Below are 144179 nucleotides of genomic sequence, written 5' to 3' on the forward strand. Positions count from 1 at the left end.
TTTAGTTGTCAATGGACCTTTATTTTATTTATTTATATGTGATGTTGAGAATCAAACCCAGTGCTTCACAAATGCGAGGCAAGCACTCTGCCACTGAGCCACAACCCCAGCCCCAACATTTTCTTTTTATTATTATTAACTAAGCTTATAAATTTAAATTCCAGAGGCCAAAATGCCTCAACTACAAAATAGTTTTATATATCTGCTTTCCTCATGGAATTCTTAGAGAAACTAATGCTATAGAGGAACACACAACATTGTCCAGCAATTAGTTTCTTATTGTAATTTTATTTCTATTTCTTTGCTCTTTTTTATTTTTTACACTTAATCATTTTATTTTTAGTTTTATATGTTGGTGTGATTCATTATATTTCTACACATGCAGAGTCTGAACTGATCATATCCAACTACTCTTTATCCACCTCCCCCACACACCCTTCCCAATCTCTAGTAATCACTATTTTACATTCTCATCAAACTTGTTTATATGGTACTTATGAGCAAGAGAACATGCAGTAATTTTCTGTGTCTGACTTAATTCACTTAACATAATGTCCTCCTTTCCATCCATTTTGCTTCAGCTGATAGGATTTTATTTTTCTTTATGACTGAATAACAGTCCAATGTGTACATATACCACTTTTCTTTACCATTCATTTATTTATGAGTATAGGCTGATTCCATATCTTAGCTATTGTGAACAGTGCTACAATAAACATGGGCATTGCAAGTATCTCTTTGGTGTGCTGGTTTTATTTTCTTTGAGAGACACACAAAAGTGGGATTGCTGGATTGTATTTAGATCTGTTTCTACTTTTATGAGGAACCTCCATACTGTCTCTATACTAATTTTTGTACTAACTTACATTCACACTAATATGCCCTTTATAGCATGTCCTTTTTTCTCTACATTCCTGCCAGAATTCTGTTTTTGTTTTTGTTTTAAAGATAGCCATTTTAATGGGGTGATATTGTAACTCATTGAAGTTTGGATTAGTACTTACCTGATGGCTAAAGACATTGAAGATTTTTTTCAACTGTGTTGGTTATTTTTGTATTTAATATGAAATTTAGAGGGACTGTGCTTCCTAAGTGTTCACTTCTGGTTTGCTACATGTCAAATTTGCCTATAATTTTAGATTTAAAATAAAGTACTATAATGTACATGTTAAAATGATTTCATTAAATAGTAGGAACTTTATTAAAATGTCTGGTTTGTAAGTTGAAATTTATTGTATGAAAAAAAACTTTATCATTAGCACTTCCATTCACTTTTCTTAAACCTATATCCGAATAGTAGGATTATTTATTACTAATTTTTTGTAGCACCATTTCATACCATATTTTATAATGCTTATATTATTCTCATAGTTAGAAATAGAGGCTTTTCCTTCTTCTAATGGCAGCTTTACTATTTTGTGTAAAATAGCAGTAATATATTAATAGCATAAGTTATTTCTGATATTTAAATTCTTATTCCTTAAAATTTTCGCATCAAAGTTTGTTATGAATGATTATCATTTTCTCTAAAATGTTCCTGGTCTAACCACATGCCAGTTGTGAATGCAATTACAGTTGAAAATCATTGCTATGTAGGATTCTTTTTCAATAGTATACTGATTTTATTCAGGATTAAATGATTTTAAATTTCTCTTAATTTTGTTGCACAAATTAATATTTCTGTTTCGGTTTTAAAGGAGGGGCTCCTTCACATTAGATAGTTGGTTTGCTTGTTTTGGCTTTTACTTATATCCTGTGATTTTGGGTTACAGTTTTCAACTTGGTACACTTTATGACAATGTAGAATATGAATCAGTTAATGTTAATTGCCAATAAAATTATGTGTGTGTGTGGTCCATATGTATATAACCACTGTTCTATGACTCATGTGTGTTCTTACTTGATGGTCAATTGTTGTTTTAGCCTTTGGTGAGTAGTCATGGATATTGTTTTAAATTTCTCCATCTGTTTACTGATAAATCTACATATTATCTCTGTAAGAAATACCTTTGTGATCTTAAGAGTTATATAACTTTGCCTTTCTTTTGTGTATTAGTATAATTTTTCATTGTGATAACAAAATGCATAACACAAAATTTGGGATCATAAATATCTTAAGTATGCAGTTCAGCAGTGTTCAGTGTAGTCATGTTGTTATGGAACACATCTCTAAACATTTTCACCTTCTTATGAGACCCACTATTCAATTTCTCTCTACCTCCAGTATAAGGCAAACACAATTGCTTTCAATTCTATGAGTTTAAGTACTTTGATGTCTCATGTAAGTCATATAGTAATTGTTTTTGTGCCTACATTAGTTCACTTAGCACAATGTCCTAAATACTTATCTGCATTGTAGATGCTGTAAGATTTTTTGTTTTGTATAACTGTATAATATTCCATTTTTATATTTTAAACTTCTTCAACCATTCCTATATCCAGGCATATTTCAGCTGCTTTACCTTTCAGATTTTGTGTAAAATACTATATTGAACACAGGTGTGCAAATATGTATGTCAGTGTACTTCTGTGCTCTCTATCCTATTCCATTAACCTATTTTTCTGCTTTTCAGTATGGAGATTCCTTAAAAAACTTGAAATGGAACCACCATTTTGACCCAGCTATCCCACTCCTTGGCCTATACCCAAAGGACTTAGAATCAGCACACTACACTGATGCAGCCACATCAATGTTTATAGCACCTCAATTCATAATAGCTAGATTGTGGAACCAACCTAGATGCCCTTCAATAGGTGAATGGATAAAGAAACTGTGGTGTATATACACAATGGAATATATTCATCCATAAAGAATAATAAAATTAGTTCATTTGCAGGTAAATGGATGGAGTTGGAGAATATCATGCTAAGTGATATAAGCCAATCCTCCAAAAAAAGGTCGAATGATTTCTCTCATAAGTGGATGATGATATACAATAGGCAGGGGAGGCAAGAATGGAGGAAGGATGGATCGTATAGAGGAAAACCAGGGTTGGGAAGAGGGAGGGGGAATGAAAGCTAATAGAATGAGACAAACATCATTACCCTATGTACATGTATGATTACACAAACAGTGTGACTCTACATTGTGTACCACCAGAGAAATCAAAGTTGTACCCCATTTGTATACAATGAATCCAAATTTCCACACACAAAAAAACCAGGAGGGTACATTAGGTGGGCAAGAGCAGGAAAGGAAGTGAAGGGATGCTGATCACCTGAACAGGGCAGAAAATAGAACAAGAATAAAACATAGGTTCTCCTCATCATCTCTTTACTCCAATATTTCTTAAATTAATCACGATAGTCCCAAAGAAGAACATTTCAACTCTTAGATTTTAACCTTTCTCAGCACTTTCCTTTTGGAGAATATGTTGAATGCATATCACTGTGAAAATTTGTAGAACACTGAATTTTTAAATTTACCATCAATTTCTGACCTCTTAAGTTGAGGGTACTATGGAAAATTTGTTAGAAATTTAGTTTGATAAATAGCCTTTGACTCAGAATTTTTTAGTAATCATTTTATCATACTTCAGAGATCAGAGTTGCATTTATTTTATAGTGATTTTAAAATAATGAGTTGTAAAAAACAAGACTTTATAAAGCTTATGGATAAAAGTCACATATTGAATAAATAGGTAGCATTTCATTGTTTTCCAAAAAAATATTAGTCTGCTTTTAGCTAGACCAAAATATTTTTATTATTGTAGATTTGTAATATAAAGTCAGGAGATGCCTCCAATGTTTTCCTCTTTTGAATATTATGAAGCTCTTAATGGTCCTTTGATATTTCTGTAGTTATTAGAATAGCCATTTTATTTCTATAAAATAAAGACATTGAAACGTGATAGGGATTTCACTGGATCTGCAGGTTACTTTCGGTAGTATAGGCATCTTCATGATGCTAAGCCTTTCAACCCTTGGACAAGAGCACATTCATAGTGTATTGTGCAGATTCTGCTGCCTCAGATGCCACTGCCATCACACGGAGGTTTTCTCTAGGGCCGCACCTGCTCCTGGTGCTGCTGCCCTGTATGCCCAGAGGTATTTTCTCCAGCGTGGCTGCCATCTGCACTGCCACCGCTGCCACAGCTGCCACTGACCCACTGCCTACTGCCACCGGCCCCCACCACTACCTCTTCCACCACTGCTCAGAGGTCCACTGCCAGGGGGACTCCAGGTTTGTTACACATGGCCACAAAGGAAAATAGAAAGAGGTATAGAATTTTTAGTGTGTTGTCACATTCCTTTCCCTGATTTTCAAAAATGGCCACATTCACCTTGGGATTCCAGCCAGGGTCTGGGGGCTTGGGGTGCAAACAGGTTTGCTGCACTGCCATCTTTGGGTGCAGCCACCCCTGTCTGGTGACAACAGCCAGGATCTGGAGGTTCAGTGACAGTGTGCCTATGGGTTTGGCTGCACTTGGGGCAGAAGAAATTCTAAGGGAGAAATTTAAAAATGTTTAAAGTTCTTAGACTCAAATGACAATATTGATAAAACATACCAGGATTTCTGGGACACTACAAAGACAGTTCTAAGAGGAAAGTTTATAGCTGTCAAGGCCTACATAAGAAACTCAGAAAAATCCAAAATAAACATCATAATGACAAATCTCAAGACCCTTGAAAAAGAAGAACAAACCAAATCCAAAGTCAATAGAAGTAAGGAACGAATAAGATCAGGGTCAAACTTGGGAATAAAAAATATATAAAAGATCAATGAAACAAAGAGATGATTCTTTGAAAAAATAAATAAGATTGATGGGCCATTAGCCAAATTAACCAAAAAATTAAAAAGAGAGAAGAACCAATTTAATAAAATTAGAGCTATAAAAGGAGAAATTACCACAGATCTTTCAGAAAACCAGTGAATAGTTTTGAAAACTTGTACTCCAATAAATTAGATAACTTAGAAGAAATAGATCCATTTCTAGACAAATACCATTTGCCAAAACTGAATCAAGAGAACATAGAAAACCTATACAGACCAGGACCTTGTAATGAGATGGAAGCAGTACTGAAAAGTCTTCCAACAAAGAAAAGTTCAGAACCAGATGCATTCTCAGCTGAATTCTACCAAACCATTAATAAATACTCCTCAAATTATGACATGAAATAGAAAGTGATGGAACGCTTTCAACTTTTTTCTATGAAGCCAGTATGACACATATATCAAAAACAGGTAAGGACACAGCAATGAAAGAAAACTACAAACAAATATCCCAGATGAACTTAGATGTAAAAATACTTAATAAAATATTAGCAAATAGTTTTTCAACAATATATTAAGAAGATTATATACCATGACCAAGTTTGTTTTATTCCAGAGTTGTAAAGATGGTTTAACATACACAAATCAATAAATGTAGTTCATCACATAAGTAGAACTTTTTAAAAATCACTTAGTCATCTCAATATATGCAGAGAAGACCTTCAACAAAATTCAGTACCAATTCATGATAAAAACACTGAAGAAACTAGTGATAGAAGAAACCTACCTCAGCATCACAAAGGCTACATGCAAAAAAAAGTCAGTGAATGCAGAAAATGTGAAAGTATTTTCTTTTAAATCTGGAACAGGACAAGGATATCCACTCTCAACACTCCTCTTTAATATAGTATTAGAAATTCTAACCAGAGCAACTAGGCAAGAGAAGGAAACAAAAGGGATGAAAATAGGAAAGGAAGAAGTCAAGTCATCACTGTTTGTAGATTATATGATACTATACCTAGAAAATCTAAAAAACTCCACCAGAAGACTGTTAGAGCTAATAAACAAGTTTGCAAAGTAGCAGGTTACAAAATTAACATCAAAATACACACTACTGCCATGTATATCTAAAAACAACAAATTTTTTAAAAAATACAAGAGGAAAAAAATAAAATGTTGAAAAAATTAACATACAAAAATCCATAACTTTTATTCCAACAATAAATCTGGTGAGAAAAAAATCAGGAAAACAATTCCATTTACAATGCACAAAAAAAAATACCTAGGAATAAATCAAACCAAGGAGGTGAAAGACCTCTTTGATGAAAATTATATAGGATGAAGAAAGAAATAGAAGACTTCAGAAGATGAAAAGCCCTCCCTTGTTCATGGATAGGCAGAATTAATATTGTTCAGATGGCCGTACTACCAAAAATAAAATACAGATTTAATGCAATCCCCATCAAAATATCAATGACATTCTTCACAGAACTAAAAAAAAAAAAAGTCCTAAAATTCATTTGGAAGAATAAAAAACCCAGAATACATAAAGCAATTTTAAGTCAAAAAAATAAATGCTGGGTGCATCATAATTCCTTTGTTCAAGTTATACTACAGAGCTATAGCAATAACTCTACTGTACTGGCATAAAAATACGCACAGGGCTGGGGATATAGCTCAGTTGGTAGAGCGCTTGCCTGGCAAGCACAAGGCCCTAGGTTCAATCTCCGGCACCAAAAAAAAATACACACAGACCAATGTTACAGAATAGAAGGTACAGAAACAAACCCACACAAATACAGTCATCTGACCCTTGACAAAGGTACCAAAAACATTCATTGTAGCAAAGACAGCCTTTTTATCAAATGATGATGGGAAAGCTTGTTGTTCATAAGTAAACGAATGAGACCAGACTCTCATATCTCACCCTACACAAAAAATCAACTCAAAATAGATCAAAGACCTAGAAATTCGACCAGAACTTATGCAACTCCAAGAAGAAAACATAGGCTCAACACTCCAGCATATACTCACAACTACTTTCTCATTAGGACCCCTAAATCTCATTATCTCATGCCAAGTTTTAATAAATGGGATGGCATCAAATTAAAAAGCTTATTCACAGCAAAGGAATTGATTAGGAATGTGAAGAGATAACCTACAGAATGGGAAAAAAATCTTTGCTAGCGACTCTCTGACAGAGTATTCATATCAATAATATACAAGGAACTCAAAGAACTTAACACCAAATAAATAATTAACCCAATTAATAAATGGGCAAATGAACTGGACAGTTCTCAAAAGAAGAAATACAAATGACCAACAAATATGTGGAAAAAATGTTCAATATTATTAACAATTAGGGAAATGCAAATCAAAACTACATTGAGATTTCATCTCACTCTAGTCATAATGCAGCCCATCAATAATACTAACAATAATAAATGCTGTAGAGGATGTGGGGGAAAGGGAACATTTTTCCACTGTTGATAGACTGTAATTAGTACAACCACTATGGAAATCAGTATATAGGAATGTAACCACCATAAGACCCAGTTATACCACTTCTTGGTATTTATCTAAAGAATTATGCTGGGTGCCGTGGTCCATGCCTGTAATCCCAGCAGCTTGCAAGGCTGAGAGGCTGAGACAGGAGGATCACAAGTTCAAAGCCAGCTTCAGCAAAAGGAAAGCGTGAAGCATCTCAGTCTCTAAATAAAATACAAAATAGCACTTGGGGATGTGGCTCAGTGGTTGAGTGCTCCTGAGTTCAATACCCAGTACCCCACCCCCCAAAAAAGAATTCAAGTCATTATACTATGGGGACTCATGCATACCCATGTTTATAGCAACACAATTAACAAGAGCCAAACTATGGAACCAGCGTACGTGTCTATCAGTGGATGAATGAATAAATGGATAAAGAAAATGTGGTATACATACACAATGGAGTTTTATTTAGCCATAAAAAATGAAATTATGTCATTTGCAGGAAAAATGATGGAACTTAAGAACATAATATTAAGCAAAATAATCCAAACTCAGTAAGTTAAGCATCATCTTTTGTCTTATATGAGGAAATAGAGAGGAAAAAGGAAAAAAAAGTTTGGGGTGGATCTTATGAAAATCAAAGGAGATGAATACAATAGAGGAAAGGGACTGGAGAAGGGAAAGAGAAAATATTGAGGAGTGATATTGACCAAATTATATTGTTATAATGTGTGCATGTACAAATATGCAACAACAAATTTCACAATTTTGTACAACTATAATGCACCAATAAAAAATATGTGGAAAAAGAATGATTTTGATGTGTATAGTATTCTTCGTTGGCAGGTTTTTATGGTTCAGTTTTGTGAAACTCATGCTACTCTCCTGGTCTGTCAAATTTCTGCTGAGAAGTCTGCTGCCAGGCAAATTGGGATACCCTGATATGTTGTTTCTTTCCTTTTTATAGCCTTGATAATGTTCCCTATCTTTTAATGTTGACATCTTGCTCTTAAGATGTCTTGGGATCCTCAGTTGTGTTAGTGATCTTTGACCTTCCTATATCTGGATATTTTTATCCTACTCTAAATTTGGAAAGGTTTCCATTATTATTTCTTTCTACTTTATATTATAACTTTCTACTCCTTCGGAATTCTGATGGCTTACTTGAATGCTAATAATCCAAATACTTGCTCTTTTAATGGTGTCCCAATGTGCCTAGAAGCTTTCTTTTTCTTTCTTTCTTTTTCTTTTTTCTTTTTTTTTTTTTGAAGGGATTGAATCCAGCAGTGCTTAACCGTGGAGCCACATCCTCAATTCGTTTTTCATTTATTTATTTTGAGACAGGGTCTTGCTAAGTTGCTGAAGGTGGCTTTGAGGCTCCTTGTCTCAGCCTCCTAAGCCACTGGAATTACAGGCATGCACTGTAAGCTTCCTTTATTCCCCTTCATTCCTTTCCTTTTCTTTTCTGACTGTATATTTTAACATATCTTGTCTTCAGACTTGCTAATTATTTCTACTGTTTGATCTGTCCTGCTATTGATGATATCACATTTTTAATTTCACTAAGTTTATCTTTAAGCTCAAAATTTCTGTTAAGTTTCTCAGTTTAGAGCATTGAATTATTTCTCAGTATTTTCTTCCAATTCCATTGAGTCTCCTTAAAATATCCATTTTAAATCCTCTAACAGTTCTCCCATATTGATTACTATCTGTCCAGTTTTTAGCACTTTTTTGGCTCTTGGGTTAGGTCATGCTTTCCAAAAAGCTCTCAGTGCTTGTGTGCCATCTTCTGGGCATTGAAGAATTAGGTATTTATTTCAGTCTTCTTAATGTGGCTTTTGTTTTGCCTGTCTTTCCAGATAGTCTAAGTTGACAGTTTATATCTCTGAACAAATAGTCACTTCCACTATTTCGGCACTGAATTGTTCCTGCTTACTGGTGTGCTGAATCTGTTTTTGGTGTGTACTATCTCTATTTCAGCAGTAGAGGGTGATCCAAGACCAGATTTGTTCCAAATCTGCCATTGGTGTGTTGTTCAAAATAAATCAGGGAAGTACTAGAAGGAGTAGTCTATCCCCACAGTCCTCTCTGTGGGATCAGAGTCAGCCCTAGTCCCCATCTACAGTCACTGGTTTATAACCAGACACCATGGTAGAGTAACCATGGAAGGATGAGCTATAGGTTCCTATGCCATGCATGTGGCCACCTATGCCACGAACCCATGACAGACACTAAGACTACCGTCTATGAAGATCAGAATAGCACTGAGGAAAGATCAATGACCTCACTGCTATGTGCTGCCTATTGACAACATGGACTTGTACCTCACAGCATCTGCAACCTAAGCACAAGTGATGCTATCTAAAAGAGAGTCTGATACTAGGATGGCATGTTTTCCTCTGGCATTGGAGCCCTTCCAGAGCAGGCAGGCCCAGGATTGGGGTCCACTATTAGGGTCTTCCTAGTGTTAGTTTTTTACCAACCTTGTATGCTTAATAACATTGCTGGTACTTATATACTTGCTGGTATATAAGAAAGTGATTTTTGTACCTTGATTTAATGTCCTGCATTATGCAGCATGTCTTTATTATTTTGGGGTTTTCATGAATTCCCCAGGATTTATTTTATATATTGGATTCTATTTTGAGCATTAAAAGACAATTTTGGGCTGGGGATGTAGCTCAGTTGGTAGGGTACTTGCCTCACATGCACAAGGTCCTGGGTTTGATCCCCAGCACCATAAAAAAAAAAAAAAAAAAGACAATTTCATTCTTTCCTTTGCAATTGGAGTTGTTTTCCTCATTTCCTTCCTTTATTCATGAGCAAAACCTTTAATGTGATACTGAATGAGGTATGGTAAAAATGAATATTCCTATGCTGTTCCAATATTAGAGAGAAAATATGCTTTCAACATTAAGTACAATGTTTACTTTAGGTTTTATGTACATGTCTTTTATCAGATTGTACAAGTTCCAATAGTTTGTTTAGGTTTTTAATCATAAATGGGCTCTAGACTTAAAGCATTTTTTTCTCCTGTGCTGATTGAAGGTAAAGTATATTGGTATTATTTATTTTTCATATGGTGTCTTACATTAATTTTTAAATACCCATTGAAATGTAATTGATATTTACAATACACTCACATGTGTTTAATTATATAATTCAGATTGAATAGATGCATATAGATACCCTCACCACAATCAAGGTAATAAGCATTCCCATGTTAAGTGTTCTTATGACAACACACATACATGCACACAGGGACTCATGAGAAAATATTGAACAACTAATGGATATCTTAATAGATTTTTGGATGTTAAACCAAATGTGTATTTTAGACAAATACCACTGGACCATAGAATATAATCCTTTCTATATGTCTCTGGATTCAGCTAATTAATAATATATTAAGGACTTCTTTGTCAACATTCAATAGAGCTATGTTTCATAGGATTTTTTATGATGCTTTTGTGTGATTTATATGGTATGAAAATCCTGGCCATGTAAACAGAATCGAGAGGTGTTCCCTTCTCTTCTTTTTGAAAATATTATAAATGGCATTCATTGTCATTAAAAATTTGTAGAATGATTCAGTAACACTACATTGGTCTGAGTATTCCTTCATGAAGAATTTCACCCAAATATCTTTAAATTTTATGTCTATTAATCTACTCATGAATCTGTCTTATTTCTATCCCTATAGGAATTTGTTTATGATTTGTAGTAGTCTATATTTCTGCTATCATCATGGAAGTTAGTGTATGAAATAATTGAAACAGTAAAGTTTTGGGGTAATCCATGAATACACTATTTCCAAGGTCTCTGATAGAGGAAGGAAAAAAATTATTATAACCACTGTATCTACCACACAGATTTATGTTATGAGACAAATCAAATTGAGTATTAACTAAATCAGGGATTATACTACTTGATTTTAAGAGATTCTTTATTTCTGTTTTTGTTTTTCTTGTTGAAAAGAAATAGACTATTATGTAAACAGGCCCAAGCAAAAAAGAAAACAAGAATGTAATATGCAGTTTGAGTTTTAATCAAGATGGCAGACTTATTTTGATATCAAGATAACTCTGAATGTAGAAAAATTTCCTTCTCTTCAATTTTTTTGAAATTGAGAAGAATGGGTATTGGTTCTTCTTTTGATTCAGAGTAAAATCCTCAGGTCCTGATCTTTTCTTTGATGGTAGGGTTTTTATTACATGTCCAATCTCTTTATTCATTGTTAGTATATTCACATTTCCTATTTCTTTATAGTTCAATCTGATAAGTTATAGGTGCACAGAAATGTACCATTTCTTTGTTATCTAATTCATTGTTGCATAATTGTTCTTAAAAATATGATGATCATTTGTACATTTGAGGTATTAACTGTGATGTTCCTTTTTTCATTTATGATTTTATTTATTTGGGTATTCTCTTTTTTCCTTAATTAGTCTAGCTGAAATTTTGTCAATTTTTTTATCTTAAAATACCAACTTTTTTAGTCCATATTTAATTTGTTTCTTCTCTGATCATTATTATTTCTTTCCTTATACTAGTTTTGCAGGCCAATAGCCCTAATAAATATAGATGCAAAATCATAAACAAACTACAAATAGACTGTATTCAACAACACATTGAATAGATCATTTACCATACCAAGATGAGGAGATATTTATCCTAGGAATGCAAGCATTATCCAACATGCATGATTGAAAAAATGTGATACATCACAGTAAGAAGTTGAAGATAAAAGATTATTTCAATAAATTCAGAAGTATTTAATAAAATCCAACAACCCCCAATGATTTAAAAACTCAACAAATTAAATATAGAAGAAATGTACCTTAGGGATGATAAATGCAATATATGGCAAACTCATAATTAACATCATACTGAACTTGAGAAGGCTGAAAGCATTTCCTCAAAGATCTGGAACAAGACAAGGAAGCCCACTTTACCCCCTCTATTCACATAATAGTGTAAGTCCTAGCCAGAGCTATCTGACTATAGAAAGAAATAACTGGCATTCAAATAAGAAACAAAGATGATAAATTATTTCTTTTGGAAGATAATGTAATCTTATAGAAAACCCTAAAGACTATATGAGATCAAATATGGTGGATTAGAAGGGTGTGCTCTCCAGTTGCTTCATGCCTTGAGACTCAAGCAGTGGAAATACTGCTTCTCTTTTTTTTTTTATTGTAAACAAATGGGATACATGTTGTTTCTCTGTTTGTACATGGCGTAAAGGCATATTATTTGTGTAATCATAAATTTACATAGGGTAATGTTGTTTGATTCATTCTGTTATTTTTTCCCTTCCACCCACCCCTCCCACCCCTCTTTTCCCTCTATACAGTCCTTCCTTCCTCCATTGTTGTCCCCATCCCTAACCCTAACTCTAACACTAACACTAACCCCTCCCACCCCCCATTATGTGTCATCATCCACTTATTAGCGATATCAATCTTCCTTTGGTTTTTTGAGATTGGCTTATCTCACTTAGCATGATATTCTCCAGTTTCATCCATTTGCCTGCAAATGCCATAATTTTATCATTCTTTATGGCTGAGTAATATTCCATTGTATATATACCACAGTTTCTTTATCCATTCATCAATTGAAGGACATCTAGGTTGGTTCCACAATCTGGCTATTGTGAACTGAGCAGCTATGAACATTGATGTGGCTGTATCTCTGTAATATGCTGATTTTAAGTCCTTTGGGTATAGGCCAAGGAGTGGGATAGCTGGGTCAAATGGGGGTTCCATTCCAAGTTTTCTAAGGAGTCTCCACACTGCTTTCCAGAATGGCTGCACTAATTTGCAGCCCCACCAGCAATGTAAGAGTGTACCTTTCTCCCCACATCCTCGCCAACACCTGTTGTTGCTTGTATTCTTGATAATCGCCATTCTAATTGGGGTGAGATGGAATCTTAGGGTGGTTTTGATTTGCATTTCTCTTATTCCTAGGGATGTTGAACATTTTTTCATATGTTTGTTGATTGCTTGTAGATCTTCTTCTGTGAAGTGTCTATTCATTTCCTTAGCCCATTTGTCGATTGGATTATTTGCATTCTTGGTGTAGAGTTTTTTGAGTTCTTTATAGATTCTGGAGATTAGTGCTCTATCTGAAGTATGATTGGCAAAGATTTTCTCCCACTCTGTAGGCTCTTTCTTCACATTGCTGATAGTTTCCTTTGCTGAGAGAAAGCTTTTTAGTTTGAATCTATCCCAATTATTGATTCTTGCTTTTATTTCTTGTGCTATGGGAGTCCTGTTGAGGAAGTCTGGTCCTAAGCCGACATGTTGAAGCTCTGGACCTACTTTTTCTTCTATAAGATGCAAGGTCTCTGGTCTGATTCCGAGGTCCTTAATCCATTTTGAGTTTAGTTTCGTGCATGGTGAGAGATATGGGTTTAGTTTCATTCTGTTGCATATGGATTTCCAATTCTCCCAGCACCATTTGTTGAAGAGGCTATCTTTTCTCCATTGCATATTTTTGGCACCTTTGTCTAGTATGAGAAAATTGTATTTATTTGGGTTTGTGTCCGTGTCCTCTATTCTGTACCATTGATCCACCTTTCTATTTTGGTACCAATACCATGCCATTTTTGTTACTATTGCTTTGTAGTAGAGTTGAAGATCTGGTATTGCGATACCCCCTGCTTCACTCTTTCTGCCAAGGATTGCTTTAGCTATTCTGGGTTTTTATTCTTCCAGATGAATTTCATAATTGCTTGCTCTATTTCTGTGAGGTACATCATTGGGATTTTAATTGGAATTGCATTGAATCTGTATAGCACTTTTGGTAGTATGGCCATTTTGACCATATTAATTCTTCCTATCCAAGAACATGGGAGATCTTTCCATCTTCTAAGGTTTTCTTGAATTCCTTTCTTTAGTGTTCTGTAGTTCTCATTGGAGAGGTCTTTCACCTCTTTTGTGAGATTGATTCCCAAGCATTTTATTTTTTTCAAAGCTATTTTGAATGGGGTAGTTTTCCTAATTTCTCTTTCAGAAGATTCATCACTTATGTATAAAAATGCCTTAGATTTATGTGCATTGATCTTATATCCCGCTACTTTACTGAATTCACTTATGAAATCTAAAAGTTTTCTGGTGGAATTTCCTGGTTCCTCTAAGTATATAATCATATCATCAGCAAATAGGGATAGTTTGAGTTCTTCTTTTCCTATTCGTATCCCTTTAATTTCTTTGGTCTATCTAATTGCTCTGGCTAGAGTTTCAAGGACGATATTGAAAAGAAGTGGTGAAAGAGGACATCCCTGCCTTGTTCCAGTTTTTAGGGGGAATGCTTTCAGTTTTTCACCATTTAGAATGATATTAGCCATGGGCTTAGCATAGATGACCTTTTACAATGTTAAGGAATGTTCCCACTATCCCTATTTTTTCTAGTGTTTTGAGCATGAAGGGGTGCTGCATTTTATCAAATGCTTTTTCTACATCCATTGAAATAATCATGTGATTCTTGACTTTAAGTCTGTTGATATGGTGAATGACATTTATTGATTTCCTGATGTTGAACCAACCTTGCATCCCTGGGATGAAACCCACTTGATCATGGTGCACTGTCTTTTTAATGTATTTTTGTATGCAATATGCTAAAATTTTGTTGAGAATTTTTGCGTCGATGTTCATTAAGGATATTGGTCTGAAATTTTTTTCCTCAAGTGTCTCTGTCTGGTTTAGGTATCAGAGTAATATTGGCTTCATAGAATGAGTTTGGGAGGGTTCCCTCCTCTTCTATTTTCTGGAATACTTTGAGAAGTATTGGAATGAGCTCTTCTTTAAAGGTTTTGTAGAACTCGGCTGAGAACCCATCTGGTCCTGGACTTTTCTTTGTTGGTAGGCCCTTGATGACTTCTTCTATTTCATTACTTGAGATTAGTCTATTTAAATTGTGTATGTCCTCCTCGTTCAGTTTAGGCAATTCATATGTCTCTAGAAACCTGTTGATGTCTTCAAAATATTCTATTTTGTTGGAGTATAGATTTTCAAAATAGCTTCTAATTATGTTTTATATTTCAGTCGTGTCTGTTGTGATATTTCCTTGTTCATTCCAAATTTTAGTGATTTGGGTTTTCTCTCGTCTTCTCTTTGTTAGTGTGGCCAAAGGTTTATCAATTTTGTTTATTTTTTTGAAGAACCAACTATTTATTTTGTCAATTTTTTGTATTTTATTTTGTTTCAATTTCGTTGATTTCAGCTCTGAGTTTAACTATTTCCTGTCTTCTACTACTTTTGGTGTTGGTCTGTTCTTCTTTTTCTAGGGCTTTGAGCTGTAGTGTTAGGTCGTTTATTTTTTGAGTTTTACTTCTTTTATTAAATGCGCTTCATGAAATAATTTTTCCTCTAAGTACTGCTTTCATAGTGTCCCAGAGATTTTGATATGATGTTTCTTTGTTCTCATTTATCTCTAAGAATTTTTTAATTTCCTTCCTAATATCTTCTGTTATCCATTCATAGCATAGATGGCCTTTACAATGTTAAGGAATGTTCCAACTATCCCTATTTTTTCTAGTGTTTTCAGCATGAAGGGGTGCTGTATTTTATCAAATGCTTTTTCTGCATCTATTGAAATAATAGCAATATTATTGAAATAGCATCTATTGAAATAATAACAATAGCATATTGTTTAATCCCCAGGTGTTGGAGTAGTTTCTCTTTTTTACTCTTTCATTTATTTCTAACTTCAATCCATTATGATCTGATAGAATACAAAGTAGTGTCTCTATCTTCTTGTATTTGCTAACATTAGCTTTGTGGCATAATATATGGTCTATTTTAGAGAAGGATCCTTGTGCTGCTGAGAAGAAAGTGTATTCACTCTTGGTTGGATGGTATATTCTTTAAATGTCTGTTAAGTCTGAATTATTGATTGTGTTATTGAGATCTATGGTTTCTTTGTTCAATTTTTGTTTGGAAGATCTATCCAGTGGTGAGAGAGGCGTGTTAAAATCACCTAGTATTATTGTGTTATGGTCTATTTGGTTTCTAAAATTGAGAAGGATTTGTTTGACATACATGGATGTGCCACTGTTTGGGGCATAGATGTTTATGATCGTTATATCTTGCTGATTTATGCTTCCCTTAAGCAGTATGAAATGTCCTTCTTTATCCCTTCTGACTAACATTGGCTTGAAGTCCACATTATCTGAAATGAGGATGGATACTCCAGCTTTTTTTCTGAGCCCATGTGCATGGTATGTTTTTCCCCATCCTTTCACCTTTAGCCTATGGGTATCTCTTTTTATGAGGTGAGTCTCTTGCAGGCAACATATTGTTGGATCTTTCTTTTTAATCCAATCTGCCAGTCTACATCTTTTGATTGATGAATTCAGGCCATTAACATTCAGGGTTATTATTGAGATATGATTTGTATTCCCGGTCATTTGGTTCATTTTTTAAATTTTATTTATTTATTTATTTTTTTGACACAAATTGGTTCCTCCTTTATTTGACAGTTCCTTTAGGATAATTCCTCCCTTTGCTGATTTGCTTCTTTGTTTTTCATCTCTTCTTCATGGAATATTTTGATGAGAATGTTCTGTAATGCTGGCTTTCTTTTTGTAAATTCTTTTAGCTTTTGTTTATCATGAAGGATTTTATTTCATCGTCAAATTTGAAGGTAAGTTTTGCTGGGTATAAGATTCTTGGTTGGCATCCATTTTCTTTCAGAGCTTGAAAAACTTTGTTCCAGGCCCTTCTAGCTTTTAGGGTCTGGATTGAAAAATCTGCTGATATCCGTATTGGTTTCCCCCTGAATGTAATTTGGTTCTTTTCTCTCACAGCCTTTAAAATTCTGTCTTTATTTTGTATGTTAGGTATTTTCATTATAATGTGCCTTGGTGTGGGTCTGTTGTAATTTTGTGTATTTGCAGTTCTATAAGCCTCTTGAACTTGATTTTCCATTTCATTCTTCAGATTTGGGAAATTTTCTGATATTATTTCATTGAATAGATTGTTCATTTCTTGGTTTCTTTCTATAAGCCTTCCTCAATCCCAATAATTCTCAAATTTGGCCTTTTCATGATATCCCATAATTCTTGTAGATTCTGTTCATGATTTCTTACCATCTTCTCTGTTTGGTCAACTTTGTTTTCAAGATTAAATATTTTTTCTTCAATATCTGAGGTTCTGTCTTCCAGGTGTTCTATCCTATTGGTTATGCTTTCTATGGAGTTTTTAATTTGGTTTATTGTTTCCTTCATTTCAAGGATTTCTGTTTGGTTTTTTTTCAATATCTCTCTTTATTGAAATGATCTTTTGCTTCCTGTATTTGCTCTTTTAACTGTCGATTTGTGCTATCATTCAATGCCTGCATTTGCTCTTTCATCTCATCATTCAATGCCTGCATTTGCTCTTTCATCTCATCGTTTGCTTCCCTGATCATTTTAGTTATGTACATTCTGAACTCCCTTTCTGTCATTTCTTCTGCCATGCTGTCATTGGATTTTATTGATGTAACATCTAGATTTGTTTGGGGCATTTTCTTCCCTTGTTTTCTCATATTGTTCAGGAATCAGTGGGTCATTAAGATATTGCAGATTTCCTCTATTGACTTATAATGTCCCTGAAGATTGCTAGTATATCCTCTCTTATCCTTCAGTAGCCTGCAGTCTTGGAGGAAGTTGATAATGCGGTGCTCCACAAGGAAGCTGCCTCTCTAGGGTTGGTGACCCTCAGGTGGGGTATATTCCCTGATAGTGGGCAGAGGTGCCTCCACTTGTTGACCAATGGTCATCCAAAGGGGAACTAGGCTGCGGGTTGAGGCAAGGCCTGTTTGTGCCTGTGTCTCTGGTTTTACCAACCTTGTGGGAAAACCTCACCCGGCGGGGAAGACTCACCCGGTGGGGAGGTCTCTCTGGTCATTTCCCCTCCTAGAGGTTCCCCTCAATCTACAACTACCACCTGGGCTGGGCTGTCTTCCTCTGCAATGTTCCCAGGGGTCCGGACCTACCTCCTGGGCCTGGGATCCTCACCCTTCGCAGACAAGTCTCCTTAGGCTGCCTCTCCTCAGAGAATCTGCCTGCAGTTCTGGAAAGTTCGCTCCACCCCTAGGCGTGTCTCTGTGAGGCTCTTCCACCAAGAAGCCGCCTAGGTCCTGGGACCCTGCTCTGCACCTAATCGCCTGGCTATTGGCCCCTCCTCTGAGCTGCCACCTGGAACCCTGTACAATAGCTCTGAGACCCAGAGACCCGCCACACACCTCCTCCTCCGGACAGCTGCCCGGTGTTCCGACGCAGTCACTAGGAGTCCAAGCAACTCACTTCGCGTCTCCTCCTCCCGCCAACTGCCCGTAGCCCTAGGCAGTCATTCCGAGTCCAAGTGACCCACCCTGTTCCTCCTCCTCCTCGGGGTAGCCCCCCGGGTGTTCAGGAGCGGTCTCTCGGAGACCAAGCGACCCACCACGCTCCTCCTCCAGGCAGGCCACCGGTGTTCAGGAGCGGTCGCTTTGAGTCCAAACAACTCACCACTCACCTCCTCCTCTGGCAACTGCCTGTGGCTCTGATGCAGTCACTCCTAGACCAAGCTACCCACCGTGCTTCTCCTCTTCCTCTGGGCAAACCCCCCGGTGTTCAGAAGCGGTCGTTCTGAGTCCAAACAGCTTGCCACGCTGCTCCTCCTCTTGCAACTGCCTGTAGCTCTGATGCAGTCACTCCTAGACCAAGCAACCCACCGTGCTTCTCCTCTTCCTCCGGGCAATGCCCCAGTGTCCAGAAGTGATTGCTCTGAGTCTAAACAGCTCGCCATGCTGCTCCTCCTCTGGCAACTGCCTGTAGCTCTGATGCAGTCACTCCTAGACCAAGCAACCCGCTGCGCTTCTCCTCTTTCTCCGGGCAACCCCCTGGTGTTCAGAAGTGGTCGCTCTGAGTCCAAACAGCTCGCCATGCAGCTCCTCCTCAGGCAGCCACCCGGAGCCTCAGTGGTTGCTCCGAGTCCAAGCATTGTGCTAAGCCGCCTCCTCTACGATGATCCCAGTTGTCTGTGTTTACCGCTCCAGTGGGGGGAGGGGCGTCTCCCCGGGCAGCTCTACTTCACAAAATTCCCTGTGTTCCGGGGCTACCACCCCATTTGGGATGCCTCCCCAACAGGAGAGACTCACCCGGCAGCTTTGAGTTGGTCCCAAGTCTCTCACTATCTCCTCTTTTGAATCCTGCATCCTGGAGCAACATGAAATGCAGCCGCCCTCTAGTCCGCCATCTTGAAAACCTCAATACTGCTTCTCAATGAGGTGGGTAACAGAGAAAATTTGCTGAAACTCAATATTGAACAGTCAGAGATTCATAGAGACCCAGAAATGCATGTGCTTTAAACTTAGGACAAGAAAGAGTATATAGGACTTAAGCTGGTGGTGTCAGCAGTGCCAGTTCACTGCAGAGGGGAGGGTAACACAAATAGAAAGAGAAACCCAGTGGACAAATTTGGTAGGGAAAACCTGTAGAATAGAAAAGCAGTCTGAATTTAGCTGATTCAAGCTCCACAGTGAGCTGGTGTTTGAGAAAACTCCATGTTTCTCAACTTATAAATGGAGAACCAACATAGGGAGCAATCTCAATGAGATCATGTTAGAACAAGGACCTGGGAGACCACAGTGAATATGGCCACCCTGTCCTGGTTAGTGCTTATCATGTGGCCTACTGTGTACCTGCCAGAACATAATTGAAACAAGCACAAAGATAGAGCCCAGGGTAATTCAGTTCAGAGATATGGAAGGTGATTCATATGACCAACTGAAGAGAGTCAAAAAACAGAACAGGGGACCATGTCCTTTTATTTTTTGAGGGTTAAGGATATTTTTTGTTTGTGTTTTTATATTTTGTTGTTCTCATTTTTGTTTCTCTTGATTGTTCTTCATTTCTTTCTTCTCCTTCTAATAGCCAAATCTCTTCTTCCTCTATTGATTTTTATTTATTTTTTCTCTTCCTTCTTTTTAGTCTCCCCTTATTACCTTTCCTCGGCTTTCTCTCTATTCACTTTAAATATTCTAAATTTTTGTTTGTGTTCCTACCCCATTTTCTTTTCTCTTAATAAATTGTATCTTACCTTCCTTTAGGACGATTTAGTGTATGTAAATTTTGCCCCCAAGTTTCATGTTGTTGCAGTTATTAGTACTGTGGATAGCATAGATGACACCAAACTGTTTGCTTTAATGCTAGAACTAGTTCATAGTTGTTTGTTGCTGCTATTGTTAATTGGTGAACCAGCCATTGCTGTTTTTTTGGAAATTAATGTTGTAGATGTTATAGTAGGCACCTGGTGTTTGTTTTATTATTGTATACTGTTCACTGCTATTCTTGCTGTTTTTGTTTCTCCCTTTTCTGTGAGGTACTGGGAATCTTGTGTGACACTATGAGTTCACGGGGCAGAGATCTGGTGCTAACTACTCCCACAACCAGACCAAGAGACAACATACATTGCAACACACGACCTGATCCTTCTAAAACTTCAATGATATTTTATCATAAAGAAGAGGGGGCAAGAAAAGAGGAACTTAAGCTTTCACTATTTGCTGATGACATGATTCTATATTTAGAGGATCCAAAAAACTCCTCCAGAAAACTTCTCGACCTCATCAATGAGTCAGCAAAATAGCAGGCTATAAAATCAACATGCATAAATCTAAAGCATTTTTATACTCAAGCAATGAAAGATCTGAAAGGGAAATGAGGAAAACAACTCCATTTGCAATAGCCTCAAAAAAAATAAAATACTTGGGAATCAATCTAACCAAAGAGGTAAAATATCTATACAATGAAAAGTACAAAACATTGAAGAAAGAAATTGAAGAAGACCTTAGAAGATGGAAAGATTTCCCATGTTCTTGGATAGGCGGAATTAATATGGTCAAAATGGCCATACTACCAAAAGTGCTTTATAGATTCAAAGCAATTCCAAATAAAATCATAATGATGTACCTTACAGAAATAGAGCAAGTAATAATGAAACTCATCTGGAAGAATAAGAGACCCAGAATAGCTAAAGCAATCCTTAGCAGGAAGAGTGAAGCAGGGGGTATCGCAATACCAGACCTTCAACTATACTACAAAGCAATAGTAACAAAAATGGCATGGTATTGGCACCAAAATAGACAGGTAGATCAATGGTACAGAATAGAGGACACAGACACAAACCCAAATACATACAATTTTCTCATACTGACAAAGGTGTCAAATATATGCAATGGAGAAAAGATAGCCTCTTCAACAAATGGTGCTGGGAAAACTGGAAATCCATATGCAACAGAATGAAACTAAACCCCTATCTCTCACCCTGCACAAAACTCAACTCAAAATGGATCAAGGACCTTGGAATAAGACCAGAAACCCTTCATCTTATAGAAGAAAAAGTAGATCCAAATCTTTAACATGTCGGTTTAGGATCAGACTTCCTCAACAGGACTCCCATAGCACAAGAAATAAAAGCGAGAAACAATAACTGGGATAGATTCAAACTAAAAAGCTTTCTCTCAGCAAAGGAAGCTATCAGCAATGTGAAGAGAGAGCCTACAGAGTGGGATGAAAATCTTTGTCACTCATAATTCAGATAGAGCACTAATTTCCAGAATATATAAAGAACTCAAAAAATTCTACACCAAGAATACAAATAATCCAATCAACAAATGGGCTAAGGAAATGAACAGACACTTCACAGAAGATCTAAAAGCAATCAACAGTTACATGAAAAAATTTCAACATCTGTAGTAATAAGAGAAATGCAAATCAAAACTACCCTAAGATTCCATCTCACTCCAATTAGAATGGCAATTATCAAGAATACTAGCAACGATAGTTGTTGGCGAAGATGTGGGGAAAAAGGTACACTCATACATTGCTGGTGGGGCTGCAAATTAGTGCAGCCACTCTGGAAATCAGTGTGGAGATTCCTCAGAAAGCTTGGAATGGACCCACCATTTCACCTAGCTATCCCAGTCCTCGACCTATACCCAAAGGACTTAAAATCAGCAAACTACAGAGATACAGCCACATCAATGTTCATAGCTGCTCAATTCACAATAGCCAGATTGTGGAACCAACCAAGATGCCCTTCAATTGATGAATGGATAATGAAACTGTGGTATATTACTCAACCATAAAGAATAATAAAATTATGGCATTTGCAGGCAAATTGGATGAAATTGGAGAATATCATGGTAAGTGAGATAAGCCAATCTCAAAAAACCATAAGACAAATGATCTTGCTGATAAGTGGATAATGACACATAATGGGGGGTGGGAGGGGGGCATGAATGGAGGAAGGAGGGACTGTATATAGGGAAAAGAGGGGGGAGAAGGGTGGGGGGGGAGGAAAAAATATCAGAATGAATCAAACACCATTACCCCATGTAAATGTATGATTACACAAATGGTATGCCTTTACTTCATGTACAAACAGAAACAACATGTATCCAATTTGTTTATAATAAAAATAATTTTAAAATAAAAATAAAAAAGAAGAGGGGGCACAAAAACCCTAAACTCATAACAAGGCTCCAAGTAGGAATGGTTGGGGAGGAACTTCAGGTAACACTCATGAATATCTGCTCCTATAGCAAGAACAGAGAGAAATAACACAAATACTGTGAGCACCACTTCTTTGAGAGGTCTTAATATAGATCATTTCCATGTCTTTTTAGAATACACAGAGTTGTCAAGTCTAGAGGCCCAATCAATGTACATCATTTCCATACCTTTTTAGAATATAGAGTTGTTGAGTCTAGAGGAGCAATCACAGAGGATCTACCCCATATCCCCTACATAAGCAACACATTGAACTAATATACAAGAAGGACCCCACTCTGTGTGGCCTAAAAAAAAAGTGGACTCTCAAGCTTTGACACAATACACACTACATCAAAGTACTAGCAGCAAAACTGTCACCAAAGAACTAGCCGGGAAACTAAACTACAAAACACACCTGGAGACACATTAAAATTCACAAAACCTGAACACTTTACCAATAGAAAGCTTCATCCTAAAAAGGCCCACAGATAAGAATTCAAGAGAAATCCAACCCAATAAATCCACAAATATCAACATAGGAAAGCAACAAATATGAAAAAGCAAGGTAACATGACACCTCCTAGGTTTATAATTCACCAGCAACTGACTCCAAAGGTATCAAAGTGGATGAAATACCAGATAAAGAATTCAAAATAATGGTTATAAAAATTATCAACAAATTCCAACAGAACCCAGAAAAATAACTAACTGGAAGGCTGTACCAGATATGAATGAAAAATTCAAAAAGAGATAGAGATAATAAAAAAGAACCAAATAAAAATCTTGGAAATGAAAGGCACAATAAATAAAATTTTTAAAATATTTTTTAGTTGTCAATGGACCTTTGTTTATTGGGGGGGGGGTTAAGGGAATTTTTAATATACGACAAGTAATTTCAAATGTATGAGTACATATGGACAAAGTTTAGTAATTTAGGATTTACTTTTGCAAAAGCATGACAAATATTAAATGTTATATTTGCATTTTGAAAATTGTAACATAAATATAAAACACAAAACATCCAAAGTTAACACTGATATACCACACCCAACTTGGATTTAGATACTGAGCATTTTATATTTTATAGAAAGAAATTATCTGTTTTGTCAATGCTTATAGTATATACTACAATTCCTGCCAAAATCTTCGTGAAATTTAAAAGGTTTGTATTAAACGTAGTTATTTCTTTTCCTGAACATTCTAAAACGTGTCAGTTTGGTTAACCTTCAAATTTTCAGGACAAAAAAGATATACAAATAGAGTATATATATTTTAACACAGGATAAATCTGTTTACAATTATAACAAAAATAACTTCAATTGTCAGACATTAAATAAACTAAGCAAATAAAAGGTATTTTGGGTCAAGTTATTTCTTAGTACAAATAATATATCATGTCAAATAATTTTTCAGCCTACAGCATTAAAAAATTTGCCATTATTAATTGTTAAACAATGCATTTACATGGTGAAATAAGATACAGACAACTTACAGAAACAAAATAACTCAAAAGTATTCCAACTCCTAAAATAAGAAATCTACAAATTAAAAAATTTTAAATGTTGCTTGGAAAATTTTTATGCCTTACTTGTACTCCCAAATTTACTTGAACTGCTTGACATATATAGTTTAATACTTAAGAAGACTGTAGCTAAATTATTTAATAATATTTACAGAAAGTTACCTCTCTGGATAGACATGTTTCATATAATAGTTCTTAATTAAGAAGAAATCACTTGATAGTTTTAATCATAAATTATGATTGACTAATAAATGGATTAACAATCTATTCAGTAATTTAGACCAATACAAGGAATAATGTGATAAATGCTCACTGTGGAATTCTGTTAATTGGTAAAGCCAAAAATTTGACAGATATTTAACTCAGTTGGATTACATGTTTCCATGTGTGTTGTGGATCAACAAAAATAGGTACAATGTACAATGTCAAGCTTTTCCTGTATCTATTTTTTTTTAAGAATAGTTCAATGATTTGGGGTGGGGGAGCGTTAATTAGTACAATACAGAGAACATACAGGAAAAGTATAAAAAAAATGGCACTTAACACCAATGCCACTACTTATCTCATTAGGGCAATAACTAAGGATATTACTAATTTTTGCATTATTTGCTTTTCTTTAGAACATAAATCAAAGTCATTAACTTGAACTTGAGGTATATACATAATACATACACAACCTTAAGCAAAATACTTTTTTTCATAAGTAACATAACATTTAAAATATTGAAAACAGTATCAGTGCTGATTTGTATTTTGACTTAGTGGAACAAGAAGAGAACAACATTCAATTAGGGAGAGGTATACTGATAATAAAGTTCTTAAAAGTTAAAAACATCTTCCTCTCTCTTTGTACTTACCACAAGCTATACATTGTCCTGAGAGGATTCATTGAGAAAAATTTTAATCACAGCTTTCATAAAGTACTTTGGAAGGAACTAATGAGAAAGAAAATTGGAAGGTGAGATTTCATCTTGTTTTCAAATCAGTGGTCTTAATTTTTTCTTTTTTTTAATAGAAAAAATTGAAGTCAGTTTATTATAAATATATCTAAATCATTAATTTTTACAACTTTCAGGTAAAATCCAGTACTTTGTTTATACAAAGTCTATGAGAAGAGGTCAGTAGACATCATTTAAGCTTAAGTCTCAACATCATCCATTCAAGTCCTTGGAAAACCCCTTGCCAGTAAGAGCACAGCATGCCTGGATATGCCACTGATGATATTTAATAGAAGTTAGCTTCAAAAACTGGGATATTTCTGCTACACTCATGCATTCTTTAACATCTTATTAGCAAAAATCAGTAATCCAGCTATTCTTCAGTCCTCATGTGCTGACATTTTATAGAGTTCTTGTCTAGTTACAGAAATCCTCTGTCTGTACTGTCCACAACTACTATTATAAACTCTGTTAGTATAATAAGTATTCCAAGAAGAATGAACAGAGTCTTGGCCACCAATATACAGCTTTTCAAAAGAGCTTCTAATTATGTTTTGTATTTCACTCGTGTCTGTTGTGATATTTCCTTCTTCATCCAAATTTTAGTAATTTGAATTTTCTCTCTCCTTCTCTTTGTTATTATGAATAAAGGTTTATCAATTTTGTTTATTTTTTCCAAGAACCAACTATTTGTCAATTTTTTTTAATGTTTCTTTTGTTTCAATTTCATTGATTTCAGTCCTGATCTTAACTATTTCCTGTCTTCTACTACTTTTGGTGTTGCTCTGTTCTTCTTTTTCTAGGGCTTGGAGCTGTAGTGTTAGGTCATTTATTTGTTGATTTTTATCTTCATTTATTGAATGTGCACCATGAAATAAATTTTCCTCTAAGAACTGCTTTCATAGTTTCCCAGAGATTTTGATATGATGTATCTTTGTTCTCATTTACTTCTAAGAAATTTTTTGTTTCCCTCCTGACGTCTTCTGTTAGCCATTCATCATACAATAGCATATTATTTAATCTCCAGGTATTGGAGAAGTTTCTGTTTTTTATTCTGTCATTTATTTCTAACTTCAACCCATTATGATCTGATAGAATACAAGGTAGTATCTCTATCTTCTTGTATTTGCTAACAGTAGGTTTGTGGCATAGAATATGGTCTATTTTAGAGAAGGATCCATGTGCTGCTGAGAAGAAAGTGTATTCATTCTTTGTTGGATGGTATATTCTATATATGGCTATTAAGTCTAAATTATTGATTGTGTTATTGAGATCTATGGTTTCTTTGTTCAATTTTGTTTGGAAGATCTATCCAGTGATGAGAGAGGTTTGTTAAAATCACCTAGTATTAATGCATTATGGTCTATTTGATATCTGCAATTGAGAAGGATTTTTTTGACATACCTGGATGAGCCACTTTTGGGGGCATACGTATTTATGATTGTTATGTCTTGCTGATTTATGCTTCCCTTAAGCAGTATGAAATGTCCTTCTTTATCCCTTCTGACTAGTTTTGGCTTGAAGTCCACATTATCTGATATGAGGATGGATACTCTGGCTTTTTTGCTGAGTCCATGTACATGGTATGTTTTTTCCCATCCTTTCACCTTTAGCCTGTGGGTATCTCTTTCTGTGAGATGAGTCTGTTGCAGGCAGCATATTGTTGGATCTTTCTTTTTAATCCACTCATCTCAGTCTATGAATTTTGATGAATGAGTTCAGGCCATTAACATTCAGGGCTATTATTGAGATATGATTTGTATTCCCAGTCTTTTGGCTCATTTTTGGTTTCTGACATGACTTGGTTTCTCCTTTATTTGGCTATTCCTTTAGGGTAGTTCCTCCCTTTGCTGATTTGCATCATTATATTTCATCTCTTCATCATGGAATATTTTGCTGAGAATGTTCTTTAGTGCCAACTTTCTTTTTCTAAATTCTTTTAGCTTTTGTTTATCATGGAAGGATTTTATTTTGTCATCAAATCTGAAGGTAAGTTTTTCTGGATATAAGATTCTTGGTTGGCATTCATTTTCTTTCAGAACTTGAAAAATGTTGTTCCAGGCCCTTCTAGCTTTTAGGGTCTGGATTGAAATATCTGCTGGTATCCTTATTGGTTTCCCCCTGAATGTAATTTGATTTTTTCTCTCACAGCCTTTAAAATTCTGTCTTTATTTTGTGTGATAGGTATTTTCATTATAATGTACCTTGGTGTGGGTCTGTTGTACTTTTGTATATTTGGAGTCCTATAAATCTCTTGTACTTGATTTTCCATTTCATTCTTCAGATTTGGGGAATTTTCTGATATTATTTCATTGAATAGATTGTTCATTCCTTGGTTTGTTTCTCTGTGCCTTCCTCAATTCCAATAATTCTTAAATTTGGCCTTTTCATGATATCCCATAATTCTTGTAGATTCTGTTCATGATTTCTTACCATCTTCTCTGGTCAACTTTGTTTTCAAATTAAATATTTTGTCTTCAATGTCTGAGGTTCTGTCTTCCAGGTGTTCTATCCTGTTGGTTATGCTTTTATGGAGTTTTTAATTTGGTTTATTGTTTCCTTCATTTCAAGGATTTCTGTTTGTTTGTTTGTTTTTCAGTATCTCTAACTCTTTATTGAAATGAACTTTTGTTCCTGCATTTGCTCTTTTAACTGTTGAGTGGTGCAATCATTCAAAGCCTGCATTTGCTCTTTCATCTCATTGTTTGCTTCTCTGATCATTTTAACTACGTACATTCTGAACTCCCTCTCTGACATTTCTTCTGCCATGCTGTCATTGGATTTTATTGATGTAGCATCTAGGTTTGTTTGTTTGTTTTTTTCCCTTGTTTTCTCACATTGCTCAGGTATCTACCCCTCTAGTAGTGAAACTCTATTGACTTATTGTGTCCCTGTAGATTTCCAATAACTCACCTCCTAGCCTTCAGTAGCCTGAAGTCTTGGAGGAATTTGATAATGCAGTGATACACAAGGAAGCTGCCACTCTAGGGGTGGTGGCCTTCAGGTGGGGTGTATTTCCTGCTGGTGGGAAGAGGCACCTCCACTTGTTGATCAATGGTTAGCCAAATGGGGGACTAGACTGTGGGTTGGAGCATGGCTGGTCTAGGCCTGTGTCTCTGGTTCTACCACCCTGGTGGGAAAGTCTTGCCCAGCAGGGAAGACTCACCTGGTGGGTCTGTCTCGCTGGACAGCTCTCCTCCGAGAAGTTCCCTTCGGTCAAGAACTACCACCTGGGTTGGGCAGCCCTCCTCTGTGACGTTCCCAGGGGTCTGGACCTACCTCCTGGGCCAGGGAACCTTGCCCTGTAATTGTGACTCTCACTGGACACCCCTCCTCTGTGACGTTCCTTGGAGCCTGGAACTACCACCTGGTCTGGGGGACCTGGCCCTGTGAGGGACTCTCTCTGAGCGGCCCTCCTCTATGATGTTCCCTGGACCTACTGCCCAGGCCTGGGACCCTCACTCTGCACCCAGCCTCCTGCTGGGTAGTCCTCCTCTACAATGCTCCAGGTTGTCTGGGTTCACGGCTCCAGTGGGGGAGTCTCATTGGGCAACTCTACTCCACGAAGTTCCCTGCATTCCAAGACTACTGACCCTTCTGGGGAGCCTTGCCCAGTGGAGAGACTCATCCAGCTGCTCTGAGTTGGTCCTGAGTCTCTGAGTTGATACCTCCTCTCCTTGAATCCTGAGTCTTGTCAAAGGGCCTCCAGTCTCCTGTAGGTGTCTCAGGAAGGGAACTGCCCTTCTGAATATGATGGCCACACCATCAGGAATAATTCAAAATGCCTGCACCAGCCTTCAAAGAAGCTGGGGAGCACCAGTGAGGGTGTACTGAGTCAGCACAGAGGTAAGTGCAGTGTCCCTCAGCAGTAGGGGGTCAGGCAGCAGGCTCAGTAATGGCATCCTACCTCAGTGTGGGGGTCAGGCAGGCTGACTCGCTCTGTGCAATGGCATCCAACCTCTGCTTGGGTCGGTGGGCTGGCCTGGAAATGTGTATTATTAATCACTATCTCTTCTACATTCCTTCCTATTGTAGGGGATGTATGTACAACTTCATTCATAGAAAATTGGTAAAGGATGGTAGTTTTTCCTGCATTATCCAATCCAACAATGATAACTTTGTCCTCCTGGTGATTGAACAGTCTCCATATCCTGGTGAAGAGAATTCCCATTCTCTGGCAGCGGACCCCCTCCAGCCACCGGGGCCGCCTGGTCTCCCCTGGCTCGGGCTAAAGAATAGAGAGATGGGCTAGAGCCTCCGCCTTTGCTGCTATTGCTGCCATTCCTGCACTGGCTGCTGGCCTGCTTCCAAAACCCAGGCTGCCCTGCGGTATGCAAGACCCAGCCACTGCCACCGTGGAACTCCCCTGAGTTGCGGACAATGCCACCATGTTGTCTGCCAGACCTTTTTTTTTTTTTTTTTTAACTTATATGTGGTGCTGAGAATCGAACCCAGTGCTCAAACATGCTAGGTAAGCACTGTACCACACACTAGGACCCCAGTTCTCAAATTTTTTAATTAGTTGAAAGTCTAAATATAGTGGACTATGTAGAAGACAGAATCTCAGAACTGAAAAACAATTACTAGCCTTGACTATTCAGATAATATTAAAGAAAATAAATGGGCAAAAAAACTGAACAGGCACTTCACAGAAGAAGAAATATGATTGGTCAAAAAATACATGAAAAAATGTTTAACATCTCTAGCAAGTAGAGAAATGCAAATTAAAACTACATTGAGATTCTATTTCACTCCAGTCAGAATGCAAATTATCAAGAATACAAGTAACAATAAATGTTGTTGAGAATGTGGGGAGAAAGGAATACTCATACGTTACTGGTGGGACTGCAAATTGATGCAACCACTATGGAAAGCAGTATGGAGATTCCTTAAAATCTTGGAATGGAACCACCATTTGATCCCGTTATTCCACTCCTTGGTCTATACCCAAAGGACTTAAAATCAGCATACTACAGTGATGCAGCCATATCAATGTTTATAGCAGCTCAATTCACAGTAGCCAAGCTATGGAACCAAACTAGGTGTCCTTAAACGAACGAATGGATAAAGAAGATGTGGTGTATATACACAATGGAATATTACTCAGCCATAAAGAATGAAATTATGGCATTTGCTAGTAAATGGATGGAACTGGAGACCATCATGCTAAGTGAAATAAGCCAATCCCCCCCCCAAAAAAAGGTTGAATGTTCTTTCTGATATGTGGATGCTAACCCGCAACAAGGGAGGGTGAGGAGGGGAAGAATGGAAGTCCACTGGAAGGATAGAAGTCCAAAGGGAGACAAAGGAAAGGGAGAGGGAAAGGGAGTAGAAAGGATAGTAGAATGAATCTTACATAACTTTCCTAGCCTTGTATTTGAATACATGACCAAGATGACTCCACATAATGTACAAACACAAGAATAGGATCCTATTTAGAATAAGTTATACTCCATGTATACATAATATGCCAAAATATACTCTACTGTCATATATAACTAAAAAGAACTAATAAAATAAAAATAAAAAAGAAGAATTATTGATTAACAATAATTAACAAGTACTACGTCCAGTCAACCCACCTGGGGACATTTACTAGAGAAAATGAGTTTACATGTGATAAATTTTGGATCTCAGTTATCCTACTCCGCTAATCTCCAGGAAATAAGTAAATAGTTTTCCCTTTGGTGACTTCCCTAGTAATTCAAGGTCAAGACTTGCTTACTTGTAGAACTGACTTGAAAATTATGAACCTGCAAGGAGATGAACGACAGCATCCTTTCCTTAAAATCATGTCATCAGGAGTACAATTCACATATACAAAATAACTCCAAGACTCAGTTACTTGAATGTATTTCTCAACCTTATTAAGAAAAGTATGATGACTCAGTTGGATCTTTGGAGAATGCAGGGTGCTTCCAGTGACATATAATTCCCTCATAATTTTATTCTTTTATCTCACTGAATTATAACTAGTGCATAGCTATTTCCAGATATGATAAAAATAACATTAATATCATGGGCACATAAATTTACAGATTTGTGAAGAGAAGTTTGTAATATCATGATAATGAATTAGTACAACAAATTATTTCATGCATTCATGAAAAAGTTCATATTTTAAGACAAAAAATCAAAACTGATTCAGAATAATTTGATCATACTTTTCTGGTTTTTAAAATTTGGATAGAATTTACTATGTTTCTAAGACTAATACTTGGGACTATTTAAATAATTATATGATAAAATATGAGTTTTTAAAATATTTTGCAATAAAGAAATTTTAGAAAATGACCATAGGGGCATTATGTTTTATTGTAGTAACAAGATTAATAAGAATTTTTTCCTTAAAAAAACTATCTAGAAATATCATTTTCTGCTATATATTAAATGCCTATAGGGTGAATTACTATCTTGCAAAAGGTCAAGTAACTTGACCTAAATTTCAGAGCAACTCAATGGCAGAGTCAATTTGAACCTACATTTGTTGAACTCCATTCCCATATTCTTCCCCTTGGGCCATGTCTGATTCAATATTCATCTCTCAGTCTCACTGGCTAAACAAAATCCATGACTTATCACCACAGCCACACTTCAGTCTCATTTTCAAATGAGTGGAATAAGCCACAAGTTACCTGAAAAAGCAGAGAACAATTTGGAAGTTATTGGACATGGCATGTAAATTCAAGAAGTAAGTAGGGGATGAATTTTAGAAGTTAGGCTTTTGTCTGTTGTTCCAATTGCTAAAGATTCTTTAGTGCTTAGAGGGGAAGTAAGTGCTTTCCACTTACATACTGCTATGAATTGAATCACATACTCCAAAATTTGTATGATGAAGTTTTAACCCGCAATATGACATTATTAAAGAATGTGACCTTTGGAAGAGAATTAAATAAGGTAATGAGGGTGGGCCTTTGAAGAAGAGGAAGAGAAACTATCATTTTCCACCCCACCCCACCATGGAAAGACACAGTGAGAAGGCAGCCATCTATAGACCAGAGAGCCCTCACCAGAACCCAACCATGCTGACACCCTTGTTATCAGACATTCAGTTTCCAGAACTGTGAGAAAATACAATTGTTTATTCCTTCTAGTTACTTAATTCATTCAATCTATGATATTTTGTTAGGACAACCCAAGCTAAGATTTTAACTTGTGATGATTTTCTTTATGTGTCAATTTGTTTAAGCCACAAAGTGCTCAGATATTTGATTAACTATTCTTTCTGGGATTCATGAGAGTATTTCCAGATAAGAATAGCATTTGAACAGGCAGACTAAGTAAAAGAGATTACGTTCCCCAATGTGGGTGGGATTCATCCAATCCAATGAAGCCCTGAAAAGAATAAAAATTTGAATAAGAAAGAATTCTGTCTCCCTGAATGTCTTCAAGCTGAGTTAGTTTTCTCCTGGTTTTGGACTAGGACTTAACTGGAACTTATACCAATGGCTCTCCTGATTCTCAGGATTTTAAATTCAAGACTATAACTGTATCATTTGCTCTCTTGGATCTGCAATTTACTGATTATTGTTCTTGGGTTTCCAAAGCTTTGAGAAATCTATGTTGCAGCCAATGCTGACAAAGGTACATTCATTTTCACCAGTTTTATTTCAATGTGTGTACAAGGAGTGGGAAGGAGCTGAGAGATCGCCTAGCTAGTTCTCTGGGGACAGGTCACATCCCTTTATCCCATATTTGTCATAGTAATCAGAAAAAAGCATGATACAGTCCCTAAAGAAACATGCTTAGTGTCTGAATTCCAAGTGGACCATCTTTTCTAACAATGGAAGGCTGGGGAGAAACCAATGACAGAGATGTGTTACAGGGTTTCCTGCCCTTTTCTCTGTTAACTTTGTCACTGTATTAATTAGTCCAGGTGTTCTTTAGTGTCTTTCCCGTGTTCTTATAACTTCTTGGTCGGCCTCCGTGTCGCCTACTTCTTCCTCTCCTACTCATGGTTCATTATGCATTTGGAGAAATCTTGCCTGGATACATTCTTTCATTTTGGTGTCTAAGAACATGAGATTTAGAACCAGACTTCCTAGATTCACATCTCTGCTCTGTTATTACAACCTGTCTTGCTTTAGTAAGTTACTCAAATCCTTATCTCTAAAATAGGATTGGTGGTCCCCAAAATCAACATGTCCTAAACCCCAGAAATTGCTGTGAAACTGCTAGCATCCTAGTTTGTATGGACTGACTGGGTGGTAACTGTAGGTAGGTGGGGTGTGACTGGAGGAGGTGGGTCACTGAGGTGTGTCCTAAAAGGGTTCATCTTCCCTGGGCCCACCCCCACCCCCCAGCTCTTCCTGACCCCACTTTGAGGAGTGCAGCTTTCCTCCACAACACCCTTTGGTCATGTTTTTCTTCCACCTTCGGTCCAGAGAAATACAGTGTGTCATCTGTGGATTGAGACCTCTGAAGCTGGGAGACAAAAGCAGCTTTTTCTCCTCTAAGTTTTTCTTCTCAGGTATTTTGGTCACAGCAATGAAAAGCTAGCTAAAAGCATCACTATTTTTTCTTTTCTTCTCTTTTCTTGTTTTCTTTCCTAGGATGAGTTTCCTATTATATATTTTTATGTATTATGATTCTTATTACTTTGAGAGAGGTGGTCATCTGTCCCCTGCTCTATGCCACTCTGACTCTCCCTGGCACCCATTCCCATTCTCTTATAAGAACGTAAACTTGATCAGCAGTATCACTTTTTATTGGTCTCTCATCTACACTCTCTGCTTTAGGATGAGGGTGTCCACTTTTATGTAGACACTAGCAAGTCTTTTAGATTTAGGGGAAAAATACAAGGGTGCCAAGGCGGGAATTAATAATTAACAACACTGAGCATATGAATGTTTTTATTATTAGAATTAGGTAATTATTTAAATGTGGATTTGCTTGCTTATCAGTTCCTCAAACATGTTTACTGACTATCTCTCATCACAGCCAAGGAATACTCACCTAGAGTAGTTCCATTAACCTGGAATAAGTTCTTTGTGCTTTCATGACAGGAATGCTGTGACATGTTCTTGTTCATGAGAAAACATTCATATAGAAGTTTGAAACATCTTTGACTTTTCAGTGAAGTATAACTTGATAATACAAAAAAATTTTTAAAAACTTCTGTGTGCATGTGGTGTGTGTCAAATTTTTATCCACATTCTTATATTTTATTATACATAACCCTAAGACGTCTTCAATCCTTTAAAAATATTCTAATGTTTTTATTAGTACATTATGATTATGCATAATGATGGGATTCACATATGTGGAAGCTAGAGTAAAATTTTTAAAGGAGGATCCCATGAAAATGAAAGGGATTAAAAGAAGGAGAGGGGGGAGACGGATGGGAAAGGGCAGGAACTACAGAATGAAACTGACAAAATTATTCTATGTACATATATGAATACACCTCAGAGAATACACCTCTATCTTTATGTATATCTATAAAGCACCAATTTAAAAACCAATAAATAAATAGGAGGAAAACCAGTTGAATGAAGGAAGGGAAACAGGAAGAGAAAGGGAGAAAAAATGGAAATGCTATTTTGGTTTTTGGGTTTTTTTTTTTGGTTTTTTGGGGGGTATCAGGAATCAAACAATCACTGAGCCACATCCTCCACCTTATTTACTTATTTATTTTACTTTGCTTAGAGCTTCAATAAGTTGCTGAGGCTGTCTTTGAACTTGAGATCCTCCTGCCTTAGCCTCCTGAGTCTGGGATTAGAGGCATATGACACCATGCCCAGTTAGGACTGCATTTTTTAAAAGCTACTTTTTGTACTTCTTTGTCACACTGACTTAAATTGATTGAACTTTTGTCTAGATTAGTTCATGTAACATTATTTCCATGTATCTAATTAGGTCTTCACACTAGATCATAAGGTACTTGGAATTTTTATCATGCCTTTATCCATAGCAACAAGGAAAATTCTGCATTTGTAATAGAAAGTTAATAATAAAACTTGTATTAAAATTTTTAGTGTTTGCACAAACTTAGTTTTGTACAAATGCAAGATGTTTCTACCATGACTTTTCTTTCTCCCTTCATATAGAGCACAAAGTGAGCTCTTTCATAAGACATGCAAACAGAATAAATTAACACAAGTCATGTTCTTGTGACCCAGAGTTGATGATTTGATTTGAGGAAAAACATGCCATTTCAGGGATTGGTGTCATCTGAGGATGTAGCTATGAACCTCATCTGGCAGGAGTGACAGGACCTAGATGGTACTAAGAGGACCCTGTACAGGAATGTGGTACTGAAGAGCTACAGCAGCCTACTGTCATTGAGCAAGTGAAATTTCCCAGTAATTACTAGGAGAAAGCACCTTCTTCTTTGTTGATAAACACAGGAGTAATTTCTAAGTTTCAGTGTTACTTAGGTACATGATTCCCAATTCATGAAGACTATGTGTCACACTTTTTTAAGGAAATATTCATTTGGCCCCTTCAATGAACAGTTCCTGAAGTTAAGCAATTGCATTCTTCAGAAGACATGAGTTAGCAGTTTGGCAAAGTCCTACATAATTTCCCTTTATGAAGTTCAGCAAATTAGACGAAGGGAATGAAGGGAAGGGAGGGGGAATAGGACACAAAAATATAATGGAATGAATCTGACATAATTATCCCATGTACATATATGAACACACCACAGTGACTCTCACCATTTTGTACATCCACAAAACTAGGATCCTAATTAGAATAAGATATATTCCATGCTTGGATATTCATATAAAATGTATTCTACTGTCATGTATGACTAAAAGAATGAATTTTTTTTAAATAAAGCTAATTAATAAATCTTTAAAAAAGGAAAGAACAAGGTTTTACATTAACAAACCTGAGGTGATCTTTAAGCCAGAGCAAGAAACAGAGACATAGACAGTAGAAGAACCAAACCAGAGCCCTCTGTGTCAATAATCGTACGCTGAGAATTTTGGCTTGGAGGAGTAGAAACCAGGAGACACTGGTCATGTTGAGTTGCTTTCACCTGTTTCTTCCCAGGTCCCAGATCTGAATATAGTTTGTCTCAGGGGCTCCAGACACAAGCACTGTTCAGACTGAAGCAGACACACAAGTGTAAATCTACACTCCCTCTTTTTTGGTTGAGTATTTTCTTAGGCTTACCGAAGATCCAATCCCTTTCTGGTACTTCACAGACTTTTCTCTGGTTAGTTAATTTCACTTAAATTTTAAGTTTCTTTTATTCTTTTATATCAACTTTTATTGACACATAGTATATACATTAATGGGATTCACTTGGTATGTCCATACATGCAGACAGTGTTCATTGATCATATCTGTCTAGCCTTCTTTCACCCCATCGCTATCCCCGACAGCACGCTTCCAAATTCCTAGTAATCACCATGTTACTTTCAGATTGAATTTTTTTTATTACCACATATTAATTGTACAAATTAATGGGTTTCACTATGATGTTTCCATACATGCATATATTGTGCGTTGATCATATTGATCATGTCTGCCCTCCCTTCTAGTCTTCTTTGCCCTCTCTTCCCTACCAGCTCCTGCCAATCTTCTTCATATCCCCAATAGAACATCTTCTGCTTTCAGGTTGTTTTGTTTTGGTTTTAGTTTTATCTCCACATACGAGAGAAAACATGTGAGGCCCACAGAAGAGTCACTGTCAACAACTTATTCCTTGACCATCCCACTATAGCACATTTATATGCAAAATCTCCCTCTCCTATACTTTCATTCACATGAAGTAAATAGGAAATTTACTTCATGGAAAAGAAACAAAGTTTTTCCTCCTTGTCTTAAAATAATAAAATGGAGGCACCAAGAAGTGAGGTGACTTGCTCAAGGTCACAAGAATTTGAACAACTAAAGCAGGACTGGAGTCCAGGTGTCCCAATCCAATATTCCCCTCACCTTAAAAGGTGACTAGAGGAAGTAATTTTGTGTGAGGAGAAATTAGTGGAAAATTTAAATGAACAACCAAAGAAGATAATTATTAAACCATGACCTAACCCCTGAGGGAATATTTGCAGTCACTAAAAACAAGTGACAAACAGTGACAAAATGGGAAGTCTTGTGCTCTCACATGAAGCAATACAGCATCATGCATATAGTATGAATTGGACTAAAAAATATGTTTAAAAAAGGGTGGAAGAAATATATCAAAATGGTGACTGGAAGGTGGGATTGTGCTATTTTCCCCTTTTCCTTCAAGTTTTCTATATTTTCCTGGGTTTCTAAAATGCACATCTCATTTATTACAGGAAAAATATATCCCTCTATATTTTAGTTTAAAAAAAATACTGCTTGGAAGCAGCCTCTATGCCTTTTGTGAATTTTCAGGGAGGCACTCTGAGCCTCCTTTCATCCTTCACTACCTGTTCCATTGCTAGTCCATGGGAAGGAGCTTGGGTTCCAGGAAAACATCTCTCCTGGGAGCCTCCATATGCTATTTTGCATTTTAAGGACAGAATCTCCTCAAAACAAGACCACTTTTGTGTGATGGGAGTACCTAAGTGACCACCCCAACAGTCTTATAGTGGCACTCCAGAGTGGAACTAGCCTCCTGAGTCCCAGATCAGTGCTCTTCTCTCTAGGGACCCTAGTTTCCTGCATCCTCAGTACTGGGGCATCTCCCTCCAGTGCTTCTGTGATTTCAGGCAAGGCTAAAGAGAACCTTCTCCATCTCTGGTGGCCAGATCCACTCCTTGCCTCTATGGGCCGGCAAGCTGGTAGCCAGACACACAGAGGGGCATGCTGGAGCACCACTGCCCAGAGCACCAGGGTCTTGCCCCTGCCTAGCTGTCCCATGCATCAGTCATCCAGGTGCTGCTCTTCCCAGGTGGATGTGGGGATGGCACTGTATGGGTCCATGATGACCTTGGCACAGCGAATAATCATCACCACGAGGAAGAGACAAAGGAAGACAAAGCAGGCCAAGGTCAGACCCTTGTCCACATCGACATAGACAGGTTCAGGCGTGGGCTCCTCCATCTCCTGGCAGCTACTGTAGGCTCCTCCTGCAACTCAGGCTTGACTGGTACCATTTTCCACCCCTGTGGAGAGCCAGGGCAATGGGAGGGGAAGGTTAGAGCCACTTCTTTGAGACAGTAAAGGTGCTAACCTTTTTTTTCTGCCCCACCCCACTCCCACCCCAAGCAAGAACTTGCTGCTCAGGGTACCCACAGAAGCATAAGGAAGAGAAGAGGTTATATGCATGCCTTTTAAGGGAACCACATGGTCACAGCCCTAACTGGTGTCTCTTAACAGTGCAACCCATTCCTTCCCAGGGTGGGATGGGGAATTGAACAAAGATTCCCAACAGGGGTGGAGCTCAACTGGGGCTGAGGACAACTTGGGATTAGAGCCCCTGCCGCTGCCTTCACTCCCTGAAGCCCTTTAGGAAGAAGGTGAGAATAATGCTTTCCACTTAGTCAACCCAACAATTGAACACAATCAAATGCATTTTTTAAATCAGGCAATGAATTTTTCAAATGAAACTGAATGTCAAACACCAATGTATGAACAGATCTAAGAGGAGCTGCTGTTTTGTCAGGGGAAGGGAGTCATGCAGTGTCTGTCTCCTTTCCCTCTGTGCAGACCTCAGATGACACCATTTGAAACTGCAGGTGCAATGGGAGGTAGAGTTTTGGCAGTCAGAGGGAGCTGAATCCCCATTGATGCTTTGTAGTGCAGGTCAGGGCAACTCACCATCATTGTGAGGACTCTATTAGTCATTGCCCACACTGGCACCTCACTCATTCATCTTAAGGAGGTTTACTGACTTTTCAAGGGCCTGATTTTCTCCCTGGTGAATGCAGGAAACAATGCCTGCTTTACAAGGGTGTGAGTACTATAAGCAATCAAATTTAAGTGTAAAAACTGAGCACAGTCCCTGGCCCCAGTGGGCAGTCAGTAAGTAATAAAAATGATATAGGAGCTTCAGGAACAGGTGGCAGGGAGCAGAACTGCTCCTGGCAGGGAAGGAAAACCTCAAGATAAGAGGCCAATTGCTGCTCTCTCCATTCATAACAAGCCTTCCTGTCCTCATCTCTGAACTTGCAGAGCACTAGAACTCACTGTGCATCCACTTTCGTTTTTAAACTTCATGACAGCCCTGGAAGCAAGTTAGCCAGGCATCAATAGGCCCATTTTATGTGCTGAGTTGCACAGCAGGTAAATGACTTACCCAAGGTCCCACTTCCCAAACCTAGATCTTTCTCTGGTGGAAAGACAAAGTGAGGATCCCCCATTGGGCTTTGAGAACGTGGCTATGTGAGTATTCTCAAAGCTTATTCCAGAACCAGCTGGCCTGGATTATTTGTGACCATGGGTCCATTTTCTTCTCTCAGACCTTGCCTCCCCCCTTACCTACTCACTGGGACACTGACCTGCTTGTTGGAGTGGTCACCACTTCATAAGGACTTTGGGATAGGCTGTTCCAAGAAGAAGGGAGAGCAGCAGGACATCACAGCCCAGAGCCAGTGAGAACAGTGTGGCCTTTTGCTTGGAGAGCAGCACTGTTCTGGCAGTGGCTGTGGAGAGCAAATGAAACAGAAAGAGAAAAGGAAGACTTGTGATTTCCTTGAGATGCTCAGCCCCAGTCCTGATCTCTGCTGGCAGAAAGCACTGGTCCCAGCAGCTTCTCCCTGGGTGCTGGGCTGGGAGCTGCCACGCTCTCAGCTCATGCTGTTTTCCCCTTTCCTTTTAAAATATAATTTCAAATATTGTAGCAAAAAATGCACATAACATAAAATTTACCAACTTAACCATTTGGGGGAGGATCAATTTGGGGGGAAATTTGTTTTCTTTTTGTTGTGGTACCAGGGATTGAACCCAGGGGTGCTTTACCATTGAGCCACATGCTCAGTCCTTCTTATTTTTCCTTTTCAGAGAGGTTTTGCTGCTTAGGGCCTTGCTAAATTGCTGACACTGGCCTTGAACTTACCATCTCCTACCTTAACCTCCTAAATTGCTGGCATTATAGAATGCACCACTGCACCCAACCCCAACTTAACTGTTTTTAAGTATACAGTTCCAGGGCTGGAGATGTAGCTTAGGGGCCTAGCATGAGAGAGGCCCTGAGTTCAATCCCCAGTAGTAGGAGAAAAACATACAGTTCCAGTGGCATCCGATACATTCATATTGTTGTGCGACCATCATTACCATTCATCCCAGAACTCCTTTATGGTCTCACATCGAAATGCTGTACCCTTTAGTCAGAACTCTGTTTTCCTCACCTCTAGTCATTGGCAACCGCCATTCTTTCTGTCTCTATGAATTTGACTACTTACTTTGGGGACCTTGCTTAAGTGGACTCATTCAGTGTTTGTCCTTTCATGACTGCCTTATTTCATTTAGCATACTGACCTCAAGTTTCTTCCATGTTGCATTCTATGCCTCATGTCCCTCATTTTTAAGGTTGAATATGACATTTTTTATTGGATAGCTGAGCTGCTTCTATCCTATAAGCTATGGTAAGTAATGCTGCTGCAAACATGGGTATACAAATCTCTTTGAGCCCCTGGTTTCAATTAACTTTTGGGGTATTAGGTTTAACATTTTTATATAAATGACACTTGTGTACAATTCAAAAGCATAAAAAAAAACAAAAGCAGATTTTGAAAAATTTTATTAACATGTATTACTTGTATATATTTAAGGGGATTTAGTGTGATGTTTCAATACATGCATACAGTGTTGACTGATCAAATCCAGTCTACCTTTATCCTTACTACCCCTACTCCTTCCCAACCTCAAGTACCCCTATTCTACATCCAGGTCAACTTTTTTTTTTTTTAACTTTCACATCTGAGAGTGAATATATGGTATTTGTCTGTGTTGAGTTTATTTCATTCAATATAACATAATATTCAACAGTTCCATCTGTTTAGATGTAAAAGACAGTATTTCATTCTTCTTTATGCCTTTAATATTCCACTGTGTTTCTGTACCACATTGTCTTCATCCATTTATGGAACTCCTGTACACCGTTGGTGAGAATGTCAACTAGTACAATCATTATGGGGAACAATATGGATTTTACTCATAAAACTGAAAACAGATTCATCATATGATCAAATTACCCTATTTCTGGAGATATATATATATATATATATATATATATATATATCTGGAGATATATATATACATATATCCAAAGGAAATTAAATCAGCAAACCAAATAGATACATACATACCCATGTTTATTGTAACACTGTTTGTGATAACTAAGATACAGAATCAACCTAAGTGTCTAAAAATGGAAAAGCAGTTTTAGTGATCCAGTTAATCTTCAGAGAGGTAATTATTGTTTTTAGGTCCTTCCACATCCTTCTAGTCTGTAGGTATCCTATGCTTATGAAAGAAAATTATATATTTAGTGTAGGGAACATTCCTCAAGCTTATCTGACAGCAGTCACTGACACCATGGTCTAAGTAAGCCAAACAGTCTGGACAGAGAAACTGAGGGAATGGTAAAGACTCACCATGGAATGAAGGTCTTTCTAGTTGTTGAGGCTGAGTTTGAACTGAGGGGAGGCCTCATTCTGACATACATCACAGAAAGCTGTGATGTGAGCTCGCCCACACTGCCTTGCCTCATGCTGTGTGCAGGAGCTTGCTATTCCCCCAGTCCTTTGTCTCAGACCTGTTGCTGGGCAGAATTGCTTAGGCATACTTGGTTTGTTTACACTACCTGGACCCTCGACATATAGTTCACCTATAGGCTGACTCTGTTATACTTTAACAAGCATGTTAACCTGATTGGATAATGTGTCTATATATGTCCTGTGCAACCCTAAATAAAATTATATCCGTGCCTTCAGAGCTCGATCTCCAATGCCTGGGTAAGCGCACTGGGTAAGGCTAAGAAGGGTAGGCAGCATCCGTACTCACCCTCAGCAAACCCGTCTCAGAACATCTACAATTTAGTTGTTTTCCATACAAATGCAAGGCTATTATATAATGTGTCCCACATCTTGCTTTTTTAAGTTGCTTTATCTTAGAGATTATTACATGCCAATATAAACAAGGCTGTCTCTTTCTTTTAATAGCTGTATTATATTTCATTGTATGGATATACCACAGTATACTTAACCATTCTGCAGAACCATTTTCTATAAAAGATGATTTCTAATATTTTGTTAATCATACAATGATGGAACAAATATCCCTGTAGCCCTGTCATTTTGCATATACCTGAGTATGACTGTCAATTAAATTCCTTTAGAGGAAATTGCTGTATGTAAGGATAAATCCATTTTAATTCTGACCAGTAGTATTCTTTTTAGAAACTGTACCAAGGTAAACTTCTACTGGTAAATTTCTCTTGTAATCAGAGTTAGCGAGTGTTTTCATTTTTGCCACTATTTGGAAAAATGCTTCCTAGATGTAGTTTTTCCTGAACATTTTCGAACATACAGAAAAGTTGAAAGAAGTACACAATACAATGACATTTTGCCACATTTGTTTTATTTGATAATCAGTCCCCTATCCATTCTGCTTTCTGTTTAATGCACTTCAAAGTAAGATACAGATATCAGCATACATCAGCATATATAGTAATAACTAGAATTCAATATTTATTTATAGATTTTTAAAGGCAAATTTTATATACAGTGAATGGCATAGATAATATGTATCACTTTTGAGATTTAACAAATGCATACACCCTTGTAACTCTCAGTGTAGTTTTAATTTTGATTTATTTTGGTGAAAAAAAGTTAAACATCATTTCATATGTTTAAAGTCCACTTGCATTCCTTTCTTGTGAACTCTGTTAATATCCTTAATCCATTTTCCTCCTGGGTTTTTAGTATCCCCCTATTTTAGCCTTGGAAATGGATTTTAGATAAATATACTCATTTTATTTTTCTGATTTTTACTTTGTGTTTTTTTTCCTTCCTTCCCAATTTCTACTCTCCTTCTTTTTCTCGTCAAATACCTAATTTTAGTTACAAGTATTAGTTTTTTACTGTTTACCTTTGTTTTTTAGATGTGCTTCAGTCTCTATAGTTTGAATTGTCGATTTTAAGTATCTATCTATTTCCCACTATTAGATATTAGGAAATCAAGCATCTTGTTAAGGCTTCCACCTTCTTTCCACATTCTCTTCCCATTAGCCATTGCTCTCTTATTTCTATGTGGTCAGGGTGTATAGCCCTCACACATTACTATGACATTTACGTCCACCTTAGTTTTCTCCCAGTTTTGCAGTAGAGTCACCTTAAGGATTGCCCCCACCTCCACATCTTTTTTTCTTTTTGTGCTGTAATCTGAATATTTTCTAATGAAATAACTTCCAGTTCATGCATCTGTTCTGCTGTGTCCAGCTGCTAAACATATCAGTTCAAATTTCATTTCAGCCATACTTTTTGTTGTTTTTTAGATATACATGAGAGTAGGATGTATTTTGATGTATTATACATGCATGGGGTGTAATCCATTACAAATTTTGATCCCATTCTTGCAATTGAATCTTATGTGAATTTACACTGGTTGTGTATTCATATGTGAGCATAGGAAAAGTATGTCCAATTCTTCTATTGTCCTTCCTATTCTCATCCCCCCTCCCTTCCTTTCCTTCCCCTATTAATTTTAGAATTTCTATATGATCTTTTGATCTTCTGAACCAATCATCAGCTCTATCTACCTTGTCACTTGTTTTTCTGATAATATTTATCACAATGTTTTTGTTTTGGGTTTCGTTTTGTTTTGCAGTACTAGGGATTGAACCCAGGGCCTCATGCACAGTAGGCAAGTGCTTAACCACTGAGCTACATTCCTAATCCCTTATCACAATGTTTTTAAAGTCCACATTTTAGAACTCCTGCATCTGGCTCTTCTGTGGGTCAGCTTCTATTGTTTTTGTTTTTCACTTTTTCGTTTTATTCAATTTCTTGATACATTTGATAAAAATTGATGGGACACTAAACATTAATATGAAACACTGCATGGCTAGGATGATATTCTCCTGCAGAGAGTGCACCACTTCCTATGAGAAGGAGCTGGAGCACAGCTACAGCATCTTAAGCCACTGTGGGGCTGAGCAAGTTAAGTAATTTCTTGTAATCAAGGATAATGTCTACATCTGGTTTGACAATAATTCTAATGTGCTGCCCTCTGGGGTTCCAACTGGGGTGTTTCCTTAAAGTGTTCATTCTTTATTTTTTTATTATTTGTTATATTTAGTTATACATGACAGCAGAATGCATTTTGATTCATTGTACACAAATGGAGTACAACTTTTCATTTCTCTGGTTGAACAATGTAGAGTTACATTATGCATGTAATGATACATGTACAATGATGTTTGTTTCATTCTACCATCTTTCCTATTCCCTTCCCTCTCCCCTCCCCTTATTTCCCTCTACACAATCCAAAGTTCTTCCATTCTTCCCTTCCTCCTCTGTCCCCTGTTATGTATCTGCATCCACTTATCAGAGAAAGCATTTAGCCTTTGTTTTTTTGGAATTGGCTTATCTCACTTAGCATGATATTCTTCAGTTTCAACAATTTACCTGCAAATGCCATAATTTTATCATTCTTTATAGCTGAGTAATATTCCAATGTGTATATATACCACAATTTCTTTATCCATTCATCTATTGAAGGGCATCTAGGTGGGTTCTACAATCTAGCTATTGTGAATTGAACTACTATGAACATTGATGTGGCTGTGTTACTGTAGTATGTTGATTTTAAATACTTTGGGTATACACTGAGGAGTGGGATAGCTGGGTTAAATGGTGGTTCCATTCCAAGTTTTCTAAGACTGCTTTCCAGAATGACTGCACCAATTTCCAATCCCACCAGCAATGTACCTTTTTCCCCACAATGTTGCCAACACCTATTGTTGCTTGTATTCTTGATAATAATCATTCTAATTGGAGTGAGATGAAATCTTAGGGTAGTTTTGATTTCCATTTCCCTGATTACTAGAGATGTTGAACATTTTTTCATGTATTTGTTGATTAATTGTATATCTTACAATTAATATCTTAATTGTATTGCAGAATAATATCTTATTCTGCTCAATGCCTTAGCCCATTTATTGATTGGGTTATTTGTATTTTGGGTGTTTTTTGAGTTCTTTATAAATTCCAGAGATTAGTGCTCTATCTGAACTGCATGTGGAAAAGATTTTCTACCATTCTGTAGGCTCCCTTTTCACATTATTGATTGTTTCCTTTTCTGAGAAAAAGTTATTTAGTTTGAATCCATCCCATTTATTGATTCTTGATTTTATTTCTTGCGATTTTGGAGTCTTGTTAAGGAAGTCTGGTCCTAAGTTGATATGATAAAGATTGGGCTTACTTTTTCTTCTATTTGGTGAAGGGTCTCAGGTCTAATTCCTAAGTCCCTGATCCATTCCGAGTTGAGTTTTGTGCAGGGTGAGAGAGGCGTTTAATTTCATTTTGCTGCATATGGATTTCCAGTTTCCCCAGCACCATTGGATGAAGAGGCTATCTTTTCTCCATTGATTGTTTTTGACACCTTTGCCTAGTATGAGATAAATGTATTTATGTGGGTTTGTCTCTGTGTCTTCTATTCTGTACCATTTGGTCTACCTGTCTATTTTGGTGCCAATACCAAGGCATTTCTGTTACTATTGCTCTATAGTATAGTTTAAGGTCTGGTATTGTAATACCTCCTGCTTCACTCTTCCTGCTAAGGATTGCTTTGGCTATTCTGGGTCTCTTATTTTTCCAATGATTTTGTGATTGCTTTCTCTATTTCTAGGATGTACATCATTGGGATTTTAATTGGAATTGTACTGAATCTGTATATTGCTTTTGGCAGTATGGCCATTTTGACAATATTAATTCTGCCTATCCAAGAACATGAGAGATCTTTCCATCTTTTAAGGTTTTCTTTAATTTCTTCCTTTAGTATTCTGTAGTTTTCATTGTAGAGTTTTTTCACCTCTTTTGTTAGGTTGATTTCCAAGTTTTTTTCTTTTTGAGGCTATTGTGAATGGGGTTGTTTCCTAATTTCTCTTTCACAGGATTCATTGCTCATGAATACAAATGCATTAGATTTATGAGAGTTGATTTTATATCCTGCTACTTTGCTGAATTCATTTATTAGTTCTAGAAGTTTTCTGGTGGAATTTTTGGATCCTCTAAGTACAGAATCATATTGTTGGCAAATAGCAATAGTATGAGTTCTTCTTTTCCTATTCCTATCCCTTTAATTTCTTTGGTCTGTCCAATTGCTCTGACTAGAGTTTCAAGGACTGTGTTGAATAGAAGTTGTGAAACAGGGCATCCCAGTCTTGTTCCAGTTTTGGAGGGAATGCTTTCAGTTTTTCTCCACTTAGAATGATGTTGATCTTGGACTTGGCACAGATAGCCTTTACAATGTTGAGGTGTGTTCCTACTATTCCTATTTTTTCTAGTGTTCTGAATGTGAAGCAGTGCCATATTTTATCAAATGCTTTTTCTGCATCTATTGAAATGATCAGATGATTCTTAACTTTAAGTCTACTGATGTGGTGAATTACATTTTTTGACTTTTGGATGTTGAACCAACCTTGCATCCCTGGGATGAACCCCACTTGACTGTGGTGCACTATTTTTAAATATGTTTTTGTATGCAATTTGCCAGAATTTTGTCAAGAACCTTTGCATCTATGTTCATCAGGGATATTGGTCTAAAGTTTTATTTCCTTGATGCATCTTTGCCTGGTTTTGGTATCAGAGTGACACTAGCTTCATAGAATGAATTTGGGATATTTCCCTCCTTTTCTATTTCATGGAATACTTCGAGGAGTATTGATGTTAGTTGTTCTTTGAAGGCCTTTTAGAACTCAGCTGAGAATCCATCTGGTCCTGGGCTTTTCTTGGTTGGTAGGCTTTTGATGGCATCTTCTATTTCATTGCTTGAAATTGATTCATTTATGTTGTGTATGTCCTCCTGGTTCACTTTAGGTAATTCATATGTCTCTAGAAACTTGTTGATGTCTTCGAGGTTTTCTGTTTTGTTGGAGTATAGATTTTCAAAATAGCTTCTAATTATGTTTTGTATTTCACTTGGGTCTGTAGTGATATTTCCTTGTTCATTCCGAATTTTAATAATATGAGTTTTTTCTCTCTCCTTCTCTTTGTTAGTGTGGCTAAGGTTTTATCAATTTTGTTTATTTTTTCTAAGATCCAACTCTTTATTTTGTTAATTTTTTTGATTGTTTCTTTTGTTTCAATTTCGTTGATTTCAGCTCTGATTTAAACTATTTCCTGTCTTCTACTACTTTTGGTGTTGGTCTGCTCTTCTTTGTCTAGGACTTTGAGCTGTAGTGTTAAGTCATTTATTTGTTGGTTTTTTTCTTCTTTTGTTGAATGCGCTCCATGAAATAAATCTTCCTCTAAGTACTGCTTTCATAGTGTCCCAGAGATTTTGATATGATGTGTCTTTGTTCTTGTTTACTTCTAAGAATTTTTTTTATTTCCCTCCTAATGTCTTCTGTTATCCATTCATCATATAATAGCGTATGATTTAGTCTCCAGGTGTTGGAGTACTTTCTGTTTTTTATTCTGTCATTTATTTCTAACTTCAACCCATTATGATCTGATAGAATACAAGGTAGTGTCTCTATCTTCTTGTATTTGCTAACATTAGCTTTGTGGCATAAAATATGGTCTACTTTAGAGAAGGAGTCATGTGCTGCTAAGAAGAAAGTGTATTCGTTTTTGGTTGGATGGTATATTCTATATATGTCCATTAAGTCTAAATTGTTGATTGTGTTATTGAGATCTATGGTTTCTTTATTCAATTTTTGTTTGGAAGATCTATCCAGTGGTGAGAGAGGTATGTTAACATCGCCTAGTATTATTGTGTTGTGGTCTATTTGATTTCTGGAATTGAGAAGGATTTGTTGGACGTACATGGATGAGCCAATATTCGGGGCATATGTATTTATGATTGTTATGTCTTGCTGATTTATGCTTCCCTTAAGCAGTATGAAATGTCCTTCTTTATCCCTTCTGACTAGTTTTGGCTTGAAGTCCACATTATCTGATATGAGGATGGATACTCTGGCTTTTTTGCTGAGTCCATGTGAATGGTATGTTTTTCCCCATTCTTTCACCTTTAGTCTGTGGGTATCTCTTTCTATGAGATGAGTCTCTTGCAGGCAGCATATTGTTGGATCTTTCTTTTTAATCCAATCATCTCACTCTATGAATTTTATTAATGAGTGCAGGCCATTAACATTCAGGATTATTATTGAGATATGATTTGTATTCCCAGTCTTTTGGCTCATTTTTGGTTTTTGACATGAATTGGTTTCTCCTTTATTTGGCTGTTCCTTTAGGGTAGTTCCTCCCTTTGCTGATTTGCATCGTTGTTTTTCATCTCTTCCTCATGGAATATTTTGCTGAGAATCTCTTGTAATGCCGACTTTCTTTTTGTAAATTCTTTTAGCTTTTGTTTATCAGGGAAGGATTTTATTTTGTCATCAAATCTGAAAGTAAGTTTTCCTGGGTATAAGATTCTTGGTTGGCATTCATTTTCTTTCAGAACTTGAAAAATGTTGTTCCAGGCCCTTCTAGCTTTTAGGGTCTGGATTGAAAAATCTGCTGATATTCTTATTGGTTTCCCCCTGAATGTAATTTGGTTCTTTTCTCTCACAGCCTTTAAAATTCTGTCTTTATTTTCTATGTTACGTATTTTCATAATAATGTGCCTTGGTATGGTTCTATTGTAATTTTGTATATTTGGAGTCCTATAAGCCTCTTGTACCTGGTTTTCCATTTCATTCTTCAGATTTAGAAAATTTTATGATATTATTTCATTGAATAGATTGTTCATTCCTTTTGTTTGTTTCTCTGTGCCTTCCTCAATCCCAATAATTCTTAAATTTGGCCTTTTCCTGATATCCCATAATTCTTGTAGATTCTGTTCATGATTTCTTACCATCTTCTCTGTTTGGTCAATTTTGTTTTCAAGATTAAATATTTTGTCTTCAATGTCTGAGGTTCTGTCTTCCAGGTGTTCTATCCTATTGGTTATGCTTTCTATGGAGTTTTTAACTTGGTTTATTGTTTTCTTCATTTCAAGGATTTCTGTTTGTTTGTTTGTTTTTCAATATCTCTAACTCTTTATTGAAATGGTCTTTTGCTTCCTGTATTTGCTCTTTTAACTGTTGATTGGTGCGATCATTTAAGGCCTGCATTTGCTCTTTCATCTCTTCCTTCAATGCCTGCATTTGCTCTTTCATCTCATCGTTTGCTTCCCTGATTGTTTTAATTATGTACATTCTGAACTCCCTTTCTGACATTTCTTCTGCTGTCATTGGGTTTTATTGATATAGTATCTAGGTTTGTTTGGGACTTTTTTTTTTTTTTTTTGCGGTACTGGGGATTGAACTCAGGGCCTTGTGCTTGCAAGGCAAGCACTCTACCAGCTGAACTATCTCCCCAGCCCTGTTTGGGATATTTTCTTCCCTTGTTTTCTCATATTTGTCAGATATCAGTGGGACTCTGAGATATTGCAGATTTCCTCTATTGGCTTATAGTGTCCCTGTAGATTTCCAGTACATCACCTTCCAGCCTTCAGTAGCCTGAAGTCTTGGAAGAACTTGATAATGCAGTGCTTCCGAAGAAGGCTGCCCCTAGTCCGGTACTGGGTCCAGGGCTGGGGGCTGGTTCTGCATGGAAATCCTCTTCACCCAGTGGGAGAGACTCACCCTAGGGCTCTATGTTGGTACGAGACTCTCAATACCTCCCCTTCTTGAATCCCAAGTTCTGGAGCGATGGGAGATGCAGTCACCCTCTATTCCGTGAACTTGGATCTATCCGTTTCTATTTTTTATTGTACCATTGATTTCTAATTTCATTCTATTATGATCTGATAATGCAAGGTAGTATCTCTATTTTTTGGTATTTGCTAAGAGTTCTTTGTGACATAACATATGGTCTATTTTAGAGAAGAATCCATGTGCTGCTGAGAAAAATGTATATTCACTTTTTTCTCAATCACTAGTTGATGGATGAAATACTCTATATATGTCTGTTAAGTCCAAGTTATTGATTATTGAGTTCTATGGTTTCTTTGTTCAGAAACTTGTTCATTCTTGACATGTATTAAATTCTGGTTTTTCAACTCAGTGCCTTGAGATAACAGAAAACTGTTTAGGGAGACTTCAGGATTCTTCAGCAATTGATGTTTGATTCTGTCCTGTGGATTGGCTTGAATATGTGTGCTATTTGCTATTAGCCACTAATGAGTACATGAACAGGGTTAGGGATGCAGAAATGTGTGTTTGGTTGAAGTTCTGCTGCTCCTTTGCTCTGGGATTTTAAAAATTTATTTTTAATTGGCACAATTATCATACATTGGGTAGTATGATATTTTGACAGATGTATACAATATGAAATGATCAAGTCAGGACAATTAGCATGTCCATCATCTCAAATACTTTTTTGTGTTGAAAGTATCCAAAATTATTTCTTCTATAGATTTTGAAATATACAAGTTGTTTTTAATCATAGTCATGCTAATGTACTCTAGAACACTAGAACCTATTCCTCCTATATAACTATATTTTTGTTCCCAATAATCAACCTCTATTTTCTTCCTCCCCCTTTCCCTTGCTAGCCTCTTGTAATCACTGTTCTACTCTTCAACTCTTCGAGATTAATTTTCTTAGTATCCATTTATGAGTGAGAACACGTGGTATTTGTCTTTCTGTGCCTGGCTTACCTCACTTAACATAATGTCCCCTAGGCTCACTCATGTTGTCACAAATGACAAGATTTCTTTCTTTCTAGGGCTAAATAATAGTGTGCACATGTATACCACATTTTCATTATTCTTCTGTTGATGAACACCTTAACTGATCCCTGTGGGAATCTGAAAGATGTTCACTGCAACACTGCTGTAACAGTGAAAAACTGGGAACAAAATTAATTTCTGTCAGTAGTGGGATGGCTAAAAAGCCAGTATGAGTTGGAAATGGTGGTGCATGCCTGTAATCTCAGCAACTCAGGAGACTGAGACAGGAGGACTGCAAGTTCAAGGGCAGCCTCAGCAACTTAGCAAGACATTGTCACAAAATTTTCAAAAAGGACTGGGTATATAGCTCAGTGGTAGAGCACCCCTAGATTCAATCCCCAGACCACAAAATTAAATGAATAAATAATAAGTAAACAGCTAAAATAGTCCTGACATTTTTGTGACATGAAAAACTTTGAGGCAGTTAAAAATACATTAAAAAATACATTAAAAATTTTTTTAATTTAAAAAAAGAAATACACAAGCACACAGATACACAAAAGAAGGATAAAAAATTCTATAAAGCAAACAAGTGAATTGAGGGAAAACACCTCAAATATGATGTATTACTTATGTAACATAAAATAAGTCATACATTGCTGTGTGTACATGTTTCTGACAGGATGGGAGGTCTGTGCTCTTCTCACTGCTAGGTCAAGACCTGCTCCTGCCTCCTTTTTTTTTTTTTTTTTTTTTTTTTTTTTCAGTGCTGGGGATTGAACCCAAGGCCTTGTGCTTGTGAGGCAAGCACTCTACCAACTAAGCTATTTCCCCAGCCCTGCTCCTGCTTTGATTATTCTATTATTTGAGAAATTTGTTCCCCTAGAAATGTTCAAACAACAATATACCAAGCACCTACATTTCCAGGTGCAGAATTTATGATAATTATGTGACTATATTTGCTTTGTCTTTTTTTAAGAAGTAGATCTTCATGTAATTCCTAACCTTCAGAATCGTATCTCTCACTATCCCCATACGTACCACTATCTTGTGCACTCCAGAGGCCTCCCAAACCTTCTAGGGTTCCTTGGACTACACTGAACACATGATCTAGCCACCTACCTCCATTTCATACAGTAGGAGACTGGAGAATAAGGAAAGGAAGGAGTTTTCCCAGAGTCTCAGAGCAACACACAGGTGAAAGTGGAGCCAGTTCAGGTTTCTGACTTCCTGCCTGTGGCTAGAGCCTTTCAGTATGGATTTCACCTGGTCATTTACTGACTTTCAGGTGAGGATAAATGTGTTGATCTTCATGCTCCTGTATTTCACAGTAGGACTTGGTCTGGCCTCTCAAACTCTTGACTCTAATTCCAGGCAAAGAGTCTGCCTCTTACCTCATATATCATAGGGGTAGGACCTCAGTGGGATCTTCTTGTGATGCTTCTGTCTTGTCTGGTACCAGAATGGTGTCCCAGAACCTGGCAACAGTCCAGGGGAATATTACAGTGTCTCCTGGATCCTTCCTGCTGGGGAAAAAGCCAAGAATGTGGACTCTAAGAACAGATTTGTCTTTCTGCCTTCCAGATGGAGTGTGCTCATTAACCTTAATTACCAGGCCAGCACAAGTTCCATCTAGCTCACAGTGAGGACACGACACTCTAGAGGGAACACAAGGAATTCTGTTGCTGTTCCCTTGGACCTGAGTGGATGGCCTTCCCGTGGCCTGCTCAGTGGTCCCCAGCATAATGGCACCTTCAGTCAGAACCCAGTCCCCTAAACCAAATGCTTCATCTGCTATCTTCTTGGGGTGGCTGGAGGTGGCTGCTTCAAAGCCAGGAATTCTGACCTGGGCAAGCGAATGACCCTCAAGGGAAGTAGCTTCTGATGACCAAGCATACTTGTCAAGGCACACATTTTTAGAGTAGCAGTTTTAGTAGCAACCCCCAAGTAGAAGAATTCTACCAACTGCTGTGAGAAAAGCCAGAGGTCAAAAAGAAGAATCCAAAAACAGGACCTGGAAACAAATACCTAAGTTGGGGTTTTAGGAAAAACCTTAAAATAAGGCAGTCATAATTAAAAGGGTACATGAATCCAGGATTTATATACAAATTTGTGTACTTCCCAAGGGCTGGGGGTGGGGTTGCTCAGGGAAAGCACAAACATTTGAATTGTCTCATCTCATCCTCTGTTTTTAACATCTTTGTTTTGGTGAACTTAAGTTGGACTCACATGCAACTTAAAAAAAGCCTGGTTATTTTTAGTGCCTATATTAGTGCATTATAGTTCTGCATAATACTGGGGTTCATTTTGACATATTCATATATGCAGAGAATATAATTTACTTCATTTCAGTCCCCAATTCTTCCTCTTTCCCTCCTTCCTCCTCCTGCTATTCCCCTTCCTCTTTTCTATAGGTCTTCCTTCTATTTATTTATTTTAAATTGATACTTTATAGAAAATTTTAAATTGTTACTTTATACAAAATATATTGTGAGATAGATGGATAGACAGATAGACATAGCATAATTTGGTCAATTTCATTCTGAAGTTTCTCCCTTTTCCCATCCCTTCCCCCTCCTTTCAATTCCCTTCCTCTACTCCACTGCTCCACTAACCACCTTTCTATTTATGTAGGATCCACCCATCCCCCATTTTTCCTTATTTTGCTCTAGCTTCTGCATACAAGAGAAAATATTAGACCCTTGATTCTCTAAGTCTCACTTATTTGACTTTAGCATCACATGCATCTTTGATAACATTTACTAAAATGCCAAGTAGAGCAATTTTATGTTTCGTAAATGAACACCTTATCTGTTTTTTAAAACATTGATGTAACTGCTAATACAAACTTAAACTAGAAAAAAAAAGTTACAGATTATAAACCTGTTTGAAGAGATATGAAAAATGTCCTTACTTTTTAGGCTGCTTCAGGAACTTCACCAATCATCTGGTAATGTAAGTACAAGCCTGGCATGTCAGACCTTTTCTTACTGACCTCTGAATATCTTCAAATTCATTCACTCACTGCCTCCATAATTGTTCTTTGTTCTCTGGCAACAAGGTGGCCATGAGGCATTTAGCCAGGCTCATTCTAGCCAGTGCACTAAAGGTTAGTATTAATCATTGATACTAATCTATTAATACTACCAAATATTTACTCATTAAGCATTTATTTCCAAGTGAGTAAAACTTATTCCATCTTCAATCTTTTTGGTTGGTTCAAACCAGAATGAACCTGAAAGTTGTTCCCAGTTCTATGGTTTCTATTTCTTTTTCTTTTTTTAGGGATGCCGGGAATTGAACCCTGTGCCTTAGGCATGCTAAGTACACAATCCACCACTGAGCTATGTCCACAGCACAGTTCTGTAGCATCCTGCCCTCCCACACTAAAGGGTATATATAGGAAAGGAGGTATTCGCCCTTTCTGCATCATGTCTGGACTTGGTCTCTCATGTCACCTCTCTGTTCCTGAACAGGTATCTAATGAAACAATAAGGTGATAAAATCTGTATGGTTGGTGGAGTTTTGATATCTGTTTGGAATATCAAACCTTGGGATGCCAGCTCAAGGCCACCCTATCCCCAATGACTCAGACTCGGCAACCTCACTTTCTGTACCAGTGTAGAGTGTGTGTCTCAGTCTACTCAAGCCTCCCTAACAAAATACAACAACTGAGTAGCTTAAACAGGCACTTATTTGCTCACAGTTTGAGAGGTTGGAACTCCCAAATCCAGTTCCATAAAGGGTCTGGGAGTTGCTCATGAAGGCCCTCTTCATGGCTAGCAAATGGCTGCCTTCTCACTGTGGCCTTTCTTTGGTGTGAGTATATGTGTGTTCTTATAAGGCCACCAATGCTATTGAGTTGGGACCCCACACTATACCCTATTTAATCTTAATTACTATCTAAGAGCCCTATCTCCAAATATCATCATGCCACATTAAGGGTTAGGGCTTCAATATATGGAGGTTTTTTTGTTGTTGTTTTATTTTGCGAGGGTGGGAGACAAAATTTAGTTCAGAGCAGTAAGTTCCTTGAGAGTAGGGTCTGCCTCTAACTGAGGAGTACAGACTCAGATCTATATCTTTTAGACTAGCTCACAGCAAGAGTCGGATGACAACTGATGTCTTCCTGCTTCCCTCCAAGAATCAACAGTAGGAAAATGAGGATGTTATAGAAGAATGCCACTTATCACTGTGGAGATAAACAGCAGGCTGAAAGGACATTGTACATTCTCTCCTAGTAGCATAAATCCGTGCTGACCACGAGCACTAATCAGCTGGTCCTATAAATAGAAGTGGAGCCATTATGAAAGGTGACCTGTGAGAATGACATCCCCAGCTGACAAATGGGTTAAGTGGATGACATTTGCTCAGGTCAGAGAAGACTCCAGTGTCATAACCCCCACCACTCACATTGTCCTATGGGACTGTAGCTTGTGACCTCAATCCTCTATCAGAACTACTAACAGGCCTGTTCAGAGAGATGATGAGTATCTGGTAATAGATGATTAAAAGCATGACAGCTGTTGGAATTGCAGAGATATATGGAAGAAATGGGGTTAATGGAATATAGTATTGTGTTTAGGACTTACCTTTTAATACCTAACTATCTCTAGTCTCTTAGAAGCCTTCCAGAATAAAGAAGTAGTATGAAACAGCACTGTTTTTAAATGAAAGAAGAGATTATTTCTGCCAAGAGAACGTATGCTCATTTTATCATACTTCATAACCCACAATTACAGTTCTGTGTCAACTTATGACATGATACTCTTGCTGTTGCTCTTCCTTAGGTCTTTCTGGGTTCCCTTCACCATTCTGCAGCACAACCCCTCACCCCACATGATTTTTTTCCAGAAGCCCACACCTAAGACTTCCTAGAAGCCTACCTTCGGGCTTCCAAAGTTTCTCCACCATGTATGCAGAATGCTGCAAGTGCCAGGGAGTTTATGTCACCATGGGGAGGCCTATGGCTAATAATTGTCTCCTGCAGGAGAATGAAAGTCTAGCTCAGGGGTCTTGAGGGGGGACAAATTCTGTAGTGCAATTTATACTCCAGGGAATCTAGGAGCAGGTGAGACTTGTATTTCACCTGAAATTGCATCTTTGCTGAGATTCTAGTCTCTCTTGCCCTGCTTCTTCCAGTTCCCTACTAGATTCATATGGGAGCATATCCCAGATAGATCCTTGTCCATGAGTTATGATCTCAGAGCTTGCTTTGGATAACCTGACCCAAGGCAGATAAACCTCAATCCCCTGTGTCATTACCATAATTAATTCAAGATATCAAAAGTCCACTGGAAGTCAGATAGGTAGCATAATATATTCAAGGCTAAATAAGACCCAGTTCTTGCTCTTTGGGATTCTTATCCTGTGTGAGGAGAAATAGATGCAAAAGTTAGGACATTCATGGTCAGAAAAATTATGCACTAGACAGAAGTCCAAGGGTGAAACTGGACAATCTTTCATGTAGTTGAATATTTAGATTATCACTCATGGATCCCCACAAATATCTCATCAGAAGCCAGCAATTGAAATGAGATTATCCAGAGAAGATCTTTGGAGAGCCCTTTAGTCTAATGGATTGAATTCCCATGACATACATGGGAGAGTAACAAAACTTCTGAGAATATATCAGTGGAAACACTGCCAGGTTGAACTAAAATTAAGAGACAGATGAAATGAGAGAAGGCTGTTGGGCTTCTAAAATTCTGCAAGTGGAAAACATGCTGCTAAAACCAACAAACATATGCTACCCTTCATGAAAAAGGATAATTCTATGGAAGAGCTGTGGCCCAAAGGGCAGAGAGGGTAAGCACAGAGGGTAGCACCTTGAACTATATAGGATTAACCTAAGGCTTTGAAAACTAATGGGTTTTTTTATTGGATTTTGAAATATCTTGGGACTGGTGAGTCTTTTCCTCCTTCAATATTTTTTTTAAATGGGAATGTGTACAACTATCAGCTTGTCTGTCCTACCATTGTATTTTCAGAGCAGATACCTTGTTTTCCAGGTCCACAGATAGAGAGAAATTTTCTCCAGGATGAGTCATACCCAGCATCTGAGTCTCACCCATACCTGATTTAGTTGAGATTCAGGGCTTTGAAGTGATGATATAATGGGTTGAGACTCTGGGTGATGTTGGAATAGGTAGGGTGAATGTATGTAAGACAGACATTAACATTTGGTAGCCAGAAAGTAGACTGTGGTAGGTTAAATAACACCCACTATAAATCCATGATATATTCCTTGGAGCTTACAAGTATTCTCTCATATGGCAGAAGAGGCTATTAAAATGTGATTAAGTTAATGACCTTGAGATGGGGATATTATCCTGGGTTATCTGGGTGGGTCCAAATGTAATCACAAGTGTTCTCATAAGAGCGGGACTGAGGGAGATTTGACTATAGCAGCAGAGAAGGCAGAGCATGCACAAAAAGAGAGACTAGGGTAATGTGGCCAGGAGCCTAGAAATGTTGGCAGCCTCTAGAAGTGGAAGAAGCAAAAAAATGGATTCTCCTCTGGAGTCTTGAGAAGGAAACCGACATCCTGATTCTTACTCTCTAAAATTCATTTTAGATTTCTAAACCTCAGAACCAAAAGTGAATACATTTGTGTTGTTTTAAGGCACCAAGTTCATGGTAATTTATAATAGAGGCAATGAGAAACTTATACAAGTAATCACTGTGGACTTTTAACATAATGCACTTCTGTACATAATCCTTTTAATTCCTATATTCAATCTATAAAAGCCACCGGCTATTTTTGCTCTATTCCCCCAAGTTTAGAGAAATGAAAACAAATCAATCAAGGGCATACAAGAACATGACGTTCGGCTACTAGATGAGAAATGACTCACCATTCCTCATCATTCCTAAATGAATGTCAGAAAAATTCACCTTAAAATGGAACCAAAAACCAAAATGATGTGTGCTGGCTTTGAGCACTGACTGCCAGACAAACCATCCAGCTGGGGAAAAGAAGAAAGAAGTTGCACAAAGCTAAGGAGAGCTTCATCAGTGCTGTTGCTGAGATGTGGACCCTGTTGCAGAGGGATCTGTAGATTCCCCTTCCTGACCTGCTAATCTACCTGCTCTTGTGGTTCCACCTCTCGTAGTAGCAACAGCAACAAAAGAAGCCAGAGTGATAGCATCAGTAAAGACTATGAGAACTGAGGTCAGACAGCTGCTTGTATTTGTACTAAAAGATTCATTCCTTGAGGAAAACTTAGTGACCTTGTGTCCCTTACAGACTCACTCTCAAGTATAAAACACCTGAAAAAATCATCAGTGCTAAGAATGGGCGCTAGCTTCCCACTGGTTATGAAGGATCAAGGTGGGGGGAACAATGATACTACACTAGCTCCACAATACCTCCTAAGGCAATGTGATACCACAGAAAAACACACGGAAGACACATGTTTGTGGGTCCAAATCTTGCATGCATTAGTGTAGGATCTTTAGAATGTTGCTCCTGCTAGGTTTCAATCTTCTTATTTGTACAATAGGGGTAGCCATGCCCATCTTATGGAGTTTCCATGCTAATCAAGTAAAAGAATTATTCATTTCTTTCCCATGTTTTTTCCATTCTCCCTCTAGAACAGGGACAGATGCACTCTGGACGCTCCTGGTTGCTTCTAGCTTTAAGTTACCCTGCCTGGTCTGCTCAGAGTTTTCTTCTGAGTTTTACTACCTGTAGTGACTACAAATTTGGATCTGTGCCTGGCTTGGATTTGGCTTGCCTTTGGACTCCTTTCTGTCCCTGAGTCACCTGCTTGTCTCACAGATTCAGTATATATGTTAGAACCTAGTGAATTTTTATGTTATTTCAAATTTTTAATTATGAGAAAATGTTCCAGTGAGCATTCTTAAATAGGTACTCTTAAGCCAGGATTCTTTTTTCCTCCTAGGAATTCCTGAGTCATAAAATAGGCATCTCTCCAGCATTATTAGAGATTTCCATCTTTCCTCCAGAGTGGTTGTCCCGATCCTTAGTTACAACCAACGATCTTGGGAGTACCTACCCCTGCCCATCCTTGGCATGACTTGGTACTGTCAGCCTTGGATTTCTGTCATTCCAGTGGGTGTAAATGGAATGTCCTTGTGGATTTAATTGGCATTTCTCTAATTTCTAATGATGAACATCTCATTTTATCAGAAATAGAGTTTTCCTTTTGAATTGGGTTTATTGGGTTGATTTTCTTTTTGTCATTTCTTCTTTGGTACTGTGCTTTATACTTTTTACCCATGGTTTTTCTTTGAACTTTGTTTATAGAACCTTATTTATTCTTGTTTAGTTGTTTTAATTTTTTTAATTACAATGGTACTTTATTTTAATAGTCACAAGATTTGACACTTCAAAAAAAAACCACTAATAAATAACAAAAGTGGAGTTGTTTTAAATTTTAATGGAGTAGGCCTTATTAATGTTTTCCTTTATATATAATTTTTTTCCTTTCCCATTATCATAAATATATTTTCCTACATATATATTCTAAAACTTTGAGATTTTTGTCTTTCACATTTAGGTCTATAATCCATCTGAAGTTGATTTCATTTGGAAATTTACCTTAACTCTTCCCATATGGATCAACAATCATCTCATCCCCATTTATTGACTCATCTGTCTCTTCCACAATGATTTGTAATATCAATTTTCATTTCCGTCTACACAGTAATCCATTTCTGGGTTCTCTATCCTTTTGGATTTGCTTACTATTTCTCTCTGTGCCAACACTATACTGTCTTAGTTTACATTAAAATGGCTTTATCATATATCTTGCTATAAGCTAGTCCAAGTCCCACACCTTATAATTCTCATTCAAAGATACCCTGGCTCCTCACTGTTTCATGTATTCAGGATTTTCTTGATAAGTCCATGAAGAACTCTATTGGGATGTTGACTAGAATTGCATTGAATTTATAATTTAATTTGTAGTGAATTTATCATCCTTATGATATTGCATCTTTGCATTTGTGAAAAAGATATTCAGACTCTCACCATACCCATTAATCATGTTTTATAATTTTCTTCATGAGTAAACACATTTTTCTGTTTGTATATTACTAAGCATTTTATGGTTCATAGAATCAATTTTTTAAATAATTGTCTTTCTTTTTTCTGGGTTTTTTTTTTTTTTTTTTTTTTTTTGCATTTTATGATTGGTCCTTGTTAGTGTATAAGACCAATAGAGATTTTTATATTTGAAAAAGAGATAAGGTGACTGCTTCACCTGGTAATTCCCTGATGGGTTTAGGGTAGAACTTCATAAGCTTATATGCTTATTCTCTGATATCCATCACTCAATCTGCCCTATCCTCCAGACCTTGCTGCTGAGGTCTTAGGATAGTTGTGTTAGGTTGGAGACATGTTTCAGCAGGAAATAAGGAAATTATTGGTTGAAAAACCATTAGGATATTTTTATTTTTAAGAGTTCTCTTCCCCTTGAATAAGATATTTTATCTCTGTATATTCCACTTGTCTCCTCCATGCAAGGTAGATGGTAATAAACACTGACTTTACGTAGAAAAAGAGTCCTCCTCCCCATTGTTCCCTGTGGGAGCCTCAAGTCACCCCTCCCCCAATCTGTCTGTAGCCTTTCTGGTGTTAGGACCCTTCCAGAGCATATCCTCTGGTTCATTTAGGAACCAGTTCACATACACAACCCTGTGTCAAGTGGCAAGCCTTCCATGTTTGGAAAGAACCCTCTCTAATTAGAGTTCTTCAGTTTATCCAGCCCCTATATAGCTGAATGCTCCAGGTCCCCCTTGATGGAACATCTGACCCCTGACCCTGGAATCTTCTGCTGCTCTGGTGGGTACATTGTCCACTCCTCTCCTGATGGGAGTCAGCCTTGACAAGAAGGTAGAATATTCAGTCATTGACTGTCAGTCTGACCCTATCTTTTTCATGTCTTCCAGAAATTCCTATTAGTTTTCAGTTCCTCCAACAGCACCCTGCCTTTTCTTTTGGCATTGCTACAAACTTTTGCACCATTTTTTTTTAATTCTTTCGTAATTTTAGTGGGATGTAAAGAAACTAGAGAAAGGACCACGTAATTAATCACCATTTGGAATGAGCAGGATTTCTCTTCATCTCTTTGCTCCTTTGCCTATTAACTAGTCTAGTCTTCATATTTTATTCATTGCAATCATGGTTTATTGAGTTTTATTGAGTGAACCAAGCAGATGCTATTTAAAATTTACTTCTGTTTCATGCATGTTTCCTCTGTTTTTTTAATGCTAGCTTCTTTAAGGTTACAAAGAAAAACAAAATAAGCAAACAACTGGTACACAAGAAATCTGGTCATAGTACTTTTGATGTGCAAAGAAAATGCACCTCTATTTCCTCTAGTAGATTCAATGCCCTTTACAGGCACCCTCCTTGTTGGGTAGTGGGGAAATTTACACATTAACAATATCACATTCTCCCTCAGGCATATTCACATCACCACCTCTGTGCCATTCCTCCTAAGTATGGTGACCCCTAGGCTAGGTTCTATTTCAGAGTCCTGCATTTCCCCTATTATTCCCAAAGTGAGCTACTGTCCCCAAGTTCTGCTTTTTGTTTGTTTGTTTTCTGGTACTAAGGATTGAACTGCATTGTGCATGCTAATCACACGTTCTACCACTAAGTTACATTCTCACTCCCTGGTCCCATGTTCTTGAGCTTCTCACATGTAGCTGGGTATTTTGAAAGCCTCTAGTGTGACCCTGAAACCAGGGTGAAGCTGGGAAACAAGAACCCATTACCTGATAACTTGACTTTCTCTGTCTCCTCCCTGCTTCCCACAGTCCAGACTGGAAGGGGCTGTTTTCAGGCTTTCTGGATCATTTATATTGTACTTCATCTGTTGTTACTGGTTCACACTGAGGTGAACAGAGTTGGAAAGTAAGTGTTAGGAAACTTTCAGAGCAATATGACACTGTGGTGACATCCTAGTGTGTGGTAGTGGACTCTCCTTAAATAGGACACAGACCAGTTTTGTGTGAGTCACACAGTCTATTCTGGGTACTGGTCATATGCAGTAAAACCATGTATAGTCCATGACAGATTGGAAATTTGGGGAAAAAATAACAACAGTTCAATCGCCAAAGAGGTCTAGGAAAACTGCTTTGTCAAACTCTCCTATTCTAGCTAGGCCTAGCCACCACAATGGGTACACTGACCCTTCCTTGATATGGAGGAAACAATGATCTAAATGGGAATTAAAACATGTTACAACATCTGTTTTTCCCTGGTTTTCTGGTTTTTCATGGAAATTACTGACTTTACTAAAAATATTCTAGTAGGGTATATGATAGACAAAAAGCTAAATGAGCCATTCTTTCTCTTTGCATCCTTGTTATAGAGTACACTTTGGATAGGCTAGAAAGAAGGTTAGGTGGAAAAAATACAAAAGATACACTACAGATTTTTTAAAATTCTATGTTACATTTCTCCTTCTCAGAAAAGGTTCTAGCCAGCCTGGAATTTACTGAGTATGAAAATTTTCCTTTCATACTGTGGACTGGAAGTCCATTTACTGAAGTGAGGTCAGAGGAGATTAGGGCAAAGGGGCAAGTTTCCCAATTGGGGAACAACACTGAGTTCTAGGATCCCTGGGGGTGTTGAGAATTAAAGGACTTGAACCCTACATTCTTAAATCAGGCTTAGTTAGATATTTTCTGGGTAATTTTATAGGCATTGCCCGCACCAATTGATTAATTTCAAGAATGACTTTCTAGAATGCTTGTGTTGATAGGATTGCATAAGGTTAAAAAAATCGATTCTGTTTCCAGATCTGCAGCAGTATAATTGCAAATTGCATCCTGCTGGGCTGGCAAGTGTGATGACAATCTCTAAACGCCTCTGTGGAGTGGGGCCATGTCTTTACTGATAAAGATGAGGACTTGTAGTTCCTACTATTTAATATTCATGACCTCCCAAATGTCACAAACATGAGCACATGCTCACACACTTCTATTAAGAAAAATTGTCCAAGATTTAAAAATAGACTGAAAGGATTCCTATAGGCCTTTCTGCATCTTACTGGGCATGTCTAAACAGCAGCTTATAGTGGGGTTAACTGATTCTGTATGTCTCTGTGTCTTTGATTGATCTGTTTCTTATTGATTTGAATCTTTAACAACTCTGACGGATAAATATAATTTGTTGAAAACTGATAGAAATGCAGATGATTTTTGCCTTAATAGCAATGCAAGGAATTTTGTACAGGAAAGATCACCCCAAAGGCTATAGTTTCATTACCTGTGGGACAGAAACAAGTTCTATATGTAAATTAGCAATCTTATTCATGCAATGTTTCTTACAGCAACTATAAAGATTCACTTTTTCTAGTTCGCTCTAACTAGCTGTCTTAGCTTGGGCGGCTATAACAAAAATACCATATACTGAGTGGCTTGAAAAAACAAATGGGTATTTCTCACTGTTCTGGAGAATGTGAAGTCCATGATCAAATAGCCTGCATATTTAGTCTGGTGAGGGCCTGTTGCTCATAGGCAATGTCTTCTCAATGTGTCCTCATATGGTAGAAGGTACAAGGCAGTTCCCTGGGGCCTCTTTTATAAGAGCACTAATCCCCTTCCTGTGGACTCTATCTTATTACCTAATCATTTCCCTATTGCATTGGAGATTAGGTTTCAGTCTATGAACTTGGGGGGTACATTTTCAGACAGTAGCACCAGCTTTGCCATATTACTGATTCTCTCACTAATGAACTCAATACATCATTATCACTTGTTCACTTTGTATATTTGTATGATATTCATGACTTTACCTTTTTGAATGATCACACTCTATGTCCTTAGAAATAAGGCAATGTGTCAAAATTGAACATCATTCATACCAGAGTGTTGACATTCAGAGAAAATGTACCATCTCTATTTGGACTATAACTGAAATAATCCTTTGATAGGTGTGTAAAACAGTTTGATTTTCTTCCAGTCCAATGACATGATTTTCAGTACCTGAAGGCAGCATCCTGGCTCTCTAGGGAAAAGTGTGAAGCCTTCTACATGGTTTTCCTATTCCTCATTCCCTGAGGAATGCATTCAAGAGATTGTGAGTGTATATTATGAGCCCTGTGGCACGAGGAGAAGGTCCCCTTGGGGTGCTTATGGCCTTTGTCCACATGGTCTCTTGAGTCTTTGGTTGACCTTTTGGTCTATGCACCCTACAGGCTTCTACTGCTCAGGTTACTGGCTGCAGCAACTTGGGCTTTGCTTTTTGCTTTCTTTGTTTTTGTAGTTGTTGTTGCTGCTATTAATGTTGTCATTTGCTTATTTCTGCTTTTCAGTTTTAGTGTTGGAGAGTTTTGGTTTTTGGTTCCTTGGTTGATGTGGATTCTCACTAGCTTTCTCCCTGCTTCTAGAACCTCTGTGCCCCTTGCCTCTTTACCATACAGTCTGATGGCTCTAGAGCTCACTCCAGTTTCTGTACTGGGGAGCCAGACCACTGTGCTAGCCTCAGGGCTACAAAGAAATTAAGAGTAGTTTGATAAAGCTAAGCCCAGAGACACCTCACTCTGACCACTACTTCCAATAAGTTGTGTTTTTAAAGAAATTTGTCCGTTTCATCTAAATCAAACTTATTGCTATAAAGTTATTTATTTAAACTGTATATATTTAAATTGCATTAAATACTTGGAAAAAGATTACTTCAGTTAACGGCCAAATAAGGATATTGCATTTTCTCTGAATGTCAGCACTTTGGTATGATGTTCAATTCTGACACAGCGCCATGTTTCCAAGGGCACAACAGAAGTGTAAAAATAGAAATGTCCAAAATTTAAAGTCATGACTCTTACCCAAATATCTAAAATGAGTAAGTAGAAACTCTTACTGTTTTTAAATGTTGGCCAAATCTATAATGATGCCTCTTTTTCATTCCTGATATTGGTGTTTGTATTTCCTTCCTTCCTTTTATTCTCCTTGATTAGATTACCAGTTTTATTGATCTTTGAAAAGAAACAGCTCTTCACTTTGTCCTATTTTTGCCTTCTATTCATCAACATCTACTCTTGTCTTTATTCTTTCCTGCACTTGATATTCTTTGGATATAATTTGCCATTCTTTTTCTACTACACTGAGTGGGAAGCTTACATACTTTGATTTTAGACTCTTTCTTTTCTAAAATATGCATGTTGAGCTATAAATGTTCCTGTAAGTAGAGCTTTAGCTGTAACCCACAAGTTCAAAATATTTTCTAATATAAATTGCTTTCTTCTTTGACTCATAAGTATTTAAAAGGATGTTGCTTAATTTCCAAATATTTAGAGATTTGGTAGCTACCTTCCTACTAGTGATGGCTGATGTAGTTCCATCTAATCTGACTATAATTTCTCTGGCTCTACCTCATCCCATACTCATATGGGCAGTCTTCAAAGTGGATTTCTGTCAGTCCCAAACAGTCAGAGACCCTCTCAGATCTTAGTGTTCCTTCACCTTTACTCATGTGCCTTCTTACCCCCAAGTCTAACTAGAAGAGAAATTGGAAGATATCTTTTCTCTCTCCTTTATCATACTTTCTGCCATTTTTGTCCTACCTTTTTAATTTCATTTTTCCTGTATCAACTTCTCCTTCCTGAATATAGCTAATATCTCATTAAGAACATGAACATGGCTCTAAACCACAGGAGAAATTTATGAGCCAACTCCTCTAAATTGGTTTGTGATATGCTAAATAAAGAAGGAAATAGGGGAGTTTGGAAAATTCTTCTGGAGAAAAGAGCCTGGCCTGCAAGGCTATTATTCTGCTACATAATCATATTTTTGATAGTCAGGAACTGACTATCCCTGTGGCCTTTCTTTCTGCATGCCTCCTATAATGTTCTAATTTCCTTCCAGGCAAGCATTGCCAGGATGATCTAGGCTCAAGGTCACACACCCTGGAGTAAGAAAGAGAAAAGTAACAAGAGAAGGGTCTGGGTATGTTGAGAATAGCAGCTACTGTTTGTGCATAATTTATATTTCAAAAGAGGGTTTTCATTCATGGTGTTGTTTAAGCATTAACAATGGATTTTCTGTGTTTCTCTAGCTATGCAGGATCACAGAGGTGTGCAAGTCTCAAGCACATGGTTAATAAGAAGCCTCTGGGTACACCATGGGACCAGGTTAAGGGAGCTGACAGTGATTCTGGTTGTGATGGGAGAGAAAGATAGGATGGGCATGGGGGGAACGGCTATAGGAATGGAGTGGGACTTGACTGTGACAAGCACTGAATGACAAGCACAGATGATAGGTGTGACCCAGGTGGTGGTAACAAGGATGTGCAAAGTGTGGGAAAAGCTGCTGGAACAAATGGACAACCCCTGGCTTCTGCTAACCTCCTTCCTCTTTGATATCCAAATACCTTAGATCAGACCAATGACCAAAGATATTTTTAGGAAATTGATCTGACATTTCTAATCCGGTCACAATTTCATCTGTGGTCCTTATTTACCTTTTACATTAGTAAACTCTGGCAAAGACATCTTAGTGGATTTCTTTAAATATATATATATATATATATATATATATATATATATATATATATATGAAATCTTTTTTTTCCTCCAAATGGTGAAATTAAGTCAAGTAACTAGGATAAGCATTGAGAATCCTCCTGGCAACCTAACATAACTCTTCTACACTTGCCTCTCACAGAAGACCTTGCAATCCTCATGACATCAAACACAAGCCTTCTGAACTTGTGCTGCATTGTCTACAACTTCACCCCTCCCCAGAGCGCCAGCAGGGAGTATCTCTTCTGTCATACATCCTTGTATACTCAGGTATCTATGCTTTTGTAATCACATTCCACCAGGACAAAAAAATCCCAAAGACCTTTCCAAGAGTAAACAGAAATCAGGCACTTGCAGAATGTCTGCTTGCTGGCAGGAGTTTGCAGTGGTTAACAGATGTGTCCTGGGACATAATCAGCAGTGCAACAAAAAATAAACAGTGTGACTTCAAGTCTCATGCTTATCTTTAAAATGGGGAAAACAATATTCCAATGGATCTCATTGGATCTCTGAGAAGAATAAATGATAATATATGTCCAAAGTGCTTAGCATAACACATAACCAGAGTAAACACTCAATAATATTATCTGATGTTTATAATTGTTTTTATGGCTTCTCTCTATAGGTTTCCAGTCCTAGTCAAGTTGCAGGAGTATAGGATGTTCCTGTCCTCCAGGCTGTGGGACCACCTGGTTCTGGGTGGTGACTTCCCCATAACCCAGTCCCTGGTCTCTTCTGATAAAGGGACACACCAGGTTTCCTCCCAGGATCATTCCTCCCAGTCCAAAGTGAGCGCAAAGGGTTGGGGCTACAATCCACTGGTCAGGACCAGCCCATGCCAGGCTAGGACCCTTTTGGTACAAAAGTCTGGGAAAAGCTACAGAAACCCACATCCCCCACAATGAGTCAGACCAACTGCAGTGAGCAGCAAGCAACTGACTTGGCTGTCTCAGGGAGTAATTAATCTCCCTGAAATTAATGGCCCCTCAAAGGCAGGCATCCAAGTTGCAAGATTCATTTACACCTGCAAAGATGTTTATCAGGACAGACACTCCCCCAACCCACCCACCCCCACCTCCCTAGGGCACCATGGCCCTCAGAAATCCACAGAGGTCATTCATGATTCAGCAAATGCTCAGGGATCACTATCATAGGGCCCCCTGCCTACCTCCTCCATGCCCATAAACAGGAGATAGCAAAATAGGAGCAATTCCGCTATGGAGAAGCTGAGTGACCTTGAGCAAGTCACTGAACCTGGATCCTTACCAGCAAATGAGCAAGTTGTTTTGAAGGATTGGGTCCTTGTGTGCAGGGCAGCATGCAGAAATCAGAAAACAAAGGCAAACTTGCTGTCTTGATTTAATGCACTGATAAACCTTCTGCAGGGTAGGGGATGTGTGGGGACAGAGATTGATTATGGAAACCTGACATTTTGGAGGCTGCTCCTCTGAGAACAGGGGCATTTGGATGAAACCTGGAAAACAAATCATTAAATATGTTTTGTTTTATTCAAGCAATGTGATCAATCTGTGCTAAATCAGTAAAGTGGTTAGGGTCAGGAAAGAGGGAGAAGTGGGGCAGAGATAGATCAGGGACAGAGTGAGATGGGGCTGTGCATGATACACAAAATGCAGAAATAAAACCTCTGATATCATGCTCTTTTGACTGGTATCAAGGCTATAGTGAAATCACCTGTGTCAAAATGTCTCCCTTATCAAAACTGCCATATCTAATGTCCTGCTCTCCAGAATTCCACAGTGCATCATTCACTGCCCAGGCCAGTTCTGGACACAAACCTACCATGTTCCATTCTCTACTGCTTGACCATGTTTTATTCCAAAGAGACAGTGACAGTGAGATACAAAGAGCAATAGTCTGAGGGTCAGTCTCCAGGCAGAGCAATGGCTCTGTCCCTTAGTAGTTGTGTGATCTGAGGCAAATTGCGTGACCTCTCTGTGCCTTGCAGCTGGGGTTCTTCCCCTGCCCCCTAGCTGATCTTTCCTGGAAGGTTAGGAGGAACTCAGGGAAGGAGGTTCCTGTACTAGTTGGCCAGAGAGGTGTAAGGCAGCCCTTCCAAACTGGCTGAGCAGATGGAGAACCAGTGCACCAGCCTCCAGTGTTCCTGCATTCAGGGTATCCCGAGGGTCCCTCCTTAGGTGCTTGGCAGGCACTGGATAGGAAGCCTGAGTCTCAGAAGTCTAGGATACAAGTCTGTCTCCAAGTACACAGAATACATCAAGGATGCAGCACAAGAGTCCTCCAGATCCAAGGGCCATAGTACACATAAGCCCCACGGTAGGGCACTGACCAGGAAGTCTGGCCTTTTTGGCTTGGCATCTCAGAAAAAGTTTGCCCTAAATCATGCTCACTTGCATAACCTAGTTGTGGGCTTGGTTGACAGGGACAGCAGACATACTGGGAGTGCCATAACAAGACTGTTGAAGGCTTCAGGGGAAATCAAGTCCCAGTTTCCATTTTTGGCCTGACCTCTCTCCCAAGGGCCAATCTTACTCACTGCACTGGGGGGTTCAGGCATATAACTCTGAGTCCACAGTCATCACTGTGTAGTTCCATATCCAAGACCTACAGCCCCTCCAGCTGTCCTACAATGACTACCTGGACTCTGCCACCCGCTTCCTGTTCTCAATAGGCTTGTATGTGCCTTGGTCCCTTGCCCACACTGGCTGCCATGGAGCCAACCAGTTACCCCCTCTGAACCTAAGTTTGCTCATCTGCAGAATGGAGACACCACAGTAACCACCTCCAGGTATGGTGGTGAAGACTGGAAAGAACAAATGATAGTAAGTACCTAAGAGAGTTCCAGGCTCACAGTAATCACTAAACAGCATCCTTCAGTCAGCTGTCAATCCAACTTGCCTATTGCTGGGAACCATACTGACTCCTAAAGGTCAAACCCTTAGTGCTACATTTCCCAGTTGAGTACTTGTGATAAACTCCATACAACTCGCAAATCGTAAAATATTCACTATTTGACTCTTTATTGAAAGTGTGCTGATTTCTGGGTTAGAGGTTCTGAGAGATCCAGTTTAGCTATTTTACAATCAGCATTTCCAAGATATCTGTCACATCTGTCAGCCTCCTGAGCAGTCAGCAATGAGCCAAAGCTGCCCCAGGATTCTACTTGATCTCTCCCTCTTCATACCCCAACCTTCCAGCCCTTGCAGCCTCTGCATTTTGAAGCTCATACCACTCAGCTTTTGCTTCCCAGGTCCTTACCAAGCCCAGAATTCCTCTTCATTGTCTCCTGCTGCCCACCTCTCCATCCTATACCCATGGCCAGAATAATATCCCAAAAGGCACATTAACCACCAACTTGATTTGGTTCCCCATTGTCCACAGGATGGCATCCAGACTCCTTTGACCAAGCACAAAAGGCTTTCTATGGTCTCAGATCCCTAAGCCTCCCGTCCCCTTTCCTAAGTGACCTACATTATAATCCATCTGCCTTTCCCCATTGTTCCTCAACATGTTGGTGCCTGTTCACACAAATTCCTGCACCTGGAACATCCAGGCTCACTATCCAGTCTGTCTATTGTCCCTTCCTCCAAGAAGCTCATCTTGATCTTCCATGTCCCACATCAGAGGGGCATTTACTGTGAACTAATAAGGCTAAGTCCCAGAGCCCCTTACTTACACGAACCCGTTTTAAGACCCTGAGAGACACATGCCATAACACTAAGTTCATGTGGCCATATATTGTAGTAAAATTTCCAAAAGTCAGGTATACTAACTTCAATTGATGAAAATCACTGTTCCTTTCTGTTCCAGCTTCCTGCCTATGGGCTTGCTTCTCCTCTAATCTGGAGGGTTTCAGGAGTCTGCAGTATTTAGGGAATCAGTCCAAGAAAAAAGCTGGGGCTATACTTGGGGGGGCAGGGTTAGTGGCATACATTTCTTTGATCCACAGTGCCTTTTGCATAGAGGTTTTATGTAGCAAAGTTTCACAGGCTAGGAAGTGGCAGGGAGGATTCTAACCCAGGTTTTTTTCCTGACTGTTGGCTAATGACATGGAATACACTCTCCTGGTGTTTGTATGCTTAAAAATTCATTGATAGGCCTGTGATTCCTTAATTAAAGGCAGGATAGTCTGTTTTCAGAAACCTGTCAGCATTTGAAGTTATTCTTTCCCCTCTGCCTGCTCTCATATACCTTCTTGCCTCAGTATGCACCACATCTGGCTGGACACCCCAAATGGACTTCTCTGCTCTTGCCCATGCTCTTCCTCTGACCTGAAGTAGCCCAGTCATCTATGAGGCTCTTTTTAAATTTGTACTGCTGTGACAAGAAATACACCTCAAAAGATAAGATGTAGTGTAGACATCAAAGACAAGTGGCTAACAAGTGTCTTCAGTTAAAAGAGCAGTTAAAATTCAATAGTGCCAAAGAAAATGGAAGTGTCTAGAAATAGTACAATTCATATATGAAAGAACTTAGCAGTTTCTTCACATATCATTCATGCAACATTATCAGTAATGAGTTATGAGGCTAAAAAAATTCTAAGCTAAGCCAATAAAAAGTCAAAGTTTGGCCAACTTACATTGTGAGAATACTGACAACATTTTTATTTTCTATAGAAATAATTTTATAAAAGTAATTGAAGTGTTAAGAGATCAAATATCAGCCAAAAATATGTATAAAAACATTATAGAGGTAAAGCAAGCAGTTAACTTTTTAAAATGTTAATTTTCAAGTATTTAATGATTCTATGATATTTTTACAATTAATTTTTTATGTTTTTATTAGTGCATTATTTATTTGTATATATGTAATATTGGGATTCATTTTGACATAATCATAATGTGTATAATGTAGTTTGCTCATTCTCAATCTCCAGTACTTTCAATCTTCCCTTCCCTCCTCCCTCCCCCTGTTCCCCTTCCACTAATCTACTGGCCTTCATTCTATTTATTTATTTTTTAACTGATACATATAGTTGCACATAAAAGTGGAATTCATCAAGAGGTATTCATTCATGCATATAGCATAAGTTGGTCAATTTCATTTAGTATTTGCTGTGATTTGCTTTCTCATTCTAAGTATTCACTTTTGAGTTCATGATTTTGTATTACTTTTTTTTTTAAAAAAAAGGACTCCCTAAATTGCATGAACTTTAGGACCCATAAAATCTGAATCTGCCCCTGTCCCTCATCTCCAAGTAGGACCAAGCTGTTTGTCACTGCCCGTACTGCCAGTCATCCCACTGGGGACACAGCTCAGCTCCCCTAGTAAACTGACCCACAGGTTTGTACCATTTGTTCAACAGAATTGTACACTCAACCTACTGCTGCCTTCCTACCCCCAACACACACTTCCCTAGTCCCCCCCAACACCCAACAGCTCTCAGAAATGGAAATCAGGTCCTAATCACTGTGTAAAGTGGAAGTCTCTCTACAAAGACTCCCTTCTGGAAGTTCTGAGAACTTTCCAGACATTTGTTAAGGGGAACAGGATTTTAGAAACTAATTCGTTTCCCCAATTCATTGATAAGAGTTCTTAAAAATGCATCTGTTTACTGGAGATACTTTGTACAAGATACAAAAATCAGTAGCAAATGTCACTTGAAGTCTAAATAAATTCAATGAATAAAGGCTTACATGGTCTTTAACAAGAGATGTAATTTTCATATAAGCAGGGAGCAGTAAGAATTCAAATCCAAGTACCTGAATATTCTGGGGGCAAGAGAACACCCAGGACAGACCTGGACCTTTTCACCCTGCTCCACACAGCAGATTCTGAGGGGGAACCTGCTGGGGACACAGGTTCTACAGAGACTAGCTCTACAGTGTAAAAAGTGATGAAAGAGCAAATATCAGCTGCTGCTTACAGGATCCTTAAACCAGCAGTGCACTTCACACCTCATTGGCCCTCGCCACCATGGCCTTGTGAAGAAAGCCAAGCGATCCCTCCTTTATAAACAAAGAGATGGAGGTCATTACCAGCCTCTGCTAAGTGAGAGACAGAGCCAGAGCTGAATGTTCAAGTGTGGCAGACAAGCCCTCTGGATAGCCAGGAACTTAAGACCCTTCCCAAGGTAGGAGGAGCCTCACAGGGCACTGTTGGAGATTTCCCATTAAGCGGTATAACCACTCTGAAGACTAAAGGGTTTGGATGGGGGAAGATAACAGGTAGCATTTCAATTTTTCACAGTCAAGATCTCCTAAGAACAGTGGGCATATAGGCAAAAGGATCTGCCTCTCCTTTCACTCCAATTCCCTTTCCTCCCTCCACATACTTCCCTGTCCCCCTTTTACTTTCCTACCTCCTGCTCTCCCTTTTCTCATACATTTCTCTGCAATCACCTAATTTCTTAAACACAAGGTGGACTGCTCCCACATGCATGCCTCCGTTCAACAGATCTTTCTGCCTGGAGAGCCTATGTTCCCCAGGAAACCTTTCAAAGCCAATTTCAAACAGTACCTCTTTTAATCTGAACTGAGGACTCCCTTCTGGGTTTCTTATGATGCTTGACTTTACATGCTCAAACATGTAAAGTCTTCTACAGCCATGAGGGCAGGGACACTGTTCACCTCTCACCTCTGTCTGATCCAGAGTAGATGATCAGTGACCATGCACAGTGGGGATAGCAATCCCACTGTGTGCCCCACCTTCCCACAGTGAGAAGGACTGAACAGGCTATAGAAACAACAGGTGCCATGAATGCAAGGTGTACTTTTCTGGGAGCAGAGTTGCTTGTTTCCCACTCCCCTTCCACCCACAGCACTGTGATCATAACAACTTGCTGACAGCCAGAGCCTGTCAGGACATTCAGAAATGCAACAAGGCCAAGCCCACCTCCTGGAAGTCTGTCTAGCACAGATTGGGGAAGAAGGAGCAGAAATACCACAGTCAAGTTCTTACCCTCCCACGAATAAGAACACAAATATGCAAAATGATAATAAGTCCTTTCTTCTGCCTGGTTTCACTGTTGGAAACATGACCATATCCCACTTGTTCATTCCAGTATCACCCTTGTGAGGTACGCAGGGCAAGGATGAATATTCCTATTTTACAGATGAGGAAACAGAAGCTCAGAGAGGCTACCTGATTTGGTAGAGTGACTATAAGTCTATTTATTATGTTATATGCTATGACGGTTGAGAAGACCCAAGGGCACCCTAAAGAACATGAGGTTGCACTTGCACCTGAATCATGGTTATTTGGTGTTGTTCTAAAATGAGTGTCTGCACAATAGGTGTTCTTCCCCTTGTGTTCTCAGCAGTTGGTGGCAAGTTAGCATCATTGAAATCTGCAGAAACTCCTGGTGCTCCTGTGAGCCAAGAAGTTAATTTAGAAGGCTCAGCACAGAGACCTTAAGGTTGGACACCTTATGGCAAGAACAGGAGGCCAAGCTATGGCTCCATCCCCTTCAACCAGAACTTCTCTGAATGTCTCTTTTCTAAACTGGGGCACCCCTGATTGTTGTTTTTGAAACAAGTTTGTTCCCTATTCCCCCGTTTTATAAATCTACACAAACCACACCTCATTGTCAATGTCTAAATCAAAAATCACAAAATAGTGGCCCTCCAGTTTACCTGTACAAAGACAATATGTTTGGGTTTCAGGGTGGCTTTAGGTTTACTTTTGAGGACTACCTTAGGATGTAGCTCAAGTGTATAGCATTTGCCTAGTATGTGCAAAGCTAGCTGGGTTCAATCTCCAGCACTACCAAAAAAAAATGTTTTAATGCTGTTCTTACTTGAAAGAGTTGGCCATTGGAAGTTTTCACATAAATTTCTGCATTAGTCTGGTTACCCTAGAACTGTGTTTCTGTATGGCGATATGCAGCTGGAGTTGAGTGGCCACTACCCTCTTTAGATTGCTCATGGTTTCCACAGGCCCCACATTCCCAATCACTCAGATTCAATCTTCTTCATCATTTATGTCACCTGACTGGTTTCCATAAGCATTTGATTTTTCCATTCCATGCATGTGTGGCTTTCAAAAAGCAGGCTGTGAGATAGAGCCTGCCTCCTTTGTAATTAGGAGAGTACAGGAGCTTTGGACTTACAAAAGGGTTGATCTGTGACCACATGAGCTGCCACTACCATCTGCCAATTCCCTGATTCCTTTGAACCAACCCCTCCTCCTCACTCAAGAAGGAGGCTATGGAAAGGGCATCTGCCTGTTTCCCTTAACCTACCACACAGAACAGATATCAGTCAGCACTTCCACCAAGGTCTGGCTTTGGGATCTCCAGAGTCTCCTATGTGGCCTAGTTGTAAGGGCTACTGTAAGCCATTTCAGGTTGGGAAAATTAGATTTCCCCAAAGTTATATCCCCCCAAGCCTGGGGTACAATGTAAGATACACTGGAGACAGTGGTTATTCCAATGGGTACCAAGACACTTTCTCATTGTGCGATTTCCTTTGCCAATAGTCACCTTGGAATATTCTCTGAGCCAAGCTCCAAGACTTTAAAAAGGAAGGCATAGCTGGCCACTTGGGGGATGAGTGGTGAGGTGCTTAGGTGGTGGAACCCTGCCAAGGCAGATTCTTCACAGGCTGGTGCCCCAGTAGTTACAATACAAGAGGCCAGAGTTATTTTCTAAGCCAGGCAAGTAGTGACACATTAAAAAGAATCCAGACTGGTTGACATCACCATCTTCCTTCCTTCCTTTCCTGCAAAATTCAGATACAAAGTCCCCTCTCTCCTTGCTCTCCATGGGTAAATAATGCTTCCAAATGAGAGTCAGGAAGATGAGGTATGGCGAGAGTTATAGACTTGGCACTTCACACTGGCTTGGTCCACCAATCACCAGGGAGGTGAATCCCTGCAGGGCCTGAGCCTCTATGCCCTTTTCATGATGATGCAGCAATGACACCCCATTTCTGGGGCTGATGGCTTAGATGGTGTAGTCAACATGGAAGAGCATTTTGTATAAGTAGAAAGAGCTGTGTTGCCAGCTGCTGGGAGGAGAGCAGTGGATATTGGAAGAAACTGATGTTTCTGGCCATTCAGAGGGCAAAGAGCAGTCTGGCTCTGACAGAGTCTCCCACAGCACCTGGGCTCAGATACTCCGGTGGCTCATCCCTCTCCTGCATCTCCACATCCAAGCACAGAAAACCTTCCTCTCATATCCTAATCTCCAAGGATGTGGGAAGATCAATCCAGCCATTATTATTCATTACCTTTCTCTACTTAGAATCCTTGAAAGTGCCTGCTTATTTTCTGCTGAACATAAAGCAATCCTACTCAGACTCTGCTAATGCCTTCTTTCCTCTGAACCCAGCAAGCTAGATTCAAATGAACAGATGAAGCCTGAGAATAGATGTGCAAAGCCCCATGCTCAGGACAGTCAGGGATACACTGTTGAAGGATGTGTCAAAAATCAACAGAAACTATAATGATCTTTTTAGTATTCTTGATAAAACAAACCACCAGGAGGCAAAGCCTGACATAGGATTGGCTGTGGGAGGCTGGGTCAGTAGCCACCTGCTTCTCAGGTAAGTCACTGGCTAGAAAAAGCCAGATCTTGTGCACCCAGGAGAAGTGCAGCATATGAAGAGGTCTCAATTTCAGGAACAGTGAAGGATCACCCTTGTTGGTGATCCAAGAGACTGTCATCTGAGTCAGTGCAGATGGGCTCACTCCAAGGAGTGATGCATGGGACCTGAGTGGCTTTAGTGAATCAGACTGAGACATTACCCTCTGCAGTTGGTGCAAAGGATACTCAAATGATTAGGAATTTCTTTCTTATGAGCTTCCTATTGATGCTGATGCTGCAGGTCCAGGAGCCCATGGGCTGTATCTTTCCTTCCAAGAAGGGAAAGCTCAGTCCCTAACAGTGTCAGGCACCTCACACAATATAAAGGTTCCCAGGTACACAATCTCACCTGTATACCACAGCCTCTACCTAATTGGAAATGAGTGTAAGTGCTGAAAATAGCGACAGACAGTTTCTGGGTTTTGAATCCCAGTCCCAATTCTACTTATTAGCAAAGCAACTTGGGTGAATTCTTTCACCTCTCCTGTCTCAGACTTCTAAATAGAACAGGAGCAATGACCAGAGTTTCAGCCCCAGAGACTCAGAACTGGAGGCATAATGTCATGTCCAGCACTGAGAACAGTGCCCGCACAGAGATGGTAATCACATGTCAGCCATCCTTGTCTGTCCCTCTACAGGCAGGGGTTGGTAGCTGAGCAGGGGACCTCTAACAACCCTCAGTGCTGTGGGCATCAAGGCCTCTTCAATCTGCTCCCAGCCACCTCACCAGATATACTGCCCTTGGCCATTTTGTGTTTATCTCAAGACTAAGGTAAATCTTTTACTCAAAGTAGTTATTCTGGTTTTATTTGAAACTAGTAACAATCATTTATTTTGCTTATGTATCTGGGGGTGACTGGATTCTCCAAGGCAGTCCTGGCATGGAATTCTGCCATGCAGTTACCCTCAGAGGGTACTTGGGACCAGGGTTCTCTGGAATACCCCTTCATTCATACTGGTGCTAGGCGTGGGAGACAGACAGTTGGGCCTGGGCAACTGAGGGTCCTTCTCAGGTTTCACTGTCTCCATGTGGTCCCTCCACAAGAAGGCTCCAGAACAGCCAATTCCTGTCACAGTGGATCAAAGGTCAAAGAGTGAACATCCCAAGAGACCAGAGAAGCTGTGTGGTCTCATCTACCTCAGTTCCGGAAGTCACCAAAGTATCATTTCCATCCCCTTTAATCCATCACAGAAGCTACAAAGATCCACCCAGTTTCAAGAGGGGAGGGCATGAACTCCACTGATAGGATGGGGTCCAAGGAATTTATGGACACGTCTTAGAACTACTCTGAGGCTCTATCCCTTCCACTTCTGCCTCCTTTTGCCACCTCTCTCTCCACCTGCAATATCAAATGCCTGCTTCTATTGTCTCATCCTGCCTGTGATTTAAGGTCCTCCTCAAACTCCACTCTCTCCAAGATCTCTCCTGGCCTGGTCCCCCTGCTAGGACACACGTGCGTGCACACACAAACCTACCTACACACACACACAGTCTCCAGTGCTCATTCTCACAGACTCCAAATTTGTTAAAATAAAATAATACACAAACCAACACCAAAGATGTACACAGAGGAGAGCAAAACTTCAAGAAGTACTTAAGAATAGCTGTGTCTGGGTTCATAGATAGCTGTTATTTCCTTTTTTCATGTTTTCCAGATTTTCTGAAGCTTCCACATACTATATCTATAACTTGTATAATCAGAAAAATGCTTTTTCCAGAACACAAATGCTTAAAAATTAATAGGAAACACATCTTGCTCTGAAGCCAAAGGACTCAGCTATTAAGTTATTGAAATCTTTGTTCTCCAAAAAGGCAAATTGTAATTCCAAAGTTCACTTTATTAAAAAATGAACCAAAAAATCCACCATGAAGTAGACCAAAGCTAAGCAAAGAATTTTTCTGACTAGGTTGAAACTAAAGCAACTCTAGATCTTCTTATAGAAATAACACAGTGGCATAAGGGCTGGAAGCACAGTGGTTTCTCTCCAGATCTGGGCTCTGCTATTTGCCCTTCTGTGATTTTCCAGGGCTGGAGCATTGCAGATTAGGACCAGGTCAACCGGACAGGGAAGCTTCAGCTTTAGACAGTGCTGCCAGCCCACCACATCCTGACATTTGTGGAAAGCAGGAAATTAAGAAATGTCCTGTGGGAAGCCCGCTGTGGAAATAAATATGCAACACTGCTCTCTGTCTCTGTAGACAGAGAGCAGTTTTTTGACCAGACACAATGATCTGTGGATTTTAGATAAACAAGAGTTTGTCAAGTAAGTGTGCAAACTATTAATTTGCCCAAGACTCAGTGACTCTCATAGAGTGTAAACTCTACATTTTCTGACTAACAATCTCTCATAGAGTTTTTAAAACATGCATTGCCAGTGCCAGGAAGTCTGGTTTAGGGGTTCAGGATAAGGACCCTGAATCTGCATACAGTCTCCAAAGTGATTCCTTGAGCATCTCTCTGCTGCCTTCTTATTCTGTAAGGCATTTTCCAGATCAGTCCACATGAATCACCTCAGATCTGCTGTGTGACAAGTATGACCTCCTTAACTTCATATTTTCTTCTTTGTAAGCCTCTCCACCAAATTTAGGTGGTCAGTATTCCTATCTGTTTTACCCATGAGAAAAGGGTGACTCAGAGCAGCAGGGTGATGTCTGTGGTCACCCAGTTGGAAGCAGTAAGAGTTGAAGCCAAATTAAGAAATCTGACAATGGAGGTCCCTGTGTTTTCCCAAGAAGGATTAAACTCCAAGGCTCTATGGTTGGTGAATACAACCATTGAAAGTATCAATTACTAGGTCACTCCTTTCCCCATTTGATCTATCTTAGCAACAATGGACATGTATAAAGCTCTTTCCTTAAATTGTCTCTCATCCCCCACTTGAACATTTTAGGTACCTTAGGAGGGGTGACTTATCTTTGAGAAGCAGAAGAAAGGTTAAGTTAAAAGACCTTGGGTGCTGGTCTCCAGAGGAAGCAAAAGTCCCCTCCTTGTCAGTGTGGTAGGGACACCTCCTCTGAATTGAGGGCAGGGGGAGTGGAAGAGAGGGAATTCAGTTGAAGATGGTGATTGAGTTGACTTAATCCACTCAAAACCACCTTCCACACACTAACATACAAACTTGTTGTTTTTCTAAGGGAAAGCCTCAAATTGGAGAAATTGCTGAGCATAAAGATGTATTTTTAGGAGTTAGAGTTCACCAGACATGTATATTGATTAGCAATAATGTCCTTGTTCACTTGAACACATGGCCACTTGGGAAAGCATGGTTTTCATGGCTCCACTTGATGAAGGTAGCAACTTTCAATTTTTTTGCAGAAGCTGAGAATGAATATGCTAATATTATAACTGGAGTACAAAGAAGGGGAACACAGGCTTTGACTATGACTGAGTAATTTTGCCATAGCATTGATGCCACTGAAACCAAGCTCACTTCCTGGGAGTTGAGTTCAGAATTTCCATTTGTCAAATCATTTGGCCCAGGGAAGGCAAGAACTTCTTTGACACATCACTTAAAAAGAGGAGTAACAGACTATTTTTCAACAGGAGGGCCATCTTGGAAGCTGTGCAGTCATACTTTTGATGGAAGTTTGGATGGCAGGTCCACCCCTGCCCTCCAGGCACCTGGTACTTCTGGCTATTCTGATGCATGGGGGTGTGATTGCTGGGCTGGCCTGGTCTGTGCCCTCTCCGGTGCAAATGACCAAGTCTCAGGTCTCTTCTGTTTAATATTCAACAATAGTCACAGCAATGTGTCTATGACCTCCTCTTAGGCCTACAAGCAGTACATTGAACAACCTGGAGGCCCTATGTCTGCCTGGTGGAATCTCGGGCATGTTTAACTACACAGAAATAGTTTTCATAGATGCCCCTTTTTGCTCTTAAGAGGGCAGGGGGAGAGGGTGAGGAAGTTAGAAAAGAAAGGTGGACACTGAATAATTTTGCCACCACATTACTAAACTGGCTTAAAACTTCTATTTAAAAACTTTATTATTTGTTCTAATAACTATACATGACAGTAGAATGCATTTATTTATTCTGATAAATCATATAAATGGAGTATAATTTCTTATTTTTCTGATTGTACATATTGTAGGATCACATCCATCACGCAGTCATATATGTACATGCAATAATAATGTCTGTTTCACTCTACTATCCAAAACTTCTTAAACTTCCCATTATCTACAGCACCCACCTAGATACCATTTCCTAAGCCAACTTCTGTCCACATTCTAGGTTGGTAGGAGGGAGTATCATAATCAACTAGTAAGTCTGCTCTGGGTAGGAAAAGGAGCATAACAAGCATGTGTAATCTATTTAAGGACTCTTAAACATAAGGAGTTCCACCTGAGCCAAGGAGGCATCTGTGTAGCCAAAGGAAGCAGGTTATAACCATTAAGGCCATGGGGTCTCAAGCTACTTATCAGTTATCAACATCTGGATGACAAACAGGTGTCATTAGGCCAGCCATCACTGGTCAACTTAACATGGCCACCTGAGCATGAAAATTCATATCTATAAAAAGAACACTATTCTTTCAATCACCCATGTCTATCCCAGCCTGGTTTGCAGGGGCAACAGAATAATTCCTGCCTTCCTGATCCTGACTCAGGGTCCTTTCCCTTCTTGTTATCCCAAGGACATGGAGGGGACTATCTTGAAGTCCTTGGGATTCAGAAGGGCTAGAGGAAGGATACAAAATCCCCATAAGGACAGAGTATAAACTCTACATTGAATATAAAATATGTAGTTTGACACCATTTTCTGAAACCCCAGTGTCACATCTTCTGTCACTAGGAGAAGTTCAAGTCTAAGTGGAAAGCAGGCTTTCTTTTCACTCCTCTGTCTGGACCTGTCCTTGCCACTTGAGTGTAAAACCTTGAGGTTCCATACCATAAGTATGTGTAATTATTGTGAGTCAATAAAAAATAACAGATTTCTTAAAATCTTAAAATAATCTCAAGGGTCAGGGTTATAAGGTGGGCACTGAGAAGGCCAGGGAGGCACTTTCTCTGCTTAGAGTCTAGACCATGAATGAGGGACAAAAGTATTCCTGGGCCACCAACCAGGCTGGAAAGCACAAAGGGGCTTGATACCAAAGCTTATAGGAACACTGGGGGATGCCCATTTGTGTGGAAGTCACTCTGTGCTATGAGGGCCTCTTAGAAGTCTATGGCTCTAGAGGCAAGCAGTGGGCTAAGGATTCTGGAATTAAGTGTCCCAGCCTGATCTCTTCCTATCGCTGACTCTTGTCTTCCCACATTGCCCTTGGAATGAGTTTCTCAAAAGGGTTTCACCTGGAAGGGCTTAAGGCATCATAGCCAAGGGGACTCAGTGGTGACTCTTGCAGGAATATCCAGATACAGAGGCATGCATTCAAGGACAAATGAGGAAATCTATTGATCTTTGGTGTCCACAGTAAAGAGACAGGAGCAGACTAGGGGAGGGAACAATTGGTAAGGATTATGTTTGAAAAGCACATGCTCCGTGCTAGCCTAGCTTATTTACAAGCATCATCAACTATGGTTCCTGCATCAACACAACCAGGAAGGCAATATTGCCCTAAGTTTATAAATATGGAAACTGAGTCTTAGGATAGATTCTAGGAGTTTGTAGGAATGCAGTCATGACTATTTACAACGGGGCCACTCCCTAGGCCCCAAAGATTAAATTATCTCAATCTAATCTTCAAAATGTGAAACTGGTAATCATAAGTAAAGCTACACTTTTTTAATGCTGACTCAGTATCAAAGATTATCTTCCCTTTGATCAATCTTATACAATAAGTACAACATAGGGGAGAAGAATGTAAGCTTCCAAATCAAATATCTCAGTTTGGAACAGCAGTTCTTCTACCCTCAATTAACCTTAGGTAACTCAAACACTTCTCTGATCATTAGTTTCTCTGTTAGAAAAATGAGGGGGGAATGGTTATTCTGAGAATTGAATGACATCATTTAAAATACTTGGTCTACAGATAGGTGCTTAATAAACAGAACTTAGTGTTGATTATACTGGGGACTTTATAAATAAAACTGAAAATCAAAAAGGCAACTAGTTTTAAGGTTATCTGACTAGACTGCCACTAGTCACAAATCTGCCTGACAGACACTCGTGTTCTTGCTTTCTGATGTACACAGGATGACTGATTTCCTCAGTGCTGATCCTGAGCTGGCAAGAAGCATGCAAATCCCTATTAGCCAACTAACTATCTAATGATGGGAGGCAAGTCATGCACTTTAGGAATAGTTCCTTCCAAAGCAGTTCAAATATTCAAAAATGTCACTTTTAATAATGAACCTCAGTTATTTTAAAAAATTCCCAGACATGGACCAATTCCAGAGTCTTCAATGCCAAAATTCAGAGCCATTATGGTCTTCCTCTACATCTGAACTTACTAGAAGCATTAACCTCAGAGACTTGGAACCTCATAAGTTTCATAAACATTGTTCTTTCTATTGTGACCAGACAAGATGATTTAAGCCCATTTTCCTTAATACCATTTTATCTTTCATTTAAGTCTTGCAAACATAACAATGGTACACATGAACCTTCTTAGGGCTGCAGATTTCAAGTCTGTGCTGTGGCAGTGTGTCCTGGTAGTGTAAATATTTGTCAAAGAAAGATTAACTAGCATGAAAGTATATTCAGAATGGCTGCCTCTTTCATTAACCCAGGAAGGAAATAAACTGGAAAGATACGCAATTCTCTAAATCACAACTTATAAGTAGTCAATCGAATTTCTAGGTATTTTTTTCAGGCTTATCAAAGTTTAGATTATTTTTTAAAATCATTTTCCCCCACAATCTTATTTTAGGTTTACATCTTAATTTAACAGCTAGAAATTTGCTATAATATTTCACACTTATTTGAATTCTGCGATGCTTTATACTTCATATATTCATTACTTATGTTTCATTCAGAAATAATAAAAAGCATTACTGGAAAAAGCGATTGAAAAATTAATCCTTTGGAACAAGAGTATATTAATGCAAAGATTACATAGAATAAATGAACAGCTTACTCACAATTTCTCTTTTGAATAAAGGTAAAGCCATTTGTTTCAGAACAGTTTTCCTGAGGAGGTAAGATTTTGCTTGCACGGTATTCCCCCTAATGCATCCTCAAAGCTGATACATATCTCATGCCGAGCCATCCCTGAAAATGTAGCCTTAATCAAAATCCAATTTATAAATCACATCTAAAGCCTTAAATGTTTGGTTTTATGACATCCTAAACCTACTCTGTAGATCTGCAAAGATCAAGTGGCTTCACAAAAGTGAGAAAATACAGGATCCAGTCCCAGAGCCTCTAGCATTAAATCCCCTAATCCACTGGATACATATTTGATTCAAAGGAGTGAGACTGCATCATAGTGTACAGCCAAAGGCTCTGGTCCTCTGGCTGGAATCTGAGGAGACTCAGGTAAACCTAAAGGATGACTGAGAACCTTCCAGCCAATGCAGAGGGGGTCAGAATGGAACCTATCCAGGAAGGGCAGCAGGGACTCCTCTCTCCACCCCAGAAGAGAGACCATTAGGATACTATTGTGTATCTAGTGACAAAGTGCACCACCTGGGACTTTCTGACAGTTCCTTTTCCAGAACTTTCTCTGTGGGCAATAAAAATCCTAATGATCAACTCCATGATACATTCCCCAGAATCATTTTTCACTTCTCCACTGATAGGGGGAAATATAAAATACACACACACACACACACACACACACACGTATAAAAGCTTGGATTAGGCTTTTCGCAGCACATCAAGACAAAATCCATCAGAGACTTGACATTTCTTTAAAAAGACTGCCACCAACAGAACTTTTCCCAGAAGTTATATCAATTATGGCCTTCATCAACTATGCTGGGAAAAATCTGTTCTACGTTATTATCAGTCACAAGAAGAGGCTGAAATTTAGGCGCTGAACTTGAGGAGAAGGAATTTCTAACTTTGATTCAGTTTCAATTCACACTCCCCCAAAATCCCCAGGAGCAGAGAGACAAGAATCTCCAAAACCAGGAGATAATGTCTCAGCACAGCGATGCTGGTGCCTGAAAACAGCATGCACTCTCCCAGGTTTTAGACCCGAACCCCATAGCATAACTGGTTGCTGCAACACGGGCCACTGCGAGGCTCCCATTGAGGCAGCCCAAGGACTGCTGTTACCTACCGCGCGGGTCTGGTCCTCCTGATCAACCGAGGAGCGCCCGGGCGCAGTGCAGCTGAGGGGAGGGTCCCGGCCCCAGGTGTCCACGCGGGTCCCCTCACAGCTACGTTGCTGCTCCGTCCGACTTCACCTAGCAGATCCTCTGCCTGCGGTCGGCTGGCTCACTCAGCGCCGGGACCCGAGCGAAGCTCGCGCAGCGCGGAAGATCCTGCGCTCCAGTCCCGCAGGCGCCGAGGCGGCAAGTCCCGGGATTCTCTTGGGATGCTCCCGCTGTCCCTACCCGGCCAGGCCCATCCCGAGCACTTGCGGAGCCCCGGGTCGGCCAGCGCCAAGCTCGGGACTACCGCGGTTCCTTCGCTGCAGCGCTTTCCTGCGCTGGGGACGCGGGGCGTGGGGTCGCGGGGAGCGAGGGGCGTCGCGCCCCAGGCAGGGCTGGGCGGGCAGCTGCCGGGTTGCGGCTGAGTCAGCGCCCCGGCGGCGCGGGCGAGCCCGGGCCAGCAGCCGAGAGGGTGCTCTGAGCGGATTCGCGGCCGCCCTGGCATTTTAAAAGCGAGGCAGCTGGACGCTGTTCAAGCGGAAACGGAGGGAGAAACTTCGGCCCCCGGGGTGGAGCTTTGCCAGTGCGAGGAGGGGGCCCAAGAACCAATCTGGGCTATTCTGCGATGCTCTGCAAAATCGTTCCCTTCAGAGACTCCCTTTACAGTGAAAAACAAAAACACAAGGTGGGGGATAAAAAAACATAAAACCCATCTCATCGCCTGCATTATGCTTAATAGTAAGCAAACCTTTCCATTAAAGTTAGACGAGGAAGCCCAAGTGCAAAGTCTTGATTAAGGCAATCAGAAGAAGGAAATCAGGTGTAAAACTACTGAAGTTGTGCCTTTTTAAATATATGTATATACCGTTTTTGAACTTGAAAGCAAGAGGAAAATTATTACTTTTTTCAGCAGAGGTGATTGTCTGGTTGGAGAATCCAAACTGAAAACTAAGTGAAATAGTAACTTTTCCAATGAATTGGCAGGTTATAAAATAAACTTAACAAACTAACAGTGTTCTTGTGCACTTATTCACCAGTGAGAAATGTGAATGATAAATCCCATTATCACTAATAGCAAAAATATGAATAACTAGGAATATAAACTTACCAGGAAATGTATTCTATAAAAAATAAATAAATAAATCTATTCTTTACCAAAGGACTGAAGGAGATTTGACTCTATTAAGACACAAGTCTTATTCTAGGAAAAGAAGAAGTAAATATGGTAATCCTAAAAAGTCCTCTTTATCTGTAAATTCAATGTAATCTTCATCAAATTGCAAGTAGAATTTTCTTTTTAACTCAGTGATTTCCAGTCTCATTAGGAAGAAAAAAGAGAACAGTAAATGAAGTGTTAATAAAGATTATAAGGGAAACTAGTCCTTATTGGCTATATAAATGAAGTCATGCATGCACACGTTCACAAATAAAAGGCAACATTGGCTGAGTGCTTACTGTTTAAGGGAGTGCTTTACATGTATCCTTTATCAACGTGTTTATCATTTATCACCAGGACCCTGTGAGACAGATTGTATTGCTGGCACTTAGGGATAAGAAATGGAAGGCCAGTAGAATAGATATCACACCCAAATTCACACAGACAAAAGGAGGGATTGCGAATTTGACACAGGCATTCTGCATCATGTACATAACATTTTCCACCTGCACAGCTCTGTCATAGAGCAGCAGTAATTAGAAAAACTCACCACTGGCCCAGACATGGCTATTCAATGGAGTAGAACTAAAGTCCAAAATTAAAAGTACACAAGAAACTGTGATATTTAAGGTTGCACTTCAAGTTGATGGAATAGAAGGATTTTTAAATAAATGATATTTAAACAATAGGTAGGTATTAACAGGAGGTAGAGCTGATTTTCTACCTATTTCCCCAGACCAAAGTTAATTCCCAATTCATCAAATATTAAATGTAAAAATGTAAGGCAAAAAAATAAATAAGTAGGTGAACCCCATGAACCTGGGATTCTCAAAGACTTTTGAAATATACCATAAGAATATAAAGGGAAAAACTGATAGATATGATATAAAAATGTAGATAAACTTCTTTATGGGAGATACTACAAACAGAATTCAAAAATACATGACAAAATGGAAAATATTTGCTATACATGTGATGGGGGATTGTTAAACTTAACAAATTGAAATTATAAACACACAGTTAAGTTTGAATTTCAGATTAGTCATGAATTATATTTTTATTTTATCCACTGTTGGTCTGAAAGTCAAATTGAAATCAATGTCCTGTCTTGTCTCTGTCAGTCATATTAAGATAGCAACATTTTAATGTAGATAATTTACAAAAAATTCTTATAATCATTAAAAAAGTATACATGATTAAACCACTAGAACAAGGAGAAAAAGAGATCAGCAGACAGTGCACAAAAGATTAAATCAAATAACAGGACAAAATAACTATCCTCTCTAGCAATGAAACAAATGCAAATAAAAAGTACAGAAAATTGTACTTTTTAACCTACTAACTGATAAATTTTAAAATATTGGCAAAATCCAGCAAAGGTGAGCAATTTGAAGAATGAATATCTCCCTCACTACTTATAATAATATGAATTAATACATATTTCTACAACGCAGTTTCAGAACAATTACCAAATTGAATACTTTATATTCATAGCAATAGACCAAGCAAATCTATTTTCAAGAATTTTTCTAAAGGGATCATTTGACAAATGTACAAAATGCATACAGTATGTGCTTATTGCTTTGTAGAAAACAATTTATAATAGTAGAAAATTGGACACAATAATTGAGGACTGGTTAAATATAATAAATAATAATATGTATGGTGATTTAAATATGATATAGTTACAATTCTAAGCACTTCCTATGTAATAATTTATCAAAACCAAAACAAAAAAATCCTTGCTGAGTTAGAAGGTACAAGTAGTATCTCCATTTTACAGAAAAGGAATCAAGACAAAGATCTAAGAAACAAATTAGTCTAAGCTACGGCAACCATCATTGACTCTGATCTCTCCTCAACCTGTCTCTGCTTCTGGCAGGGCATTAGTTTCATTCTCCTTTTTAATTCTACACTGACTTTCTCACCTCCTTTAATTCAAGAAAACATGGCAGCCTCCTGAGCTTCATATAATAGCATTAGTTGCCCAAAGAGATTCTTGGTTCTTAGTTTTAAAAAAGTTGGGGTGAATGCCCACTGGCCAGAGCCTTAGTCAGGCTGGGTTTTGCTGTGTTAACAAACAGTCCCTAAACCTCAGCACCTTATGATAAAAGTTTCCCTCTCACTTGTCCTGTACTTCTCTAGTGGGTTGACTGTGATCTGGCTACATGACAGGAACTCCATTGGAGAATCCAGGCTGGAAAAATAGTTTATATCTAGAGCACCTTGGTCATCCTATACCTTGCATCTTGACAACCTTGGCAATTTAGCAGGAGAGAGAAGACTCAGCCAATCACAGGCTCTTAACACTCCTACCAGAGCAAGTAATCTGACCAAGTGTAATGTTGTGAGGCAAGGAAATCATCAGCTTCCCCAGAACAATAATATGGCTTCACACACCCAGTAAATCTGGTGAATGAAATGGGTTTGTAACTGCATGTGACATTGAAGACCATAATGATTGGATAGGAATAGACAATGATGCTGTATTCTGACATGTCTCCATTTGGAAAAAATGAAGTGAGAAAATTGGGCAGAAAATGCACAAATTTTGACCACAGAGATCACACAGTTAGGACTCTGGACAGAATGCTGAACTTGGAGTCATATAGCCCTGGGTTCCGGTTCTTACTCAATATATAACCATGACCAATTCATGGCAGCTAACATCTTCTCAGTCATGAAGTAGAGAGAACAATTCTTGCAACATCAAATGTGAACCATCTAGCAGAGTGTTTTAGGGTGGGCTCAGTCCTTACTGTTAAACTTGAAAAAGAGAAGCCTGTTGCTTCTCACTATCTACTCAGAGTAAACCAGTCAGTCCCTTGCAAAGAAATTTCTAATTTTTGTCTATTCTTTTTAGTTAACTAATTAATTTTTATTTACAAATATAATTGTATTAGTGGCATGCAACATGAATATCCAATTTCTATTTTTAAATTAATTTTAATAAGACAAATAAGAATTATGTATAATTCTTTTTTTTAGTATTGATAGACCTTTATTTTTATTCATTAAATTACATGAGGTGCTGAAAATCGAACCCTATGCCTCACACAAGCCAGGCAAGTGCTCTACCACTGAGCCACAACCCCAGTTCATGTATAATTCTTGTTGGTATACAACATGATGTTTTGAAATATGTTCCTTGTGGAATTCTTTGTGTGTGTGTGTGTGTGTGTGTGTGTGTGTGTGTGTGTGTAATGAGAATTGTCTGATGTTAAATAACCTTCTCTCTCATGTCCAACATTCAAAGCAGAGGCCACCTTCAACTGGATTAGTTAAGTCTCATTCACTCATACCTAATTTAAGCAGCACTTAGATTGGATGTTGAATCTCCCCCAAAAGTGCTGGAGGCTTGGTCCCCAGAGTAGCACTATTGGGAGTTGGTAGAAACTTTAGGAGGTGGGGCCTAAAGGGGGATCTCTAGGTCACTAAGAGTGTACTCTCAAAGGGGATTGAGAATCCAGTTTCTTCCTTTCTCTTTTTGTTTCTGGCTATGAGGTGGACAGTTTTTACTCTACCACACACCCACTCCATGATGTGCTGCCTCACCACAGGCCCAAAGCAATGGGGGCCAACCAATTACACAGTGGAAGCTCTAAAACCATGAACCAAAATAAACTTTTTTTTGTTTATAAATTGGTTACCCTAGGTATTTTGTCATAATAATAAAAAGCTGATAAAAGCAATTGGTATTTGAGCCTTGGAGGCAGCTTATATGGAAGCTTATATTAGAGCTAGCTTATAAGGACAAAAAGTCCTAGGGTAACACCAACTTTACCTTCCTGTCTCTTTGTTCATCTCAGAAAGATCATTATTGACATCAGCTTGTACCCTAGATCTACCACCAAAGCCCAGAATCTGTACTCATGAGCTTCTAGAACCTCCATGGATATGAGAACTTTGCATGGAGCAGGTGAAATATGTCTAGAGCACAAAGTAGGCATATTCTTCTAGCTTTCTGACTCCCAATTCCTATTGAAGACCCCAAGAATTTCTTTATTTTCATAGTGGGATTCACAAGGATCCAGTTAAGAAAAAAATTTCTCCAAGACCTCTAGTGCCAGAATGGAATGGTTTGTGACCAAATGCAGTGGGTTTTCTGTCTGAGATGTTTAGCAAGAGGATGGAGGGCAGCAATCCCACAGCCAGCCTGCATTATTTTGTCAATTGTTACATTTTCAGTAATTTTGTCAGTAGTTTTCTAAACCATTGGTAACTTGAAATAAACCATAGTGGGAGTATTTATGCCACAATAATTGGCCATTGCCCCCTCCACCCCAAACTAGTTGTTTAACATTTTCTGGCAAAGCCAATGCCTGGTGGGCTGCTGAGGGATTTCAGCTCTGGCATGGGGTGAGAAAAGTTATTTTGGTTGGTCTCTGAGTTTCTTTCCAGGCCCCAGTTTCTTGATTGCCCTAGACCTGTGGAGAGGCTGCTTGTTGCCTATGGTTCCAGTCAACCAAAGCCTTCTCTTGGGTCCCCTAGGAGAAGCACATCCAGAGAGATCCATTCTGCCTTGTGTAAGGAGGTTTGGGCAGCAGATTCTATTCTGCCTCAAATTTTGGGGTTATTTTTTATGCCCTTTCTCTTGCTCCTTACTTTAACGACTAGTTAATTAAATTGGTTTGTCCTTCAAAGAACATTTAGGATCCAATCAGTCCACCAAGCAGCAGCCAGAATTATCCCTTTGAAACCAAAGTTATAGAGATCACAATTATTTTCCAGTTCACAAAGAGTGGAATCCAAGTTCTTTGATATGACACAATTTCCTAAAAGATCACCATGGTCTTTCTCATTCTCTCTGACCACTTCTGCCCTTGGTCATGCTTCTCCAGCCATGACAGTCCCCTGGCACTCCCAGTTCATTTCCACGCTGGGCCCTTGTTCTTGTTTTCTTTCTACTTGGTCTGCTGTTCCTCCAGAGAACTACAGAGAGATCTTCCTTGCTCAAAGTTTATGTAACTCCCACCATTTTGCTCACCTTCTTGCTCTATAGCGTTTATCCCTTCTGTCATATTGAACACTTGTATATTCTTTGAGTTCAGTCTATTCTCTGCATGATCTTGAGAGCAATGACTTTGTTTTGTATGATTCTGTGTCATTAGTGATTGTCCCAAGCTGAGAGTATGAACATCCAGATGGAAAAGGAAGCCCCTACCCCAGATTATTGGATGGTTAGGTGTTAGCTCCTGGGGGAGAATATCCATGAGAAAGCTTGGTTTGGAGTTTCTGTCCTATTTGACCATGTCCTGGTTCAGCAGCACAAGCCTAGTTTCCTCACAGACCCAAGAGAGAATACCCAAAGGCCCTCAAAAATATTTCTGATACTAGCTCAGGAGCAACTTGGAAAAGGCACACTTGACAAGGATCTTTCCACTCATGACTTTGGGCCAGCCCCTATGTCTCTCCAGTCTCCTTTTATTTACTAGACAGTTCTGGTGTTTCCTGTTCCATCCCTGGATTGTCTGAGGAGGCAACTTTTGAGGGAGGCTTTGGGAAACCCCCAGCCATTGGCCATTGTCACAAAGTGCTGTTGATGTCTCTGCTCTGGGCTCCTTGCCTCTGCCAAATGACACAGCAAGGCCACTGTAGGGTTGGTTTCTCCTTCAGTCCTTCCCTGTGCTTCAGGGACACACCTCCTGATTGATACAGGTTCTTCTGTTGTGGGAAAGCAGAGGGAATAACATATGAGTGACAGCCGTCTCTCCTCTTCATTTCAGGAAGGCTAATAGGTAATCCAACTCTAAATGAAGGAGAAAATTCCTGCCAGCTGAACCAGTCTCAGTTAAGAAGCTCGTCCTATATCTTAAGACTTCAGTCCCAAATCCCAGAACTAGCACTCAAGTCTTATGAGCATATGTCTGGGGCAGTTTCTGCCACATCCACATGGCACATCATCACATTATCACACAACTGAAACTGAAATTGTTATTGTGTGACTGAGTGGCATCAGATACCTAGGTTCTGTTACTTCCCTGGCAAGGGAAAACTCAAGGATGTCACTGTTTTGAGTCCCTGAGGGTCTGTGATACAAAGAAGGGGAAAAGACCACCAAGAGGAGGTATGGCAAGGCAGATCTCTATCCAGAACTTTCCCTATGCTTAGAGTCATCTGCAAAGGATGCATTGTTTGTCCACAGCCTGTTTCCAGATATTGTGGATGCACCCCAATGAGACAGACCAGAGAGTGAAGGAAAGGGTATGGCAGTGGATAGCACTCCATTCACTTGCAAACTTTTCTGACACCTTTTTAAGAGGAAGTTTTCTTAGTAGGTCTGTACACCTTGGATTTAGATCTTGCTGAGTAGGGGTGGAGAAGAGTTGAAGAGCTGAGAGAGGGATTAGTTATTCTTCCCAAGAAAAAGACACAGATAAATGCAGCCAGAGGAAAACAGCTGGGAGAGGAAAGGGAAGCAGCAGGGGAGAAGGAGCTTGTCAGGAAGGAGGTGACTCTGAAGGTCTCAGAACTGTGACTGAAAGAACTCTGGAGAGAGATGAGACAGTGGGGTGATGGGGCAGAGGGAGGAAATTTTAAATAGCTACCATTTCTGAAAAGAGAAAGACATGTTTTAATTTTTTTAATTTTAGTGCATTGTAGGTCTACATGTGAGGTTCATTTTGACTTATTCATAAGTGCATAAACAGTTTTCTCCACTTTAGTCCTTAGTACTACAACCTTTGCTCCTTTTCCCCCTCCCGCTGGTGCCCTTCCTCTATTCTATCAGTCTTCTTTCTATTTATGTATTTTTTAATTGATACATTATAATTATATATGAAATTGGAATTGATTGTGATCTATTCATATGTGCACACAGCATAATTTGGTCAATATTACTCCCCAGTTCTTCCTCTTTGCCTCCCTGTCTCCCTTACCCTTGGTCTCCCACTTCTACCTTACCTTCCTCCCTTCAATTTTCACAAGATCCCCCCCTTTTTTTTTCTTAAGATCCCCCTTTTATTCTTCATTCAAAAGGCATGTTTTACACAAAATTTCAGTAAATCCTAGTGGGTGATATAAAATGTATACAACATAGCCCTCTGCTTTTCTCCCCATACTGGAGAAAATCTTTAATAAAGATTCGCATTGCTACTATAATACTCTAATTTAAAAAAAAAAAATGATCCACCTCGCTGTGAATGCCTGGAGTCTGCTTTGGGAGGAGTCTTAACTGTGCTAGTGAGTAGAGGTCTCATGGGGGTGCAGGGCAAGAGCAGAGTTTCTGGTAGCATGAGAGACTATACATGGGCTTCTAGACACCTGAAGCATGATTCACAAATGCAAAAACCTGGTTATTGTCACAGGTTCAAGTTCTGGCTCTGCTGCTTGCCACAGCAATGTGTACTATGTGTTCCCGGATGGAAAAGACAGGCAGGTACCTGAGTCTCTCTTTCTTAACAGAAGCAGAGGAAAGTTGCTCAGTTGTACCTAACTCAAAAGCTTGGTCCTCCTTCATTTCTGGCACTGCAGCTCCTCCATATTGCTCTGGACCAAATAAGGTTTGACACCTATTTACTAATTTCAGCCCAAGGTCCAAAGAAACTCAGCACAGGCTTTGGCTGAAATGGTGTGAAAGAGCCAGGGAGTCACCAAAGGAAAGGAAAGGAGGAGAACGTGCAGCAGTATCCTCCCTTGCCCAGAGTTTCAGACATTGCAATGGGATGGTGAGGAAGTTGGGGACTTCCTGGAATCTGAATATTCAGTTATGGTATGGACATTTGCTGTGGGCCCTGACGTGGATCCAGTTACTCCCTGTTGCTCACAGTGTACCTCCCCCTCAGTCTTGCCATCTGAGCACCCTGCCACCCATACACCTGACCCTCACTGGCTAGCCTGAGCCAAGCACATTTTCCTTCCTGGAAACAAAATTATCTTGCATTAAAGAAAGATGTTAAGAATCATTAGCCCTAACCATGGCTCTCTCAAGTCAAGTCAGAATGAAAAATGAGGGGCCTGATATCCAAAGTGTTGGATACTGAAACCAAATGTGCCTGATTTGGTTTATTCCTGAATCTCTCATCTTTATATGCCTGAAATTCCTTTTAAAGTATAATTTACTTGAAGTTATTTACTTGAAGTTATTCAAGTTATTATTTTAATTCAAGTTCAGAGAGATAAGAGAGGAAACAAATGGCATCCTGGAACCATTGTTATATCAAGAGGGGATCCCATATTTGAAGAAATGAAAACAAATTTAATTTATTAAAAAATTGCTCAGAAGGACTTTTTTAAATAATCATACTTTTGAAGAACTCAATCTTATGCCTAGTATAACATTATAAATTGAGTTAAATAAAATTTCATGGCTTTTGGCAGGTCACAAAGCACTTTAATATGCAGATAATGAAACAGATGCAGATGTTGACATCACCAGTTCATCATAGTTGTAGGTGAGGAAACTTATTAGAAGCCAGGCTGTTCAGTGATGGGGTAGGATTGAAGGGAGTAGCCATAACTGGACTGGAAGCTCCATAAGAGCGAGGACCTGGTCTTGTTTATTGCCAAACCCATGCCTTAGTACAGTACCAAGTACGTAGAAGAAGACACACAAAAGTAAATAATAAATTAATGAACCAGTGAATGAAGGAAGGGTGTAGTCCCTTGGGCAGGGGCATGTAAAGCACCACAACTCAGTGCCCTGAGGGGGCAAGGATAAGGTGAGAGGAAGTCTGTGTGTTCTCTATGAGCCAGGTTGTAGTCTCACCCATGCCAATCCAATGGTCAAGTGCTCATCCTCCTACTGACTACATAACTTCAGGTAGCCTTGGTCTGGACTGTGCTCAGTACCCAGGATCAAGTCTGTTGTTTGTAAGGTAAATTTATTGCCAATTTAAGAGAATCCAGAGACTCAAGAGAAAGAAGTTTGTGTTCTTCTGCTGTATAAGAAGAACTGAGTCATGGGATGGAGGCAATCAGTCTCCATTCCCTAATATTGTAGAAGCTATGAAGATGTGGCAGATGAAGTCAAGAGCTTTCCCTCAGTGTCTACCTGAATGAACACTACTTAGTTCAGGATGCAAGCTTAGCCCTCCTAAATGGGATCTAGAGATGCAGAAAATGTAAGCACATACATAAATTTTTTTTTTTTTTTTTTTTTGCAGTGCTGGGGATTGAACCCAGGGCCTCGTGCTTGCAAGGCAAGCACTCTACCAACTGAGCTATATCCCCAGCCCTAAATTTTTTATTAAAGTAAAATTCACAACATAAAATCACTTAAAATATTTTAAAGGTTACAATTCAGTGACATTTAATACATTCACAATGTACATCACCACTAATTGTAGAACATTTTCATCTCCCTAAAGAGAAACCCTAAAAACAGTCACACCTTACTCTCCCCTCCCACATTCCCTGGCAACTACTATCTGCATTTTGTCTCTATGAATTTGCCTATTCTGGACATTTCATATATGGAATGATATTGCATGAGTATATTTTATCTAGCTTCTTTCCTTAAGTCTAATGTTTTCAAGGTTCATCCATATTGTGGCATTTTTCAGAATTTCTTGCCTTTTTGTGCCTGAATAATATCCTGTGTTTATCCATGCACCAGTTGATGGGACTTCAGATTGTTTTCACATTTTCACACATACACTTTTTTGTTTGAGCCCTGTCTAGGTATATCCCTAGAGTGGAATTGCTAAGTAGCTGCACGTTGGTTTCTGAGGATTACTGGCAGGTTCTTAGGAGGGTAAAAGTTCATGTGATTGGAGGAGCTTCAGGGGCTATGTGGGAGACACCCTTTTCAGACAGAGGGGATTGTGTTCATCTGACCCTTCCCATTTTTTCCTGCTGCCAAAATCTCTGTCCAGGTTCTAGCCCCAATGTTACCTGCCAGTTTCTAGAGCTCCTCCTCTCTGTTCCAGGTTCTCCCAAGATCATTCCCAAAGTCAACACCCACACTGATCTTCTTGCAGTGTAGTCATTGCAGTCTGAGAATACAAAGTGTATACCTGGAACCCCAGGATCTTCATCAGCATCACCAGAGAATTTCCATTTTTTGTTAGCAATGCACATTCACGAGTCCCCACCTAGAGCTGCTGAATCAGAATCTCTGGGCTGCACTGTGGTCCATCTTTGTTCTAATATGACCCCAGAGAATTATCTTGCTCAGACTTGAGAAATCTGTGCTCCTGGGTGTCTGTCCATACAGGGCAGAGCAAGCCCAGATCATTAAACCCTCAGCTACTCCTTCAACTTATAATGGGTGACCACATTGCATATGATGTATGGTGTGTGTGCATATATGTGTATTTGGGATCTGTTGAGAGGTGGTGTCAAAACATACTGTTACTAGGAAGAGTTGAAGAGTTTCTGATGTAAACAGGAGCCCCAAGGCTGCAGAGCCCTTGTTTACTGAAGGTTCTTTTTTCCATTCTGCTAGAGACTATGGAGATCCTCCTTTGGGAATTTGGCCCAAGCTTTGATTCTTGGGGTTTCTCTTGGAGTGGGACTCACCACCACCCCCAAGCCTGCCTTGTGCATTATCCAGAGAAAAGCACACCAGCTGTGTGCTTTCAAGGCATCCTCCCACCTTCTGGGCAAGCAGAAGGCGGTGACAATGACAAGGGCAGATCATATCTGAGTCCTCAGTTCTGGTCTTGGGTTTGTAGTTCTGACTTTCCTCCTATGAGTCAAGACAGATGCTTCCTGGGAGGCCCTGCCCATGCAGAGTCCATGGTCCCCTGTGAAGTCATAAAGACCTGACTCCAAAGAGGACCTTTGCCTCCTCACTCCTTGTCCACCCTCCTCCACACCTCAGCATTCTCTACTCAAAGGGATGCATTTATAACCCAAAACGCTCTGTCCCCAGGAAGGTACGGCCAGAGAAGTGAGAAGAGAAAGCAAGGGAGATAAGACTCTTCTAAAGCTTTGAACCTAGGGCAGGAAGAAGGAGAGACTGAAATTAAATCTCAGGCCACTCAATCTCAGTCTGTGATATAATCTTATCCCCTAAGGTAATAATCAATTTGCCATTGAAAAGGGTCAGCTAGAGTAGAAGGGTGAGAGTCCCAGGTATTCCTTATAATGATTCCCACAACCACTGCTCATATCTCTAGAGACAACTTGCTCAGGAGAACCTTGCTGCTCAGACTGCAGGGTAGTAAATTATCACCTCTAGCCAAAAGAGCAGACAAGACGCTCTTTGTTTATGTCTTCTATTCTCTATCACAGTGCCTGGTAATTCCATATTCACCACAAGCCTACTATGTGATAACAAATCTTTCACTTTTCTTTTGCTCTCCCATTACCACATCTTTGCCTCCCCACCCCCACCCACTGCTACACCACACACTCACTCATTCAATAAGTATCCATTGAGTTTTCACTATAGGTTCAGTGAATAAAATAAGGCACAGTCCCTGCTCTCCCTGGAACTTGCAATCCACTCAGTTGGGGTGACATCAAGAATATTTACATGTTATCTGGTAACAGATAATATGCATGAGAGAGAAGTGAGGTCATGTGGGAGAAGGTAATGAGAGACCTGACCAAACCTGGACCCTTGAGAAAGTTTTCTGGAGAAAGGGACATTCATGCTGACATCTTCAGTAGGAATAAGAGCTGAAAAGGCAAGAGTGGAGAAGGAGAAGATGGTTACAGTAGTGCATGCCAAGGCCCTGAGGGAACCAGGAGTTCAGTGTGAAGGAAGGGTGGGTAGAGCAGGAAAGGAAGTCATAATGGTGAGCAGCAGTGAAATGCAAATGCCCTTTGGAAGCTTTGGAAAGGGTTTTGGCCTGAAAATGCCAGAAGTAACCTGGTCAGATACATATCTTAAAATAATATAGGAGAATGCATTATAGGGCAGCACTGAGGTATAAGGTGATGGACCTGGATGAAGGTGGTGGTAGGGACAGATGACACAGAATGAGTGTCACCATATTTATTTGGGGGCAAAACCAACTCTGCCTAGCTGTAGGAGCTTAGCAGAGGGGCTTGCCAAGAACAGTGCTCGGGTTCTTAGTTTCAGCAAGTGCACAGCAGTGGGGCAAGAGCTGGAGGGGACCCATTTATTGAGGTGGGCAGAAGATTTGATGGACACATGAGTTCTGACTTGATAGGTCAAGTGTGAGATATGGGTGTAAGATGTTTAAATGAGAATTTTGTGGAAAAAAGATGCATAGGGTTGGAAATAATGGAGAAAGGAGAAGTTTAGGGGTATTGGGGGTAATTAACATCATACAGTAGGCTGATAGTGCTGGAGAGAGAACAGAGACTACAAGAAGGGTGAATGATCATAAGACAAAACCCAGGACACCAGTGTTTAAATGCAGGGTGGAGGAGAGCAAACAGGCTAAGGAGATTGACATAGAGTGACAGAGTGGTGTTAGGGGAAAACCTCAAGAAAAAATTGCTGCCCAGAGCAAGGGAGGCTCCTTCAAGCAGAGGGTGTGACAGATGCCAGAAAACACTAAGGAGGTCAAGTACCATGAGGGCTATAAAGTAACTCTGGCCTAGGACTTAGCAACACGAAGGTCAAGGGTGACCTTCACAAGGACAGTTGCAGTAGAATCAGATTGGAATTGACAGAGGAGTGAGCAAGAGGGATGAGATGGAGAAGCTGAGGTCAGACAACTCTTGAAAGGTGAAAAGAATGGAGGAGTATGTGGGGTACTGGAAAAGTACTTATCTTTGCTTTTTACTTTTTCCCAAAGGGGAATGACTTGGCAAATTGAATGCTGATAGAAAGAATGCCATCAGCAGCAGTAAAAGAGAGACTGGTGAGCACAAGGCATTGCTCTGGAACCTGAGAAGGCTAGGCAACAGGGTCTAGGGTATAGGAGGGAGAACTGGCCTTCTCTTGGAGGAGCAAGCTACCCTATTGAATCAAGATGCAGATTAAGGTACATCCCTGGAGGATGAAGCAGATGCCAAGTGGTTTCCTATTTTATGGCTCCTATCTTCACTATGAAGAATGAGGCAAGTTCCTCCTTTAAGAGTGAGGGCAGCAAAGCAGAGATCAGAAGTTTAAAAAAGGATAAGGTATGAAAAAATGGAGAAGATACCTGATAGTGTTTGCCAAAGATTAGAATTTGGGGGAGCAAGGTTTGGAGATAATGAAAGACCTTCCATTCATGGTTGTGTTAGTCAGTTTTTCATTGCTATGACCAAAATAACTGATAAGAAAAACTTAGAAGAATAAAAGTTTATTTGGGGCTGATGGTTTCAGAGGTTCAGTCCATGGTCTGCCAATTCCCATTGCTCTCAGTCTGAGATGAGGCAGAATATCCTGGTGGAAGAGTTTGTCAGAAGAAAGCTGCCCAGAAACCTGGAAGCAAAGAGAGTGTAAGGAGACAGGAACAAAATATTTAATCCTCAAAACACCCCCCCCCCAGTGACCATCTACCTCAACCCCTAACCCCACATATGACTACAGTCACTATCAAATAATCTATTCAAATTAGTAATTCACTAAATGGATTAATCCATCAATTAGGCTCTTTTAATCTAATAATTTCACCTCAAATTAACGTAAGAGTTTTGGGGGTATACCTCATATCCAAACCAGTGGCCCTGCATGCTGAATGGAACTGATCCCCTCTCTCAAACCTACTCTTCCCCGTCTTTACATCCATCCTTGGTGCCACACCAACATCCAATTTCTAAGGTCCACAACACCATGTCAGCCCAGACTCAAGACTCCTGACCTCCTGACTGCAGTCACCAAGGGCAATTTACTCAAGATATCCCCACCAACCATCCCTTCTGTTTTAATTAGCTTTTTCACTGTTTTGACTTAAGACCTGACAAGAACAATTTTAGAAGAGGAAAAGTTTATATTAGGGTTCATGGTTTCAGAGTTCTTGGTCCTAGATAGCCAACTTCATTCCTCAGGGCTCGCTGTGAGGCAGAGAGCATCATGGCAGAAGAACTCAGTAGAAAGAAGGGGTTCACATGATGATCAGAGAGAGACTCTACTTACCAGATAAAAATATATATACCCCAAAGTCATGCCCCCAGGGACCCACTGCCTCCAGCCACACTCTACCCACCTTCAGGTACCACTAAATTAATCCCATCAGGGGATTCATTCACTGACTGGGTTAAAGCTCTAATAACCCAATCATTTCTCCTCTGAACCTTCTTGCATTTTCTCACACACGTGCTTTTGGAGGACACCTCACATTCAAACCATAATACCTCCTCTCTCTCCATGAACATCACAGCCATCAATGAATTCTCCATTACATCAGCACAGTTAGAAACACCAAACCAAAGCATGGAGCTTTTCATAACAAATACCCCATAACTGTCATTCAGATTTAATGAATACTCACATTTTGCTCTACTTATCTTAATTGCCCCCTTCTTAAGACAATGAAGAAAGTATACTCAAATCCTTGCCTTCACAACATATTTGTTTTGCATTTGATTCATATTTTCAATAGGTGGATAGTCAAATAATATAAGATTCAAAAGCTATGAGAGTTCATTCTTCTATCCAGTCTCCCAACCTTATTATCTGATGCTGTGAGTATATATTTAAAGGAAGAATGTGTCTCAGTCTCTGATTCAGTCAGGCTTAATCAAAATTGGAAAGAGTAGTTAGGCACCAACATATCAAGGACCTCATGGATTTTATAGTCTTCCATGTGCTTCAAAGAACCCATGAGAACCAAACTTGCATTGGTAATTCAGTTTTGCGTTAGTAAACTTTCCATTACTGTAACAAAAATACCCAAGAAAAACAGTTTAAAGGAGGAAAGATTTATTTTGGCTCATAGTTGCAGAGGTTTCAGTTCAAGGTAAGCTGGATCCATTGTTTCTGGGCCTATTGTGAGGCAGAACATCAGGGTGGAAGGATGTAACGGCGTAAAGATGCTCACCCCATGGCAGCCAGGAAGCAGAGAAAGGCAAAGTAAAAGAGAGGATTGCAGACAAGTTATAACCTTCCAGGACATGCCTCCAATGACCTACTTCCCCCAACTAGGCCCCACTTCCTAATAGCCCATTCACCTATAAATGCATCAATTGACTAATCCACTGATATGGTTAGCTCCCTTAAGATTCAATCACTTCTCAAAAGTTCTGCCTCCAAATACTGCTGCATTAGGGACAAATCCTTCAACACATGAGCCTCTGAAAGACATTCTGGACACAAACCATAACAGTGTTGTCTTTGGTTTGCTCTGACAAAATACCTTAGACTAGATAATCAACAACAGCATAAATTTATTGCTCATAGTAAGTAGAGGCCAGGATGCCCAAGATCAAAGCATGAGCAGATTCTCCAACTTGTGAGGGCCTGTTACTCCTGGGGGTACCTCCAATGTGTCCTCACATGACAGAAGAGACATAAGGTTCCCTCATGCCTCTTTAATAAGGGCACCAATCCCACTCATGAGGGTAGAGCACTCATGACATAATCACCTCCCAAAGGCCCACCTCATAACACCACCAAAATGCATATTAAAACATTTAGATCATTGCAAGTATTATTTGAACTGAGAGATTGGAGTTGACCCAGGTGTGTCTGATTCCTAGACCCATGTCTCTTTCTCTACCAAATCACCCAGGAGAATAACATGACACTGTGTCACAGTCGCAGCCGCTCTCAGGGTTGTGATAGTTGTGGGTAAGAGTTGTAAAGGCCTTGAGTGTCATTTCCACAGAACTTTTAACTCAGCAAGGTCTTGGTAAGTTCAGAACTGTCACACAAAACACCAGATGAGGGGGCTCTGTAGCACTAGTTGCTAATGCAGCCTGATTAGATTTATAGGGTCTAGAATAAGCAAAGCGCAAGTTCCTTCCCTCCTCTTGCTGTCATAACCTTCACTTTGCACCACTTCTTGCATACCCTGAGGCCCATGGGAGCTGGAAGTCTCTACCCATGGTTGTCATCAGCACCAAACCATATGGTGGGGAAAAAAAATGAATTCCCCATGTGGCTGAGCCAGTTTCATGTGCCTTTTGTACCAGTGGAGGAACATGAGTTGCCTCTGTCCAAATCCCACAGAAGCAAGTCACACTACCTGGACTTTGTCCTTGGTGTAGGTGTGGGGTGGTCTTAGCCAGACACTACTAGTCCTTCATTAAATACAAATTAAACCCCCAAGTTGCTTCTTGGTCAGTTCTTAGGTAGTAAGTACCACTGGGACTATAGGTATGAGAAAGACTATTCCTGGCTTTACGGTGTTAAGGAGCCAGTGGAGGAGGCAGACACATAATAAAACAAAGTTTAATAGTAATGCTTTAAATTTTGGACAACCAAGAAGAGAGAGCTCAGGCAGTATGGTGCCTACCACCCAGCTGCGTCTCTCTCCAGCTTCCTTATCACTCTGCTCCCACTCTTGTATGGGTTGTCTAACCTTCCTGTCACTACTCACTTTACTGAAACCTGACTTCCCACTCACAAGTCTTCAGCTTATCTCACCAAGAGTATCAGTGACCCTGAGCATCCCTCAGTCCGATGACTTCTCCTTCCCTCTTGTCCTCCCTTCTCCCTTGTTGAGAATATGCAAATAACACAACAATAAACAATGAACAACAATAAACAACTCAACAATAAAAGGGAAAACAATCCAATTAAAAAGTGGAAAAAGGATTTGACTAGATACTTCTCTAAAGACACACACACACACACACACACACACACAGTGCACAAGATGGACAACAAGCACATGCAAAGCACATGCTTAACATCATTGATCACAAGGGAAATAAAAATCTAAGTCATAAGAAGACACTTTACATCCACTAATAATATTAAAAAGACAGGAGGTTTTGTCAAGAATGTAAAGAAATTGGAACACTCATGCACTGCTGGTAGAAGTTTAAAATGTACATTCACTTTTTTAAACAATTTGGCAGTTTCTCAAAATGTTGAACATGAGTTAATATATGGTGAGAAATTCCACTCCTAGGTATATATCTGACAGAACTGAAAGTTTATGTCCATAAGAAAACTTGTACATGGATATACATAAAAGCAATATACACAAGTTAAGGAAATGAAAACAATCCAAATGTTCATTAGCTGATGAATAAAGAGATAAAAGGTGGTATAACCATGAAATGGAAAATTATGGGGCCATAAAAAGGGATGAATTACTGATACATGCTATTACATGAATGAACGTAGAAAACAGCATGCAATTTGAGAACAACTGGCCATAGAAGGCCACATATTGTATAATTTCACTTTTTTGAAAAGTGTAGAATAAGCAAACCTATAGAGACAGAATATAGATTAGTGTTTTTATGTGTTGGGGAAATGGAGATGGACTGCTATTTGGAATGGTCTCTTTGGAGATAGTGAAACTATGCTGCAATCAAATAGTAGTGATAGTTGTACAACTCTGTGATTAGACTGAAAACTTCTGAACTGTGATTTAAAGGGTAAATTTCATAGGATGTGAATTATAATCAAAAAAGCTTTTATGAACAAAAAGAAACAGTGAGTAGGCTAGAATGAATGGCACAGTGCAGGATGAGCTGGAGCTAATTACAGAGGTGCGATATCTGTAGAACGTGGAGAACCCTAAACATGGCAGTGACTGCAATGTTGTGCCTTGGCAGGGTACATGCACAAAGTGGGTCTGGAATGGGGAAAGTGAGCACCATCGTGTGATGTCTGCAGCCACCTGGGCTGGGTTCCAGAGTGTCTGTATTCAGGGAACTGAATAATTCCTGGTCTTGGTCTTAACACCATCTGCCATGTGCTGAACTAGAAAGGCCACCCAGGCACTGGAAAATGACTTAAAATGACTCACCCCTTGTCGGCCCTCATGATCCTAGAGATGTCTTATTTTCCAGGTCCTCTTTCTAGTCAACACCATCCAGGTGATATCCTGGCTCATAGTCATTCTCCCATGACAAGAATCCCAGCAGTGCAATGGTCACAGGGAATTCAACTCCTGGTCGCTGGTGACTGGTCTCTAGTCACACTAACACCAGCTGGGGTTTCTGATTCTCTCTTCTCTGAGCTACTGAAAGAACTACAAGCTGAGTCTGTCCATGACATTGATCTCTGACACTGGCTCCTGCCATTCCTGACATCTGGGTGTTTAACTGCACACAGAGGACATAAGCTGCCCCAATTCCCCTAACACGTCCCGTGTTGACTCCGTGAGCTGAAGAGGTCTCTCAGGTTTCTGACTGGAGCAGCTGAGTCCCTCATGGGCTGACAATCTCAGTCACCATGGATGTTCAGTCTCAGAGACAGAGGCCACCAAGCAGTCACCAGTGTCTTCAGTAAAGGAATATGGGCCAAATAGAACATTTTGGCAGATCCTCAATTGTGATATTCTCTAAGTTGCTTTCTCTCTCTGTCTCAGTCTTGATGAGGGATCAGGGCCAGGGTCACCCCAGGAAGTAGGAGACATGGTGTGGGGAGAAAGGAAGCTATCCCTCCCAGTAGTGCATCATATGAAGAACAAGGAAAATCCATGGATGACTTGTAGTTAGGGCCTGAGGGATGAGGTCCCATAGCTGAGGAGTTTCTCCTTCTGGTACAGTCTGAAAGTCTGACAAGGAACTCTTTGTGTCCAAACACCTCCCACATGGACACAGGGACTGCCTCCTGACTCTCCATTGCAGGGAGGGTTGCTCTGGCATTAACATAGCAGGAGTTTCACAGCCCAGCAAGGAAGACAGGGAGATGCACTGCTGGGATCCACTCAAGGAAGGGCCTGCAGCCCACTGTGTAAGTGCAGCTTCTACAGTGGATCGTTCAGTGACCTCCTCAGTTTCAGCCTCAGGAACCTGCCTTGCGCAACTGTGTACTTCCAGGGACAGACCTTATCTGGGAACAGAGGCAAAGCATATAGGCCATTTGGGCCTGATGCTGGACAACTCCAATGGCACTTCCTCCCCAGAGTGACCTGCTCCAATGACTGAGATTTGCTGATCCTGCAGCAAGGTCACCTTCCCTCTGCCCAGCCTGCTTTCCTCTTCTTCACACAGCTGTGATCCTTGATAAGCACTGGGTGTCCCCAACTCCATGTTCCGTATCATATTCTAGGGAACCCCCTGGAAGTGCCTGCAATACCAGCACAGGATCTGGGTAGCAAGGGCTTCCAAGTGCAGAATTTCTGCCCTACATGGGTATAAGTTGCCTCCAGGAGCTGAAGGTGGTTGTGGGAAAGGAGACAAAGCATTAGCTCTTGTTCTTGTAACCCAGAGCACACCTCCCTCTTCATGGACTGTCATAACCACCCACCTCCATATCCTGCAGGAGAAGGGCAAAGGAAGGAGTTCTGGTTGGTGAAATTCACCTACCAGGGCCTGTTCAAGGAGAAAGGGAATCGTTTAAGCCACAAGGGACTCAAATGTCATGGATGCAGCATGAAGTTTAAATCATAAGCAGAGCATATAAAGAGATTGCCTTTTCTTTGAGCATCTGAGAAACCCCCACACTTGCTCAAATGTAAATTCACATTGCCACTTTTGAGCCAATTTCATTTTATGTGGGGTTTTCAAGGAGGGCCTCTCAGACAGTCATCTATATTTCTCAGTTTTTTCCATGACCCCTCTTTGGTTTGCAGAGAAGGTGAGGAAGGTTAGAGGGAGAAGGGAAGGAAGAACAGAGGATACAGGAGACAGGGAGGATAGAACAAGGAAAAAGAAGAAAAGAAGGAGGAAAAAAGGAAGATTACATATAACTTGGGGAGTTTAAGGACAGACAGGCATGAGGATGGTTCTCATCACCCCAAGAAGAGGAAGAGTGTGATCAAGTCCATTCCTGGAAAGCCCAATGTCCGTTTCATGGTGAAGTTTGCATATTTGTGATTTCTTGTTTAAGTTCCCTAAAGCTAAGTAAGTCCCCAGGGATCAGGACCTTGGACCTGACCTGCCTTGATAAAGCATGAAGTATTTGGGCATTTGTAACTGTACTCTGATGGCTTTGCTTCTGGCCTCCACCTGCTTCCCCAGCTTAGGTCCAATGCCTGCACTAGTGGAGAGTATTCTGAGAAGGTTTAGCCCTCCCTTTCATCTTGCTTGCTTTCTGCCTCAAATCAATATCTGCAGGGAGCTGCTGGGACCCACAGTGGACATGCTGCCAATGTGCTGAGAGAGAGGCAAAGCAAGGCCACTCATGCGGGTGACAGGAAGGAACAATTTGTCCTAAGGTTTAGTTTGGTCTAAATAAAACCAGCTTTGTGGTGTGCAGTGAATTGAAATCTTGATGAAGAAAACTCTCAGGGTCAAAAATGAACTTAATCACATTCAGTGTTGGGGGGAGGTTGTTAAAAAGAACTTTCTTCCAGACCCAGGAAGTACTGCTCAAAGTGACACAGCGAGGGAGTAACAAAGTTGGTGACAGGAAGCAATTATTGCTCCTCACATGGCCCACCCTGTAAGAGTTTTAACTGGAGTACTCATAACAATGAAAGGGTGAAACACCAACTAAACAGTGTATGACGTAAATCACAGAGTGCGGATTGGGTCTCAGAACCAGGGGCACTGAGGGCCTCAACTATGACTTTAGACATTGTCTCCATTGTCTATTTAAACATAGATATGTTGTGGTGTGTGTGTGTGTGTGTGTGTGTGTGTGTGTGTGTGTGTGTTTAAAATGTAGTTTGGATAAATATAGGCATTTAAAACATAATTTTCCTTAAGCTGCTCTGACATTTTTCAAAAAATTTTCCAGCTAGACATGGTAGTGTACATCTGTAATACAAGCAATTTGGGAGGCTGAGGAAGGAAGATTGCAAGTTTGATGCCAACTTCAGAAATTTAGAGAGACCCTGTCTCAAAATAAAAGAATAAAAAAGATCTGGGAATGTGACTCAGTGGTAAAGTACCCCTGGGTTCAATCTTCAGGACTGAAATAAACAAAACAAAACAAAAATAAATTTTCCATACATCAGCAGTCTGAGGAGGAAAAAAAAGCAGCTGGTTTCAACCCTTCTCAACAATGAGAGGTCTGGAAAATTATTATATTAATCCATCATCAACTATTCAAATATTCATATAACGCCCACTGGGTGCAAGTATGAACAAGAAGTATAGATTATGCAGATTAGACATTTCAACCCTTTTAAAATAATTTCCTCTCCATATGGGTTCTGTTGTTTTAAACTTCAACCAAATGATACAACTTGTCATTGGCCTGCAGTGCTATTCCACTTCTCTGTGAGTTGCAGCACCCTGGGAGTTTCTGAAAGGCCAAAAAAAGTTTTAGAGTCTCCATGTACAGGTGGCAGCTCTATCCATGGGTCAGCTGCCTGGGACACACTGGACCTCCTAGCACCCTCATCCCTTACATCAAAGGGATCTTTACTTCAATTTTGTCCTCCATTTTGAACAATGAACAAAGGGGGTTTAGTGGGTTTGATAGAGATGTTCTTGTCCACCCTCATTGTTTGAGAAGCTTGTCTGATTGTCAACTAATGGTGGGTTGATGTCAGGATAGAATTCGAACTCAGTTCTCCTGACTCCTGCTCCTGCATAATTTCTAGTAAAATGCACTTAGTTGTGTGGATCAGCCCAAGTCCGTATGAGTTTTTCCAGGAGGAAAGTGTATGCTACCACCACCACCACCCCACTTTAGCCCTCCAAGCAGTGGATCCAGGTCTTTGTTATTGACAACAGTGAATCCAAAGTGTCAGTCTAAAGAGTATCCTTCCCTGGTAGGAAGTTCTCATCCGATTCTAACATCCTCAGCTCCTCCCCTCTCAAACACCACCAGTCTTTGCTCACCTGCATTTGTTCCCATGAGTTCTACTTTCCTGCCTGATATCAGGAATTGACTACTATTGATTGGATGGTCAGCCCATCCACATCTGCCAAAGAGCCCATCCATCTTCACTGCCTCAAGGATTTGGTGCCTGCAGTTCTCTTCTCCCCTGCATCAACAGTTGTCCCATTGCCACTGGATGGTTCCTGACAGTCGTGATACTAAACTCAGAGGTGACAGAGTGGGAGTGCACTTGAACAGGATGGTGACTCTACAGGCAAGGACTATGGTTGTCTGAGTGTGACAACCAAGTTAGAAACTATCTTCCCCTCACTCAGTCCACACACTCATCCATGCAAACATTTATCTGTGACCATTATGTCCCAGGTTCCATTTCAGGACCAGGGGATATAGCAAGAATAATCATAATCTGAACTTCCTAGAACTTAGAGTTTACTGGTGGATGGAGGACTGGCTACAGACAAGTCAAAAAAGGGTATTCAGGAAGTGACCAGTGAAATAAGAACAAACAGGACAAGGGGCACAGAGAATAGTGGGACATGGGAGGTGGAGGGTGGATTTGCTGTTCATGAGGTGTCACCAGGGAAGGTCTGTGCCAGGGACTTTCCATTAGATCCCACCTCAGATGTCACCTCCAGGAAGCTTGTTTCTTCTTGGACTTTGGACTCTGACTTCCTAGGTTCAAATCCCATCTCTGCGTCAGCTGCATAACAAACTCAAACAAGTTAACACCTTAGATTCTTCAGCTTTAAGATGCAAATTATAATGGGTCTTACCTGATGAGGTTGTTATGATAAATAAGTTAATATAGTGCATGTGGAGCCCAAGGAATCGTACCTGCCCACAATACTTTTTTTGCTGACTCTCGTATTTTGTGCTTTCATTTTTTTGCTTTCTATTTCTCTTTTTCCCAATTATTCTTTGCTATGTTACTAACATTTTTCATGCTACTTTTTTTTTCTCATGTGTTTCAGAAGCTATACATCTTATTTTATTACACTAGTTATTACCTTTAAGGAAAAACATAGAGTTGAACTTGTGTTTTTCTGCTTAAGTGAAAAATAAAACAAGATAAAAATTTAATATGCTTTTAAGGCTTTCATTTGCTCCTTCATTTAACACTATATTGTATCAAAAAAAGAATCTTTGCTCTTAAATCCAGATTACTATTAGCAGACTTTTTTTCTATAATTTTTGAAGATACATTTAATGTTTGCAGCAAGTTAATATCTATGTTAATAGAGACTGTTTAAACACTATCTATGCATTGTACATTTTTAACTTTTATAATTTGTCTCCACATTCTTGAAGTCTTAATTCTATCAGTTTCCTTTTGGGGACGATGGAGCAAGCAGAGCACAGTCAGCTCTCCACTAAAAATTGATTCTTTCTTAGGGAGGCAGAGAGGGCAAAGGTGAAGAGCATGGACTCTGGGGCCAGACTGCTGGATTCTAGGCCAACCCTACTCTCTCCTACTGTACTGTGGTCATACCTCTACCAAGGCCTCATCTGGAGTGGAAGGCACTTACTTCTCTTTGCCTTGACTTTGACTATGGACGTGTGGCTTATGTTGACCAGTGATAGATTCGTCAAAATGAAAAGATATCAGTTCTACATTTGAACTTCAAAAGGCTATTTCTGCTTTCCTTCTTGCCCCTCTGCTTGCAGTAGGAGAACAGAAGCCCTTGTTCACATATAGGTCTCAGACTGAGAGTGACAGATGTGTACATCCTCTCTGTCAACCAGCAGAGCTGTGATGAGTAGTGCTGTCTCACCTTGTCCCTCCTGGATCTGCCAAACCCAGCAACCACAGATGTGTGAGTTCCAACGAATGACAGTGTGATGGTAATTTTATGTGTCAACCTGAGTGGGCCACAGGGAGCCCAGGCCAAACACAGTTTCTGGGTATGCCTATGAGAATGTCTTTGGACATGAACTGTGTAAAGCATATGGCTTTCCCAATGTGGGTGGGCATCATCCAATCCACTGAGGGCCTGGAAAGAACAAAAGGTAGAGGAAGGAGAAATTTATCCCCTTTTTCCTGCTTTCCTGCTTGAGTTGGAACATATCATCCACTATTCCTCTGCCCTTGAACTGTAATTTTTACCATTGGCTCTCCTGGTTGTCAGGCCTTTGGATTTGGACTAAATTATATCAAATTTCCTGGGTGTTCAACTTGCAGATGGAAGACCATGGGACTTTTCAATCTGCATATCATGTTACCCGATTTCTCACAAATCTCATATCTCTCTAATATTCTCTCTATATATGTATATTAGATAGATAGATAGATAGATAGATAGATAGATAGATAGATAGATAGATAGATATAGAGATAGATATATCTGTCTTTCCCACTTATGGTTCCATTTCTCTGGAGAATCCTGCTAATATACTAGTTTTGAGGTAGTATGTTATGAAATAATAGGTAACCAGAACATAGGAATTCTCCTAGAAAGGATAAACAAATGGTATATTTTCTGAACTCTTTCACATTAGAAAGATCTTGGGCTCTATTGTCTTTGGGCATATAACATTGTGAAGAAGCAACTGAATTTTACCTTTTACCCTTGATAGTTCACTTCTCTCAACTTCCTGACATACCCCCGATGGGATGCTTGACGATTTCTTTTTTTCTTCAGGATGTCTGGGTACAGATCTACTTCCTTTGTCCTTGCTCTTTCAATTCTGTACTCCTGTTTTTTGTTTTTGTTTTCCTCTACACAGACAATTGTTTTTTTCTTTAAATATTTTTCCTTCCCAATGTCCTCTGTCCTCTGTTCTGGAATCACTTTTGCACCCTAATTGGAGCTTATACCATGATCTTCACACTCAACCATAGAACCTTTTCTCCTGCACTGTGAGAAAAAGTGGCTGAGTTCATTTTCTTATACTGTGATGTTGTTTCTGCAAAACAAAATCTGTTTTCTGTCCACCCTGAATGTTCCCACTAACTTTTATCACCTCTGAATTTTAAAATTTCACAATAGCATTCTACATCTGAAAGCAATCTTTCTTGTTGTGGAATTGTTGTCTCTCCTTTTGTATAGATTTTTCCACGTAGTATCATTAAAAAGGGAAATTAGAGATTTTTGGGGGATTTTTTAAAAATCATTTTTCCTCCTCTTTCTTAAATTAAATGTGTTTCCATGGAGTAATCATGCTTTTATTCAATAGGTTGGTTCATTCTTATGGAATAAGTAGGTACAAATATGAACAAGATGGGCTCTGGTGTCAGACTGCTGGGTTCAAGGCCAGCTCTACTACTTTGGGCCATGTGGCCTAGGGTAAGTGACCTGATTGCTCAGAGTCTGTTACATCTTTTAAGAGGGGACAACCATAGCTCCTGCCTCATTAGAAAGTTATGGTAATGACATGAGTTTAATATTCATTTAGCCTTTAGGACAGTCCTGACACTGAGTATCACTATATCCACATATGATGAAGAAAATGAAGGTGTGGATTCTGTCACATTTCTCTTTGCCCATTTTCATCTTTGCCTAGTACTGAGAGTTTACATGGGATCAACCCTACTTAAAGGGGAAGCAGAAACTTAAGCTATGTGTATTTCTGCATTGCTGCTTGGTGGTCTGGTGGGCCAGGAACAAAAGGTGTACAGCGCCACAAGCAGAGAAGTTCTCAGCAGGCTGTTGGTTGCTGTCTCATAGTCATGGCAGCTCCTGGTGAGCAGGATGGAACATCCTGATCCAGTTGTGTCCCTATGTTCCTCAGCTCACACCTGCATTAAGGGCAGACCTTAGAAAGCCTATGGCCATCCCAAACAGATACTGACTGTTTGCAAAGGTTTTTTTGTTTACACCATATCCACCTTTGCCCCCAGTCTCTACTGTACACAACAAGAGGAGTAGATCACAGATGGAGAGTCCTGGAAAGGTGAGCAGTTCATTAGTTCTTAGTAACACCTAAAGAAATTTCTTTCATTTCTGACTTTGTTGATGGCCCTCTTTTATCTGGCATCTTTGCAGACTTTTTTCTTTAAAAACTATATATATATAGTTTTCTTTAAAACTATATATATTATTATTTTCTTAATTTCAGCCAGAATTTAGGAAGATACAGTGCTTAACTGTGAATTCAAATCTGTCTTTTTGGAAAGGACAGTTATCATCCCCTAACTGGTCCTCTTGGCCCAGTCTCCTCCCTCTCCTTCCATCTGTCTCACTGCAGGTGAAGGAACTTCTCCATGCAGCCTGCCGGTCTCTTTCCTTCATGGCATCTGCCGCATGATAGACCAACAACTCAGCAAGGACATGGGCCCCCATACTCTGGCTTGCTGGACTTGAGATTTTCCTTCTCTGTCTTTCCCCTTTCTCCAACCACACCGAGTCACTGTGCCTCTAGTACCTTTTGACTTCTTGTGTGCTGACAACAGTCCTTACACCCATCCTCCTAGGCCTGCCAAACTCCTGCCTTTCCACAACCCCAGGTGAGCTCAGGTGTCCAACCTCGAGGTTCTCAGCATCCATGATGGCTTCGCTTCTGCATTTACTGTCATTTTATTATTTATCTACAAGCCTGTTCCCATCCTGGACTGTTAGTCCTTGGAGAGTAAAAACAGTCCTTTTTAGTTTTAGGATCTTAGTGCCTGACAGAGGGCTTAATTAACCTATTTAATGGATTTTTTCTGAGCGTTTGACATCCCCCAGAGTCCTTAGTGATAGTTATGCTGTTTTAGTCAGATTTTTCACCACTGTGACCAAAAAAAAAAAAAAAAAACCTGACAAGAACAACACAAGGAGGGAAAGTTCATTTTGGCTCATAATTTCAGAGTTTCAGTCCATGGTCAACCAACTTGATAGCTCTGGGCCTGAGATGAGGTAGAACATCACTGCAGAAGGGCATGGTGTAGGAAAGCAGCTCAAGACCAGAGAACAAGGAAGAAGAGGGAGCTCCACTCACCAGGGATAAAATATAAACCCCACCATCAAACCCCCAGTGACCCAACTCTTCCAGCCACAACCCACCTGTGTATTTATCCAGTTAATTTACACCAGCAGATTAATTCACTGATTAGGCTACAACTCACACAATCTAACCACTTCATACCTGAACATTCCTGCATTGTCTCACATATGAACTTTTGGGAGACACCTCATTTCCAAACAATAACACATGCTTTCTGGGTTAACCACCTGCTTTCACCATTCCTGGAAATAGCAATGTGATTATCTTCTCCCTCTAACACTGGGTCCTGCCCATGGAACCACCTCTTCTGGCCAGTTTCCTCACTATTCTCTCTAAGTTTAACAGAGTAACCCTCCCAAAGGGGTTTGTATAATGTCCTGAGACCACAGAAATACTCAGACACCTGGAACCATGATCTGCAGAGAGTCATAGAGGTGACAGAATCATTCACAGGTCATGTGAAGTGCATCAGATGCACAGTCTTCCAGCAGCTTGGCCATCTGTATTTAAACCTCACATATCATTGAGAACATCCTGAACTTCAGTGTATGAAGGGTATGACTTTGGTATGACTTTACTGCTCATTTCTAATGTGATTTGTTGTTGAGTGAGGATTGATAATCACCGGTTTCCCTGTAAAAGACCAGTCAGCTGAACATCCCCTGGGGGGATATGTAACGGTCACAAGTGGTTAGGTGATCTGGTCAATGTGTTCAGGCATGAATGTTGCAGAGTAGAGCACTGGGGCAGAGGTGGGTGTGAAAAGAGGAGCTCAAGGAAGGGAGAAAGGAGGCTGCTTACAGAAGTTCATCAAAGTCAAGCAAATACACTGCAATTCATAGGAGCACATCCACAAAGCTAAGAAGTGGAAGAGCCCAAGTGTCCATTGACAGATGAATGGATAAACACAATGTGGTACATACATATGATGGGATATCATTCAGTCTTAAAAGGAAGGACATTTTGAAACAAATTATAACATGAGTGAAACAAAGAACTTATGGTAAGTGAGGTAAACTAGTCACCAATGGATAAATATACCATATGATTAACTCATATGAGATACATAGAGTGGTCAAATTCATAGAGACAGAAAGTGGAATGGTGGCTGCCAATGGTGGAGGAAGGGGAAATGGGGAATGTTTTGTTTAAAAATATACAAATTGAGTTTTATACAAAGAAAAGTTCTGAAGATTGGTTGCACAACAATGAGAATGTACTTAACTCTACTGGAGAGTATACTATAAAATTATTATGACAGGGCTGGAGATTTAGCTAGCTCAGTGGTAGAGTATATGCTTAGCATGCCTGAGACCCAGGGTTCAAATCCCAAGGGAGGAAAAATTAAGATGGCAAATTTTCTGTTATTATTTTTTAACCATAAGAAAAAAAAAGTCAAGTAAGCTGAATAAAGAATAATTAAGTGGTCTGTAAGACTTGAGCAGGGAGTGAAGATTTGAGATCTGAAAGGAACTTGGGGAATTACACTGGGTCTAAAGTTTGTCTAGGAATGTGGGAAACTCTCATTAAGACCAATGACGACTTTTTACAGTAACACAGAGCTGGAATATTTAAAGGAAAAGAATTTACTTCCAAGATCTACTTGTTTATTTATCTTTATTTATTTAAAGTATTCAACTCAGCTTATGAATATTAGTATATGTGTAAAATACAAAAATATAAAAATGAATTTGTGTACATGTGAAATAAACCTGCTTTTAAGAGAAATAGAAATTCAAATAGAAGGATTTTCTATTAGAACACATGACTATTACTCAGAACAAGTTCAATTGCATATAACAGAGACCCAGATATTGAAATAGTAGAAGTGTATTTCACTTGCTTTACAATCTAAGCTGGTCAGACACCATGATCCACAACTGTAATACCAGCAACTCAGGAGACTAAGATAGTAGGATCACAAGTTTGAGTCCAGCATCAAAACTTAGCAAGACCCTCTATCAAAACAAAGAATAAAAAGAGCTAAGGATGTAATTCAGTGGTAAAGCACCCCTGGGTTCAGTCCCCAAATAAAAGCATAGGCTGTTACCATAGCTCTGTTCACAGTCATCAATCACACTAGTGAGTCTCCAGTCAACATGTCCTGTCAATGCTGACTGACTCCCTTCAGCCAGTAAAATTGGGTGCTGTTTCTGGGCATAGACCTTAAGAGGCCTGGCAGCTTTGTCTTGTCACTATTTGGGGATTCAACTTTCATATAAAGAAGCTCAGATGAGATAATTGAATTATGAGAGACTGCTTGGAGAAAGAGAGAAAGAAATGGGGGATCCAGCCAGTCCCCAACCTATTCCAGCACCCTCCACACCAGTCAAGATACCAAATCTGGCTACTCCTGAACATAGCTACCTACATACCTGCTGCCAACAGTATCCAGTAGCAGAATGGCACAACTGATGTTTTTAATGTGAGAAACATTAAAATTTTGTTTGAAGTCACTAAGTGCTGGGGTGATTTGTCATGCAACAATAGATAACTATTAAGCAGGGAACAAATACCAGGGGACAATTGGGAGTCTCATTCATGGAATTTCATGAGCTCTTCTGTTTTTATGGCTACCAGGCATACACATAGTGCAGCACTGATCCTAAAAGACGTCTTAGGCCAAGGCTGAGAGTTTGCCATGGCCCTGAGTGTGAGAGCAGCCAGCCTAACACAAAGTCTGTGGTACATCCCTCACAAACACATGTGAGAACCAGGAACTAGTCCCTGGATCAGAACAGCATCTGGGGAGCAGATTCCACTACTGGGTCAGTGGTTTGCCACTACTAAGGACAAGAGAAAGAATGTGGCACTAACCATCCATTGAAAACTAAGACTGAGGGGTGGCCTCTTTCCAAAATCTGCAAGGAATTCCAGTTTTAATAAACATAGTGGGAAGGGGAAAAGAAAACAAGAAAAAACAGCTGGGGATGTAGCTCAGTAGCAGAGCACCCCTGGGTTAAATCTCCAGCATTCAAAAAGAAAGAAGATAGAGAAAGAAAGAGAGAGAGGGGGGAAGGAAGGAAGGAAGGAAGGAAGGAAGGAAGGAAGGAAGGAAGGAAGGAAGGAAGGAAGGAAGGAAGGAAGGAAAGAAAGAAAGAAAGAAAGAAAGAAAGAAAGAAAGAAAGAAAAGAAAAGAAAGAAAAAGGAATATAGTGATATTCAGTTAAGTTGCTACAAAAGCAATCTCCCCTCGAACACCCCAAACCTGCAGTGAAAAGCCTGAGAGACTCAGACTAGGTGACATCTGCCACATTGGGGAAGTTGAAAGACAAGGAACTGGTTCTGCTTATATCAGAGCAGATTGGAGAGAGGAGACTATAGGAGGTGAGAGGCAAGTAGCAGGGCATTGGGCATGGAACACAGACTGCCAGACTTCCTCTTCTGATGGCTCAACTTACAGTTCTGTGACTTCCTGATGGTGTGAAATGATACAAGTTCAGCAGGAATTTTTTAATTTGAATATTTTCTCTGACTAGCCACCTGCAGTACAATCATCTCTCCACATGCTGGATAAACTGTGACTGCTCCCAGCCAACACCACCATCACAAGGAGCACAACTAATGTCCCAGTGTGCTGTGTTGCTAAGCTAGGTTGTTCAGCAGGTTGGGAGTATTCAATGCCCTTTCAACTTGTTTTCAATTCGTAATGGATTTAATAGGACATAATCCCATCTAAATTGAGGGGTATCTGTATAATCCCCCTACAGTCTGAAGACAACATGAGTATGTCAGTTAAAAAAATAAAAATTCAGCTGGGTTCCATGGCACATGCTTGTAATCCCAGTGGCTCAGGAGAAACAAAAGGATGACCCTTAGCAATATAACCCTGCTCTATCATTCAACCAAGAAAGTGAAGGAAGTATAGCTGTGAGAAAGAAGGGAAAAGCATTCAAAATTCTAAAAGACGTGTTTGTCTTAGCAATAAGTACATAGAAAATACAATACACTCCAAGAGCAAATGGCATTACAATTAATAAAATACATAGGAGTAAACTTAACAATGGGCTGGGTCTTTATTTTTAACAATGGTCTGCTTTCTTACATAATATACTACCTGATAATTAAAAAGATGCATTTGGGCAACAGAACAGTTATTGCCAAGATCCTCCCCAAACTAATCTCCAGATCGAATGTGGTTTGAATAAAAATTTAAAAAATAGGATTATATTTTAGAACTTGTCAAGTAGATTAAATTCACCTGAAAGATTAAAGGACCCTAAAAAGTCAAGAAATTTTTGAGGAAATAAATACAATAACAATGGCTGTACTTATGTTACCAATATTGATTCAAAATTACGACAATTAAAATGGTTTGCTTCTGGAAATCCATATGTAACCAAATGAAATTAAACCCCTATCTCTCACCCTGCATGAAACTCAACTCAAAGTGGATCAAAGACTTAGACACTCAAGCAAAGACCCTACACCTGATGGAAGAGAACGTAGGACCAAATCTTCACACTGTCAACTTAGGAGCTGACTTCCTTAATACGACTCCTAAAGTGCAAGAAGTAAAATTAAGAATCAATAAATGGGATGGATTCAAACTAAGAAACAACTTCTCAGCAAAGCAAACAATTAATAACTTGAAGAGAGAGCCTACGGCATGGGAGTAAATCTTCACCATATGCACCTCAGGTAGAACATTAATCTCTAGGATATATAAAGAACTTAAAAAACCTAACACCAAAAAAACCCCAAATAACCCAATCAATAAATGTGCTAAGAAGGAGCTGGGGATATAGCTCAGTTGATAGAGTGCTTGCCCCATAAGCACAAGACCCTGGATTTAATTCCCAGCACTGCAAAAAAAAAGTGCTAAGGAACTGAACAAATACTTCACAGAAGAAGAAAGACAATCAGTCAACAAATACATGAAAAAATATTCAACATCTCTAGCAATTAGAGAAATGCAAATCAAAACTACCCTGGGATTCCATCTCACTCCAGATTTAGAATGGCAATTATCAAGAATACATGCAATGATAAATGTTGGCAAGGATTTGGGAAAAAAGTTTCACTCATACGTTTCTGGTGGGACTACAAATTGGTGCAACCACTCTGGAAAGCAGTATGGAGATTCTTCAGAAAACTTGGAATGGAACCATCATTTGACCCAGCTATCCCAGTCCTCAGTTTATACCCAAAAGACTTAAAATCAGCATACTACAGTGACACAGCTCATCAATGTTTATAGCAGCTCTACTCACAATAGCTAAACTATGGAACCAACCTAGGTGCCCTTCAACAGATGAATGATAAAGAATATATGATATATATACAAAATGAAATATTACTCAGCCTTAAAGAAGAATGATGGCATTTGCCTGTAAATGGATGGAACTGGAGAATATTATGCTAAGCAAAATAAGCTAATTTCAATGAACCAAAGTCCAAATGTTTTCTCTGATATGTGGATGCTAATTCACACGGGCAGGGGGGTAGTTAGGGAAGAATATAGGTACTTCAGATTAGACAGAGGGGAGTGAAAGGAGGGGAGAGGGTATGGGGGGAGGAAGGATAACAATGAATCAGACCTTATTACCCTATGTGCATATATGATTACATGATCAGTATGATTCTACATCATGCACAACCAAAGAATGAGAAGTTATACTCCATTCATGTATGATGTGTTCAAATGCATTCTACTGTCATGTATAACTAATTAGAACAAATTTTAAATTTTTTAAATGGTTTGTTGTGGTTCAGGAATAGGCAGATAGCCATAAAAGAAACTAAATATTTTAAAGAATTAATATCTGATCAGGATGGCATTTTGTAACAGTGAATAAAGCAAAATTAATTTTAAAAATAAGTTTAGAATCTCAGACATATATGCCAATATTTTTCTAGATGGGTGAAATATTTATATCACAAAATAAGTTAAAATGTTAAAGATGAAACTATAAATGTAGTAGGAGGAAGTGTTGTTATTCATCTGACTCCTATGATCACTGGAATTCAGGTCCCCTGCTTCCACCCAGTACCTAGAGCAAAAGTTCACTCAAAAACAGCAATGATATGTATTTGTAGAAAAAGTAAATTAATAAACTTCAGTGCACACAATTTTAAATTTTTACTACTTTAAAACAACCACAATAGAAAGAAACCACAAAAACTCAAGTCCCCACTGGAAATGCTAATTGCAGCATGTGCAATAAAGAAATAATATATTATGTTTAGGAAGAACACTTTAAAATCAACCAGGGAATGATGATCCTCCCCCAATAAAAATAAGCAATTGACACTCACAAAAAAGAGGCACTTAAGTGGTCCATAAAAGGAAAGTGTGCTCACATTTCTTGGAAATAGGAAATTAAACAACAAACTACCAATGAGAAGATTTTGAAGTGGTGTGAACAGTGATCTCAAATGCTGGGAGACCTGTTTTCTGGGAGGTAATTTGGTATTCTATAAAATGTCTCTGAAATCTGTGTATGTGCACATCATTTACCTGAACATTTCTTCTTTTAAGAATTTTACCTTCTCTCAGATGTGTCCCAAAACTTGTCTACAAAAATGCTCATAGAAATGAACCATCTAAATGCTCAGTGATAAAATATCAACTATATACAGATCTATATAAGGAGAGAATATGCCATTATCAAAAATGATGTTGTGAAAGATAATATGTTCTGGGAAAATAGGATAAATTGCTGAGTATTAAGATGGAGCTCAGGGCACATGTTGAATCTGATACTATTTTCATAAAAATTACACTTTTATATATGTATTACAATAGACTGAAATTATAGATGATTTAAATTTCCTTCTTTTTGTTCTGTAAATTTCTAAATTGTCTATAATTTAAGTAATCAAATGTATGTGATTAGGAAAATTTACGTGATTAAAAAAAGAAAAGATGAGGTGGCTGGTAGAGGAGCTCACCATCTGTGGAAAAGATTAGACATATTAGAACTGAGGTCCAAACCCATGGTGTACACTTGCCTACCCTGTGAGAGGTCTTGGGTTCAACCCCTAGTATAGAAAAAAAGAAAAGAAAGAAGAAAAAAAGACAGGGAGGATGGCAGGGAGGATCAGAAGGAGGGAATGAGTGGAAGAGGAGGGAGGGGAGAGAAGAAGTAAAGAAAAGGAGGGAGGGAGGGAAGAAAAAAGCTTACAGATACCTGGGACAGAGACTGTGAGAGAGGCCATCCTGTGGAGAAAGTGCCTGACACCCATTAGTACAAGAGCCAAGGTTTCCCCATCCAGGTTTTCCTCAGCAGTGAGGTCCTGACTGCTGTGCCTTCCTTAGCCTGCTTCCCTGTTTGTCCTTGCTCCTGAGACCTATTCCTAAGAGGTCCAGGACCTCACCTGGAGAAGTCTCCAGGACTCTCCTAATCCACCCACACAACAGTCCACATACTCTAGGACTTCTGGCCATCCGACACTCATATGTCAAGTTGAGTTATCATTTTGACTTTCACTTTTACAATGAGAACAGATTTGTCATTTAATGGAAGAATTAAATATATCAGAGAAGCGGAAGAAAATGGCGTTCACCAGCTTTTTACCTGCACCTACTCAGCTGCCTCAAGCCCAACTCGAGATGAAGAAAAAGCAAGATCTAAGCAATCATGGCAAACCTCACTGGTATACTTCAGAAGAGAACCCCTTGACCAGTCCTTATGCTCTAAGTCAATCCCCATTGACTCCAGTCCATTGACCAGTTCTTAAAGTCACACTATCTTAATTACTTAGTTTGAAGCAGGTTCTGAAATCATGAAATATGAATCCTCCAATCTTTTTTCAAGATTGATTTGGTTACTCTGGATCCCTTAATTTCTTATGAACTTTAGACTTAGTTTATTAATTTCTGCAAAGAAGTCAGCTAAAATCTTGGTAAGGATGAGGTCAAAACTGTATATCAAGTTGGGATTTATTGCCATCTTAACAATAAATCTTTCAGTCACAAACATAGATTGTCTTTCCATTGATATGTCTTTAAATTTTATTTCAAAAATGTCTTATAATATTCATATTATATGTTTTACATTTCTTTTGTCAGTTTTGTTACTATTTTATTCTCTCTTTAATGTTATTTTAAATCCAATTGCTTTCTTAATTTTCAGAGTGTTCATTCTAGTATATAGAAATGCAACTGAATTGTTATTCTATTAATGTACATACAATATTGAAACAGTATCCTGAAAATATGTTGAACTTATTTGTACTTTTGGCTATGCCTTTTTGTTCTGTATTCCCTAGTCTACTTCACCTATGATTACATAATTTTCTCTTTCATTCTTCCTTTTCTACATTCCAGTCAAATCTATCTCTAACAGAAGACAAACTCAAATTAAATAGGCCAATATGCAAAGTAAACTAAAAGAACCTGAAGCATTAAAACTTTAGCAGAGACAGAAATAACCCAAATTGCATAGCTACTTGCTGGTAAAATCAGGATTATGTTGACCCTAAAATTTTCTAAAGTCAAATCTATTTCTATCTTTAGTGTTCTGTAGTTCTCAAAAAAAATCTATTTCTAATCAATGATATTTGAAGAAAATATGGAAATAAGAATAAGTGCTTTTCATTCCAATGGAAATGTTTATTTCCTTGATAACAAAAGAATGGGTCCTCTTTGAAATTGTGGCTTATTTCCAACTGAGGTAGTTTCTTCTACCTTCAGTACATTCCCCAGTGGTGATATTTCCAGGATTCTAATAATAAATTTCAATCTTCAGAAATCTTCTCCAAAGGGCCTAGGCAAAAATGAAATTGTGGCCATGCTGCATTCACTTCCACCACATGTGAACATTGTCAGACACTTGAATTGACAAGATCTGATCACTTTCAGCATCTGCTACCTTCATTGGCCTTACTTCTCTTCTTGGCAGTATCTGAAGCCATGTCAGTTCTCATATTCCTCAGACAGATGTACAGATAAGATGCAATTAGCTCCCGTCAGCTGGAATAGTTGAGGGACTGTAATGAAAAAATCAATGCAATTGAGTTGTACAATGCAATAAATTATCAATAATGGATGACTACATGTCACACTGGTCTGAAGAGAATACTGATTCTAGTTTATTGTGAGAAGCAATTTCTGATGCCAAATGAGGTGGAGAATGTGGATTCTCATAAACTTTCCCATATACTTTCAACTTTTGTACTGAGATCATCAGAACTGATTTACTGAGAATCTCTGAGACATTTCCAAGTTTATGAAAGGAAGATTACATTCATTTGTCATAAAGACAAAATGAATGGATTCTTAATTAAATATATAAACTTGACAGATTAAAATGCACAGTTACTATTTATCTGTGCCATGTAGTCAGTGTGGCAAAGCAACTCTATGCTGAAAGTTGTTAAATTACTAACTTACAGCTCACTCCTTTGATTAAGACAAATTTGTAATGTTTTGTAAACAAGAGGCCTGGGGTGTAAGTTAAGTGATAAATGTAAAGAACACCTGAGGAGACTGGTCTCTAAAGTCTTTTCATCTTCCAGTGGCAAGACTAGTGGACTTCCTCTAGGAACTTCCAAGTTTAAGTCAAAGCCTGTGAACAGCAAAACGAGATGAAATGCTGCATTCAATTCATTTTCATTCTCTCCCTCACCTTCTTTTTCCCTTTCTCCTCTGTTTCATACATTGTGCCTTATAAGCCTAAGGGTCCTACTTTATTTGACCTTTGGAACAAATATGAACTGAATAGTCTCCATAAATCGTAAGGTATTTCACGTGTCTCCTTTTTTCAAATCACTTTTTCTCTAAAACTCCATTCTTCCATCCATCCATCTTTCTATGTATTTCCTCATTTCAGTTCCACTGTCATTAATTTCTTACATACTCTCCAGAGTACAAATTCAAAGATACATTTAAGTTCCCATTTCCCCTCTTTTATACAAAAGGCAAAATATTATCCACAGTGTTCTGCACTTTGTTGTTGTTAACTCTCTAATTCAGCCAGAAGATTTATCTATTTTCAACCCTTGGAGACAGAGTATTCCATCATGTAGATGCACCACAATATTTTCAAAATTTTAATCTGTTTTTGTTTGACAGACATTTGGGTCATTTGTAATCTTTTGATATAACAAACTTAAAACTGCAATGAATAATTTAGTATGTATGCTATTTTGTACGTGTGCCAGAGTATCTGTGGGATGCATTCCCAGAAGTGGAATTGCTGGATGAAGGAAAAAGTACATTCATAACTTAGATGTGCCACATTATCTTCCTGAAGGGGGAAAATGCATCAATTTCTACTCCTGCCCAGTGGCAAACCAAGGGCATAGAGATATAGGAAGTCTGCCCCCAGTGCTGGTAACAGGGATGCAATGTCTATATAAAACTTAGAAGCCAACAGCAGGGGCTGGGGATGTAGCCCAGTGGGAGAGCACTTGCCTCACATGGGCAAGGTCCTGGTCCATCCCCAGAAGCAGAAAGAAAAAAAAAAGTCAATAATAAAATCAACTGAAAATCAGTATGCTTCTTATTGACACTCTGAACTAAAAATTCTACAATCAGTGATGAAACATGGTTTCCTCCTTGTGTTAGTCAGATTTTCATTGCTGTGACCAAAGTACCTAAGAACAACCTAGAGGAGGAAAAGTTTCCTGGGGATCATGGTTCCAAAAGTTTAGACTGATTATGGTCAGCCCACTCCATTGCTCTGGGTCAAAGATGAGGCACAGCATCACGGCACACAAATTAGGAGGAAGAGTGCTGCTCATTGCTGCCAGGAAGCAGAGAGAGAGGGAAGGAGCCTCAGGGAAGATGTATCCTTCCAGGGCATGCCCCCAGAGACTCGCTTTCTCCAGCCATGCCCCACCTGCCTTCAGTTACCACCCAGTCAGTCCTTTCTAGTTTGAATGAACTGATAAGTTTCAGCTCTCATAATCTAAACATTTCCTCTCCTCTTAACTTCTCTGCATTATTTACACAGGAGCTTTAGCAAGACACCTCATATCCTAACAGGGACACCCCTCAAAATCTTTGATTCAAAATAACTACTAAGTTACTTTGGGGTCATACCAACCTAAACGTCATTATTGCATTTTATCTACAGGGAAGTTAATTTGGAGAAGTCCTAGACATACCAATGACCTTCTTTAGACTTGATTCTATATTCATGTTGCACAGTAAGAGTAGAAAGGTTCTAAAATCGTAGTGCACATGTCCGCAGGAGTTTGCTTCAAGTTCACTTCAAGTCTCCAATTCCCACAGTCTTACACATGCCTGCTTTTAAAAGTAGACTCAAGGGCTGGGGAGATAGCTCAGTCAGTAGTTCGATCCCTAGCACTGCAAAAAGAAAAAAAAAAAAAAAGTAGACTCCACATGGTCAGGATAATACAATGAGTGTAAAGAAGAAATGGGAGTTTAGTTACGTGTTACCTCAATTCTGCCCTTCTGTGTGACCATGAAAACTCCAATTTGCACTTAAAGTTTAAACCTTAGCAGAAGTTAAGGTTTAAAAAGAGAAGCCTCAATGTTATTATTTATTACTGTGGCATAGCAATATGTGGACTAAAAATGTTAATGAAATTAACATTTGCTTTCTGTACTGTAATATTTACTTTGTTTTTTTGTAACTTTTTACCTTTCTTACTGGTATGATTGATTATGTAAAAGAAGCCCAAGAACCAAAAAATAATATTTTTTTGCTAGTCATAATCATAGACTTTTTCCTTATTTCATTTTTACTGAAGAAAATAACATATATATATAATAATTCATAAATGATGCATAATGCCTCACATATATAGAGGAGTGGTATTTAAAGTTATCTGCTATTGATGTCAAAATACACCTTTCATCTACTCTTCCTCAGCTAAGTATCAGGGCTCTACAAGTCACCTCAGCAATGAGTTGTGTTGTGGAGGCTTGGGCTATAGCTCAGTAGTACAGCATTTGCCTACTGTGCCCAAGGCCCTGGGTTTAATCCCAAGTATTGAAAAAAAGTGAATTGTGCCTTGTAGCATTCTGTCCTTTGTCCACCTGGATGAACATTCTTAAAATGGGATTTGTGTTGCTTTATTTTCTCTTTTTTCTATGATTTGTACTTGAGGTGTCCTCCAAAATCTCCTGTGTTAATGCAGCGATGCTCAGTGATAAAGTTAGTGAATTGTGATAGCTGTAACTGCATCAGTCCATCCTCGTTTGAATGCACTGACAGGGTGATAACTGAAGGCAGGTGGGGCATGGCTGGAGGAGTTGGGTCACTGGGGCATGCCCTAGAAGGGTGCATCTTCCCTGTGGCCTCTTCCCCTCTCTCTCTGGTCCCTGGCCACCATGAGCAGCTTTTCTCCAGCACACCCTTCCCCCATGATATTCTGCCTCATCTTAGACTTGGAGCAGCAGAGTCAGTTGACCATGGACTGGAACTCTGGAACTCTGAGCCCAAATAAACTTATACTCCTCTAAGTTGTTCTTGTCGGATATTTTGGTCACAGCAAAACAAAGTTGACTAATATAGTGACTGAGAGCAAGCACTTACCTATTGAGGAGTCCTTTGCATTTCCTCTGGTTTCCTAAACTTGGGACACTAGGTTCTTTAATTCTTGCAATTGTTCCCTCTCCTTGTTTTCTTCTGGATAAGTTTCACTTGACTAATCTCCCTCAAAACGTGTATCCAGAGCAATGCAAACTTTCAGAAGCTGTCTGAGCACCAAACGAAGACCCAGGTAATCTTCTCCCTTGTCCTGAACATTTAGTATCCACTTTTAGCAGCTTCTTCAACTGTTGGCTAGAACTGAATTTAGAGTCAAACTAACCCCTGAATTCCTTAGAATAGTGACCTTGCTTTTGTTATGATAGCTACATTTCTGTTCATGAACATCAGTTCTTTGAATCCAATCAAGAGTATATTGTTGTGTGAACATTTGGTTTCATTAAATTTATAATATTATTCCAGCTTGTTGAGATTATTTTACTTTTGCCTCTGGCACCTGTAGTAGCTTGAAAGGCTTTCAGCATCACATTATTGGCAAATTTTGTAGTCAGATCATCTATCCTCATTCCAATCATTTAAAAAAAAAAAAACTGGACCATGAATGGGAAAACCAGCACCCCTGGGCCTGTTAGGAGATTATTCCATCAGCAGGCATTCTTCCACTTGTGAACACTGCACAGCAATGACCCTAACACATTTTTTTGTGTGTTTTACCATCATTTAGGAATAATACAATTATTAGGGAAAATTTAGAAGATAAAGGGAAATATGAAGTAAAAGGTAGAATAGCTCCCTCCAGAAAGACAGTGCTAACGCTTATTTGGTTTTTTTGTTTGTTTGTTTGTTTGTTTTTGTTTTTGTTTTTGTTTTTGAGAATCTCTCTTTGTTGAAGTGATCTTTTGCTTCCTGCAGTTGCTCTTTCAACTGCTTATTGGTATGATCATTCATTGCCTGCATTTTCTCTCTTATCTCATCCTTTGCTTCGCAAATCATCTTAATCATGTATAATCTGAAGTCCTTTTCTGACATTTCTTCTACCATACTGTCATTGGATTCTATTAATATAGAATCTAGATTTGTTTGGATCATTTTCTTCCCTTGTTTTTTCATGTTGTTCATGTATCTTCCCCTCTAGCAGTGCAGATCTGAGGTATTGCAGATTCCCCCCTATAGGCTTATAGTGGCCCTATAGATTTCCAAAACCTTTTCTTTAAGGGGAGATCAATATTAGCAGTGCCCAATTCAGACACTATGCAATCCTAGACCAAATAGCCCCTATGAGGACATTAACAATATTGTCATAATAAACAGAATGAGTTCAAATATTATCTTCAGTATAATAAACAGATTTACAATAAGGTCTGAAGTTTCTAATGGAGGACAAAGAGGATGCAGAGGGATGTAGGATGTAGTTGTTAATGGGATAAGAAAAGAATATACAGAAGTTCTAGATCATAGAAAGGGTGAGAGTATAATCAAAAGAAATTGGTTGTTAGCATGCAAAAAGGGAGAAAGAGACTCTGAGGGAATAGGTAAACAAAAGGAAAAGAGAGCCAGAAAAGTAAAGAAATAAAAACTTAAAATTGTTCAATAAGGAGAAAAAAGAAAATCTACACTGTATCAGTCATATAGTATTGAAACCTCCCAGTCTTCAGTAGCCCAATGCATTAGAGGTACCTGACAATGAGTTTCCAGTCTCCAGTAGGTGTCTCAGGATGGGATTTGCCCCACCTAAAGATTGGAGCTACGGCTTCCAGGATTATCCAAGATGGCTGCTCTGGCTTCCAAATGTGTTGGCAAATGGGGAGCTACAGCTTGGGGTGTGGATATGGTCAGCTGGAGGTCCTGGAGGTGGGGTGCAGTTGGTCAGGCAGGTCCTGGAGGTCGGGTGTATTTGGTGTGGTTGCGGGATCCTAGAGGCGAGGTGCAGTTGGTCTGGGGTCCCGGTGATAGGATGCACTCAGTCAGTCTGGGGGTCGTGGCAGCAGGGAGCAGTCAGTCGATGTGAGGGCCCCGGAGGAAAGGAGTGATCAGTCAGGTTGAGGGATCCTGGAGACGGGGCTCAGTCAGTCCAGTCAGGGGTCTTACAGGGCCTGGCTGTTGTCTCAAAATGGTGGCAGCCACATGTAATCAAACCTGCAGGTACTTCAACAGTGAACTTCCAGGCAACAGCAGGCAGATGGTGCTCCACTGGCAGTTGGCGATCAGTTTGCTGACTGTTGTAGGAAGATCGGGAGGTGAACCTTGTGCAATGGGTGATGGATAGGTGTAAGGCAGGCGATGGACAGGCAAGAGGCAGTCAAATGACGGATGATAGGTGCCTGACAGTGAGCAATCTGCACTCAAAAAATGCATGGATATGCTGACAGATTGCAGGTGATCACAGTAGACAAATGGGGTAAATACCAGAGGATTGATAAGCAGCTAAAACTGCCTCACCAAGAAACTGATATCCTCTGCTTGAAACCCGAGTTACGGAGTGACAAGGAATGCAGCCTCCCTCTAGTCCGCCATCTTGGATCCTCTAGTGCTAACACTTTAGTGCTCTCATGATATGTTTAATGCGAGAACTTTTAGCTATGTGATCTATGAAGCATCTGAAAATATGACTTACCCAAACTGAAATGTGGTATAAATGTAAAATACATACTGGAATTTAAAGAGTTAGCATAAAAAAATTAAATATCTAGTTAATATTAATTGATTATATATTTGATGTCAGGCATACTATGTTAATAAAATGAACTTGAATTACTTCTTTTGACTTTTTAAATTTTTATGACTTCTTTATTGACTTTCAATTTTTTAAAATTTTATGCATTATATAAGAGTGGGGTTCATTTTGATAGATTCATAAATGCTTGTAACATAGTTTCTTCCATTTCAATCCCAGTACTAATCCTTTTCCACCCTTCTTCCTCCCCTTGATTCCCTGGATCCCCCTGGTCCCTCAATCCCCTTATCCTCTTCCTCTACTCTATTGATCTTCCTTCTATTTACTTATTTTTAATTGATGCTTTATAGTTATATATAAAATTGGAAGGTATTATGGTATATCCATGCACGTAGTATAATTTAGTCAACTTCATTCCCCAATTCTTCCTCCTTTTTCCCCTTTTCCCTCCCCTTATTCCCCTGTTCTTGCTCTACTACTCTCCCTTCTGTTTGTGCATGTTCCCCCTTTTTTATTCTTTTTTTTTTCTCTTTGACTTCTGCATATGAAAGAAAATATTTCACCCTTGACTCTCTGGGTCTGGCTTATTTCACTTAGCATGATGTTCTCCAGTTTCATCTATTTATCATCAAATACCATAATTTAATTCTCCCTTATGGCTGAGTAAAACTCCATTGTGTATATGTACCACATCCTCTTTATGTATCCATTTGTTGACTGCACCTGGGCTGGTTCCATAACTTGGTTATTGTGGATTGTGCTGCTCTAAACACTGATATAGACAAATGCTCCACCGCTCTCAAAAAAAAAATTCTCTTTTTACTTTTCTATGTTAAACTAATAATCTTAGCAATGAGTGGTTTCATTATACTGTAGAATGTCTACTAATCTGATAGAATGCTGATGACATTTGTCATCTCAGTGTTGCTTTGTTTTAAACTTCTCTAATGATGAGTAAGGATGAAAAATAAAAATCACTAATGTTGGAGATACCTCTACTATATATTTTCTTTTTCTTTTTTTCTTTTTTTGAATGTTGAGAATTGAACCCAGGCTTTATGCATATTTGGTGAGTGTTCTGCCCCTGAACTATTTGCTCAGCCTTATTTTCGGTGTGTTAACCCTTCTTGGTTTGATGATATCTGAGCAGTCCTGAAGGGGCTGGACATGGATGGGAACATCCATGTGCTTTTTTAGCCATGAATCTGTGCAGAACCCTGTGAGGAAGCACCTTGCCATCATCTTAGACCATGTGACTCCTGGCCTAGAGAATCGTCTAGACCTGGTTAATTGGCATAGTCTATTCTTGAATCAGCCTGGGCATGTGGACAAAGCAGACAATTATAGCCATTCCCTGTACTTCTTCAATTACTGGGAAAGGGACAAATTTTTTCTGTTGGCAGAGCCCACAGAATAAAAGACTGCATCTTCTAGTGACTGTTGCTAACCACACACAGAGAATGGCTGCATAAAAAAGAAGTCAACAGAGAAGACATGGATGCCGACAAGCCACTTTTTTAGTGCACCTGAAGTTGGCAGTCTCTGATCTTTTTGGTTATGAGAGTTGATATATTATCTCTTACCTTCTTTTTTCCTCCTTCTCTTTCCCCATATATCTTTGGGATACACAAATATACAGATCAAACTTCATTCCTTGCGACAATATGTTGTAGTTTCAAGTTACAATTAGTTATTTATAATATTGTATCTTAAATCTTAAGATCCAAAAGTAGCTACTGCAAGAGCTTCATTTAATCCTTTTGATGCAATGAAACTATAAAATATAAAATCAATAATCAACTGTATAAGCAGTGACACTCTCCCAAATTCTACCCAATTAAGGAGGATAAATGTTACTACATTTATATAGTTGAATATTATCAGTCTTTAAATATTACATTTTCAAGCTGGGTACAGTGGCCCTTGCCTGTAATCCCAGCAACTTGGGATGCTGAGGCAGGAGGGTAACACGTTTGAGGCCAACCTCAGCAACTTAGCAAGACCCTAAACTTGGACCCTGTCTCAAAATAAAAAATAAAAAGGACTGGAAGTGTATCTCAGTGATAAAAGGGCCTCTGCATTCAATCCTCAGTACCAAAAAAATGCATTTTCAAATGTTTTTAACAACTCTGAGTTAAAAATTCATAAGCTTTATAGACAGCATGGTACAGAATATACCTAGACACAGGCAGTATGGATAGAGCCAATGAAAGGAAAAGTAGACCTTTGAACTCATCCTAAAATTTTCAGCAGCTTCTCTCTCTACTGATAATATCTAATAAGTGCCTAAAACATAATAAAATATTAGAACACTTCACTTTTTCCTCAGTTGTATCATCAGCAGAGCAGTTGGTTTGGGTGGGTTGCATGAGGAAGGAGCAATTCCCAAAACTCATTCCCAAATATATTTAGTTTGCAGCAATTAACAACATAAGCAAAATGATAATGAGTGGCAATGTCCAGAGTTAAGAGTTGACCCATTGCCATGTTCTCTTACCAGCTGAAACATTTGACTCCACACAAAAACCCCGTAGGACATAAACTAACCACAACTTTTCAGATTGCAAGTGACAGAAACTCAACTGGAATGGAATTAAGGGTCAAAAACAAGTGGAGAATAGAATATATTGATTCTTGCTACTGAAAAGTCCAAAGAATACCAACTCATAAATTTATGTATACACACGGAGTTCTGGTGATTCAGTAATGATTTTAATCTCTTAATTTGTCTGTTTTATCTGTAATGAATTGATAGTGCTGTGATAGAATCTCCCAGTATTAATAAGGGCAATGATAATGGGTGACTTTGAGAAGGGCTTTTATTCTTCCTTATTCTCTATCAGTTTTTTTTTCAACTTCCAAAATCCCAAGGAAACATATGATCTCAATAAAAATCTGCCTTGTTCTGCTTTAAGATAAATCCCCTAGTCTTTCTTCCACCAAACTGCTGTTGTAAAAACCTTTCCATATGGATAATTTGAAATCTACTGCAAATGTGATTCTGGTAAATTGTTTAAAAATTCTTGAATAGTTTCCTCATTACTTATACTTCAAGCAATGTGGAAGATTTTAGTTTCTCTTTACAAGTCAAATAAGTTCAGCTTTACCTATGTTTTATTCTATTTTACATATAGTTTTGTGCCTGTTATACCTTTTATTGTTCACAATGCCTCTCAATTTAAATGCCTTTCCTCCATATACACAGACACACAATGTATGGGTTATCATTTTCTCTCCTCTCAACTCCCAATATATCTTTCATTGTTCTGCTTTGTTTTACTGGAAACAGACCCTATAAATGTGATATATGAAATGTATTTGATGCTGCTACTTGAATGAATAATTTTTTCTATCTTTATAATTTAAACATTGCACCTCAAACTCAGTGATTCTTTTCCATCAAAATGATCAATATTATCTGACTCCATGTAATGCCTCTGCTATTGCTATAACAACCTTTTAGTCACTAACCACAGTCTTCCATTGATTGAATAATCAGCAAATGTTTACTGAGGCCCTTATATTTGTACAGCATTATTTTGGGAAAGGATCATAAATTCATTCATTCTGAAGAACTTGAAATTTGCCAGGTTCTAACCTGAGAAGGTGAATACAGAGGTGAAGGCAGGTGTGTATTTGTAGGTAGATGGATACAGGGACAAAGGCAGGCATTCGATTCGGAAGGCAGGTATGCGCTTCTGGGAATGTGGACACAAGGTGAAGGCAGCTTTGCACTCTGACAGTCCCTGGGAAGGTGGGAGAGGACCTAAATGCTCTGTAAGCTCCTTTTTAGCAGTGGGAACAAAGAGCAATGCAAGGAAGAAAGAAAAGGGAAGTTTTCTCACAGCAGGAAATTTCCAGCCTGCTACCCAAACTAGAGGTGGACTGCTCCTCATCTGTAGTGTTCTTGGTGACCAGCACAGTGCCCAGCAGGGAGCAGGTCCTTGAATCATCAGTGACTCAATGTGTGAGTGGAGCTCAAACTCAAGCCAGAAATAAAAGCTACAGATGGTCGTCACAATGTGAACTTATATCTACTCACTGGGGAAGTGGGACTTGAACCCTGGAGAGAGGGGTGCTCAAGACTTCAGGTAGGGACACACCAATGACGTCCCAGAGAATTCTCTGTTCTGCACCATGTTTGGAAACTATTTCTATCACTGAGTCCTCTGACCAAGAAAAGTAGCCTAACCAGTCATTTAGTGACAGAGGATGGCAGATCAATTAGGACAGAGTAATTTAGATTGTACAGTCCTTCATTCTTTTAGATTAGTGATTTCCAAATCAGGGAGTAAGGCCAGAGGTGGTGGCACACCTCCCAGCAACTTGGGAGGCTGAGGCAGGAGCATCACCAGTTGGAGGCCAGCCTCAGGGTAAAGTGCCCCCTTGTTTCAGCCCCCAGTGCAAAAAAAAAAAATTGGGAAGTAATAACTTGAAAAGCAATTGAGTTAGGAAATGGAAAGTGTAAAAGAAATGATTTGTGCCTGAATGGGAGTGATTAATGGGTTGCAATTTCATTTTTAACTTCCAGTAAGCTTGCCTAATCTCACTTCCTCTGCTATCCACTGAAATATTAAGTGTAATTTCATCACATTTATTCCTAGTGATGTTAAATAAAACTGAAAGTTCAATGGCACCTTAGTATGCACATGGAGTGTGGACTGCAGACTAATAAGCCTAATTTAAAAGAACTCAGGTCATGGCATTTATTTTTTAATTAAGTAAAAAAGAACTTGGAGGTATTCTCTTGAGCAAATGCATCTCCTTTAAATAGAACAGTATCCACTCCAGCTGAATGCTATAAAAATCCATACCTCTGAAAAGCTGACACTTTAATTTCTAATTAAATCTAATTTAATTTCTAATTTATTTCTACTTAACTTACACTTAATTTCTACTTACCCTATACTTTAATTTCTAATTCTGTGGTCAATAACATACAAACATCAGACCAAGAGATGACTAGATGGAAAATCATAGGATCCCTAAATGTCAGGGCTGAGGCATTTTTACATCTCCTGCCTTACTTCACAGGGGAAAGATAGAGACTGGGTGGAAGAAGTGACTGACCTAAAATGGACCTAGTTCTTCAAAACCCAGACAAGATGAGAAGAAGAAAAAGAAAGCAGCAGCAACAATTGGAGAGAAACAAAAGAAAGAAGAAAAACACAGAGCTTCTAATTCGAATCCCAGAATGTTTTGTGGAAGATTAGTTGTTAGAGCACCTCAAGAAGAATGTTCCTCTCCAAGTCATTTATTTCATCTGAGGTCATTTGTCTTCCTCCTTCAATATTCTCAAGCATGAATTTAATATCTTTACTCTAAAACAAATAGCCCCATAAAACTCAAAGGACAGGAAAGATATTACAATCCACCAAGTCCAATAAGATCATTAATTATTTTGTTGACCACTCAGCACTGGTCCTCTGAGTTGCTTGAAAAATGATGTGCTAAAAGCTATAATCTTCAGTATGTCCTTTGTCATTAGAATCCATTACCCACAAACTGAATGCATATAGGTCCTCAGTAGACAGTCTACCACTGGTCCCTTGTCACTACCACTGAACAGTGTTTGGAGTTTCTCTTTCCTCTGGGCCTCTACAGGTGCTCAGGCCTCAGGATCCGTCCATGTGTCCTGACTCTAGTCACATCTCTGCCTGGTCTTTAGTGGGATTCCTACCTCCTGGTCCAACATTCATCTCAGACTCTCTCAAACAAATCCCCCCAACTCTTGCCTCAGAAAAACTTTTTCTTAATATTCTGTGAGCACCCCAGAAGGGGGGGTCTCTCCTTCTACTCCATACTCCATAATGGCCTTCTCCCACCTCAACCCTGTCCTCAAGGACTATGTCATGAATGCACAAATGCCACAGTGAATTATCAGAGGTGTTCTTGTGAACCAGCTCTTATTTTCCATTTTCTTGTAGGTTAGATATTACAAACATAACCTAGAGATGCCTGATGATTTTAGAATATCTCACAGATAGAAGTACCAACAGTTAAAAGTTGTCACAGTGTTTTGTCCAATGGCAGTCAGCAGGTTGAGTAACACATATTCTTTCCACAGTGCCCTCAGATCTGTGGCTGTTCACTCAGAAAGGGGTTTTATATGTTAGGCTGCAGAAGCAGTGACATCATTAGCATTAGCTTACTTAGTTTGCTAGTCTGACCAGCATCCTAAGGAGCAACTGTTTCAGTGGTCATGCAAGAAAGTAGCTTTCTAAAGATAACACTAACTTGCCCTAGTTCCCAGTGTACATGAGAGAAAGTCAGTGTCCTTCAAAATAATATGTATCTGGACTTTCCAGCCCAGACTTGGCTAGGTTTTGGGGAACGGAAAGTGGGTACTCAGAAACATAGTGTCCTATTGTTTACCTTTGCTTTAGGGATGATGCACTCCTTTATGGTTTGATGATTAAGTAGATATTTTAGAACAACACGAGTGAGAAAGAAACAAGCCCATCCCCCACAGTGCTAAATAGAGAAGCATGAGAAACTCAGGTGGGAAATTTGCACAGTCAAGTTGGGCAACTTTTGTTCTTGGGATCAAGATCAGGGAAACTACTGGCCAAAAGACTAAGAATGTCCTGGAACCAGATTGTCAGTTCTGAGGCCACAAACATGAGTCAATATTGGAAGTAGGAACAGGAAACACAGGTGGAAGAATCATGAAAAAGGATGAAATAAGCCAAAGACCAGGACGTGATCAGAATGTGGCTAAGCTAGAACTTCAGCTGTTTAAGAGGAGGTGAAGTCCCAAAGGAGAAGGTATACGCATATTCCTGCTGCATGTCTGGCAAGGGCCTTTAAATGAGTCCCTCTCACCCACCCCAGGTTCAAGAACAGGCTTTACTTTAGAATGGAGTAGTTTTCAAAGTAAGCGTCAGTGAGAGAAGAGGTTGGGATCCTCACACATTCCAAGGACCAGATGGAGAGGGTGCTGGACAGGGGTTCTGTGTTCCTCAGCACTCCACTGGCCTTTCATGTTAGGCATGTATTTGAACAGTTTTTTACCATTGAAGGGCACACAAACTGCTTGGTCCAGCATTAGGAGTATGAAGTAACATTAGCTGCTACTATAGCTGTCTCAATCTGTTTGGAAGGCTACGACAAAATACCACAGACTGGGTTGTTTATAAACAACAGAAATTTATCATTCACAGTTCTTGAGGCTAGATGGAAGTGCCAGACAATTTGGCATCTGGTGATGGTTATGAAAGTTGAGAATATAGAATGAAGCCAAGAAACCACAAGGGAAAATACTCAGGTATCATGTGCCTGTTTCAAAAACCACCTCACCAACCCATTCCAAAACTACAAAATTCTAACCTTAACTCCAGGTTACAAATCCTACCTAGCAATGAGTGACACCACCAAACAGAACTTGCCAGCTCTTATAAGCCACTGCCAGCACCAATGAACTTTCCTTCAAAACAATTTACACCACCTCCTCTTTCTCCATTAAAACCCTAACTTTTTCTCTGTTCTCTGAACATACCAGAGGCTTCACTGGGCTGCATACGTTCTGAATTGTAATTCAACTTCTTGTATATTATTCCCAAATAAGTCCTTTGCTGGAAGAATTGGTCCTCTGTATTTTTATTGCAAGTAGACAAGGTCCACCTCTTGGTTTAGAGGCCACTATTTTCTCTCTGTGTCCTCACATGCCAGAAGGGATTAGACAGCCTTCTCAGGCCTTATCCCAGCCATGAGGGCTCAACCTTTCAAAGGTCCCACTTCCAAATACCATCATGGGGGTTAAGATGTAAATTTCAGGGGAAGGTATCCATTCAGTGTATAGCAGCAGCTGGGAATGTGGAACATGGAAATCTTGGCTCCCATGGGAAATTGGAGTCATCTGGCCTGGGTATATCTCCCAGTGATCTCTGATTCTATTCAGGTTAGTGTCTGGGACCATCAGAGTGACTCCCAGTGCTATTTTCTGACATTCTGTTTCTGATCACAGTAAATCAGGGTAGCCACCTAAAATGATGGCAGATGCCAGTCAAGTGATGTGTCAAATTGCCCAAGTGAGAAATACAAAATGTGGGAACTGAAAATCATGAGTTTCATCAAAGGCAACAGCCTCCATGAGGCTCCAGTTGCTTGCCTTCCATGCAGGAATGTGGATTCAGTGCTACCAAGAGTTATGAGTTCTGCAAAAAAATGAAAAACCTGATCCCCACATTTTTTTAAAGTGGAATATCCCCTGTAATCCCCGTGACTCAGAAGACTGAGGCAGAAGGATCACAAGTTTGAGGCCAGACTGGGCAACTTAGCAAGTCTGTCTCAAAATAAAAAATTAAGGCTGGAGATGTAACTCAGTGGTAGAGCGCCCCTTTGCTTCAATCCCCAGTACTGCCCCCCGCAAAAGGAATCTCCTGATTTTTCATGTTGTTAAAGAACTCATTAATAAAAACTGCATGAGCCTAATAAAATCATCCATGATGTGGATGCAACCATGGTTGTCACTGTCAGCCTGTCCTGCAAGTCATAATTTGCAATGTATTTTTAATTCAACAAACATTTTCTTACTACCCATTTTTTTCAAATTTCATCTCTTTCCCACTGCAAACAGAGATATCAGTCTCTTCTCTAGAATCCCATGGATTTGCAGGTAGGGAAAGGCAGTGTTGCCCAGAACAGGGCTCACAGTTGTTGGGCTTTTTATTTGTTTTGTTTTGTTTTTGTAGCCTAAGTCTACTTTTCAAATGAAACCTTCTGTACAAGAGTTCTGTATAAACTCCATAAAAGTGATAAATGCATTCTTTTATTTCCATAGTAAAAAATGATGTTTTCCCCACTAATTATAAAAATAGCACATTGTTGCCCAGAGAGGGGGGAATAAAACAATATAATACAATGTAAGGGATAAGGGAGGAAAGTCTCTGAAATTGGGACCTCATTACCTTTTCTGTTATCTTCCTTTTGTGCATCTCCTAGTGTGCATACCTATACACATGCACATATATACATGCAAACCTGTTTTCACAAATGGGCATATTCTGATTTTACTATAGATAGCATTTCAAATGCTCATTTGAATTTTCTTTCCTTGCCCCTCCCCTTCTCTCTTCTATCTTTCCCCTTTTATTTCCCTACTTCTCTGTCTCCATTCCTGTTTGCAATATGTGTTAAGAACCTAATGGATAATTTTCCATTTCTCTTTCCTTTTATTTTCTCTATGTCAATGTCTATACATACACCATGTGTCTATCCACTTATCTGTTTACCTTTTTGATCTGTCTATGTTATACGTGGGATGAAGATTTTAAAAATCTATAAAGTCAAATTTGGGGGATCATTGATTTTGAAAAATGAACCAGATCTCTGCAAGCTTTCCTGCATGCTACTTTTTTGCTGGACCTGGGCACTAACACACAAACTAGTTTTTAACTGCATGGGCTACCAGGGTCCTGATGCATTCACTTTAGTTCATATCTCTTTTACCAACACACAGCCATGGTAATTCTGGGTCAGGACCTCTACTGTTGTGACCTATGCGACCAAACTCTTGGGTCCATGGAGGGGCAAAGGGGAATTGGAAAATAAATATTCACAGACACAGATCTTGAAGATTAAGCTGGGGTCAGGTGGAGCTCTGCTCTCTGATGGAGATGCAGATCTAAAGAGTTACACCAGCAATCTTTACTTATATATGTCTCATTATCAGATTAAAGACTGCAACAGTTATTCTTTGTATTCAGGAAAGTTACAGAAACTAGGACATCCATCCTATGTAGCTTTTCTGTAGTTGCTATCCACAGTTGCAAAGTGCAATGTTAGGAGCTTTGTGTGGTTCTCAAGAAAGTCCATTGTTAAAAGTTACTATAAGGCAGGCAGGAATCAGAGAAACGGAGCTAAGCCGAGCTGGTGAAACATTGTGGTTGTCTAGCATAAGAGTTCTTTCCTTCCCAGGGAACTGTGTGCCTGAGATCAAGGTCAGAGCTGATAGGACTCTTGCACAAAGCCTTCTCATGCAGAGCATTGCCACAGCAGCTAAGCATCTTGTGCCTTTGCACAGAAACATTCCCAGGCACCAGGCATGCTATAGACATGAGGTCATCAGAGACCCCCAAACTCAGTCACTGCTCTTCCATCCTCTGTCACCGCTCGCCACACTCTACAAATACGCTGTGATAAGCATCCTTGTACATGAGACTTTACGTTTTGGTACATTTTTTTTCCCTGAGGGTAGAATCCCAGGCATGAGATAATAGGAGCAAGTATATGTTTCCAATTTTAATTTTAAAATATACTTACAGATTGTTTTCTAATAGTCTGAAACAATCCCCATTTCTATCAGTGATGAGTCAGAGTCATATTTTTCCCTGAAAGCTTACCAGAGGGAGGATTTGCAATTCATCTCAATTATGTCAAATGGGCTTAAGAGCATAGCACATTATTTAATTTGCAATTCTCTTTTTTCTAAGGGTTCAGGGAATCTCGTCATAGGCCCAGCAGTCATTTGGCTATACTTTGCCTAGTCTCATCCTAATCTCATCCTTTTCAATATAGATTTGAACACTGAGAACACTACAGATCCTAGTTACTTACCATACATGTGAAATTAGAAATAGAAATTAGTCACTTTGATTTTGGAATCTTTTTCCATGCCCAACCCGCATGGTTCCAGCAGACGGGAACCCGATCCTCGGGGATCCTGCACCACACACACCCCCATCTACCAATGCATTGGGACAACTCTGCTGCCATCTTGGATTATCCCTGCCACCTCTGCCATCTTTAGTTAGGGTAGCTTCCATCCTGGGACACCTGCTGGAGACTAGAAGTTCATTACCAAGGTAACTACAGATTAGCTGCTGCTGCTGCCACCAACTTGGGACGTGGCTGCTTACATCCAAGGATATCAGTCAGGTCCTGAAAGATCATCACCAAGGCCCTGCAGGCTTGGTTGTACCTGAAGTATCCATGTTAGGTGTGCTAATAGCCACTATCTTGCTACAGGGGGAGGAGAGAGCCTTGCAAGGGGTTAGCAGGTGGGAAAATGGTGTGAGGGTATCTTGATCCCGGCTCATTCAACCAACCAACCCAGTACCCACCGGGATCCCAGAGACAACTCAGGAGCACTTATTGGGCCCCAACATCAGCCTGGTCCATGACTCCTCTAAGCACCTGGTCCCACCAGTTTGGCAACCAACAGGGCCTGCCAGCTCCTAAATCCCCAATCTCCCAACCATCCCCTAGCCATCAACCAGCCCAGGGCCTGCAGCTTCATGGCTGGCACACAGCACTCAATGCCTGGTCCTGATGTGCCCAATGTAGAACAACTTTCTGACATAGGTGTACAGGTTCTGGTGCTCAGGCCTCCGGACCTCTGGAGAGAGAGGTTCCTGATTGGGAAGTCCAAAGGGCCAGGACAGGAGAGATACAATTTAGAGAAAAAATTATAGGCCAGGAATTGTGGAGTCCATAAGTGAGGAAAGGGCCTAAGACCAGGTTCCTGTGCCACAAGAGTGGACCCCAAAGGATAGTCCTGGGGTGCAGCCTTCCAGAGGAACTGGCAATTGCTATACCTTGTCTTCAGGAGTCCCACCTCCAAGTCTAATCTGCCCACCTTAGTATTCTGAGGGTGGAGTTACCAGCGAGCTCCAGACAACCCTGCCTATCAGACGTAAAGGGAGGCAGAGTAAATATTGAACTCCAACAGAATCAATTGTTCAATTTTCCTTCAAGAATCTTTTTTTTTTCTTAGTTCATTTTCCATGCTCACATCCCCTCATCTTTAAAATCATGTACCTTTCATGCATCAGGCTACTGAACAGTGGAAGGTTTGAACATTATATTACAGTTCTATTATAGATTGCATTTATTTTTCTGACTCTATTTTCCTCTTATTTATCTTGTTCCTTGGAGTCACTTTCTCCCTTTTCTCATGCTAACAACCAACATCTTTTGAAAGTTGTTCTGTAATTCCCCTCCAAGGGAAAGATACATGAACAGCATGAAAAAACAAGGGAAGAAAGCACCCCAAACAAACCAAGATGCTATATTAATAGAACCCAATGACAGCACAGTAGAAGAAATGTCAGAAAAGAGGTTCAGAATGTACATGATTGAAATGATCTGTGAAGTAAAGGAGGATATAAGAGAGCAAATGCAGGAGACAAAAGAATATTTCAATAAAGAGACAGAGATTCTGAAAAAAACAAACAAGCAGAAATCCTTGAAATAAAGGAAACAAAATAAATTAAAAACTCAATAGAAAGCATCACTAACAGACTAGATCACTTGGAAGACAGAACTGCAGACAACAAAGACAAAATATTTAATCTTGAAAATAAAGTTGAACACATAGAGCAGATGGTAAGAAATCATGAACAGAACCTCCAAGAATTATGGGATAACATGAAAAGACCAAATTTAAGAATTATTAGGATTGAGGAAGGCACAGAGATAGAAACCATAGAAATCGATGATATAATAATTTATATTTAACAGACATACATAGAATATTCTATCCATTAACAAGTAAATACACTTTTTTCTCAGCAACACATGGATCCTTCTCTAAAGTAGATCACATGTTATGCCACAAAGAACTCTTAGCAAACACCAAAAAATAAAGATACTAACTTGCATTATCAGATCATAATAGAATGAAATTAGAAATCAATGATACAATAAAAAATAGAAACTATTCCAGTACCTGGAGACTAAATAATATGCTATTGAATGATGCATGGATAGCAGAAGACATTGGGGAGGAGATTTAAAAAAAAAATTCTTAGAGGTAAATGAGAACACCGATACAACATATCAGAATCTCTGGGACACTATGAAAGAAGTACTAAGAGGAAATTTTATTGCATGGAGCACATTCAAGAAAAGAATAAAATAAACAAATAAATAACCTAACATTACATCTCAAAGTCATAGAGAAAGAAGAATAAATCAACAGAATAGTGGAAGACAGGAAATAATGAAAATCAGAGCTATAATCAATTAAATTGAAACAAAAAAAAACAATTGAAAAAATTGACAAAACAAAACATTGATCCTTTGAAAAAATATACAAAATTGATAAACCCTTAGCCACACCAATGAAGAAAAGAAGACAGAAAACTCAAATTACTAAAATTTGTGATGAAAAAGGAAATATCACAGGGTCAGGGATATAGCTCAGTTGGTAGAGTGCTTACCTCACGTGCACAAGGCCCTGAGTTCAATCCTCAGCACCACAAAAAAAAAAAAAAAAAAAAAACAGACACTATTGAAATACACAACATAAATTAGAAGCTATTTTGAAACTCTATACCCTAATAAAACAGAAAATCTTGAAGACATTGACAAATTTCTAGAGATACATGATCCACCCAAATTGAATCAGGAGGACATACATAATTTAAACAAATAAATTTCAAGCAATGAAATAGAAGATGCCATCAAAAGCCTACCAACCAAGAAAAGTCCAGGACCAGATGAATTCTCAGCTGAGTTCTAAAAGGCCTTCAAAGAACAACTAACACCAATACTCCTCAAAGTATTCCAGGAAATAGAAAAGGAGGGAAATGTCCCAAACTCATTCTATGAAACTAGTGTCACTCTGATACCAAAACCAGGCAAAGATGCAATGAGGAAATAAAACTTTAGACTAATATCCCTGATGAACAAAGATGCAAAAGTTCTTGACAAAATTCTGGCAAATCACATACAAAAACATATTTAAAAATAGTGCACCACAATCAAGTGGGGTTCCACTTGCATCCCAGGGATGCAAGGTTGGTTCAACATCCAAAAATCAAAAAATGTAATTCATCACATCAGTAGACTTAAAGTTAAGAATCATCTGATCATTTCAATAGATGCAGAAAAAGCATTTGATAAAATACAGCACCGCTTCACGTTCAGAATACTAGAAAAAATAGGGATAGTAGGAACACACCTCAACATTGTAAAGACTATCTGTGCTAAGCCCAAGGTCAACATCATTCTAAGTGGAGAAAAACTGAAAGCATTCCCTCCAAAACTGGAACAAGACTGGGATGCCCTGTTTCACAACTTCTATTCAACACAGTCCTTGAAACTCTAGTCAGAGCAATTGGACAGACCAAAGAAATTAAAAGGATAGGAATAGGTAAAGAAGAACTCATATTATTGCTATTTGCCAACAACATGATTCTGTATTTAGAGGATCCAAAAATTCCACCAGAAAACTTCTAGAACTAATAAATGAATTCAGCAAAGTAGCAAGATATAAAATCAACTCGCATAAGTCTAATGCATTTGTATTCATGAGCAATGAATCCTCTGAAAGAGAAATTAGGGAAACTACCCCATTCACAATAGCCTCAAAAAAAGGAAAAAAAAAACTTGGAAATCAATCTAACAAAAAAGGTGAAAGACCTCTACAATGAAAACTACAGAATACTGAAGGAAGAAATTAAAGAAAACCTTAGAAGATGGAAAGATCTCCCATGTTCTTGGATAGGCAGAATTAATATTGTCAAAATGGCCATACTGCCAAAAGCAATATACAGATTCAATACAATTCCAATTAAAATCCCAATGATGTACATCCTAGAAATAGAGAAAGCAATCACAAAATCATTGGAAATATAAGAGACCCAGAATAGTCAAGCAATCCTTAGTAGGAAGAGTGAAGCAGGAGGTATAACAATACCAGACCTTAAATTATACCAGACTTAAATAATATTTTGGTATTGGCACCAAAATAGACAGGTAGACCAATGGTACAGAATAGAAGACACAGAGACAAACTCCCATAGATACTTATCTCATACTAGACAAAGGTGCCAAAAACATGCAATGGTATTCTACAAATGGTGCTGGGAAAACTGGAAATCCATATGCAGCAAAATGAAATTAAACCACTCTCTCTCACCCTGCACAAAACTCAACTCAAAGTGGATCAGGGACTTAGGCATTAGACCAGAGACCCTTCACCAAATAGAAGAAAAAGTAGGCCCAATCTTCATCATGTTGGACCAGACTTCCTTAACAAGACTTCAAAAGTGCAAGAAATAAAAATCAAGAATCAATAAATGGGATGGATTCAAACTAAAGAATTTTTTCTCAGCAAAGGAAACAATCAATAATGTGAAGAGGGAGCATACAGAGTGGGAGAAAATCTTTTCCATATGCACTTCAGATAGAGCACTAATCTTCGTAATTTATAAAGAACTAAAAAAACTTAACACCAAAAATACAAATAACCCAATCAACAAATGGGCTAAGGAACTGAGCAGACATTTCACAGAAGAAGATATACAATCAGTCAACAAATGTATGATAAAAATGTTCAAATCTCTAGTAATTAGAGAGATGTAAATCAAAACTACCCCAATATTTCATCTCAATCCAATTAGAATGACTATTATCAAGAACACAAGTAACAATAGGTGTTGGTGAAAAGGTGGGGGGAAATGTACAGGCATACATTACAAATGTACAGTCATGCATTGCAAATTGGTGCAACCATTCTGGAAAGTAATATGAAGATTCCTCAGAAAACTTGGAATGGAATCACCATTTGACCCAGCTATCCCACTCCTTGGCCTATACCCAAAGGACTTAAAATCTGTATAGTATAGTGAGACAGCCACATCAATGTTCATAGCAGCTCAATTTACAATAGCTAGATTTTGGAATCAACCTAGATTCCCTTCAAAAGATGAATGGATAAAGAAATTGTGGTATATATATGCAATGGAATATTACTCAATTATAAAGAAGAATAAAATTATGGCATTTGCAGGTAAATGGATGAAGTTGGAGAATATCATGCTAAGCAAGATAAACTATCCCAATAAACCAAAGACAAAAAGTTTTCTCTGATAAGTAGATGTTGACACATTTTGGGGTGGGGGAGGGGAGTAAGAGAGGGATGGAGGAACTTTGCAACTTTGCATTGTGTACAGGGAAATAAGGGGTAGGGAAGTGTTGGGAGTAGGAAAGATGGAGGAATGAGACAGACATCATTACCCTATGTACATGTATGATTACATGAATGGTGTGACTCTATCTTGTGTACAACCGGAGCAATGAAAAGTTGTACTCCATTTGTGTACAGTGAATCAAAATGCATTCTGCTGTCATACATAACTAGATAGAACAAACAATAAAAAAAATTGAAGAAAATAAAATTCACATAAAACCCTAAAAAAAAAAAAAAAAAAAAAGAAAGAAAATTAAAACATTGTGCAATTGGTTCTCCATATCTGCAGTTTCCACATCCATGGATTCAACCACCTGTAGATTAATACTATTGTTACGGGACACAACTTAAGAACAGAACGATCACCACTGAGAAGTCCAAATTTGAGAGTCTTTATTAAGCCAGCCGACTGACTGTCTCACTCGATGCCCCAAAAAATGCTTTTGGGAGAACAGCCCTGACCATAGGGTTTGGGGGTTCTTATACCAAAAATCACATGAATCATAAGGGTCTGTTGCTATGATTCGAAATTGCAAACTAACATCATAATGAGATCATCAACAGAGGGGGAAGTGGGTCAAAATGACCCTTACCTAGGTACAAACTAAAGAATGGTTATTAACATCCACACAATCACCGTTCACATGGTACATTGTTTAGGAGCAATAAGAATCAAAAAAGAGATATTTTTCATTACATAAGAATTGTCATTTTGTATTGCTAAACATGTCACATTAAGTAATTGATGATGGATACAGAGGTGGGGTGTTCCCATGGAAGAAGCTTATTTCCTACATAATATGGAGTCTCAGAGCAAAACGGAGTCTGTTTAGTCCTTTCCCTTAGAGTCTGGCCTATAACATTCTCATGGAGTCAGATTTGTCAGCCCATCACACTATTTGTGGTGAAAATTTGCATCTATACTGAATATGTACACACTTTTTTCTTGTTTTATTACCTAAATAATACAGTATAACAGCCATTTACATAACTTTTACATTGTATAATAATTTAATGTAAATGGGAAGATTCATGTAAGTTATGCAAACTCTGTAACAGTGGTCTACTTTATGCTTTGAATATGACCTTGCTGCTTTGCCACTACAACTTATTTTTAAAATGGACAAGTTTATTTCTCTTCCTCTCTCCTAACTCTTCCCTAATCTCTCCCTAATCTCAGGGGAAACAGGATTACCTTTCTTTTTAAATGTTCCCTGTTCCTGCTGATGGGAGAATCACAACCTTCAGGACAGGAGTCCCCTGTGTCCCTCCTTTGCTAGCAAAGCAATAAACCTTCTTTTTCCTTTCTCCCAAACAGTGTCCTTGATATTGAATTTGCATCAGGGACAAGGACC

At 39.2% G+C, this 144179-nt stretch overlaps 1 protein-coding gene and 1 pseudogene across 6 annotated transcripts; both read right to left on the minus strand.

The window, feature by feature from the left end:
- Positions 1-25377: 25377 nt before the first annotated feature.
- LOC124977956 (ADP-ribosylation factor-like protein 5A) lies at positions 25378-29358 on the minus strand (annotated as a pseudogene).
- Positions 29359-35537: 6179 nt separating this feature from the next.
- Positions 35538-84535, minus strand: Ctxnd1 (cortexin domain containing 1). 6 transcript variants are annotated; one of them, XM_047540540.1, is made up of 5 exons: positions 84060-84535; positions 82915-83044; positions 52274-52402; positions 39557-39700; positions 35538-38221 (listed from the first exon to the last, which is right to left on the minus strand). In XM_047540540.1, the coding sequence occupies exon 5, from the start codon at positions 38157-38159 to the stop codon at positions 37980-37982; it is 180 nt and encodes a 59-aa protein (XP_047396496.1). In that variant the 5' UTR covers positions 38160-38221; positions 39557-39700; positions 52274-52402; positions 82915-83044; positions 84060-84535; the 3' UTR covers positions 35538-37979. The 6 variants fall into 6 exon arrangements, with proteins under 6 accessions (XP_047396496.1, XP_047396497.1, XP_047396494.1 ...); XM_047540541.1 differs by having other exon boundaries at positions 52274-52405; XM_047540538.1 differs by lacking the exon at positions 82915-83044.
- Positions 84536-144179: the final 59644 nt, after the last annotated feature.

Source organism: Sciurus carolinensis, chromosome 2, assembly GCF_902686445.1.
Source record: "Sciurus carolinensis chromosome 2, mSciCar1.2, whole genome shotgun sequence".
In the NCBI taxonomy this organism is placed as follows: Eukaryota; Metazoa; Chordata; class Mammalia; order Rodentia; family Sciuridae; genus Sciurus; species Sciurus carolinensis.

Excerpts from the sequence above, each read along its gene's own strand:
- Ctxnd1 (XM_047540543.1), bottom strand. The coding sequence starts at position 38,159 with ATGGAGGAGCCCACGCCTGAACCTGTCTATGTCGATGTGGACAAGGGT.